Below are 144,179 nucleotides of genomic sequence, written 5' to 3'. Positions count from 1 at the left end.
AATTCCTGAGTGGTCTGATATGGTAAAATTAACATGATCTACTTATCCAAATATATCAACATGTGTTGTACTCTGTTCCCAAATACAAGACATAATGACAGGATGAATTAAGTAAGGAGTTTAAGCACCTTTTTAAGTTGGCTAATTAAAATGTGATGCATTTGTATGTATTTAACAGAATGGATGGCCCAGCAGCAAATACTAAAAAGGAGCTGCCCAAAAGAGCAAGAAAACCCAACGAAGAACATACGTTTCTATGAACCAGACCCTGACTCACCTAGAGATGACCAAGATGGTAACTGAGCTATTGTTTTACTACATGGCTTAGCTGTCTTTAAAGTGACTGTTATTTTGAATTTACATCTGTTTGACAATCTCTAGTATCTATAATTGGTATTATTATTAATTAATCTGCAGCTTCAGGCACAAACACTGGTTTACAGGATTTTTGTAAAGAAATGACAGAGAAGTAAGAGTAATCCTCCAATCCAGTTGAAACTCTGTATTTTAGTGGAAGAATTTTGCAGCACGGTTGGTCAAATTATCACTACATTTAGGGCTGGGAGATTGATTTGGAAATGTTATTATTATTACTTTTTTAAATATCTCATTTGAAAAAATAGATACTGTTTTGCCTGGAAGGGCATGAAATTGCAAATAGGTATGAAGTTGATACTGCAGAAGTTGTTTTGCCACTTGTTTGCTGATTTTAGGATTTAACTGTTTAAAATGTATTGACAATTTACTGAACATTTTCAGCAGCTTGACCTTAATTAAAGGCAATTTGAGAGAGGACAGGCCAGGTGACAAAAACAGAAGAATATCAAGAACAAAGGTTTGCTAAATACAATCTTTTCATTCAACAGCATTGTAAAAAGCTAAAAATTGATATAAAATGAATTATCTCACATAAAAAAACTCCCACCAGCACACCTGGACACAGATCATGACCCTTTTCTATCCTACTCTATTCTCAACAGTTTATTGGTTTATACATTAATAATAGTGAACTTTATTTGCATAGCACCTCTGATACAATTATTGCAAGTCAAAGTGCTTTACAACAAAGAATTACAGCATCAGGTGTGTCATAGAAAATGTGTAAAAATTAAAATGCATAATCATAAAATAATGAAATGAAAAACAAAGTGAAAAGATAGAATACGGAATGCATAAATTAAATAATGAACACTATTTGAAAGAGTCACGTGAGTGCAGAAGTGTCAGGAAAATGCACAATTAGGCTTCTTAATTTAATGGTATTTAAAGGCATAAGTAAAGAGAAAGTTTGTGCTAAGGTCTAAGAGGATTAGAATTGAGACCAATAGGATATAGTAGCATGTTTCTTGCATCACTTATTCCATCTTCTTTTCGATTTTTTTTTTTAATGCAGAGGAGTGCCAAAATGCTGTAGTATTTGGGAAACACGGAAAGGTGCCAGATGGAAAGACAGTCCTGGATCAGTCCAAAGTCAGTGGAATTCTAAGTAAGTACACTGATCATTTAGTAGTTAAAAAAAGAAATGTTATGGAAAATTGTTGGAAATTAATTGGTAAAAACATGTGGGAACCCAATATAGAGAGCCAAAGGTGTATCCCTTGAGGCCTTATTTTGGAAAAATATATATGGCAGTGAACAGCAAGAGATAACTAATCATTTGATCATGTTTGAATTGTGTCATGATTTACACATATGATGCTGGTCAATTTAAAATACAACATTACAACTCATAAAGTCAAAGATGTTGAAAAACTTTACGAGACTGTGAAAATATGTAATTAGAAAGACAGCACACCCAAGAGTTGCACAGGTGAAGTCATGCTAACTAGAGCTGTTGAATCCAGTGTTTACATGATGCCTGTGTGTTTTGTGCTGGGACGTAGGTACACATATATTGGCTACATTGGCTCTTGCTTGTTCTTTGGCTATCTGGCTGAAAAGGAACATGAGTCACTGGATAAAGCACATCAGGCAAGATAAGCTCATGCTACTGATGTATAGTATGTTGTGCAAGATGAGAGTATTAGTTTACTGTCTGGGTTGATACAAAACTACTAAATTCTTAACTATTTTCACGCTTACTTTTTTAATAACAGCAAGGTAACTTTTGTAGTGATATACATTAACAAATGTTTAATTCATTCACAGTTCATGGGATTAGAAATTAAGTTGTCTTTTGTTATTTACTGTCATACATATTAGGGGTGCCATGATTTTCCAAATCCTTGATTTGATTGGATTTTCAATTTTAGGGTCTCAATTAATTAGATTCTTGATCTTCTGCTCTCTTTAGCACAGATGGCAATACCACTTTTAGACTGTCTAATCTAGATTAATTGCTTTTATGCAATGATAACTCATTTAATTTTGGATTCTTCATTCAAAAGATGGTTTACATGGTGTCATGAGTGATATAATCTCCATTGTTTGTTAACAATGTGCCACACTAGAGCCTTATTGTCAAATTGAGATAATTTATTAACAACATAATTTAAAAATAAACTATTTTCTTGTTGGCAACGTTAATTTTGTTGGCACAACTCATTTGGAAGGCAATAAATCAGGGTTCATTTTGACAGTTTTTAAAATTAAGTTTCAGTCTTAGTCTTTAGATTAAATGCTGTTTAGTTTAAGTCACTTTTTAAACATTTATAACCTCTTATAGTTTTAGTCTAGTTTTAGTCCATAAAGATTTTAGTCTTGACCTTTAATCCAAGCAATTTATTTTCTTGCCTGAATCTGGAACCAAACCATGGTAGTGTGTTCTCTGCACTCTGCCAAACCTGCTTTCTACAGCTGAGAGGCAGAAGAAATACAGATGCATTGTTTTTTGACAGATTTACCCACAGTGGAGAAATATCACAGATTTTGATTGACTGAAAAAAACGTAATTACATTTTAGTCTAGTTTTAGTCATCTTAATGAAAACTAAACTTACTTTGAGTCTATTTTCTATTCTATCTATTTTTGTTAGTCTTCGTCTAGTCTTTCTCATGTAAAAAGGCTGTCCACGTTCATTTTTAGTCAAAGTTTTAGCCGACAAAATTAACACTGCAATATGTTGATTTCAGAAAAGCAGGAGGAAGTTTGGTTCATGTGTTTCCTATATCAGCAGTTGCCATGGTGTCTTAATTGGCACTTTCAGGTTAGAGGAGGTAATGTTCACTTGCAGTACAGTGGCCACAACCACAATATGCTCTGTTTTTTGTCCCTCTTGGCCTGCCTGCTTTACATGACACTGGGGGCAAGGCTAAATCCTCGATTATTCTTTTAATTTTGAAGGTCGAGATCATGATGTCATTCCTATTAATATCCGATTTGAATCGAGATAGAAAAATACATATTTTTTTCCAGAAATAAGGTCCCATAGGGTCCATTAGAAGGGGTTGACTTTGGCTTTCTATATGGAATTCTGAGAATGGTTGACTGCAACTTTCTCATTACCAGGGTCACCAACACAGGTGTTTGGGGTTGTGACACAAGACTGTACTAGAGTTCTGTACTGGGCCTTTAAGAAGCTTGTATCAGAAATGTATTCCCCTCAAATGCCCTTAATCAATTGTAATTGATAACCAATAAACTAATAGTTGCAAATCTAAAAAAAAAATCAGTTTTAACATCAACCTGTGTCAACCAAGTGTTTTTGTTTCTCAGTAAAGCTTCATCTACCTCATGCACTGATTAACATGCATTTAACCATCAACTTTTTCAATCTAAAGAAATGCAGCATTATTTTCAAAAATGAAGTTGTTGTAATTCTAGTTTTTATTTCTAGTTGGTTTTTCCCTTTGCCTTCTGCCCTTTCTCCTCACATTCATCACCACATATAGCTACATTGGTCCATACTTTCTAAAGTATTGGGACCCCATATATCATGTAGCTACATTTAATGTTGTGGTTGTTTCAAGGTTTTCAGTGTCCCCAGTTTTACTGCGTTCCCTTGTGTGAACCATAGAGATATTACAATAAGAATTTTCAATATCAGGATAATAAAAAATGTCAATACTGTTGTGATAACTGCTGTTAGATTATCCAAGTTTTAATTAGTGCTGTTTTTTCTTTTATTCTTGCAGCTTACATCATGCGCTGTAGTGCACTGGATGGATGGACACTGGTTGAGAAAAGTAAGGTCAAAAAAGCTGTCATAAACAAATGTCGCATCAGAGCTACAAACAAATAGACAATTGATGAGGTGACCATGTTTAAAAAAGCCCTTATATACAATGCTGCATGATGGGCCTTAAAGAAGTTGTTGAATGTTACGTATTGTAAAGCTGTGCTGATACTTCTTGAAACATTGTTAGAGACACTGTTTGTCCATGTCTGTTTTGAAAAATTTAGTTTTATTGATAAGAGGCACATTTATGGTTCAGATTTTATAAGGATGACAATGGTGGAGTAGCCTTAGCTGTTGTTGAAGTGCTAACATGTTATTACAGCTATCATAAATACTCAGCTGGGATTGAACTGTTTGTCAAAATCAATTTACTACTGTTGTTAGTGCACTTTAATAGAGACTTACTAGTACCAACATTGCTGTGTGTGAGTGTTCACATATCTATTCTTCTATATATGGGTGTGTGTGGGGGCGGGGATGTCTCAAGTATGACTCCCTCTAACCTCTAATCATTCTGTCTTACCTATTTCTCCTAGTGAATTTTAGGAGAAATAGGTGAGAATCACTTATTGCTGTGTCTCAAGTATGACTCCCTCTAACCTCTAATTATTCTGTCTCACCTATTTTTCCTAGTGAATTTTAGGAGAAATAGGTGAGAATCACTTATTGCCCCATAGTAGCTCCAGTAATGCTCATTTCTTTTCCAATGGAGAAACAAAAGAGCCAATAAAAACACTGAACTGAGATTAGCAAGGTATCTCTCATAAATCTCAAGAATGACTCCCTCTAACTATTCTGTCTCACCTATTTCTCCAAGTGAATTTTAGGAGAAATAGCTGAGAAACATTTCAGACACAATAGAAACCAGAATGAGGCTGTGATGAGAATCACAACTTTGTCTCACAAGCAATAGAAGAGCAAGCTTTGAGCAGTAGATTTTTCCTCTGGGAAGCCCTCGTCCCTTTCTGCAAACTTTACAGATGGTTTGATTAGAAAAGAAGTAACTAAAAGTAGTCATTTACTCCCTGCTTCTTTATCAATACATCTAAAAAGCACATCCAACAAGTTTTGCTTTCATGAAACTTCTTTCTTCTTGCATTTGATGATCTTTGATGTCAAGGCTGCATGAGTCACCTCACACACTTGTGCTCGTGGCAGTTGGATTCTGAGAACAAGGGGCTTTATTTACCATCCTATACTCTGAAACTTTATCTTAAAAAAAGTAACACATTCTTTACCAAGACTCTGGCATACACCAGTCTATTCTTACTTTGTTTTAGATTTTAATAAATCTGCTAAAAATCTGCATATGTTTGATTATGCACTTAATCAGTTGAACTGGTGACTGAGAAGATAACTGGGTGCATAACTGTGCCACACATGGATAAAAGAGCAGCTGGGAGCCGCAGACTGATTTAACCCCTGATTATGGCTTAGTAATAGCAATGTCAAAACAATATTTCCCAACACATCATTTATCATCTTTGTGAGCTGGAATTGTTTCCTTATCTGCCAAAAGTTCGTGTGTCATAAAAACTGCAGCACATTTCCATCAGCTCTCACAGACAGGGGGCTAAGCCTTGTTACCAATCTTGTCATAAGATGCATAACGCAATAAGGCTTCAAGGAAAGTGGTGTTTTTCCCCCAAATATTTGCATCTGGCATCAGCACCTCCCCATGCTGGTGCGTATTTGCACTAAATGGCCTACAATATATTAAGTGGGACTTTTTGACTGAAACACAAGATACCTGTACCCTATAAAGAGGATCAGCACTCAGTGAAGAAATCCCTAATGCATTACTATTTGCCTCCACAAATCAACTGTGCAGACCCATGGGTAGTAAGAAACCAGCACTTCTCAGGGGCTGTCAAGTGGAAACCCTCCTTCGTCAGTGTTTCGTCCAGTTAGTCCTACGACACCTCCAGAGGGCTGAACAGTGATCTCCAGCTTCCCAGAGCCACCCCCTCCATGCCGGCTCTCACCACCTGCCATACCAACACACAGACATCATCTTACCTATCTTACCACATGGCCCAAACAGCCTCAACAGCATGCCACCTTCAACAGACCCAGACTCCGTACATGCAAACTCCAGGTAGTGGCAATGCCGATACGACCTTCCTTAACACCACTCATGATTACAGTGCAACAATTAATACCAATAACTAAGATTAAAAGAGAGAGGAAAATGAGACGGATTAGGGACTTATTACTTGACTTATTTGACTTATTTACATAGTTTTAGTGCAAACACTTTATAGTGGAGCTTTAACAAAGCATCACACCACTCAGCTGCACAGAGACAGACACATACTCAAACATGTTTACACAGCACCGTCAACTACAACAGACAGATAACAGCAAATAAACTGTGATTTCTAACACCAGTGTGTGACACATCTCCTTTGATATGGAAGCATATAGTGCTCAAAATTAAAATGAAAAGTGTAATATGAAAATTAAAACGCTAAAGAAGAAATGCTTTTTTATTTTCAAAATGGGGATTGTGGAGCAGGTGTATTATCACATCGAGGCATGCCAGAAAAGTTGCCTTGTAGACGCCTTAATAATAGCAATGCCAAAGTAATATTTACTGACCCTTTTTACACATCATTTATCATCACTGATTTTAAGTCATTCAGAGGTAAATGTTTTTCCTGATCTCAGAAAAGTTTATGTTTCATACAAACTGCTACACATCAGCTCTCACAGGCAGTAGGCTAATCTTTACTCTATTAACGCTGTGCTTTTACCTTCATTAGTGCTTTATGCAATAAGGCTAATTTGCATTGAAATGGGTGTTTCCCCTCAAATAACTGCACAATGGGTCAGTGTCTGTGCAAGCAAGTGTATAATCAAATACATTAAAGCTAGAGTATTAGTGTGCACACATTTATTGATTTTTTTTGCCAAGAAAGCCAAATTTTATTGACCATGACTGATTTTTAAAATCAGTAAGAGTAAAACATACTTTTTAAAGGCACTTTAGGTTCATTTTTTGCAGTTCCCTTTTCTGTTTTCAAACTAATAAAATGTTTTTATTTGTACTTAATCTAGTACTCAATCATCTTTAACATTTATGCTAAACTTTTTTGCTCTGGATTTTTCTCTTTTGTGGGTTTATTTGTAAACATAACACTTCCTTTCCTCATTGGCTGAATTGCCATAATTTCAAATTTCATTTGCAGACATTTTTTTTTTGTCTGGAGTTTAAAAGATGTCATGAATATGTGAGTTTTCCAAAGAACTTAATTTAGAGTAAATCTAAGAAAAAAAATGTGTGTGGGCTGCTGTTGGTTAGAGATTAAACTTGACACTATGTCCCTAAAATTGCAAATCAGTTTTATTTTGGTGGTTGAGCTTGTGTGATCTAATGCAAAGATGATAAAAATGTAAGAATTTTTCTGTTTCAGCCTTGTTTACAGACAGTTTTGTTTTTAGTGAGATGTTTACAATCTGTGGGACAAAGGACTGCTGTGAGATTTTCACAAGGAACTGTGGCCGGGTCAACACCTCAAACTGTGTAATTCAAAGCAGTTGTTGATGGTTGTACAGACAAACTGTTGGAAGACATCCATATCATAGAGCACATGACTCGGGTGTGACAAGCCCTCTACTTGGCATACTTCTGTTCTTCTGTTTTGGGCACAGCACCAAGGAAACAGGTCAGATTCAAGCTCTGATAACACGACAACATTTAGGTGTGTCTCATGTAAAGAGAGCTGCTGCCAGTAAAGGCAGACCTCCTCTTTCACACCTATGCCTAGATTGCTGCCCTTTTTGTCCCCACAACAACACCCATGCAGCATGCATGGTTGGTTTGCTTGGCTGACTTTGCAGAGCCTTCCCATCCACTCATTTAGGAGTTTTTGGTTGCAACTGATTTTATCGATTAATCATTGTAAGTCAAACTTTAAAATAATTTAACATCCACACTTTCTTTTTTATTTAACTTGTGCAGTTAGTTAATCTTAGACATCATTTTTGAAGTGCAAATACATAACCACCATAGTTTTGACCACATGTGAAAGTACAGGTATGATGTGTTGGGTTTCATTGTGAGTCCTATGACTCGTAATTGGGTGAGGGTAGGAAAAACTAAGCCATAAACAGATTTGAGGACTTTTTATGTTGCTGTTTCCTAGTTACAGTATCCCCATACAATTATTTTGAATATCAGTCTGCCCACCAAAAGACTTCCCAACTTCATGAGTTTTATTTGAAGGCTGCGTTTAATAAGCTCCACTCTAGAAGGAAAAAGATGCCCTCACACCAGCTGCAATATGAGCAGCAGCACAGAGACCATGTTCTGTGATTCACAAGTCTTCAAATCTGTTTAAACACATGGCTTATTTTTTCCAAACAGTAATGGGTCGTAGTACTCACAATGACACCTTATAACATCATGCAAATGTGACAAACACTTTGTGCATGTGGTCAAAACTACGATGGTTGTATTTTTGCACTTCAGTAAGTCTGAGATAAAGCATCTACCTGCAAAACTTAAATAACAAAAGAAGGTGCGATGTTACAAGGGGGATATTAAACTATTCAAAACTTGGACTTCAAGTAATTATCCAAGGCATGAAATTCAACCAAAATTCCCAGAACCTAGAAATGAATGGATGTGAATAATCTGCAGTCAGCCAAGTAGGTGCTGCATGGTTGTGGCTCTATAAAAAAAAGAAAAAAAAAAATCCAAGAAGAGGTGTTGGCCAAGAAGTGGACTTCCCCACAACTGGCTGCTGCTCTCTCCACACGAAGCACCCCTGACTCATGTAAACAATGTGTGTATTGCCCTGCAGACAGAGAAGAACAGGAGTATGAAAAGCAGAGGGCCTGTCACTCCAATGACGCTGTGATGCTTAGAATGTATGCGTCACACCCTTCATACCTCACAGCCTAAACCGAAGTAATCTTTGTGTATTTTTGTGCTAAATCACACTGAACAAAGGCATGTCGCCACATGTTTTGGACAACCTTCACCAGTTTATACAGTATGTGTCATGGTAGTCTTCAGGTAAAAGTGAAACAGAAAGTAATTATATTGTAAAAAAAATTATATTGTTGCTATTGTTATGTCTATCAGTTATCCTGAGCATCTCTTAGCTCTATTAGTCCCATTAGTCCCATTTTGTCAAATTTCCATTAAAAGAAAGGAAATTGTGGGGTTATTACAGTGTGGGTCAACAGGTTTAGGCATGTTGTGCACCAAGAATGCCCCGTGGAATCCGATGTGCCAAAACCTGGGGCTTGAGAGGGTTGGGGGCCGCCATAGTCAAGCTCAAGACATGTCAACACACATGTGCCACTCAGCAGCCAAGGTCATCTCTGATCTCTGGCATCTCTTTTGTCTGGGCCTTTTCATCCCAGGTAATACACTGTAGAAAATATCCAACTCACTCAATGTTGAGTGAACAAATGATGATTTATTGAGTGCACTTTTGGTAACTCAATTAGTTGATACAACACATTATAGTGAGTTGCTCAAATTATGTTAGACACATACCAAGTGAACATATAGATTCAAGTTGAGTCAACATTTTATGGAAAAAATAGTTGGCTTACCTACTTAAATTGAGCCAACTTACATATATTTTACTGGAAAAATGTTCAGTTATGAGCATGTTACGTCAACTAAATAGCAATATTAAGTATTAAGTTGCAAAAGTTACATCAGACTCAATTTTTTTGGCCCAAACATATCTAAAAGTTCTTCACAGCAGTTTGATTTTTAGATTTTGGTTTTTAATGGCCCTGTTTTTTTCTATTTAATTCAGTTTATTATATTTCCATATAACTTTTGTAAGTCAATTTTTTTAAATGCATATTTGTAAATGTATTTCAGAGGTTTTGCAGTCTTTCATCTAGCATTATTTCCAAAAACTTAAGTTATCCATTTCCATTTCCCTGGACCTGACTAAATGTAGATGAAAAGGACCTGGAGGGGCATGAGAAATAGGGGAGTTTGGAAAATTGACAAGAACATCCCACTAAGTCCCAAGAAGAGCTCAGCAAAGCTTCAGGTCATTTTAAAGCCTTTAACTTCTTTATGTCCACGATGGTTAGGTGTAAAAAGTCCTAAAATTAATGCATTGTTATAAATTAGCTCATGCTAAAGTGTGACATCATCTTCACTTGTGTCTTCAGACAGAACCCCTACCAATGACCCTAACGTGTGGCTCATATGTGAAACAGGAACTTTGAGCTGTCAAGTGCAGTGACTCATATCTTCTGGTTAACAGCAGAAAAAAGCAGAACATTCAGATCCCATGATCTTTGTTTTCATTGTTGCTTATTCATAGGAATGATACAAGAAATGTGACATCCTTTTACAGTATAGGTGACTTCCTCAGAAGTCATGCTCAACTTACATGTCAAGATTAACATGTGTGCATGTCATCATGAAAATGTTGGAAAGTACTAGTTAGTGCAATGCACACTGTGAAATTATTAATCATTCCACAGTATTGGAGACTAAATAACCCTCAAACAAATCATACCCTCGAGTCTAAAAGCTACATAGTATCATTATGTATAAGATTCCAGATCCCAGGCAGTCAGACTTTCATAAAAGAAAATATTTTAAAGAGTAAAAAAAATAGTGTTTACTATTTGAAAAAAGATGAAGAAATTATGAATCATTCCAGCATACAGTCAGCTCACACTTGGACATAAACAAGAGTCTGCTCTGACCAAATCATGTAGAAATTTGCTCTTTTACACCATCTTTGGCCTACATGAGTCGTGGCTAACTAATGTGTTCTACATGAGTTTCTTCCAAATGACAATAGACTTTTCTTCTGCTGTTGTTTGGGAGATTCCCCCCTCCCAAAACGAGAGAGACTGTTTTTATTTAACATCTCTGCTATGTACAGCATTTGAGTGACGAAGTGACACAGGGTCAAATGACATAGATTCAAGCAGACACATGACGTGACTGAGCTTTGGGCTCAGGCTAAATGAACGTGCTGAATGTTGGCTTCCCACTAAATCATACTTTAGAAATTTTACCTGGGTTTTGTCTTTGCTGAACATTTCCTCTTTCAACTTTTACTGCAGAACCACAGATTTCATACTGACGTCAGTAGCATTACTTTCATCCCAAACACACACAACATGTATAATGTTATCAGGGCCGAGTTGTTCTGACACCAAAAACAGTCGGGGCTTTTGAAAAAGCAAATGAGACTTGAGCCCATATAGCCTCCCCCTCCTCTACCAATGCAATTAAGTCTAAAACTATCAAATATCTCATAAGTTGACACATATTCTCATTTTATTTGTTTTGTTTAAAATTCATTTAGCCTCAAAAGCCTCACTGAGAAACATAATTTCATTTAGAAATGGGCAGCACAATTAGTAATTACATTAAGCAAACTGCAAACTGAAAGTCATTGATCAAATCATCTACAACATGATTCCTCTTCCTCTATGTCTTAATCTACTTCTTTAAAGGTTTCAAGAGACCAGCTCCCTCAAACCAAAGTCCCCCTGTGGGAAATTCCAAGCTGCAGTGTGCCTGAAAGTCCTTCTCCATTTCAAGAAAAATTTTGAGGGAAGCAGAAAAAGCATAGTCTCATAAATAACCATATGGGTATGATATTGTCTACAAGTGAGCAATAAGGGCCAGCCAACTTAAGCATTACAGGAATCAAGAATAGTTTTTTTAAAGTTCAAAATATGCTTTAATGGCATGAATGGTTGACCAAAGCAGAGTGCGTCAAAAAAAAAAAAAATAATAATGACAATCACAATAATAATACTGACCTACTGAACCTCATTTGTTAATTGTATACAGTATCCAAAGATTTAGAGGTATAGAGGATGCATTCATCACCATAGTCAATCAGAAGCGGTTTAGGGTTAGGGTTAGGGTTTAGGGTTAGGGTTAGGGTTAACCCTAACCCTACCCTGTCAGAGCGTCCATGTAAATGTAAAACTCAGTATGTTTACATGAACGCTCTTTAACTCAGTACGTTTCCATGAATGCTCTGAAACTCAGTACGTGTTTATGAAGGCTCTCAAACTCAGTACATTTACATGAACACCCTGACAGTACGTTCCCATGAAATTTCTCAGTATGTGTACATTCTGGCTTGTGGTGATAGGTGGAGGTCACCTGACTGTGCAGTTATGGGTAACTAACCCTAGGGTTAGGGTTATAATCTTTCAGGTGATGTCCTCAGACTCCCACATACAACTAATAAACACAAAATCCAAAAAAACTCTACACACAAAAGTCTACATTTTGATAAGTGACTTTCATCTGGCTTAAAGTTAAAAAAGCAGGACTACTTAAACAGGAAGTGGCTACATACCTGTAACTGACTTATCATGATGTCAGCTCTCAGTCGGCACGTAAAAACATTAAACATCAGCTTCCTGACTCAGACATTTGATATATTGAAAGACTACCTAAAGCTTCTAGGGCTATTTTTAATAAATCTACTTTTAGTAATGTTAAAAAAAGAGACTAAAGGTCCATAAGATAGTTAAATAATAATATAGTGTAGAAAAACACTACAACGAATAAAATAGAAAGTACAAGTCCTAATTTATATTCCTACTTAGAAAACAGTCTTCACAATGCCCCCCCAAATTAGACCTTCCCAAACAAGATCAATAACATTGAATCATGTAATCATAATGAGGCAAACAAACAAACAAACAAACAAACAAACAAAAAAAAAAACAACAGGTGATGGTGTTAAGGAAGATAAGCCCAATACCAATGTGTTTCTTCACATGCATCCATGTATGTCCAGAGCTTATACAGCAGCTTGTGGAAAGTATGTACTTCAAAAACAACAAAAAGCAATTTATGTAGAAATTTGAAAATTTAGCTCATCATTATAACATTCAGTCATTCAGTCAGTGTTTGGAGGGTGTGGATCCAATGAGCCTCCTGTTGTTCCTGAGAAGTTTACCAAGGTGACAACCCTCCTGGGTAAGATGGCAATCTGTTCAATCCTACTGAAATGTAGCTCAGCAGAAATGCAAGCATGAAGACTGTCTCTACTCATTCATTAGTCACCCCTCGTTATATCTCTACCTTCTTCCATTCCTTCTCTCTTAGCGCTCTTGTCATCATCTGATTATGGACATTCACTCTGCTCAGTATTAAGCTAATCAGATTGTGCCATGGTCTTGGTTGACCAATCATCATGTACCCGTCATATTGTAAATCTGTTGTTTCAGTGTGGATGCTGCAACTCTCCTCCACCCCAGCCACCTCCATTCAGTTCATCTGCATCTAATAGGTCTTCTACTCGTCTTATCTACTCGCATACCTCAGTCTCCTCTTCCAAGCCACCTCATTGGCTTCCCGGTCCAGGTTCTCAGAAGTCTACTCCTCATTAGATCCTGCTTCCCTCATTAACACCACTACTAGTGGTCTGACTCCATAAGGAAGGTGTCCTATTCTTATTGTCAGCTTAATTTCCCGTTCAAGTACATGGAGTCATCACAATGGAGTCTAAAGACATTATGCATTTATATTGCAGCAAAAATTCTTGTTAATCTCATATTGAATCCCTCCTGATTGACATACAGTGAGGAAATGTCATGGTGTGCATCATGAACATGCACCGGCACAGGATAGTTTACTTCCTCACACAGGGTCAGTGTACCATGTAGATAATGTGCTGAATCACATGATAATTTTTTGATGGGAAACATTTTACCTGTGTGGGGATGAGAAAAAGTATCAGTCTTTAAAGTGTTGCTGCACTGCAGCTGCCGTCATTAGTTTACATTTGAGAGTGACTGCAGAGGCAGTCAGGGAGGCTGCAGTGTCTGTGTATCAGATGAAGTGCCCCTCAGTAGCTCTCAGACCTCTTTAACCCATACACCCCGACCTGAAACCATGCAGGCCTCAGACACTGGTCAGAGTCAGAGCCTTTAGCACTACAGCCTCCATCTTTCCACCACACCCAACAATCTTTCCTAAATCGGCACTGTTTGTGTTGTTTTCTTGTCTTTTTGTAAAGTCCTAAGACCTGTGAAAGGTAAACCAAGCTCTTATTATTATCTTTCAGCAAACCTTGCTTTAGAAAAGGTGTAAACAGATCCTCACTGTCGTAGTCCTCATAACACATAAACTTTCATGTTTTCAATTTGATATCTTCGAGGCCTTTGTCTAACGGTTGATGTGGCTGTGGTTAATGTGACATAATTGTTTTAACCTCTCACTGCTCTTTGTTTACATAGTGAAAGCAATTTCACAACATGGGATGAAAGTGGAGAGAAGCAGTGGAAGAACCAGTTTTAGATAACTAAATCATCGTGACTTTCCTTGTCCATTTAATGCACACTATCATATTTTTTCTGTCTGCCTGAGTTCATACCATGTACTTTAGCATGCTTTTAAGTTGTTAATGGGCTTGGTTTATATGGACTATTTTGCAATTTAAAAAATGTCTCTGTTTCCTTTTGAGTGATGAGGGAAAAATTCTGTTCAGTTTAAGTAACACCAGTGTTTTTAATCCCCTCTCTATTCTAACATAATGATGAAATTTTCCCACCCTTTGTCTATATTTACCCTTTTGTTCTTAGAAAAGTTAAAAAAAGAGCCATGCAAACTTTGACACATGGGGAAGAAACCCTGTAGAACGGCAGTTTATCAGTTTAGTAAACACTGTGAAATTGTTGGTTGGCAGGTGTATTTCTTCCAATGTCTTCCTGCATGCTGCACCGTCTCCCCTGTGCGATCACTTGCAGCTCTGGTTACAGCTCCAGGTGTCATGCCCTCAGTGTGCCTGTCACATCCTGGCCTCAGGCAGCTGAATTAATAAGAGTCTGATAGTCAAACAGAGCCACTCCCTTCACTGTTGAGTTCTGTTTTTATTTCCCTTCTCCTTGGCAATAACAAATACCACCATTTACCCATAGCATTTTGTATCAAGAGTCAAGAATCTCCAAGATACAGTTACGCTCTAATGTTTTTTGAATGATGTATGATAAACATCAGCTTTTGACATCCGCCTCGGTTTTCTTCTGTTTAGCTTTCATTTTAATTAAAGCTCTACATCTTTCATGCAAAAGAAGATTTATGAATTAAGTATTTTACCTACCTTTGAATAATAAAGCAGTAAGCCAAATAATAAATGTCCTTCTAAACCTTTTTTTTTTTGAGTCATTATCTCTTTTTCTCTCTTTTGTAACTGATTAATCATTGATGAGTGTTTTAACATTTAACTGGAAAAACAAGATTCTGATTTATTTTTTTCACTGAAAATGTCACAGCTTCATTCTACTTTCTGGAATCCAGATGTCTGACGTTATGTCCAAATGGTTGAGCTCTGCCCACTTTGTGAAGGTCATTTAGTTTTTTAGAAAAGGGGTTTAGATCTTATAAAAGGCTGTCTTGTTCCATAGAAACCTTTCCCCTTAACCCCCCCCTTGTGGACGGCCTTTTTTTTGGATTACCAAATGCTAACAAGGAAGTGTCTGGATGTCGACTGGGATATAGAAATGTAGTCTCCTCCTGCTCTGGATTTTTAGTTTCCATTGTCTTTGTTGTTTCTTGTTCGAGAAACCACACAATGAAAACAGCTGTCAGATTGTTAACACTTATCTCACTTAAAACAGAGCAACATGATGACTTTATTCGAGCTTCCCACGGTCAATGTGATGTCTTATATGCTGCCTTTAGAATGGTCTCTTTGGCTGGTAAATGGGCCAGTTCAGGTCCTGGGTGATCTTGTCCAGGTGCTCTTTCATGTTCAGCCCCCTCACACTAACATTCCCCCTATTAGTACATGACCACAGGATCCAGTTTGTGCATATTTGTGTTTTGGCCCTGTGTGGGTGTACCATGTCTCAACAAAAGGGTGTAGAATTTCTCCTCTGGGGTCCATAAAATATATCATCTTATCTTATTCTACTACAACCATCTCTTTTTTTTACTTCTTGTATAATGGGTAAATTACCCAAATCCAGCTTATGTTGTACACCTTTAAAAGTCAGATTTTTAGGCATTTTCTTCTGATTTTAAACATTCAAATCTCCTCATTTGTTGAACATACCATTTACACTGTGTTTGGAACATACATGACCCTTTGCTCTATCGTTTTTTTTTTAACTTAAAACCCTTACTGATGCCTTTAATGTTTTTTTAATAAAAAAAATTTAAATGCACATATTTGTTTAAAAAATGCAAGAATACACAGATAACACAGACCAGGGCTACTCAGGCAGTTTGGAATGGGGGCCAGGTCCTGGAAAAGGATCCCATCTGAAGGGCTGGAAAGATCCTGCAGGACATACAATATGTGTACTCAGTTTCATCGCATCAGTCAAACTGTTTTATATTTTCTCAACTGTAACAACTTCTTCAGCTGATGCAAGCATGCACACTTTGATGCTCTTTGCAGTTTTAAATGGCTTGTTCTTTCTGCCTAAAATCCATGCCATGAAAACTGCTGTTTTAGCCATCTTTTGTTCCGTACAGCCCAAAAAAGGATGCCCAAAATCTTCTAATGGCAATTATTTGAGACAAAATTAGCATGAGTTGTCTTGAAATTGCTTTTCAAGGGTTATTCCTTGATCACCAACATGCACTCTTTGCAGAGTAAGGTGTACTCTGGTGCTCTTGTACTACAGGTGTTGCACAAACACATATAAACAGCGACATCTTTATCCATTTCCTGTTGAACTGTCTGTTCTCTGCATCTGCTTTTTGTCTGCTAAGGTAGAAGAGACTTTTTGTCAACACACTGGTTTATGTACTCATAAGAACATGTCCACAGGTGCAATGATTTGCTTCATGGTGTTTTGAAAACTTCTGTTCAGTTCAATTTAACCACACCCTCCTGTGGCTAAACTTTCAAAGAAAGAGTGGGGACCTAATGATTCAGAAAATGGGTGAGAAGACATGGAAAGCCCTGTTACTATTGTGTTACACCTGATGACTGGCAGCAGCGGAGCGTGAGGACAGGGTAACGGTGTGTCCCTGTGACATTCCGACAGTTTCCTGTGTCATTGCCAATAAAATTTTCCACATAGCTCACCAGCATGTTTAGATCATTAGTTGGCTGCACAATTTCATGACAAGATCTCTTTGCACAAAGAAATGTCTATTCTTAATTTAGCAGTATCTTCAAAACCACAAACCAATGTCAGGGAAAAGATCAGTAGTTTACAGGAATACACATTAGTTCCCCAATTCTTAAAAGTTTCTTTGCAAACTTAAATTCAAAGTTCCTTGGTAGAATTTTGCACATAATCATGCAGGGTTATTATTTCATTAAACACAAAATATTTTTCCCTTACTGAAAAGGACAGGCACTGAATGAAGAAACCCCTGCCCCTAATATTGCCTTTATGCCCTGCTGACCTATCATATAACCTATCACATGACCGTGTGGCCAGCATAACCCAAACAATGGTTTCACCATACCCAGGCTCAATTTCTGTGTATTTACTGGTAGTGACATCACCACTTCATCCAGGGAATAGCATGTTTATCAATAGCTTTCACATGACATCACACATGGCCCTCTAGTGGCAAGAATGGCTTTCTACTATTTCTGAGAGGTTGAAGGTCTCGATGGCTACATGTTTTAGCCTTTTATTCTTTTATCTTTTGAGTAAAATAGTTGTGGTTAAACTGGATACGCTAACCAAAGAGAGCAGATCAAAGCTGTGGCGCACTGTCTATGAAGGTTACAATACACAGCACCAAACAGACCCTAGATATGCTGCTTTTGTCCATTACAGTGCCAGAACACTGACCACTGACACTGGTCCTCATAATACTGTTATGTAATGTGGACAAGCTAATGTTAGCTAATTAGCACTCATCTATGCCTTAATTATGAATTTCTTGCCATTCACGTCTCAAATCTCAACTACTACCATTATTAACGTTTGCACACAAAAAGGCTTAAAAAGCATATTTTTTTAGACTTTCATCCTAGCAGCTGTGTAGAAAGAAGGATTCTCTACCATGACAGATTTCCTTCTATGCAAACATCATCAAAAGTAAGTTCTGGCAGGAACCTGTGAGTTGATTTTATTGAAATAGTGTCCCAGGTGCCATATAAGGGTCAGAAATGACAAAATCTTTCAGTTTGATTTGATATTTGCATTATTCTCTGGTTTGAGCTGATGTAATTAGGTCATTTGGCGAGATAAAGAATAAAGTGCCTGGTGCTGAAGCACCACATGTTCAGATGTCTTCTTTCCCTGTTTAAATGAAGCAGGTTTTGTTTTTATACAATGGTGCCACCTTGTGTCTGAAAGTAGAAAGTGTTTTGGTCTTTTCAATCAAATGTTAGACTCATTGAAATTAAAATAAATGAATGATACTCTTATTTATGAGATTATCACCATTCTTGCCATATCATATCTAATTTGATCAAAGTGAGCTCTCTTTAGTCATGATGGCAGGCTGACAAGCTAAAACCTCTGTTGGTGTGTAGTAAACATTGTATTTCATATTCTGAAGCCTGAATAGAAGACAAACTAATTAGCATAATGCAGTGTGTGATTACAGGCTAATTCCTTGGTGCTCATCAATTGTTGACCTCTTTTTTATTTATAGTTTTTTAAAACCATCATCATCATTTTTTTGACTGTAATCATTTCAATGACTTTTCTTATTATCATAATCAGATAATTATATTTATATGTCATCACCATTACCACAAGAATCTCTAATCCCTTGTTACTAAAAATTCCATTCTTCACTAGTAGGGACATCACATTTAAGGTCATCATAATTTCATTACTGCTATTACCAACATAGATATACAGTATCTATTGTGAAAATACTTTCACAGTTTTTTTTACTAATTATTTCCACTTTCATATTTATTAGCATTAGTATATATAAAAGTATATCATTTTTATCTATTCAAAAATAAATATTGCAGTGAGAAAGGTATGGGTAAATGAGACTATAACACAGTGTACAATACAGTGTATAACAAAGGTATGATCTATTAAAATGGGCTTATTTTCTGACAGTCACCACTGATTCTGACATGTTTTTGGTCACATAATCAACATGTTCTTTCCAGTAACATCTTTTCACTAATGGAATTTTAGCAGTGATGAGACTTACAATAAAACAGAGCCGATTTATGTCATGTCAGCGTAATAAAGCTGTTATACTGTTGTAGAAAAAATTCATGGACGTATGATCAAACATGGGGCATCCATTTTTCATACTAAAATTGCAGCAATTGCTAATAATCCTACACAAACCAAACCTATCATGAAATTAAGCTCTACTATCCCCTGTAGGAGGGGTGACTTTCATTAACTTGCTGTGATTAGTTATGACGTTACGGTTGTTGGTGTGGGATAACCTTGTAAAGCAGATGGATATGCCCGTTTCCGTGTTTCTCATTGGCATATCCATCTTGCAAAGCTCCCGCCTGAACCGTTTAGGCCTGGTTAGAAAGTGACAGGACCAATCAGCGACGAGGGGCAGTTCTTTTGGGTGCAGCAGAGTCGTGATGTAAGCTTGCAGCAACAAGAGGCCGGTGCAGATGTGGCAGAAGACATTAGCATTGATGTTGCTCAAGTGTAAGTTTTATCACAACTTGATGACATTTCTGTGTTGAAGAAGAACAAAGAACAGCATTGAGTTGTTTTCTTTTCAAAAACGACACAATTCGTGTTCTGAAATGTCTATAGTTGCCATGGTTTTGCCTTATGTGGTTCTCTATGGATTTACTCCTCGGTCACGGCTACGTCACGTGTTTGGTTGCTTTGACTGGCCCGTAAAAAGGTGTCACAGACAGAACGTTCATCCAATCACCCTCCGAGGATTTCTTCAAAGCCTCTGCCCTTTCCCAAATGCTGTGTATGAGAGGTTTACCAGATGGATGTGTGAAACACATCCATCCGGTGTGTCAGGTTAGGTGTGGGGTGAAAACAGATGTAAACTGCATTTCACAAGTTCCACAGGAAACAGGAAGTTTGAGATGCTCTGGGCTACTGATAACTGGTCAGACACTGTGATGCCTGACTATATCGTGGAAAGTTGAGGAAAGGCCACAAAGGAAGTGGATCTAAGTGACCATATATGGTTCCTTGTCCTATTAAAGGATTAGTGGATAGGAATTTGCAGCGTGTCCTAAGTTGTGAGAAGTTGTGGAAAGCAGGTTTAAAGAGAATCTACACACAGCCCACTACCAGGGAATTTTCCCCGTGTTGGGTTGACAAGAAGCGATAGAGCAAGAAAGACAGAGGTAGTTGTCTAAGCAGACAAAAGGAAGGACACAACTTTCTTCTTTAACCTTCGCTGTCCCTGTCTTCATCACTGCTCACTTTCTTTTGAAATCATGAAAAACATTTCTGTCTGCGCTGCTTATGAAAGCTGACAGAAATGTTTCTACAATGTCTCAACCCAAACTCATCATTAAATGTGTGATATCTAAAGATCTAAGCGTAAATATTTGAATCATATTTAATCTTCAGTCCTATTTCTTTTCTCCGTCTTGATAAATAGATTCTCTCTTCTTTGTTGATATTTGCCTTTGACTACAATCCCCTTCTGTCTGTCTGCACTGACTCTGATTTATTCCTTTGATAGACTGGAAACAGAAGCAGCTTCAGATTCAAATTGTTTCATGCCGCTCTTATGCAACAAGTATAACCTTGGATTCTGAAAAGATGTGCGTATGATATGCCATATGCAGCACACAACCTTCATTATGTGTTACTTTATTACTCTGATGTCACAATAATCTGCAAGATCACATCACATTAAGTCACTTTCTAAACTCTGTGTTCACTCTGACAGGACAGCGCTTCATTCACCTGTTTACGTTTGGCTCAAACTTCTTTCATATGTCTATTTCACATAAACCCCTCCCTCTCCAGCTGTTAGCTCTGCCACATTTGGGAGAGGGGCACTGACACCAGCCTACAGGGAAGGTATATGTTATGGCGGTCTTTTATCACATGAATACTTGAGGACTCAAGTCCTCAAGAGCAAAATAAATAAGAACAAAATCAGCTTAAGGCACAAGTTGAGTTTGTTCTTATTTTTTTATTTGAGATCACCCTTAATACAGATCATTCTTACAAACAGAAGTCTAGCTGTGATAACCATATATTAGTTCTTACCTAAGTAATGATAGCTATTATCAAGAAAAAATGTATTTATTGATGCTGTAGTAAAATATGTCCTTTTTGAAAATGTAAACCCCTTTACTTAAAACATAGCTACATTTTTTGGTTAATGTTTCCTATGTGAATGGGCACAACTGGAAAACCATTACATAACCACTAAACCATTTGGAAAGGAATGACACCATGGCTTCATATAAGCCATGATGTGGACTGGCGTTAGGATGCCAGAGAATAAAAAAAGAGAAAATAACTTTACAGGGAAAACAATTTAAAAAAATGCAAAAAATACAGAAAGGAGAAAAATGACAAAAATTGGTTTAAAGTTGCACAAATGGGATTAAAAGATGGCAAAAAATGGATTAAGTAAGGCCAAAAGGGTTCATAAATTGTGTAAAAAAAGTGGTGAAAAACAGTTAAAAAGTGGCAACAATTGTGTAGAGGCATCAATGGGCAAAAAGTGGCAAAACAGTGGCAAAAATGGGACACAAAAATTGTAAAAATGGGGTTTAAGAATAAGTAGGTTAATCCCTTAAAGCCAGAAATCTCAAATAATAGCCAGAAAATTCTCATTTTTAGGAATTGAAATATTTGCCTAACCTTATATGAACCCCCCCCAACACACACACACACACACACACCCCCACCCACACCCACACACACACACACACAAAGAGACATTGCCATAAACATTTCACTTTTCTTGTATCACATTTGATACAGTAGGCATTTTTTAGCAACAGATGATCCACTGGATGTTTTTAGTAATTTACTGATCATGTTTATGAGATTGAGGTCTCATAAAAGTATGCACCAAATATAATATAGTAGACTGTAAGGGGTAAAACTAGGCAAAAATTGGATAAAAGATGTAAGAATTTGGATAAATGTGGCAATGTGGTTGGAGAAAGTGGTGATAAGGGCTTAAAAAGTGGTCAAATAAGTTGTTTGCGCACCACAGCCAAATGTTAGATTGACATTCTTTTTTAGCCACAAAATAAGGTAACCGTTAGCCAGGATGCTAGCCCTAATGCTGCTGATCCAACACCACATCTGTGAAGGGCCTATCTACAGGGTTTTTCAGGGGCCCAGCCAATTCTGTGGACAGGCCTGCTCTTACATGCAGATTTTCTCCCACAATATTGTTTCTCAAACTGGTCTTGCTGGTGCTGCCACACTTAATCCGACAGAATCACTACAAAAGAAGGCCTTAAAAACCCTTGATAGAAAACCAATCCTGCAGCATTATTGCTGTACCCTTGAGAAACACATTTGTTTGTTTTTTTTCGGCAATTCAAGAAATTTTAAATATACAGGCTGTGTATATGGAATACTCTACAGACTTGCGTTGTGTTAGCCTCGGCTGCCATCTGTTATGCAAAACAGAGGAAGAGGAAATTCAGGGATGTTGGATGGGAGGGGAAATTTGTCCTTATAACAGTCAGGGTTCGCAGTTCCCTCAGAGGAAGACACTTCATTCATCCCTCAGGATGTTGAGTTTCCCCATCAGGGCATCACAATCAAGAGGCTATTCATCCTTCAGGCTTTGGAACCTGTCAATATGGCCTCATTCCTTGATTTGCTAAAATCTATCATGTCCTGTAGAGTTCAACACTTAAGGAAACAGTAATCCATCACAGTTTCGGTGCTCTGAAGGCTCAGCTCTGACCCTCAGCCATGAACAGCATCACTGATGTGTTACAGAAACTCATGCTGAATAATTACAAAGAAGGGTTAGGTGACCTTTAACATCAGGCCTGGGCTGCTCATGGATGGCTATAAATAAAGTTGGAGAGGTGTGATTTAAACTCTGCAAACACATTATAGGCAGGATGAAAAGCATTGTGTGGATGGTGATTGTGATTGAGAATGAACACTAAGCTGTGAATGGTTAATCCAGTTAAAGGAGAAAAACAACTTTTCTCACTTAGCAGCACATTTGGCAGAATTCCCAGCCTCAAGTTTTTTTTTGAATGTGATGCAACAAGCTTTGCAGACTGGGATTATTTTTTGCTGTTCTTATTTGCAAATCCTCTCAAGCTCTGTCAATTAGACCTGATCCTGGACCAGAGATGTTTGCTAGGGTTCAATTCAGGGGTCTGGCTGGGCAACTCTAAGGCATTCAGGGTTGTCCCTAAGCGACTCCTGTGTTGTTTTTGCTGTGTGCCCAGTCTAAGGTCCTGAGCTGAACAGGTTTTCATTGAGGATATCTCTGTGCATCAGAGCTACAGCCATTACTAAGCAATAAAGATCTCTTTACCACTTTAAGTCTAACCTTCAGATGCCAGATTATCACTTCACCTGCAGGAGTGGTAACCAGCTCCCCCAAACCCCAGATTATGTATGCTTTTTTGACATTTCTAACACTTTGTTGCCTTTCTTCTCTTGCAGCGCCCTGCCAGTGCTTCTGCCTGCCACTGTTCAGCTAACTCACCTTTGTTTGCAATAACATCTTCTATAAAAAAACCTCCTTTCACTTGCAACCTTGGCTCGTGCTCTGCTTCTGGGTCCTACTCAGCAATTCTTTACAAGTTTGTCGTAACTCAGATTTATAAATCATGTTTATTTCAATTGACAAGCTTTGCTAGAGTAGTTCTTTGGTTTAATAAGCTACATTAATTAAATACATTAATGATAATCCAGAAAAGACAAATAAAGCTAGTCTGCATGCTGAGAAAATCAAACTAAAACTATCAAGCTTCCTTTTGTTGACTCAGCTGTTGGAAAAATAATGTTGAAAGTCATCGGAAATCATAAATCGATTGATAAATTCAGTTTTTATATATACCTAAGACACTTAATTTCCAAGCATACAGTTCCCTATTTTATTACTTATTTTATTGTAAAACAAAATATTTAAATATTTCTTAAAATATTTATTTTGCTGTTCCTGGGTGCATAATTGTAGGCTACATTTTGCAGAGTGCTGATTAGTCAGGAGAAAAGGTCATCTGTTTTAAACACTCCAAATCTTACTTTTGGAAAAGCTGATCTTAAATCAAAAGGTTAAATATTGTCTAAATTATCTCAATAAAAAGGTGCATATTTTCTAATTGCATTTGTAGTTTAATCCTCATTCTCACCTTGTCTGTGTCCAGCAACAACAGAAAGTGAGATGTTTGGTGTGGTGTTGCTGCTGTTGTTGCTCCCTGTCTTTGAATAAAGTTTTGAAAACAAAAAGAGGCTTCAGTAATGACAGGTCACACTGAAGGAACCTCTTTATCCTGTGATTCTAGTGTCATGTAGAGAGTAACTTTGCCTCTGTCGCTTTCCCAACAACATCTGCTGCCAAAGAAAAAAAAAAGAGAAAAAAACTTGTCATGAACCAAATTTGAGTCAGTGGGAGTTTCGCATGAGCGGTCCAACCATGTGGCCTGTGGGCCGCTGACCCTGAACGACTGTACTGTCAGTGTGCACACAGAGGCGGTGCACAGGCTGTCACAGGGCTTTATAACAGCTCTGGCTAGCTGACACAGGAGACAGCAGGACCTTTACTGTGACACAGCCAGCAGCAGGACATAACTGAGAAACTTTTCAACATCAATAAAAGTCAGATTTATATTCTGGACACATTTTCCTGATGATTTTGATAGATGAATAGTAGATGCACTGCTAGAGGCCTGAGCTGTCCTTTGTGTTCAGCTGTTTTTAGGGCTGTTTGTGTTTGTAAGGCTGTTGTCTCATTGGATCTCTAATCAGATCATATGCTGTGGTTAACTATCCAGACTGCATTTTCAGAACAGACATCACAAAAATCTCCTTTTGTAATGAATATAGCATCAGTCAAATATTGAATTTAGTAATGGTTATAGGCTAGGTGTAGGCTGTAAGTGATTAGATTTGAACAAAATAAAAACTTTTGCTCCTAATAAACAGTAGAAAGTCTAGACCTCTGTTTTCATACCTTTCCTGTTTTTCTATTGTCCTTTAGGAGCAACCATCAAACACACCGGTGCACATACGTAGTATGCAACTAAAATAATAAACAATTTTCTCTTAGTAGAAAGGTAGCTTTTATGTTTCAGTCATATTTAGACCACACTTTTGCTCAAAAAGAGAAGTGCCTGTACGTTCCTGGAGGTTATAAAACAGAGAAATTACTTTGTTATGCAGATGCCTCAGTATGACCTACAAAAGTAAATGAGATCAGCATCAAGACTGATGAAGTCTGCAAAGTAATTTTCAAGGCTCTTAGAGTGGGGAATATGTCAGATAAAGAGAATAATAACATGCAACACAAACGATCTTTTCCAGCTTTTATACTTACATGACTCTTTCATTGAGTCATTTATTTGCCTGTCAACAAAAAATAGCTTGTTTTTTCATCATAATTCACTAACACATTTAGAACAGGATCAGCAAAGAGAAGAGACATACTGCTTTGTCTACAGGGGGTGCCTGTAAAGTTCCTAACAGGGGCTTTGAGCAATATTCCCATTCTTTTGCTGGCCATGGTGTCTGAAGAAACAGACACCATTTATCTGTTGTCAGACAAGATTGGTCGGGTTTTTCATCTTTTCCTGAAAAAACTGACATCAAACCATTCACAAATCATGGTGCTGTGCACGCATTATTACAATGCATCCTCTTGTACTAATGAGGTGCTGTCAGAGGCAGGGAGGCTTCTCTCTTAATGCTGGCAACCATCATCTGATACTGCAGGCTTTAATGCAGTATTAGGTTGAATTGCCATATACTATTAACCTAACACCCCAGATAGACTGTTACACGTATCCATGGCAGTGAAAGTCCTGACCATTCTCTGATAAGGAACAAACGGGGTTTTGCATGAGTTCAAGCAGCAAAACTGTTTCATTTCCATTTGGATGTTTGGGCGTCTACTCACTGAAGTTTTGAGCCAATCCCATTCTGCCATGATCTCTCTCCTGATCCAATCACCCTGCTGCTGTCATATTTTAAAATCTGTTCTTCTCTCCTCTGCAGTCAGTCTGTTGTTCCAGTGCAACTACGACAGTCCTCCAACCCAGCCACCTCCATTACATCTCATCAGTGTCCAGCTCCAGCTCCTTTGTGTCATCCTGCATTCCTTCATCGCTTCTTCCAAGTCATCTCACTGGTTTCCAGGTGAAGCTCCTCAGAAGTCCACTCCTCGCTCTTTTCATCACCACCACCACCACCAGTGTCTAAACTCCATAAAGGGGGATATCTTATCCTGCTGTCCTGCTGAATCCTGCTGAAGTGAGTGTGTGCTCACTTCCCAAGTACATAAAGACATCAGGATAGAGTATTCACCAAACCGTGTTTCCAAATAATTTCCAAACTTGTAAAATAAAGGATTGTTAACTCAAACTAAGTCTATTCTGATTGAAAAGTTTCAACTTTGACCTACTTACAGTATAGTTTTCCTTCTTGCAGATAGCCAGCATCACCATCATGTTACAAAAAAAAAGTTAAAAAGATTTAATAAAAATCATAAAATCAAATAGAGTTATAATCCAGCTCAGGTTCCTCCAATTTCTTGAGATCTTTGCTGAGATGTTGCCACATCTTGATTGGAGTCTACCTGTGCTAAAATAAATTGATTGGACATGATTTGGAAAGCACACACCTTTCTATAGATGGCCTCATAGCTGAAAATGCATATCAGAGCAAAAACCAAGCCATGAGGTCAAAGGAACTGCCTGCAGGCTCAGAGACAGGACTGTTGCAAGGCACAGATCTGAGGAAGGCTACAAAGAAATCTGTTGCACTGAAGGTTCCCATGAGCACAGCAGCCTCCATAAATTTCAACTGAAAGAAGTTTGGCACCTTAGTAAGAGAGATGACCAAGAACCTGATGGCCACTCTGACTGAGCTCCAGCTCCAGGAGGACAGCCATCACTCCAGCTCTATACCAGAGCAGCTAGAAGGAAGCCTCTCCTCAATGCAAAACACATGAAGGCCACTGTGATAGGCATAGATAACAAAGTAGGTGTGAACCAAGAAGATGAAAACAACTGAAAATTTATCACACACTGAAACTATGAAAAGACTAAAAAAGATAGATTTCATCTACATCAGACAGACAAATAAGTTTTCACATTCATAAATTTCCTCTTTAATTAATTTCAAACATCTCAATAGACAGAGGGAGGACTTGTTGAAGTTAAAGTTTTAAAATGTACAGAATTAAATATTTACAATTATTCAACCATATTGACACATGATAGACCCAACACATTGTTCTTTTATATTTACATAGTGAGTTTACAAAAATACAATCGCAGAGACTAAATCAAAAGGAACAAAGACGCTTTAAAAGTGTTCAGTTCTGTTTGTCACCTGTCTTGTTCAGTCACTGCTCCGGCTCAGTTTGTGGGTGTAAAGCTCAGAAGCTTCACAAGGCCTCTGTCTGTATCAGACCTCCACTTTTAAATGAAATATTCTTTCTGGTTCTCACTCACACCTCCCTGTGTGCTGGTCTGACTGCTGAATGCTAGCTCTGGCCCGTCCTCGGGTTTTACAGTTTTCACTTCCTGGTTATGACAGGTGCCTTTCCTCCTGTAGGCGACTCTAGCCATTACAGCCAGTACAGATACGGTCACAGAAATCACCACTGCAATCACACCTATGAGGAAAAGAAAAGGGGAAGTGTCATGTTTATAGACTCCAGTAGGGTACCAGGCACCAGGAAAATAGACTTTAAAACTTCTATTTCATTTTAAACACTGACATACAAGAGAAAAAAAGACATATTTCTCCTACTGAAACAAATGTGTACTAAAAGCATGATTGCAAATTTATTCATTTTTAAACTTCTTTGAATATTAAGGTGTTATCAGGCCATCAAACCACTCAGACTCCGCTGCACTGTTTCACTGTGTGCCTGTAGAAATGAGCTTTTGCAGCTTTTCTCCTCTATTATGTCAAAATACACATAGAAGACACAAGAAAACAGTGATACATTGTTAGGCAAATAAACTGCTTGAAATAAGGTTTTGAAAGACTCAAGAATCATATTTTGTGCAGTTGGTCTTTACTTGAAAGAAGTCACTCTGAAGTTATTACAAGAAAAATAGACAAAAAAGCAAAAAAGGGAGGATGTAAAGTGTGCATAAATGTGTAAATGTATATCCATACAATCACTACATTGCCAAAAGTATTCACTCACTCATCCATATAATTGAAATCAGGTGCTCCAATCACTTCCATGGCCACAGGTGCATAAAATCAGCACCTAGGCGTGCAGACTGTTTCTACAAACATTTGTGAAAGAATGGGTCGCTCTCAGGAGCTCAGTGAATTCCAGCATGGTACTGTGATAGGATGCCACCTGTGCAACAAGTCAAGGCGTGAAATTTCCTCACTCCCAAATATTCCACAGTCAACTGTCAGTGGTATTATAACAAAGTGGAAGCAATTGGGAATGACAGCAACTCAGCCACGAAGTGGTAGGCCACGTAAAATGACGTAGCGGGGTCAGCGGATGCTGAGGCACATAGTGCACAGAGGTCGCCAACTTTCTGCAGAGTCAATCACTACAGACCTCCAAACTTCATGTGGCCTTCAGATTAGCTCAAGAACAGTGCATAGAGAGCTTCATGGAAGGGGATTCCATGGCCGAGCAGCCGCATCCAAGCCATACATCACCAAGTGAACGCAAAGCGTCGGATGCAGTGGTGAAAAGCACTCCGCCACTGGACTCTAGAGCAGTGAAGACACATTCTCTGGAGTGACAAATCGCGCTTCTCCATCTGGCAATCTGATGGACGACTCTAGGTTTGGCGGTTGCCAGGAGAATGGTACTTGTCTGACTGAATTGTGCCAAGTGTAAAGTTTGGTGGAGGGGGGATTATAGTGTGGGGTTGTTTTTCAGTAGCTGGGCTTGGCCCCTTAGCTCCAGTGAAAGGAACTCTGATTGCTTCAGCATACCAAGAGATTTTGGACAATTCCATACTCCCAACTCTGTGGGAACAGTTTGGGGATGGCCCCTTCCTGTTCCAACATGACTGTGCACCAGTGTACAAAGCAAGGTCCATAAAGACATGGATGAGAGAGTTTAGTGTGAATGAACTTGACTGGCATGCTCAGAGTCCTGACCTCAGCCTGATAGAACACCTTTGAGATGAATTAGAGCAGAGACTGAGAGCCAGGCCTTCTCCTTCAACATTAGTGTGTGACCTCACAAATAGAAGAATGGTCAGAAATTCCCATAAACACACTCCAAAACCTTGTGGAAAGCCTTCCCAGAAGAGTTGAAGCTGTTATAGCTGCAAAGGGTGGACTGATGTCATATTAAACCCTATGGAATAAGAATGGGTTGTCACTTAAGTACATATGCGTGTCAAGGCAGGTGAGCGAATACTTTTGGCAATATAGTGTATATGCAAAGGTATAGATGTTGCTGGCATCAGGCCAGAACCACCTGCCTCCAGGGTTACCACTTTTCAGGAAAAAAGCTGCATTTTTCAGACAAAGTGAACACTGAAAGGTGAGGGTATTGTTTGGACCCATTTTGGTTTGGGAAGTATAAATCTCACAGATGGTTGTGAAGGGTGCCCAAAAGCTATTATTTGTGAAAAAGTGGAGACTGAAGTTTTGGCCTGTCATCAGAGACAAGTATTAATACATATGTATCTGTGTTCCTCTTTGGGCACACAAATGGATTTAAATGAATGTAAACAAGCAATTTCCTTTAAAAATGTGAGGTCAGAGCTGCTCTAGTTGCTTTCCTGAACCAACTTGTTTCTCCTTTTAATTGCTTCACATACTTGAATTATCAGACATTATCTGCTTCTTTATAGTTTCCTTCTTTTGATCAAAAATGCAATATTTTTTTTGACATTATGATGGAGCAAAACAGCCATCTAGGGCCAGGACCAACTGGCACAAGTGACAACCTAAGATGCCTGCAAAAGCCATGTAATTTCTATTAACCATAACAACATTACATCAGCACCAAACATTTAAAACCTGGTATAAAAGATGGTCTTGATTTAAATAAACTTAGCACAATAAGAAAGGAAATTTGTGTTTGGTAGATTATTTCTTTGTTGTAACAATGCTTCTTGGCAATAATTCTTATACCATTGAAAAGCCTGTTTATTACCCTTTTAAATGGTGCTACATTTGTAAGGAACATGCATTTGTTGGATGAGCAGCAGAGCTGAGTATGTGGGTTGCGCCCATGAAAAATTTGCCAAATCCTTGCTCAATGAGGAAGTGAAAGGCTTGTCTTGTCAGCTCTATGTCATTGTCTGTTACTAAAATCCCCAAAAAGTGATGAGAGATGGCATTTACAATATGATGACTGCCATTGTTGGGCTCCATATTTGTTACTTTTAGGAATAACACCTGATTCAGTCTTCAGTCAGTCTGTGGGTCAGATGGCATCCGCTGCAGGAGGACTTACATAAGATTTTAAGAAAAAAGACTTCCTAGAGCCAAATTTAAGATTCCAACCATATAGTAATAAACCATTTCACATTTTATGGATGAAATGTTCAATTTAAGGATAGATGGAACTGATACAAAGTGTACAAAACATTTAAAAAAGTAGCTGTAAATTCAAATATAAATCATTTCTGGTTCTTTAATATTTAATAAATAATGTAAACTATAAATACGTAACTATTTGCCTCATATGCTTTTTTCCGATTTGACCAATAAAGACCAAATCTGGAACAAGACAACAACATGAAATAAACCTCCTACTAAAAGCAGCTGGTCAGGCAGTGAGACAGCAGTGATTGCTTTTCCCTCCATCATTAGAGGTGCAGTCAACTCATTTCTTCCAGGCTCCCTGAATAGTTTCAGCTATTAGGAGGTCTCTGCACCCACGTCAGCAATAAAAAAAAGTGTACCGTTGTTTCACTTGAAGTACAAAGTGATTTGCATCCAAATGAGTTCTGGTTTCTTTTGTTGCCCGGACAGTCATGCTGTTTAAGTGACCACCAGCCTACGTTTCAACTGCTTTACAGAATAAAAAATATTTCAAAAAGGCTCAGATGAATACCCAAATATGCATTTAAAAATAAAGAAAACATACAATTTTTAAAAAATACGGGCATTGAGTGAATGTTTTTGTAAAACATTGGTGATACATCACCTCCGATCATGGCTGAGTCATTTCTGATGGCATTCACTAAAGGCTGACCGCTTCCCACTGATCCAGACTGATCTACAGTAGAAAGAGAGAAGAAATAAAAAGTAAAGAAAGAAGAGGACACATGCAGAGGAGGGATCACAAGGGAAAAGAACACGTGATGAGGGTGAAAAAGATGAAAAGCTGTTAAGCAGATAAGAATAAAAATACCCTGGCTGACAAGGAGTGCAGAATGAAGCTCAAAGGAGACATTTAGAGGCCAACACATATCATTTACAGGCACCTCTTCAGTGCAGATAATGCGTATGAGAAAACACCACACATCTCCACATAACGCTCTGTATGAGAGACCTCTGAGGACAGATACACTGAAGGAAACTCTTTCCCTGTCTGGATTAATTTCTTCGTGTTAGGCTCATTATCCCGGTGTCCTTCCATCATTAAGAACCCGAAGGTCCCATTGTGAAGTCTGAGAGATAGCGAGATGGACACTACCGCCCACGATAACTTCAGTGATTTTCTTTCATTTGGGCCCCTTGAGAAAGTGGGTGCTATAACTGTGTGGGGCTATAGTGTCTGAACATAGGTGTCTCAAGAAAACAATAAAAGCTTGTATGTCTTTGCTACTAGCTCTCAACCCATATCTCATTTTGATAGATTGAAAATCAGCAGTAGAAAAATACAGTACTTCAAACAAGGGAAAGCTTTTTACAGCAAACTGCAAAGCTTCTTTTGAGCCATAATTTGTCATTTTTACCTCCGCCAAGGAGGTTATGTGATCGGCAGGGTTTATTAGTCAGTTTGTTAGATTGTTAGCAACATAACTCAAAAAGTACTGGATGGATTTCGATGAAATTTTCAGGAAATGTCAGAAATGGCATAAGGAACTGATTAGATTTTGGGAATGTTTTAATTGTTTAAAGGATTTGTTACTATTGGGAGATAGGGCTCATGGCAGAGGTCATAAGTACTTTTCTAGTTCTTCTTTTCTTTATTTTTACAGATGATAAAACATTTTGGAATGGTTTGGGGGAAAAGGGGTTCCCAGTTTCAAGTCTCTGTGGGCTTCTTCCAAAAAACAAGTTTTTAACTTCTATTTTACTCTACAGTCTAAAGAAGGTAATTATTTAAAAAGAAAATGGACATTTATCAATGCCAATTTTTCCATTTAGTTCAGTGAGGACCACTTTGTCAAGAAACACATATGAATTGTGATTTTAAATATTTTTTATTATTAATTTTCACTTATTGCTGTTTAAATTTTACGGTTTGGCTGTTTTGTGATCCCTCTGCCCTTCCATGAGCCTATGTGATAAGCATCAAACAGGAACAGCACATGTTCCTTCCTTTCTCCTTTCTACAATGAAAGCCTGAGGCAGGGATAGAAGCAGCAAAAAAGCCAGAACAGAGCAGGCATCAGTTAAAACAGAATTAAATTGGTTTAGTTTGAGGCATAATAAAAGAGGAGATGGGGTGGAGGAGGGTTACAAAAGAGCAGCTTGCAGAGGGAGCAGCAAAACAGCTTAAATAGTACAGCATAACTGTGATTAGCCAAAAGCATTTTTAGAGCAAATCTGCTGGTAGATGAGAGTTTACGTGAGATCAGATGATCTTGATTATATGGCAGTGCAGGACTCTGCTGCCTATCTGAACTAATGATATATGCTTGATTTTTACACACAGGAAGTAGAAAACAGTCCATAAGTGAATATTTTTCAGGTCTTATGGCTGTTATAACGACTACTAAGCCTATTGTGGACACAATGCTGACAAAGAAAAGGACAACAGTGTTTCTCTGACCTGACACGTGGTATGTGGTTTCAGCTGTGTAGGAATGGACTGAAGAGGAACCACACATGGACTGAGCCAGCGGGCCGGTTACAGTTACAGGGCTGGTGTCTGGGTGGAGCAGAGCAGCTTTCAGAGGGCTGATGGAGTTGAAGAGGACGGACGACAGACAGCCAGTGTAGCCAAGAGAGGCAAGCCGAGACAACTCTGGGTCCAAATCAGCCGAATCTGCAGAGAAAAGAACAATATTCACAACAAGTATGTCTAATTGCTTCAATACCTTGCTTCTATGTCCTGTTATTGCTTATATGAGTGATATCTCTGCTCTCATGCCATCATAATGCGTTACCTTTAAGTTGTTTTAATACGTCTTTATTATATTTTTATCCTTTTATTGTTTTGATCTATTTTAATATTTATTTTACTTACATCCCACTGGGTCTCCTCAGTTCATTTTGTTTGGGTTCTTGTGTTGCCTTGGATCTTACAATGGTTTTTATGTTGGGTCATGTGATGGCTGTACCAAATGAGTTAGTTGTACTTTTTGTGTTGGAGTTTTTCTGCTTGGGTTCTCTGTTTTGTTCTATGCTAATTTTGCCTGTAAGTCAAAGTACTTTTTTAACGTGTTTTAAAAGGTACTATGTTTAATGGCTGACTGTAAGTATGTCGATAAAACAAAGAGTTTGTTATTTAGTCACAGGAAAGTGACAAGAAATGATTTGATTTCTTTTCATAAAAGAAAGCAGGACATCTGTAAAGTAGTGGCTCTGTTTGGCAGGTGAAATACTGTTTTACTTTCAAACAAAAATGTCAAAGTCAAGTCTGAGTAAAATACGAGGGGTATGAAAGAGAAGTATCAAAGAGTACAGAGGAGTAACAACCAATGTTACACATTCACAACAGAAATTTTTGGTGTCACTGGAGCCGTTTTTGCTAAAATGCAGGTGAAAAATAACGTAAAAGAGGTCAAATGTTCCGTCTGGACAGCAATGTTGTTTACTGGGATTGAATCGGAAAGTCTTTATTGTCCCTGAGGGGCAATTTTGTTAAAATCAGAAGACCACATAGGCTATACACATCATAAAAGCACAAAAAATACAAAAACATACATGTAATACAAAACATTGAAGATAGGCAGTGTGATATGAGACAAAACTCCAACAGTTTATTTAATACAGTATCTGTAAGCAGCAGTGCCAACAGCTTATGGAACAAATGACCTCAGATATCTGTCAGATGTGGTCCTCCTACTATAAGTAAAACCTAGTCCCTGATGGCAGAAGTCCAAACTCTGCATGCAGAGGGTCTGAGGGTCTCAGGGTGACCTTTGCCTTCTGAGTGGCTCACTCTTGAAAACTTGGCTGCGATCATTCAAGTCAATGCCAACAATATTTCTGCAGAGTTTCTCAATATTTTTCAGCCTGAGGTTTCCATACTAACATGTCGTCACAAAGGTAAAAATGGACGCAACAAAAGATGAATGAAATATTTTAAAAGAGATTTAACTGTTTTTTTTTTTCACCGGTTGTTTAAACATATTTCCATTGACAACATCTGAAAGCTTTTTATCCAAAAACTTGTTAGTAGTCTCTTTTAATTAAACACCTCATACATTTTCTTTCCTACTCACACAGGTTAAAATGTTATTTGCAATGCATCTTTTTATGCCTAATCTATTTATTTTGTATTTATTTAGTTTTCTTAATATGTGCATTTTATATTTGTTTGTATGTTGTGCCTGTGATGACTAAAAGGGAAACGTTGCTTTACATTAGCATGGCAGCATTCTCATTGGAAGTCTTCAACATCCTAACAAAGCTACTTACTTTGTCTTGTTTTCTGAATGGGGGTGTTGGTAGTGCCTTGTTTACAGAAACAGTAAGGCAATCACTATTTCAATAACATGTTTAAAGGTATATTTCAGTGTTTTTGACGATGGGTTGTATGATGTACTTGGTAATAATAGTGCTATTAACCTCCAGAGATTTCAGTGTGTATTGTGCCTTTAAACAGGACACGGTTGAAGAAGCTGGACTATTGTGAGGTGGAAAAGCACGTAGCTAATAGCCAAAGCTTGCGTTGCAAAATAGAGCAGAATACAGCAGCTTTCTGGGTGAAAATGAAACATTTAAAAAATGCTTGATATATTGTTCTCTTTGGTCCATACTCAACTTAAGCTTCCAAAATTATGCGGAACAGCTTTACCCATTTGTGGCACCATATAGCTCAGCTTCTCTAATTATATCCTGTTTGACGGTGCAATGCACAGTGAAAATTCTGGAGGCTACAGCACTACTTCAGCCAAATACCTCATTCAACCCATCTTCAAACACACTGAAATATCCCTTTAATACAAGTAGAATTAGTTGCTTGAAACTGCGTCTGTTTTACATTTGTATTGCTTTATAAGAATATTTGTAAATAAATTCAATCAGGGATCAGTGATTATTTACAAAAACTTCAGTTTCCTGTGGTGTCCTTTATAATGAATCATGAACATGATCTAACCTGGAACAACAAATGGATTTGTTTCACACATCCATCTGGAAAACCTCTCATACACAGCGTTTGGGAAAGGGCAGGGGCGTTGGAAAAAAAAAACCCTCTGAGGGTGATTGGATGAAAGTTCTGTCTGTCACATCTTTACGGGCCAATCAGAGCGACAAAACAATGACATAGCCACTACGGTGGAGTAAACTCCATACAGAGCTCCATAACGCAAACCATGGCAACTGTAGACATGTCAGTACATGACTTTTGTCGTTTTTGAAAGGACAAAATTTCAATGCTGGTCTTTGTTCTTATTTTAACGAAGAAATGTCATCAATTTCTGAAAAAATTTATACTTTAGCAGCATCCACGCTAATGTCTTCCGCTATAATTGTACCGGCGTCTTGTTGCTGCGAGCTTACGTCATGACTCTGCCAAGCCTGAAAGTACTTCCCCTCATCCCTGATTGGTCCTAACTGAGCCAAATCTGTTCAGATGGGAGCTTTGCAAGATGGATTCGCCAATGAGAAACACGGAAACCGGCGAAACCGTCTCCACTGAACCTAACAATTATCCTTGTTAGGTTCAGTTTTCTTGTGTCTAACCTCTTACATTTGAGGAATGCCCTGCATTAATCTTCATCTCTGTTTGTTCTTTACAACATCCTTTAAACATATCAAATAAGTGGTTTATAGCATCATGATGAAAGCCTCCCATGCCTCATTGTCTGACAAAGCAGAACGCCTCTGAAATTGCTCTGTCTGAGTGCTCTGTCTCCTGAAAGACCTTGTCTGGCTTTTTGTAGCGTTCTTACTTACCTTGCACTCTGCCGAGCACAAGTGACCTGACAGCATTGAATTCTACATCAGATGAAAGGTTGAAGTCCTCTCTGGAGTTCCCGTCAATCTGAAATAAACTTTAACATTAATACCAGAAAATATACTTCAGAGAATACAACAAATTAGAAACTGTGTTTTTCATTACTGCAGATATGTATGGTTATTTTTGTGACTGCTTTAGCTAGTAAATATTCATTTGAGCCTTTCAAGCCAAGCCATATAACAAAATAAAGATGAGAATAAATGTTGGTTGGTTGTACCACCAAGACATGAGATAGGGAGCAGTTAAAGTTTACTCCAAAGAAGAACATCATGAGCCAAGACCTTGGCATGAGAGCAATCTAAACAAAGTAATAGTTTAAAACTAAACCATCATGTTTCACTGAATCTAACCAATCCTCAACAAACATGACACTGAAACACAAGAAAAGCAAATCTTAGAGTGTTGTTCCAAACACAACTAATTCATGTGTTTTAAACATAACCAGCTTTAGTAGGTTTAATTATGTCTGAACTTTTCAAAGCAACAAAAGCTTCTTGTTTTGGAACACCTTTAGTCAACTTGATAAATCAGAAAACTAAACATTTATCATTAATAGCAATAACACAAAGAGAAGAATGGTAGAAAACAGCTCAACAGGACACCTCTTACCTTAGGGCCCCTCAGGACCTACTTGAAAAATATACACAAAATTGATTTGTTTTTGTTGACAAAATCCCAGCATAATAGGCCTATGTACACTTGTTTTTTTTTTTTTTACATAAGATCTATCTATAAATGCTCCATTATTAACAGCATATTAGGACCACTCTAGAAAAATTCTTACGTTTAAAAAAATGTGTTAATTTCTGAAAAAAAAGGGAAAAAATCAAATGTTTAATTTTGAAGTCGTAATTGTAAATGAACCAAAACTAGGAATTTTCAGATTAAAAAAAAAATCTAAAATCCAACCACTGTTTTCAATGTGAATTGTTTTAAATTCTTAACTTCACACAGCTGTAAATATACAAATTTAAATAGTTGAATTTTTAATGATTCTATGTCAACATTTTTTAAATAGTTGAATTTTTAATGATTCTATGTCAACATTTTTTAATTTTTAAAGTAAGAAATTCCATCTTTTTATTGTAAATTTCCAACATTTTAAACTCTGAAATTCTGAGTTTGTTTTCTTGTTAATATACGACTATAATCTCAAAAATGTGATTGTTTTCCAACTAAACATTGATGTTTTGCTCAAAAATGAACAGCTTCACTTCATTTTTTATAGACTGACATCTTTAATGTTGGCTCTAAATGCCATAATATATTATGTTTCTAACCATGATTAAAACAAATCTATGTACATCTTATTTTGACATTAGAGCCAACAGAGTCCCGGGCCCCCCTAAGATCTTTGGCCCCCCCATTGAAATTTAACCCCTAAAAGCCTGTTGTATCATATTTGATACATACTTTTGTGATACCTCTATCTAATCAATATGATCATAAATTACTAAAAAAAAAAAAAAAAAAAAAAACGCTTCTCAATACAATCTGATAAATAATAAAAATGCCCTAAAGTGGATTATGAGTTACCAAAACACATAATGTAACAGATAAGATACAAAAAATATACAGTATATGTTAAATTTTATGTAAATAAATTTTTATGAGTTAAACATCATCTCAGCCAAAAAAAGGAAACCAAAATCTGGTTTAAATTGAAGTGAAGATGACTGAAGCAAGAGTAAGGGGTGCAAAAATCAAATCAGGAAGGAAATGCCCCTTTATAAACTTTAACTTCCAAAAATATCATAAAACAGTGAAGAATAGTCATCTTAATAAGGGAAAATGTTGAAAAGTAAAAATAGTTAATAAAGCAAAATCACAGCATGATTTTTTCAAAATCAACTTTTGACGGCAGCAGTCTTTATTATCTGTGGGGGGGGGGGTTCTGCAGCTGTGTACTGCTGCCTACTCATAACTCTGTTGTGTTAGTTGGTATTACCTGTACAGAGACGGCGTCTGAAAGTCTGCTGATGCTAACATTGTGTAGCTGTCCGTTAGCAAGGTTTCTCACTTTGCTCCTTAGGATCTCTGCATCTTTGCTGCTGTCCAGCCGGTATCTGACCTCCATCCTATCTGCAAATAAAAATGAACAAAATAACATATTGATGAATTTCTGTGTGACTCAAATACAGAAAAACAGGACAAACCGGTGAAGAACTACAAAATTCAAAGTTTAATGTGGTATTCCTTAAATCCAACAATGAATATTTAAGACAAGACTGTATATCAGATTTTTTTTTCAGACAAAAGAAAAAGAAAAGAAAAAAAAAACAGTTATTCTGACACAAAAAGTACTACTAACTAAAACTAAACAAATTATAAGTTGCCATTCATGATTCTTCGTTTTTACAATCACTCTAATATTTGACTAATAAAATAAACATTTCAGTTTCATAAAGTGCCATAAGTCATCCAAGCACGTCTATCAATGACAGACTCACTAAAATGTACTTGAAATATTGGCTGTAATTAAGCTATTCATGTATAAGCTGTCTTAAATGCAAAACTTATTTTAGAGAGTATTTACATGTCTCCAGAGAGAGCAGGATGTACCAGAGCACAAACAGATTAATAGTAAATAAAAAAGAATTCAACATTTGGAAAAATGTGGCAAAGCAAAAAATGATATTATATAGGATGCGCTTACTTGCCACATCTGCCCTACTTCAGCCTCAGTTTTTGGCCCAAACATGCTTAAAAGTTCTGCACAGTACTGTATATGACTATCATGTCAAAGGCTTAGGGATAAGACATTTAGGAAAAGGCAGGAAAGCATATTTTACAATTTCCACAATGAAAATCGTTTTGAAAAATATGCATTTTAAAAAAGTTGCATCTGTAGAAATTCATACGAGGATGTCCTGATGATAATGGTGGATATAATATAAATCCTGTGTACAAAATTTCTTACTATCAGGAGCGATGGAGAAAAAACAAAAAAGAGTGGGAACAGCTTTCTTCTCAAATCATGCAATATTCATTTTGTTTTTTCAGAACTGTTAATTATTTTGAACACATGCCTTTGGTACCACGCTTACTAGATGAGAAGAGGCAGTGGTGCTGTGCATGTGGTCCAACTGCATGACCATGATTAACAAGTCACTGGAGGTGACGGCAAAGCTGACATGGGGCATGTCAGGAACAGTGTGTAGGTGTTGAAAAACGGGAGATGGCTAAAATTTAAACCCTGAACAGCTGTTATCAACAACAAAGCATTAGATACTGTTTTCCTGCTGAATTATAATAAGCAGAAAGAGCACACACTGAAACACAGTACAAAAAGTTTAGTTCACACAGTTTATTCTAATTATAACAAAATCAGTATGATTTTGGGGAAGGGCTTTTTTGTTAGTGTCTTTGTAATTGACACACTATGTTAATTGAGCTCACATTACCACAGTTGTTTATGAAATTACATCTTTTTTTAATTAATTGATGCTTTTGACAGGAAAATGAAAGGCAGAGACTGACCAAGAATGATATATCCAGAGCAGATAATGGATGGAATAGTGGAAGATTTTGGTTTTAATTTTGCCTTAAAATGTTTTTTATGGAAGCACTCACATCATTGAAATTAATGTTGTGTGGCTTCATTTATCAACAGTTTTAAAGGAAAATTTCTGATACCTGCCAGACCAAATTACAACACAGATACTTCATTTATATACCCTGCCACCCCAAATGAAAGGCAAGACATACATTTTGGAATCTGTGCAGTTTATGCATTAAGTTACATTAGTTTCCTTTTCCTAACCCAATATCCGACTGGCACCTTAGAAAGATCTCTCTGGGAATTACGACACACAGACAGCTTTTATTCTCCCACTGACTTTATACACACTTTTTTCCTCAAAAGTATTGATTCAGACACCATTTAGGCACTGGCATTAAAAAAAGTATCAATTTAAGCAACAGAATCATTATTGGTATATGTTTTCTTGGATTGTACTGCTCAGTTTTAAAGATACAAACTTTATCTAAATAGCTAGTTTCTCTGTTGTCAGCTTTGTTTTTAGCTTTGTTGAGGCTGATCTAACAGTCAACTAAGGATGGTCCCAGCTGTCCATTTATTTGGCTAAATGCCCATTTAAATTGTGGCTAAAATCCCTCAGCTTATCTCAACCAGGTTATAAAGGCAGCCTATTCACAGCTAATCTAAGTGGTCTCCTTCTTACATAACCTTTATCAGACTTTTTTTTTCTTTTATAATTTTAAACTCCACTTTCTCTGCCTCTGACTGAACTCATGACAACATGATTAATTGAACACTGAAGTGAATGGCAGCAGAGGAGAAGAGAACTGGATGAGAGGAATAATAAGGAGAAGAAAGAGAACAGAAGGGAGCAGAGGAAAGGAAAGGGATAACAGGAAGTCTGCATAAGAGAAGAACAGGGATGATGCATTAATGAGGCTGTGATTTTATTTTAGACTTAGGTGTTGGGATAGGTTAAAAAAGAAGGAAATTTTACTAAAAGGAGACAGATGACATAAAACCTCAAAACCATGAGCAGAGAGAAATAAATGCATTATCTGACATGATAAATGTACGAGAATCTAAACTCACCATTCTTGTTCAACAGCAGAACCAGGTACTCTCTCTGAAAAGAGCCGACGTAGAGGAGCAGAGCAGGACTCTGGCTGGTCCTGAAACTCAGGGAGATGTTTTCTGCTCTCAGGATCGTGTCAGAGTAGATGGAGGAGGGCAGCGTGCTGCTGCTGCTGCTTCTGTTCGGATCATTCAGCACCTGCTCCTTGAAGATGTAGCTGACAGATGTTCCTGACTTGAAGCTGGCTGAGACCTCTGCAGGGAGGGTGATATTGATTTTAAAGTTTTATTCTTGTTTTTCATTTAGCAGCTGAAATGATTGAACAAAGGTGGAAATTTTGTTTTAAATTCATATTTTTTTGTGTAAACAGGAAAGGTACTTTATCATATGCATCCCTCACTTCTCATTTATTGAAAGTTTTTCAGAGGCAGGATAATTTGCATTCATATTTGACTGTTTGTTTTCACACTGAATGTAAGTAGCATCTCATCTCACCGGGAAACCCTATCAGTAAATCATAAAGTGTCTGAACACCACCACAGCAGCACCGACGAAACCCAATTATTGAGCTAGAAGAAAAACTACAGCAGAGAAAATAAAACAAAAGTAGCTGAAAATTACACAGATTTGTTCAGGGTTATGATTTCCAGACTTAGTTTAGGAGCCCAAAAAGATGGCACTGGTGGCTGTGTAGATTTCAGAGTATATAAGAAGCACTTACACTTTCCTGTTGTGTTAATGTCTTTTGACCTTTAAAAACGGTATGCTACGTACTGTCTACATGCTTAGAACAAAAATCTTCACTTTACTCTAGCTTTCAACTTTAGCAACACTTTGTAAGTGAAATGGAAAAAAAAAAAAAAAAACTATTTTCTCTGCATTTATTATGTTGGACATTAGAAATTTTTCTTTATAGTGAAGATACTTTTATTTTAAAACTGTTGTTGTCAGCAGAAGAAACAATTTGTTTTGCATCTACAAATGACTTTGTCAGAACTTTTATGCTTACAACTAAAAAAAGGTCAAAACAAGATGAACTATCAGCCCACAGCAGACTTCATGAAGACACACTGGGTGTCGGAACAAATACATGATTTGAATAAAAAATGCTTCATATAAACTCTTCATTCGGTATAAATTCTCTGATCCGGATCAATGGGAAAGAAATTTCCCTCCGAGAGAGGTGGTTTGTGCTGACAGTCGTTCAGATCAGTGTCTGTGAAAACCCTGGACCTGATCGTCTCTCCCTGTTTGGGGTGTTTTTGTTTTAATTTTTTTACAGCACATGTCTGTCCCACAGACAGGGCTGATAGATAGAAGAATTTATTCTTCTACAGCAAACTTCAGGTAGATTTGACGGGTTGGACAATACTGCACATGTCAGAGCAGTTTTATTCAGATGACATGTATGATGCATGAGCATGCACATCTGATTTTGAGCACGTTTTTGCATCCATGTGAACAAATCTCAGATCAGAATAAATTTAATGTGATTCAAAAATTGTTCATGTAACTGCAGCTAATGGGTAAACAGAGGCAACAACAGATGTAAAGTGTAAAAAACAATGGAAAACTTGATGGGAAAAAAGAGAAACGCTTGTGAAATCTGATTAAAAATGGACAAAAATTGGTTTTAAGTGGCAAAAATAGGTGAAAAAGATAGATAAATGTTTTTTTAAGTAGCAGAAAATTCTTAGAAGTGACAAAAATGTATTTTGTATATAAAAATGTGTTAAAGATGGCAAAAATCAGTAGAAAATGGTAAAAGGGGTTACAAGTGTCAAAATGTGTTTTACATAGGCAAAAATGGAAATAGTGAGATGCAGTTCAAATAGTTACAAATGTGGTGAAATGTTTTCCAGAGTCAGAATAGCCTTTAAACTGACAAAAAGTGTTAAAAGTTGTAAAACTGGTAAAAAAAAATTGTGAATAGCGTTACAAGTGGCAAAAATGGGTTTGACAAATAGTGAGATGTGGTTAAAATGGGCAAAAATGAGTGAAGAAGTCATGAATAGGAGTTAAGAGGGCTGATAGGTCTAAAGTGACAACATCTGGCAGAAAAAGTGGTAGAAAGTATACACACCAAGCAAAATTAGCTTAAAAGTGGCTGAAATGGGCTGAAAAGTTGGTGAAAGGGAATTTGAAAGTAGTAAATTTTGGCTTAAGGTGGCAAACAAAAAAAACAAAAAATATTAAAGGGGCAAAATTTCCAGGAAAAAGTGATGAAAAGGCATTGAAATGTGACCAAAAAGGGCAAAAACGAAGCAAACATGGGCCAAATAACAAATATCTTATTCAAAGTGGCAAATAATAGTGGCATTAGTGGTTAAAAAAGGCAGAAAAAGTGGTGGAATTGGGTGGTGAAATGGTGAAAAGTGATACAAAGTGGCAAAAAAGGGAAGTTAAAATAGGAAAAGGGTTAAAAGCAACAAAAATCTGGCCAAAAGTGGCAAAAGTTGGGTTTCAAATGAAGAAAATTTGGAAAAATTGGTGGTAATAGTGGTGAAAAAGGATTAAAAGTAGCACAAATAAATAATTTCAACATCAGAACCCAATAGTGGCTTTACACATGTTTTACCAGCAATGCTGTTCCTATTTTGACACACATGCATTGATACTATCAGTAAATCACAACTGAGGAGGGTCCATTAGTAATTTTACCGCTGTAAACATCCACTGGCTCCCTGTCCCCTCCAATTCAAAATCTCAATCTCCTCTCTCCACCAATAAGAACCAAGCACCATTGGGGGGACTGGGCCTTCTCCATAGCTGCCCCCTCCCTCTGGAAATCACTCCCTGCACTCTCTATGGACTCATCCACATTCAATCACTGCTCAGAACTCACCTTTTTAAACTGGCTTTTGTCTGGATGTTGTCTTGTCACTTTACTGCTTGATTGTCAGCATGTTTGTTTGCTTATTGTTTGTTTGGATGTTATGTTGTCTTTGGTTTTTTGGTATGCAATGTCTTTAAACTATTATTCAGTGTCTCTGACTTTTTGAAAAGCGCTTTATAAATAAAATGTATTATTTATTGTTTTGTTTACACCCACTGAAAGATCTAAAGGGTGACCAATAGCACTGATTCATGGAAAAAAAAGATAAAAATACAAGGTTTTGGCCCAGTGTCAGGGTTTTTTTTAAGGTCCGCTGATCATCTGCTTCTAGTCCCAAAGTCCTGGCTAAAAATCAGGGTGACCAGGCTGTTCTAGAAAGACATTCTAATGGTGTAAAAGCTATCCCCACCATACCTACTCTTCATTTCCATCTCAAAAGATGTTTTAAGTCCTCAGTTTTTAACCCAGTTTGAGGATGTGAAATATCTGTCTTTAACCTGTTAAGTATTTAAGTTTATTTGACTTTTTCTTCAATAATATTTTTTAACCAATTCATACGTTGAAATTAATTTGCTTTATTTTGCTGTGCATAGATTTAGTAAACTTGGTTGTTTCCTAAATGGATATGATTCAATTGCTTTAGTTATTTTAGAAGAAAAATCTACATTTTCTGTATTGAATTTGGTTTACAGGAAAAATTAAGTTTATGCTTAAAGAAAGACAGGATAAACTGTTTAAAACTGGATTTCAACCCTGTGTGAATGTAATACTTTAATCATAAGAGTGTTTTTTTAGTTTTGCTAACTTTTTTGGGACATTTTATCATTTAAGTGCATAATCAGAGTGCCTCCAAAGTCAAAATACCTCTCTCACAGAAGGTTCCAATAAAAGCAGATGGGCCACAGTCGCAGGAAAAGCTGTTGGGTCTCTCCACACAGCGACCCCAGTTCTGGCAGAGTGAGCCATAGCTGCTGCAGTGACCTGGACATCCTGCCTGAACCCCAGGGGTGATCTTTGCCCTCTCCTCCAGGTCCAGAGTAACACCATTCATCTGCAGAGAGCGAATACAGCCCCGAAAGCCCTTCTGCCTGGACGCTGTGCCACCTGGAGACGCCAACAGAGACAACACTTCAGTGTGCATCTTCTAATTTCATTTCTCTTCTCCTATGCTTAGTGAACTGCAATGAAACACAAACAGTCAGGTAGTTATAGAAAGTCAATTAATGGACTTTTTGCTGCCTCTCTGTTTGACAGACCAGCACCATGCTGACTGTTGATATCTGGAAAGTTGCTGAGCTGTCAATCTGTCTGACAGTCTGCTTGTCCTTCCCAGCTGGGTGACTGTAACTGGAAAACTTTTTTTTGCCCTTCTCAGCCAGAATTCAAACTCAAAAAGTTATTGTTTTTCCAACCTTTCACAACACAACCTCCAACTCCCCTCAGAGCTCAGGCCCTGCAACATTATAATTGTCTCACTGTGCCAACTGGCAACCTTAAGACTCCTCAGGCCTGTAGTGATGAGATAAACAGCTTTTCACTTCAGCAGAGATGATTAGGTTTCACATGAAGTCTCAGACTGTTCTCTTGAGCTGTCAGGACAGGACTAAGTTCAAAAACTGCACCAAAACAAATGACCACTACGGCACAAATGCAACTTTTCACTTCATGGACCTTTGTCTTGGTTTTATCAACTTGGAAGGATTTTCTCCTCACTTTTTAAGTTTGTATAAAGGTACTGAACAAAGATTTTATAAGCTAATTGACCTTGCTTAAGCCTAAGCTCGAATCAATAAGCAGTAACAGCTCTGCATTTCACCCACAGATCTGGATGAATAAGGATGGGAAGCAGATGTGTGTTTGGGAGTTTTGCTGAAGGGTTTGTTTTGTTGCCTCCTCCTGAGCAGATGAGATCAAATTTGAATTTGCCAGCCACCAGTACATCAAAATGTGCCATACAACTCATTTTCTGTATGGTATTAGTCAGAAATATACTAATATATGTAATAGTTAAAAAGTTAAAATGTTTTTTTAGGTACACAATGAAAAGAAAGATTAAGAATTTGTAATGGAAGATCAAAATGCAGAAGAATATTGGGGCACAACAGCTGAAGTTTGGACAAATATGCAGTAAAAATCACATGACTCAGATGATCAGGCCTCTACACACACACCTATAAATAACTGGCTATTCAGCTGCAGGTGGATGTGCCCATCAGCAGGTGCCTCCTGTGTGGCAGCTGGGAGCTCGTCCAGTCGTAGCGACGACTCTTTAACGTTACGCTCGGCTCGGATGTGATGCCACCTGTTGTCGTCCAGAGGGAAGCCAGCCATCACACGAACCTCCAGTGGGCCGTTACCCACATCGAAGGAGAAGAGCACCTCTGTGGAGGCTGCATCAGGCAAAGAAGACACAGTACAGTATTCATCTTATCTTCTGTATCTGCCAGAAGATGGAAAACAGGTATGATAACTTCTGGGGGCTCATTTATCAACATTGTGTAGAAAATGTCCAAGAATTTGTATTATGAGAAAATACCAAATGTTTGAAGCCAGTAGGTTTGCACTCAGATGATAATAATGATGAGTCTCTATCTACAGACACTGTCCCTCTGTGTACTTTACATAAAAAAGGATCCCCTCATATCCACATGTCGTCACTCGAGTCAAATCGCTCATTTTAATTCGTTTTTAGCTTGTTGTGGTCTCTTTCAAAAATCTCAAACCAAAACAGCTGATCAGAGAATGACAATAAGCTGAGGTGAAAGAACCCCCTTTAACTCCTTTATCCAGCCAATTTTGACACCTCTTTGCAACTTCTGACCAATTTTTGCCTCTATATAAACCCAGTTTCGACACTTCTTGCCCTTTTTGACTTTTTTACCCCATTTTTGCCACATTAATGAATATAACCAATTATTTGCATCTTAAAACTCATTTTTGCCACTTTTTAGCCAATATCAGCCATGTTAAACCTTTTTATGACTCCTTTTCACCCATTTTTCACTCTTTTAACCAATTTTTGCCCATTGTTACCCATTTACAACCCTTCTTGGCCCATTTTCACTGGATAATTTTGTCACTTTCAACCCATTTTTGCCACTTTAAACCAATTTATCAGATTTCTTGTATAAAATATTTCTTACATCTTCTAATCCATTTTTTTCTGCCCGTCTCAGCCAGTTTTAAACCTTTCTGTGTCACTTTACAACCCCTTTTCCCACTTTCCTACAGTGAAAAGTAGGTCACAACAAAATTAAAGATTTTATCTCAGTCTTTATAATTTCATAATAAACTAAAAGTCCAAATCTAACGGAAACAGCAACCTTGTTCTTATAGGAGCACTTTTAAGTGTCTTTTAAGTCTTTTCAATCAGTAACAGAAAGAAGACCACTGCTGATCTTCAGGCAGAGATAAATGCTTCTAGATCAGAGTCTGAGAAAGTCTCCAGAATGACCATAAGCAGATGACTGACAGAACAAGGCTTAGAGGGAAGAATTGCTGCTAAGAAGCCATTATTGAGGCCTGCAAACATCCAGAAATGCCTCAGATTTGCCAGGGAGCACAAACACTGGACTGTTAATGACTGGAAGAAGGTACTCTTGATGGATGAGTCCAAGTTTGAAGTCTTCGGTCAGCATGGTCACGTTTATGTCCGCAGAAAAGCTGGAGAACGTTTTGATGCTAGATGCATTGCACCCACAGTGAAACACGCTGGAGATTCCATTATGGTATGGGGTTCCATTTGTGGATACAGCGTGGGAAAATGAGAGAAAATGATGTTATCATGAACAAGAACGTCTACCACAACATCTTAGTGCATCATGGAATCCCTTCTGGACTGAATCTGATTGGTCGTGAGTTCATATACCAACAAGACAATGACCCCAAGCATACTTTAAAACTGTGCAGAGACTATTTGACCAAGAAAAAGGAATCTGAAGTACTGGAACTGATGGACTGGCCCAGTCAAAGTCCGGATTTGAATCCTATTGAACAAGTTTGGGATTTAGTAGATTCAAAGATTGATTGCACAAAAGTTTCATCTAAAGCAAGTCTGTGGGAACAGCTAGAAACTATTTGGAACTCAATAACAAAAGAGACTGTGGAAAAGTACATAAAAACAATGCCAGCAAGAACGCAAGCTGTTATCAAGGCCAAAGGAGGCCATACAAAATATGTTAATAAGTTTTTTGGTTATTATGTGTGAAAAAGGACTATTTAGTTGTTTCAGTTTGTTATTTGCCAAATAAATAACAATAACATTTTTAGTTTTAAACAGGTTTTTGAAAGATTTCTAAAATATTTATGTTTTCTCGTTTTAATGACAGGTGGTCTAATAAATTTTCTAGGCACTGTACATACACAACCGTTTCCTGGACATACATTTGGATGTGAACCTCAGGACACACAAATGACAGATCATTTATATAAATACAGAATAAAAGTGTAGCCAGTATGGATCACTGTGGGTAACCAGTGGACATGCAGAAAGCTTGATATTACTGATATCAGTTTATTACATACATATATCTATAAAGTGTGGTGGTTCTGAAGGACTTGTATCATAGCAGGCTGGAAAAAGAAAACCAAAGTGATTTTTCAGAGGCTGAATGATAAATGGCAGTGCTTCTGTGAAAAAAGAACAAGGTTGAGAAGGACTGAGATGTTTCAGGTAGCAACATCACCTCCTGCAGAGTCTGACTTCAAATCCAAGGATGATTCTCTTCTTAAGGAGGCACTCACATCTAAGAAAAGTCTAGATTAGACCCCTAACTTGAACAGTTTTACTTACAGCTCAGCTCAATCCGAATGAAGTCTTTGATGCCTAAATTTTCCAGAAAGACGCCAGAGGAGGAGGTGGTTTTAAAGAGGAAGGAGATGTCCGCGCTCAGCTCTCCGTGAAATGTGGGAAAGTGGAGGTATGATGTCTCTTTGTCAAAAAAAGCTGCATTCCAGACATTCTCTGAAAACCAAAGACATACTATAAATCTAATTATCAAGCTTCTTATTGACTGTCGAATTCAGATTTAACAACAGTATACTTCTTAACCGTAGGCACTGACATTGCTTGGACTCAGGGCTGGACTTACTGTCTCCATGGCAACGCAGATGCCCCAACCTGTAGACACTCTCGGAGCCGGGTCTCTGGACATCTCCCAGGACCAGAGATCTGACAGGGAGGGTCTCCTTACGGGTCAGCAGGCCTGAGTCATTAGCCCTGAAGGGAGAGGATGAGGCAGAAGGCCAGAGAGTATCACAAGGAAAGGAAACAAGAAAAGAAAGGCAAGGAGCAGCTTGAATAACAATATCAGGGATCAAGATGCAAATAAGGGAATGTATCAGCTACTAACCAGTCCTTTTGTTAGCTTACTAATGAACTAATAATACTATGATAAGAATACACTACTAATAATACTACTACTAATAACTACTAATCAACTAGTGAAAGCATTTCTCTTAAACTAACAATATTCACTATTTTTTTTCAGATTTAAAGGAAATGCATGGTACCATTCAGGACTGTCAGCATCACAGATGCAGTGGTGTTTAGGGTTCACACAGTTTCCCTGCAGACCACAGGCACACGGCTGGCTGTCTGGTGAAGCCCCACCCCAAAAAGTCTGCACTTGGCCTGCACCTGAACCACCTACCCACCAGCTGAGAGGAGACCCATCTGAAACACAAGAATAAACTCATTTTTTAAAACCACAACCACAATACCATATCTTAATCTCTATGACAGCACAAATCTCATCTGTTTAAACATTTTTTTGCTTTTGCCATTTTTAGATTATGGTGATTTCCTGAATATCATTTAGCCTTACCTGGTGTGTTGAGGCGTGACCTCCTGCAGTGATAAGTCAGTTCCTGTTCGCAGTACTCTGATTGGCTAATCAAGGCCATCAGCTGCTCCTCTCCAGATGTGTATTCAAAGTGAGCTGAGTACTGGTTCTTACCCAGTGTAGGTTGGACTCTAGTCAGCTCTGGGTTATTGTGCTGAATCTCAATCCAAGTTTTGTCCTCTGATGAAGAGATAAACAGAAAAACACCTCATTTTTCTTCTTCTTTTTATTTGTACATGTTGTTTTATGCAGGAGGCAGGAGGAAAGAGAAAGAGGGAGAGACTGGACCAGAAAGGGCCTGCATGTTGAGTGTCAGCTACCTGTCATGTTGCAGAATATCAAATGTGGTCTGATCGGTCCACTGCCGTCCACATCAATGTAATAATACCCTGACAAGTTGCCTTTGTGCTTGTATGCCTCACAGGACTGCTCATGTATTGCTAAGGAGAGACACACAGCATCATTTTCATCATCATCATCATCATCATCATCATCGTCATTACAGTCAAAAAAACAAAAACAAAAACAAAACAGGGTGTACAGGTGAAGAAGGTCAAGGGTACTGAGGGGCAAGGGCATGGAGGGATTTGTAAGAAAGAAGGACTTAGTTTTTGATTTGGAATTTAACTGAGGATTTAAATGAGGGGTTTCCACCACAGAGTCTGTAAGCAATTGTCTTAGTTATGTTGTCAGTGCTATCCGGAGTGTAATGCCAGCATTTCTTTCTGTATAATTATGTCCAGTCATGCTGACAATTATTAAACATAAGAAAAATAAAACAGACACATTTTGATTTTTCTAAATTTAATAAATTCTTACTCTTTTAGAAGAGCATTTTATTTGCTGAACAGTGCAAATGACTTTATCAGGACTTGAAATCCAAAGTTTAGGACTTTTGACTTGACTCCTATAATTTTCACCTTCGTTAAATGGACACTGATGTGTGTTTACAGTGCTGTGAAAAAGTATTTGCCCCCTGTCTGATTCCTGGTGTTTTGGATCAACAAACCAATTTTATATTTCACAAAGAGAAACCAAGGAAATACAAAATGCAGTGTCTGAATGATTATTTAATTTTTTAAGGAGGAAAAAAATCCAAACCTATCTGGCCCTATGTGAAAAAGTAATTGCCCCCTGAACCTAATAACTGCTTGTGCCACCCTTGGCAACAATAACTGAAATCAAGCATTTGTGGAGGAATTTTGGCCCACTCTTCTTGGCAGAATTGTTTTAAGTCAGCCATACTGAAGGGTTTTAGAGCATGAACTGCCTGTTTAAGGTCACACCACAGCATCTCAATTGGATTTAAGCCCGGACTTTGACTTGGCCACTCCAAAACCTTAATTTTGTGTTTTTTGAGTCATTGAGAGGTGGACTTGCTGGTGTATTTTGGGTCGTTATCCTGCTGCATAACCCAGGAGCGCTAGAGCATGAGGGCACAAACTGATGGCCGGACGTTGGCCATCAGGATTCAGGATGCAGCAAAGCAGCCCCAGACCATCACACTGACACCACCATGTTTGACTGTTGGTATGATGTTCTTTTGATCAAATGCTGTCGTATTTTTTACTCCAGATGTAACGGGCCACACACCTTCCAGAAAGTTCAACTTTTGTCTCATCAGTCCACAGAATATTTCTCCAAAAGTCTTGGGGATCATAAAGATGTTTCTTGGCAAATGTGAGACAAGCCTTTGTGTTCTTTTTTCATGGATGACATTTTTGCCCAGTGTCTTTCTTATGGTTGAGTCATGAACTCTGACCTTAACTGAGGCCAGTGAGGCCTGCAGGTCTTTGGATGTCTCTCTGGGTTTTTTTTGTGACCTCCTGGATGAGTCATCGTTGCACTCTTGAAGTCATTTTGGTTGGCCAACCACTCCTGGGAAGGTTCACCACTGTTCTCGGTTTTCTCCACTTGTGGATAATGGCTCTGACCATAGTTTGCTAGAGTCCCAAAGCCTTGGAAATGGCTTTGTAACCTCTTCCAGACTGATACATTTTAATCACTTTGTTTCCCATTTGTTCTTGAATTTCTTTGTATTGTGGCATGGTGTGTTTCTTTCTGAGGTCTTGATGCCTGCTTCACTTTGTCTGACAGTTTCTATTTAAGTGATTTCTTGATTCAACAAATCTGGCGGTAATCAGGACTGGGTGTGGCCAGTGAAATTGACCTCAGCTTTCCAAAAACTGTGGTTAATCACAGGTAACTCATGATTTACCAAGGGGGGCAATTATTTTTTCACTTGGGGCCAGGTAGGTTTGGATTTTTTTTCCTCCTTTAAACATTCAAATAATCATTCAGACACTGTATTTTGTATTTACTTGGGTTGTCTTTGTGAAATACAAAAATTGGTTTGATGATCCAAAATATTTAAGTGTGATAGATATGCAAAAAACTCAGGAAGCAGAAAGGGGGCAAATACTTTTTCATGGCACTGTAGCTAATACTACCCAATCTCTGAGGACTGTCTTGTTGAGTAGAATCTTTCATGTCTCCAAAGATGCTTTTAAAAAAATATTTTTAAACATTTTCATATTTTGCTTCAAAGATTGGATGAAGACAAGGAGAGGAAAAATAGATTCTTTAAAGAAAAGCTGCTTTGTGGCTGAAATTTCAGACTAGTTAAAGTCTCCTTTTGGCCCTGTATCCATATCTTTATGCCTCCACCTCATCTTTTTTTTTTGTTCTTTTTAAAAGGCTAACACAATGATGGGCAGATGTTTGAGTCTGACCTTTTGCTACCACAATGTCTGCAGAGACCTCAAGGTGAAAGCAGCAGGTTGCCTCATTACAGAAAACATGAGTGCAAACATACACAACTACACACATCGAGTCCATACTGTGTGTGAGTGTGACCTTTAAACAACAACAAAGCGTGGTGCCCTTACAGCTGTGACAGGTCGCTCCGCTGTAGCCGGTGCCAGAGCAGTTACAGTGGAAGGTGCTCCAAGATTGACTGCAGCTGCCGCCGTGTTCACAGTGACTCGGAGAACACCTAGTTAACAAAAACAAGCACTGATTTATAATTCATTTTTATCAATCTTCATTCATACTGCTAAAGAAACAGAGCAGTTTTTTCATCAAAAGTAGCCACACCAACAATCTGTCACTGAAAAAATTCAGAGCCATATATAATATTAACTATTCAGAAATGGGATGTTCTGTGTGATAAGGATTGTTGGTTATGGAGCTTTGGGTTAAATGAGTACACTTATTTTTAGTTACCAAAATAATATTTTAGAAAAAACATTTACAGCATCTATAAAAAAAAAGTTCTCACCATCTTGAATGTTTTACCTTTTAGTTAATTATATGAATCAATCATGGTAAAATATTTTGGCTTTATTGACAAAAAAAAAAAAAAAAACCCTCTTAAATTTTTAAATGAAAACTGATTTTAACAAAGTAATGTCAATTAAAAAATATATATGATGTGAAATAAGACACTGCATAAATATTCACCCCCTTTATAGTGACTGACTTAATTCAATTGTGGTCCAGGCAATTAATGCTAGCAGTCTCACAATCAGTAAAATGGAGATCACCTGAGTGCAGTGAATGTTTATCAAGTGACTGTAGTAAAAAAATTCCCCAAGGTCCAGCCACTGGTCAACCAGTGTTCCTGGTTACCATTACACCATGAAGACAAAAGAACTCTCCAAACAACACCTATGCCTACTCTGAATGAGTTTCAAGCTTCAGCAGCTGAAATGGGAGAGACTCTGTATACAACTGTTGCCTGGATTCTTCATTCTTCATAAGCTAAAGCTTTATGGGAGAGTGGCAAAGTGACATGAGTTTTTATCACCTCCACTTTTATTATGCAATTCTTGTTCATCCCTCATTTCAAGCAGCATTTTCGTCTCACCTCTGCATAGATTCTCCAGACTGAAAAATAATCCTGCTGATCTTATCTCAACGTCAAACTCTGCGTGACCCTTGCGTTCAAGGTGTAGCACCAAAAATGCACCCAGCAAACACATTTAATTTAATAACGTCTGCTGCTTTTAACAAAGACTTGTTCCTTCTCTGTGTCAGGCCTGAGCCTGGGTAGCAAGAACAAGACAGAAGGGGGGGGGGGGGGGGGGATAGAAACTTTGAGAGGAAAGGGACAAATGCTGGAGAGACTGGAAAGAGAGTGTCAGGGAGAGAAATCCAAAAGAGCGAATTAAGGTTAAGAAACAGATTGTAGGAGGGAAAGAGCAACAAAGGGGGTGAAGTTTGGTCTGAATGGAGCTCATCTGTGAATGGCTGAACATATGTGGAGGAGAAATGAGGTCAGCAAAATGTGACAGCAGAGAAACTGAAAGAAAAAGAGAGCAGGAGAGCAGCATGTATTTTAAATCTTTCAGTCAGTGGGACTTTAGTGATCGAAAAAGCCTGACTCTGCTGGATAGTCAAGGGGAAGTTTGCTTCTTAGCAACAATTTTATTGGTTCCTTTTAAATAAAAATGATTAAGATGGAGGCATGTGCAGCTTTTGAATTTACACATTGTGATTTCAGATATTCCCAAAATATACCAGCTTACCTGCAAATATGCTCATTTTATAAACTGTCTTTTCTTGAAAGTAGTATATATTGGGAGCAGTCAAACCAGAAGGCAGTTTCTGGAAAGAACACTGTGGGTTAGAGGTAAAGGCTGAAGGAGAACGAATCTATTTTTCATGTTGCCATTTTATTGAAACAAATGCTGCTCAGAGGATTATCTGGATGCCATACACCAATAAATTGGAATGAATAGGATAAAGGTCTAAAGTCATGTACTAAGAGAAATGTGTAACTAAACTGACTCATTAATTTGTGAAATACAGAGAGGAAAACAAATAAAAAAGGCTTAAACATCTCCAGTACATGATGGTAAGGAAATATTTACAAAAACAAATTTTGTTCAATTAAGGTTAATAATAGTTTAAGTTTATAAGAGTTTCAGTTTAAAAGAGACTGATCTTTCAATTTTATATGGTCCATCTAAGAAATAAGACCACAGTTAAATTGTGTTTTGCTTTGTTTCCAGTTGAAATGGCTGTCATTCCAATTTTTCTACTGGCATATTTGAAATAACCTTTAAAAATACATTGATATATCAGAATCTATATCAAAATCCATCTTGCAAAGCTCGTATCTACACTGCTGGGTCCAGCCAATCAATGTCATCTGAGGAGAATAAGGTGATAGCAACATGCAGGGTTAGGTTGTACTGGAAGCCATTAGTGATTACTGCCACTGGAGTGGCAATCAGCTCAGATGTAGCAATAGTACAGCAGCAGTTTTATCACAACTGCACTTCATTTCTGTCATATAGAGCAAAGACAAGGAAATGGTGTTTTTGCTCTGCTGCAGAGCTGCTTTGGTATGAGTTTGTGATCATTTGGGGGTAGGGGTGATGTTGCACTGAGAATCAGGAGGTGTAGTAGATTACACAGCTGAAGCGATTAGCAAAGGGTCCTGCCATTCTTAGAGTTAAAACTACCACTACTTGTGTTCAGCTTAGCCTTATACAAATGAAGCCTAACATTCATGCTGGACACGGAAGTCATATGCCCAGCCATGATCAGCTGACGATCAGCTGATCCTAACTTTCATCTCCTAGTTCTTACAACCAATCACAGCTCTTTCTCGTAATACAGCAGTTGATTTAAATATAACGTACTTCTCACTAATCCCTGCTTGTATTAATGCTGATGCACCACGCTGCTGCTGACAAAGCTTAACATCCTCTGCTCCAGTCTTATCATTTATAGCATAAAGCTTGTTGCACCCTCAAATTGAGATTCATGATAATATAGATTAATCGCTTTTAAACAAATTTTATTGTATTCAGTACACATTGTCATTAATGTATCCATCCATATTGGGGTTTCTAGCTATGCGTTCCCTGGAAAGTCAAATCCTACAAGATGTTATTGATCATCATGAATTAAGCCAATTTTCTCTATGAAAACAAGAGCAAAGGACCACACTGCAAGCTTCTATTGGCAGAGAAAACATTTTCACTCTTCTTCCAACTGCCTATGAGTATGAGTTTTATCCACATCATGTTCCACTGTTCATATACCTTAGCATAAAACAGAATTTTGTCTTGTCGTTCGATTGGTCCATAATGGGTGTGGCGGACAGAAAATGTGTCCAATAAGTCCTGCCTTCCCAAACACTTTCTGTGGAAGCTTTTCCAGATGAATATGAAATATATTCATGCAACAAACATATGAAACAGTATCTGGCGTGTCAGGTAAGGCTACACTTGAAATGTCTGACAAAAACTTCCAATATTCAAAGAACAGTCAAGACTAGAGTCATAATGTCAAAGAAGTTTTGTTTGTTTGGATGTTTTCAGTCAAAATTCCAGCAGAGTGCACTTTGACTTGTTTTGTTTTGTTTGGGAGAAATTTGTTAAATTAAGATTCAGTCAAACTTTAGTCATAGTACTGTTGAATTTATTTCTCAATTCTGAGTCTGTTGCATTCAAAATAAAAATGCTAAGAGAAGATAATGGTAACCTTTGCAACAACATTTGCAGGCACAAGAGCAGAAAGCAGAGTAGACAGATTTAAGCAATGGTCCTCTTTTAACTTCCAAACACCACTTCTGCCTCTAACTTTGGGGGAAAAAATAAAGATATTTTTCTAAGCCCTATCAAAACCCAGGCCTTTATCTTTAAAACAGTGTTATCCTGAATTGTACAGATTTTTAAATAGATTGCACATATGTCTGACACATTTTGAAGATAAAATCTTAAACCAGAGAGATGCTTCTCTCTCACATGATGCTGAAAAGAAAACAGCTTGATTCTCTGCTTGGAAAAGAAACTTTTTTTGATTGTTGGGAGACCGCTGCTGCCATAAATCCCTCCATTTGCAATTTGCAGCTGTCTATTAATCCCTATGTAAACCCATTTAATGGAAAGTCAGGCACAAAATCCTCAGATGAAGATTATCATGCTTTACACAGGAAGAATGGCAAAAATTCCATATGAAAATTTTGACATAATCTCAAACAGTACATCACAAAGCAGCACATTTAGTTCTAAATAGAACAACACAATCACACATTCCTTGATGAAAAAAACAAACTTAATTCAATTTAGGGTTATGTTTGCTGTTGTCAATCTTCCATGCATTTTTCTAACCTGTCAATGATGCCACACATGTCAATCTGCAGGTGACTGTAGTTTCCCATCAGCCTTTGCTGCACCATGATCAAGTCCACAGGTTTGTTGTCGACAGTGAGTAGACGCATGCATCCCTGGAAAGTCTTATAGGGATTCACACATTGCTGGCTACTCCCTTCAGCAGGACAACCTGCAAAGGACAGGAAATAAATCAGTCGGCCAATCATACAACAGAGGAAGTGTAAGAGTACCATGTTCATTTGGCTGTCATACCACCAAAGAAAAGCGGACTTCCTGTAGTGATCAGAAATGTTGGAGTGGCATGAGCAGAGGCACCTTCATCTCCATCCATGGTGAGAATCAGATGTCCTCGTCTTGAGATCAGCTCCACAGAGTGCCACTGACCGTCACTCAGAGATGAACCTGAAGACACGCTAAGAAATATCAGACTGTGCACAAAGGTACATGTGTTGACTGAATTTGATCATGAAGATTAGGGCTTCAATCACTGCTTATTTGTTACTTAAGCGACTTTGGTACAGTCAGTTGGATTATTCTTTGATTAATAACCTTTACACTAAGGCAAGTGTCAGTTTTCCCACAAAAAGCTATCAAAAGTCTAACTAATTCTGCATTACACTGAAAGCACAAGTCAGTCCCTGCTCTGTTTCTGTGCTGTGCAAATTATGTGGACCTAAATGAGACTGAAAAAAAAAAACATTACTGTTTTTTGGTGTTTTTGGAAAAAAAACAAAAAAAAAACAAAAACAAAACCAGGTCCCCATGCTTCCTCAAGAAGGCCTGCAAGGGTAAAGAGCTGGCCTGCTGCCCCACGTCCAGGACAGAATCTGCATTGTTCCTCCTGAGTCCGAGGTTTGACAATCGGCCGGAGCCTCCTGTCCAGCACTCGAGAGTAAACTTTACCTGAGTGGTGTGATACCCCGATAATTCAAGCACACCCTATGGTTCCCTTTTTAAAAATGGGGATCACCGCCCCGGTCTGCCACTCCACAGGTACTGTCCAAGTCCTCCATACAACACTGAAAAGGTGTGTCAGCTATGACAGCCGACAACATCCAGAGCCTTCAGCATCTCAGGTAGAATCTCACCTACGTCTGGCGCCTCGCCACTGGTGATCTTTTTGACCACCTCAGTGATCTCTGCCAAGGATCAAGATGAACCCCTATAGTGCTCAGTTCTCCACCTAGCCTGACAAGAGCCCTGCCCTCCCCTCCTGAGTCATCAGACAGTTTGGGCCAACCGAAGTCCTTCTCCATAGCCTCCCCAAACTCCTCCCACACCTGGGTTTTTTGCTTCTGCAACTGCTGAAGCAGCAGCCCTCGGAGCCACCTGTCAGCTGTTTCCAGAGAACCCTGGGCAAGCCTCATTCTTCAGCCTGACAGCTTCCCTCACCACTGGTGTCCACCAGTTGGTTCTCAGGTTGCCACCCCGCCTGGCCCCAATGGTCTTCAAGCCACAACTTCTGACAGCTGCTTCCACAATGGAGGCTTTGAACAAGAGACCACTTGAAGTCCATATCCCCAGCCTCCTCTGGGATGCACAAGAAGTTCTTCCGGAGATGGGAGTTGAAGACCTCTGGACAGGGGTGCGAAGCAGTTGGGATGAGAGTCAGAGTGAGTCTCTGCCTCAGGTGAAGGGGTTCAAGTATCTCCCCTAGTTTTCTTAAGCTGATGTCTCACGTGACACCAGTCGGATTATTCAAGACAAGTGTAAGGCTCATTTCATCATCTATTCTTGCTGGCTTTCAATTCAGGATGAGGTTATTTTATCCCAACAGATTTTAGATTTTAGATGTTACTTTTACTATTACTGTATAATGTTCTATTTTCATTAATTTTACTATGTAATAGTGATGTATTCTTATTTTATGTTTTGCTTTTATACTGTGAAGCACTTTGGTTAACCGTGGTTGTTTTAAATGTGCTATATAAATAAGTTGAATTGAATTTCGCTATTGGTAATTGGGTTGTCATCACTCTTAATGATGTCAGACTGAAGGAAGACCTAAATGCAGCGGTGTGTTGATGCAGAAGGAGAATACATTGAAGGAAAACATTGAAAAAAGTTTATGTTCAGTAAAATTGTATTAAAACATTCGTCTTGTTGTCTATAGCCTTGCAGAGGTTCTGATGCAGTTCAAGTAGTCAGGATTACTAAATGGCAAATGGCTTACACAAAACAGTGTCAAGCAGATTTTCAGCTCAAGATAAACTGTTGGGTTGAAAATTGATTATTAGCTTCACTTTTTTTTTGCAGATATCCGTTTAGAGTGACAAACGAATTGAAATAAAGTACTGCCAGCAGGTACAGTTTAGACTACAAATAAACTACACACAAAAACAATACCAGTTCTCATACTGAAAATCCAGACCCCCTTGTACAGATTCTACATTTTCATGTAGCATCTGTAATAGAGATTAAGGATTGACTGACCTACATCGAGCTCCAGTGGCGCCCTGCCAGCCTTGTGGATCTGTAGATGGAGACTGGCCTTGCTCAGGTACAACCACACTGAACCCCCTTGCTTTGTGAGGTCAAAGGTCAGCAAGAGCCCGGCTTTGTTCCACGTCCTGAACTGAAGCTTTACTGACACACCTGCTGATGATGATTCTGTCACCCATGGCAACCAGAGGAAACTCTGGGGGCTGGTGAATGTCATGGCCACTGAAACAGGTTCAGTGCAGAAAAAGGTCACAATACCCTGAGATGGACCAGAGAAAGAAGAGGAGATAATAAGTATCTCAACAGAATTGGGAAAAAACAAGTAGGAGACATTGAATTTCATTTACAAGGCAGAGTCCAGATGCTGGGGCTCACATCAAGGCTCCAAAAAGCTCGAGTGTAGAACTATTATGCTAGTAGCCGGGCTTAAAATAGGCAGCTGCAACATCCCAGGTCAGGGATTTAGGGCAGAAAGAAGTAAGAAGAGAGAACATCAGAGAAAAGATAGTAAGAATTAAAAATCAGATTAAGAGACTAGGATCAGTTGGTCATCTCTATTTCTGCTAATGTTTTTTAATGGATGTGAATGCAATGCATTCTCTGCCAGGGCTACCAGTAAAGATGTTTTACATCTCAGTCCCCACTGGACTTCTATCTCGAGAGCATATGTAACACAGAGACACTTGAACAAATGTAAAAGCTCTTTGTGGGAAATTACAGAGTTACACAGTAAATCAGACTGATAGGAAGAGAGAGCTGTAAAGGTTAAGTGGGAAACAATCATTAGGCACTCACACATGCATACATAATTACAGCCGAGCACACAGGCAGAGACAAAAATGTCCTGTTATTAGAAGGCAGGGCCAGGTGTAGAGAGTAAAAAACTAATATGCAACATTTAGGTTCCTTTACTTACCTTGAGCAATGCCATGCCATTTTACCTATTTTTTTTAAACTGCATTTGGGAGGAAAACATGTACTTTTGACTGTCAAATTTAACAGACTGTTTAGTTATTTTGTGGATTCTGACCTTTCATTAAAACACACTCTATAATACATAAGGAAGTATGAGTTAATCTAACAGTAGTTAACGCCATGTAAACCTAACATTCAGAGCAAAACCTTTTTTTACATAATATTATAATCCCTATAAAAGCCATCGAATTTACCTGATACAGTGCCTTTAAATATCATTGAACCCTTGAAGGTTTTATCCTTCTACTGATTTTATAAATCATTATGGTCAATATAATTTGGCTTTTTGGCTCAAAAATATGAGAAATAACTCTTTACTGTCAAGTGAAAACATATCTCTACAAATTAATATAAAAATATGCAATGTAAAATAAGTTCCAGCATAAATATTCACCTGCTTATAGTCACTATTTTGTAGATGCACATCTGTCTGCAATCACAGAACTGAGTCTGTGTGGATATGTCTCAATCAGGCTTGCACAATTTTACTTCATTATTATTTGCAAAATTGCTCAAGCCCTGTCTTTTTCCACGGGGATCAAGTGTGATCAGCCCTTTTCAGGTCCATGCACAAATTCTCTATCAGGTTGAGGTCTGGGTTTTGACTCGGCCACTCCAGAACTTTCACATTGCTGTCTTTAAACCATTTCTGTGTTGCTTTCACTGTATGCTTCGGGTCATTGTCCTCCTGGAAAATAAATCTTCCAAGCTGTAGTTCTCTTGCAGACTGAATAAGATGGTCCTAAAGGATTTTAGTAGAGTTTGCCTCATTCAGATTATCCTCTACCTTTATGATCCTTCAAGGGTCATCTGCAGAGGACGACCACACAGCATGATGCTGCCACCACCGTGCTTCACAGTGGGGATGGTGCGTTTGTGGTGACGTGCAGTGTTTTACGTCTACTAAACATAGCATCTGACAGCCAAAAAGCTCCATTTTAGTCTCATAAGACCAAAGAACTTTCTTCCACTTGGTAATGGAGTCTCCCACATGCCTTTTTGGCTAACTGTACTCCAGATTTAATATGAGTTTTCTTCAACAGTGGCTTTCTCTTTGTCAGTCTCCCATGAACCTTTGATTGGTGAAGAACCCAGGAAACAAAACTGGACCTTCCAGACGCAGGTGTCTTATGCTACAATCACTTGAGACACATTCAGTACACTCAGGTTATCCCAATTTCACTGTTCATGCAATCACTTATTGTACATTACATTTTGTGTTAAATTGACATTACTTTATAGAGGTCTATGGAGTAAATTTGTCATTAAAGAGGTTTTGATAAATTTATTTACTTGTTTAAATATATTGTCCATGACTGAATTATGAAATCAATAAAAGGGAAAAACACCCAAGGGATGAGGTGAATGCTTTTTTTTAGGTACACCACTTGGCAGTGTTTTTTCTGTTTTTGTTTACAGTACAGATTTGATAATATACAAACACAAAAAAGTACAAATAAGCATTTCATCAGCACATTGTGAGCTAGTTTACCTTCACAATGACCCGCTGGTCTTTCTGTTTGGTGAGCTCAATCAAATTCACACCGTTATAAACAAGATTTTCCAAACAGCCATGAAAGTTACTGTGTGATCCAACCGACCTCCGAGAGCCGAGATTTTGCTCTGCTCCCACACTTATCTGTGCAAGAAAGGAAACATGACCATACAGTTAAAAAAATCAATATGAAGAGAAAAGTCGATGTAGATGTGACAGCAAGTGAATGCATTCGTTAACATTTGTGACCCTACAGTCTGCACTGACATAAACACACCTGGACATGGTCCCAGTGGGCGAATCTTTGAGGGATCTGCACCCACAGTGTGCTTTTGTCCACAGTGAGGTTAAGGTGAGAGCTGTGGTGCTCCACTGCTATGTGGTGCCAGTGTTGGTCGTCTAACAGGCTGCCCACAGACACGAGATGGTGGCTGTCTGGAGAGGTAGTGCCTGACACAGAGGGAGAGGAGAGAGGAAGATGAAGAGAAATAAACTGAATTAAGCTTCAGATAATACATTTGTACATGTGCTTGAAAACAGTACAGGTTTCACCAGCTCAGTTTTAGTTCATACAAAGCTTAGTTTGAAAGCAAATTCACCAGTTGAAATCATTCCAGTGCAAGCTTAAAGTATAACTTAATTTTTACACCTTCTTCAGTGTAGGGTAAATTTCCTCCATCAAAATGTAGATGTATTGTTTTGAAAGGCAGAATAACTGTAGGATGAGGGGGAACAGATGGTGTTTTCTGTGATAGGTTACATCAATCAGCAATGCATGATGTCTATTTCTTTGTTGTCCGTGAGCAGGGATAATATCAGTCATCAAACAAAAATTGACTTAACTCATTGCTTTATTTATCACTCTATCACAATGGCTTGAGATATTTTATGTACATTTTCTTTACTGTTTGTACATAACACTAGTTAAAGACAATCTTTCCCATTTAAAACCCATTATTGCCACCTTTACCCAATTGTTGCCACTTTTTTAAAGGCTGTTCACACCAATTTCTGCCACTTTTTCCTTTATTTATTCATATATGCTGCATCATTACTTTTCTTGCCTCCTTTAACCAACTTCCACAAAGTTTTGCCACTTTTCACCAATTTTTTGCCATTAATAAACAATTTTGCCACTTTTTAATGGCTTTTCACAATGTTTATCACCCATTTTTGCTAGTAAGTCAGTTATTTGCCATCTTAAGCTGACTTTTGCCACCTTTAACCCATGTTTTTCCCACATTTGACCAATTTTTGACACTCCTTCACCACTTTTCAAACATATTTCTGCCACTTGTAACACATCTTGCCTTCATCCTGCAGTTATTTAATTATTTTTCCCTTCAAACTATTTCAGTTCCTTCTACTTTATTCTTTGCTATCCTGATGTTTGTGCACATCATGGCTTTGCTATGAAGTCTTACATTACTTTCTCAATGGTTTTATTCAGTGTGCTCATCCAGATTGTTGGTATTACAAATAAAAAGGCAATTCTGTTTTAAGAAAATGGCTTTACATTTTGAAAATGCCATAATATACTGCAGCATTAATAAAGTCATGAAAAATTAGTTTTACCAAAAGCTTAACTGTACAATGGATCATAATTTTCCTGACCTCCATGGGCCCCCATTGGATGGGCCCCAGAAAGCTTTTTCCTTTAACCCCCCCTTATGGGAAGCCTTGCTAAAGGGAGTAGAGTAAGAGGTGAAAAGGCAAAAATAAATGGAAAAGGGTATGATTCTGGCTCTTTCTATGAGGTGTTGGCAGAGTGTGAAACATGAGAGGTGAGAATGGTGTTAAATGCATTATACCATTAAATATCTATCATACTGTTTAAAATGAGAAGACAAAGAATGCAGCTTATTAGAGCAGCATCTGCTCTGCAGTAAGACACTTTGCTACAACTCTAAATTTAATTTCAGTGTAAGACAATGACAGAGTTTATCAGATGACAGCCAAGGTAAGTGCTGTTTAGTTGTATGATTAAAAAGAGACACACACATCAGTCAAAACAAGCATAATATACAAGGTCATATATGTGAACCTGCTCACATAAAAGGACTCCTGGGCTGGCAAAAGTACTCACATTCTGTACTTAAGTAGAAGTACAGAAACGTGTGAGAAAATACTCTGGTAGAAGTAGAAGTATTGAGTCAACTCTTAATAGAGTAAAAAAGTGCAGGCTCTGAAATATACTTACATATTCAAGTGATGAAGTAAAATAATGTTTTACCGTCATTTACTCACCATACCTCTTTTGATAATTGTAAAAATTGTTTTTAAAACTTTTTTTTTTTTTTAACAGCTTTGGCACTCTCTGTATCAAAAAATCCCTCATTCTTAATTTTACAGGCTTTTTGTCTTACCTGTATATAGAATTAGTTTCAGTTATACAGGTTTTAAGTACTCAGCTTTTATATATATATATATATATATATATATATATATATATATATATATATATATATAAACCCAATAAAATTTCACACTAAAAGTGACACAGAAGCTGAACGTATGTTGCATTAATAGAAACGGCAGAGAACAAGATGGAGATCACATATGAGTTGATATCTCTCATGATCTGATGTTTTTAAATCATTTACATAGAGTAGAAATTAACATTAATTGCAAAGCAGATACAGAGAAAAACTTATGCCACAAGTTACTGCAATGATTGAAAAACTATCCCAGACATTTTCAGAATAAAAGCGTCATGTGAAAATGGGGGTAGTCTCACCACAGAGACAAACTGATTGGGCTTTTACTTTGAAAAACAAATCAGAAGAGTACAGTACCTGTCATGTCAGCTTTACAATGAAATGACTGGCAGGATGCTAAATTACCTTCCAGCCTGCAGTGCAGGCAACTTAATCCATCTCTTTGGGTTATCTCTGCTCTTGAAATGTCAGACTTAAAAAGTAAATTTAAATCCAAACATTAACATATAATATGTATTCCCTTATAGTAAAATATTATTTCTGTGTTATTCTTTTCCACAAACAGTGCTTAACAAATTTATTAGACCACAACCCAAAGTAAGGTTTATGCCACAGCTGCCCTAAATGAACAGCATTGGTAATTACTAAAATCATTTTTTATGTTTCTGCAATGGTTAATACACCAATATGTAGAAGCTCTTTAACCCAAATGATATTTTTAATACTAAAATATAATTATTATTGTTATCCATGAATTTTCAAATTTACTGATTTACAAAAAAAAAGAAAAATAGTAAAGCACATTATTATTTCTTGATGAATATGTCAAATTATAGTTATTTACTTGCATTCTTGAACAGAAAAACTAGTTTTAGTGGTTGAATGTTATGCTTGATTAATTTCTGACTTCTCAGAGAAGCCCAGTGAGCCGGCTCAAATTTGGGTGAATTTTCAGTTTGAAATTCCTCATTCTTAAAAATGGTAAAACATGGATATGGCACGCCAGTAGTCGAGTGGTTAAGGCACGCGCCATATACGCAGGCGACCCAGGTTCGAATCCAGCCCGTGGTATTATTTCCTGCATGTCTCTCCCCGCTCTCTTCCTTGTTTTCGACTCTATCCACTGTCCTATCTAATAAAGGCAAAAATACCAAAAATAAATCTTAAAAAAAAAAAAAAGGTAAAATGTGGAGAGCTCACTGAAAATGAAAGAGTCCGCATTAAAGCACTTCATGATGCTGGATGGTCTCTGAGATAAATATGACAGGTGGTCTAATGAATTTGTTAAGCACTGTATATGAAAAATATGAAGACAAAAAAAGACATCAGATTGTCAAAGAGTTGCTTCTGTTCTGCCAGAATCGGACAGTTTCCTTGCTTTTGATAGTTTTTTTCAATTTTTACGACTGGCCGATATTACAGTTCCTTTTTTTATTGACACAACTTTAAAAATATCAGCAATTATTGTCAAAATTATTAAGAGGAAAAATGAAACTTGTATTTTAAGATCTTAGTTTCACTTTCACAACACTTGGGATTGTCTGAGGCATAAAATGACATATTTAATGCAAGACCACAGAGTCAAACATAGACAGACACCTCACCATTTACTGAGAGAGCTGAGCCGACAGACTGTAACCAGACTGAGCCATCCACCCAGGACCTGCTTTTATACGTAGGCTGGAACAACTTCATGACAGGAATATTTTCCTGTGTACTTCAATTTGTCAAATATGTCGCCTAAAATCAGCCTCAGGGTTTTACATAATGGATAAAGAATTTTTAATTTGTATCAAGAAATAAAAATAAATAAGTCATGAGGAAACCATGTTGATTAAAATATTCTTGTGCTTTTTCTGCCATTTCAATCTGTCCTTCTTTTCACAAGTTCACAATATATAAACTGTCCCTATAGTGCAAACAAATTGATTTCTCATTAAAAAGCAATATGCTTTGGAGAAGAAAACATGTTCATTATGAACACAAAGTGCAGTGCAAAGGTTTTATTTTTGCACATTTGTGAAGAATTCAATATCAGACAGCTTTCTCTTTAGAGGTGGAGGGGACAAACTGAAGTTAACCTGTCCTTCATTCTGAATCTTCATCATTATTTCTTTTACATAAGCTCAGCCAGAAGGCTAAACATCAGTTAACAGTGATTGTCAGTGGATTGTGGCAGGAAGGATCACAGGATTAATGATGAGCCTCTGAGATACAGAATATTTTAGCCACATTTTTATGAATGTACATCACCAGGGAAATAGGATTCCTTCTAAGAGAATACATACATTTTAATAAGCATGAGTATTCATTCAAATTTGCAAGTCTTCAGGCAAACAGAAAAGTACTGAAAGCCAGGTTTACAGAGCAATGATTCTGTAAAGCTGTTGCCTGTTGAAGCTTCTGCTGGTCATACAACCATAATCACATGGTCAATAGTTTGTTTTATTTGTAAGGACCTGCGCCATCTTAGTGTCATTAAGACTGAATGTCATCTAAAACTTTCACAAGAGCAGTAGTGAAGACTTGGATAATGTCTTATTAAATTTCTAAAGAAATTTCATTTGCTGGTCCTGCTCTAATTAAGGCACTGTCAATGATTTCTTCATTTTTTTACCTGAGCTGAGGCATGACCAAGCAATCCATCCATCTATTCATTTTCAACACGGCTTATCCCGTTCAGGGTCACAGGCGGCTGGAGCCTGTCCCAACTATCATCTAGCAAGAGACAAGGTACACCCTGAACTGGTCACCAGTCAATCGCAGGGCTGACATATGCAGACAAATAACCAGGCACACTCACATCTATGGCCAATTTAGAGTTATCAATTAACCTCATAAACATGTCTGGTCCGTGGGAGGAAGCTGGAGTACCTGGAGAGAACCCACACATGCAAAAGGAGGGGCATAAACCAGCTATTCTTCATCTAGACTGAAAAAGCTACTAGAAGCCAATAAGAATATTCACTAATGCATTGACAATTTCTTAATTAATGTCAGCCTTTCCTGTTTTGTGAGGCAAATTGACATCAGTGCACTGCTATAAACTTAGTGCAGCACAGACTGTAACACATGAAGAATAGCTAAGCAAGCTGACACACTGAATGCCTGTGACTATTTAAACATTTCCCTTACTCCTGCCAACCTGTCTGTATTTAATTAAATCAAGAAAATAAAAAAAAGTTAATTCAAACAAAACTAAAGAATGGTGAGCTCAGCCATAAAAGAGGAACCTCAGATCAACAACCATAAAGATAGGCAAACTCACACAAATAGATTAAAGGAGGATGCTTAGCAGATACAGACATGCCTTGACTTTTAGATTCCAGGAAGTCAAGTTCAAATAACAACAGATCCAATATTTGACACATTTAGGGTTTTTTGTTTGTATTGCTGGCTTTAAGTGGAGAAGTTTAGCGTTTCAACACTAGAAATTTCCATCCAGAGCTACAGAGGAAAAGTTTCATCTTAGGATGAGATATAGACTACATGTACTACTCGATCTCTGTCTCATAATCTTTTGCTTCTCCCCAGAGTCTAAATCATGAAAAAATAACTAGTTTCAGCCACCTGTTCTCTAATTCAAAGCAGCATCAGCATTTTGGGTGGTCTTGATGTTCTGTGCGTGAGGATTTCACAGTTGTACCTTTTCGAAGGTGCAGCAGGAGCTTTCCTTTCTCTAACTCGAGCGTGAGGCTGTTCTCGCTCTGTCCCTCTGTATGTAGAAGTATCCCCGAGTTCTTGAGGGTTTTAAATGTCACAGAGATGCTCTCTCTCTTCATATGACTTGGTCGGGGAGTCAACCTGAAGAGAAGGCTGCTGCGGCCATTGAAGCTCACCACTTCAGAGTCTGAAAAAAAAAAAAAAGAACAAAACCATAGACTGTGGGCAGACAATATTCAAAAAAGGAAGCTTTTATTACCTCCACCAAGGAGGTTATGTGATTGGCAGGGTTTGTTTGTTAGTTAGTTAGTTTGTTAGCAACATAACTCAAAAAGTTATGGACGGATTTTGATGAAATTTTCAGGAAATGTCAGAAATGGCATAAGGAAGAACAGATTCGATTTTGGGAGTGATCCAGATCACTGTCTGGATCCAGGAATTTTTTTAAGGATTCTGTACTATTGGGAGATAGGACTAATGGCGGAGGTCTGTGCTCTCCGAGTGCTTTTCTAGTTGTTACATTTGGTCAAGTGTCAACTTTGCAAGGCCTATTTTGTGTTTTTGCTGATTAACATTAAAAACACACTGTAGGTGTGTTTTAACAGCTGCTAACAGTACTACACTGTAAGACCAAACAGTAGTTATAAATCCAAAATAGCTATTTCAGCTTTTTTAAAAACACATTTTTAGTTTTAAATAAACAGTACTCTATCATTCACAATACATTTTTGCCATTGTACTCAAATTATTTGATAATCATACACTAACCCGCAGTTTTCCCAGGATTCCTATGTGCATTAAACAGTTTTGCACCATGACTGAAATTACTGACTCATATCTTAACACAAGTCTATCAGTTTCAACAGATATTTTGGGTATGTCTAATCTATTGTTTTTACAGTGTATAGATGCTCAAACATTAATCTTGTGTTTTGATTTTTGATTGACTTGATTTCCATAGATGTGCTGTTCCTTTAACTCTTCTCGTTTCTTCTTCTTTCCAGATGTCAAAAAATATATTTGAAACAAGCAAACAAACAAACAAACAAACAAACAACAAAAACTAAAAGAGAGAGGCAATAAATGGAGATATTAGCAGATATTTATCCTTTCTGCTGAAAGCCATGAACCAAATACAGATTTGTACAAGAGATGCACAGGGGGGTAGGGCATTTCAGACTGAATGCATCCAACTCTAACAGTGGTGGTTTATCACGAACACAACTCAAGATTTATGTGCTCACACTGCGGTTCAATAGACGTGCAAAGCCTGAATGAAATCGGGAGGGGCTGTGACAACTGTCAGAAAGTTCCCTTTTGAAGAGCCCATTTATATTAATATATTGTATTTCACATGTATCTTTCGCTGAAATACTTAAACATCCCAAGTAAATCAAGTTAGCATCTAAATAATAAATATTCATGGTCAGCTATAGTGATGGGAATTTTAGCTCATTTTAGTGAACCGGATTATTTGACTCAGTTCAGAAAGAGTTGGTTCTCTCAGCTCACAAACAAAACTTCATATGGTACAATTTTATTAAATCAACCAAATGCTTCGACCAGTGACTGATGTATGCATTTATTGTTCTAAAATAATTCATTAGCTATAACCATAGACTTCAGCTAACATTAAAGAGCCAGCTATTAAAACCAACTTGTCCGCAAATTGCACATCAATACTGCTAGCATGGCCACAAATATTTCCTGGCTATTCTTTTTTAATTATAGACATAAAAAGATTCATCAGAGCGACCTTCCTGTCATAGTCATGGTGATTTCAGACACTGTATGAAAGCTGTTGGAAAAAGATTACAGACAATGAACATCTTGTGTATCACTTTGCATAAAATAATACAACAGCAAAGCCAATCAGAGTTGTGAGTGCTACTGAGCTACAAATCATATGCCTTTAGTGTCACTATTCAAGCATCAGATTAGAAATATCAGCTCAAATGCATCAACTTTTATGTCCGATGCATTTTAGTGTTGCCGAAAAAAGACCTCACACATCCCAAATCAAGCCATCTTATAAAAAGTCAGTACTTTTACTCTCCAAAATTATGAAACAAATCAAAAATTGGCTTGACTTTGAACAATTGTTCTGACCTCACATGTAGACAAACATGGGTGCTTATTTCACTCTAAATATAGAATAAATAACAGAAAGCAGCCTTCTATTGCTGTCATTGCCACAGCTGTTCAGTGTCCTCCTCCCCTCTCTAGCCTCACTTTTTCATCTCACATGCTGTTTTGTTTTTTTTTTTTTCTGCTCATTTCTCACCTGTCCAGCAGGTGCCAGGTGGGCCCCTGCTGTTTGTCACCCCCTGCTGCTCATTCCTAATCAAACCAAAGAAGATGCATCCTCACCATCTGCTATCTATATCTATAGGGCTGAGTTCTCAATGTCTTTATAAAGCTTTTCATTATCATTTTAATTTTCACATTAAAAGCTGAAATCTGATGTGCTGGTTTGATGGGAACAGTTAAAATTGTAATGATAGAGGTCTTTACACTTCAGTGATACTGGAGTTTCTTTCTTCTGTGGTTGCAGAAAAAGCAGATGAATTATTGATTGAGCTGCTTCAGTAATTATAAATAAACAATGACATTACAATATCAAGAGAACTCGAAACCAGTGACATGCCACCCTTTGCTCCTTTGTGTCATCCATCGTGGCTGATTTAAAAATGCCAAATGATACGGATGAATGAGAGAAGACAAATTCAGTCATTGGTATAAAACAGCATGAATGCCACTTGGGCTATGAAATGCCACTTGTATAATGGCTCTTAGTGCTTGACTAATTACTTAATCTAAACTCTTTTCCATCAAAATAATAAAAAAAAGTTTTACTTTGGTACAACATTCAAATAGACATATAGAAAGTACCTTTCTTTAAATCTGATACTGAACAAATTAAAAAGCATTTGCATTTCCTGTAATTTCTGTCACTTTAAAATATTTGAATTAAAAGCCCAGACTGACTGTAAGTGCATCCATAGGTCTCCAGTCTGAGTCCAATCCGACCGTTGGGGTTCCAGTCAAGAGGGATCAAGCGGACAAAGCGGGCGATCACTTGGTGCTGGAGCTTGTGCTGGACAACACTGTCTGCATTAGTGTTACCTGGAAATGCCTGGAAAACACACAAACCAGATGGTCAGCTTCTTTCCTTGTATTCTGTAAATACAACTGTTCATTTCTGGTTTGCGACACAACACAAGGATGAGTGTCTCTGTATCCTACCAGTCCTGTTAATGTCTGAATAACAGAGCATGTTTCTCCATCTTGTTTATTGAAGCTGATGTGTGATCCCCATGGCTCCTGTGAGAGGTGACACGTCTGATTTTACACCTGATGGAAGGAATATTGTGCAGATAGGGCCATGCTACTGATAAATGGCCCCTCAGTCAGGTAGAAAATGTGATTTGTGAAGAACTGGTTTCAGTTTGAAATGTTTTGTACACTTAGGTAAACACAGTCCATGGAGAATTACTTTAACTAAGCTCAGGGATTGTGGCACTGTTGTGTATATATTTGCCTAAAGCCTCATGTTTGACAAGCCCTAATGATTTCTCATGAACAGCATATATGCAGTGCCTATGACAGGTTTCCACCTCTTTGGATGTTTTACCTTTTAAATGATTTTATAAATCAATCAAGGTCAATATAATTTGCCTCTTTTTGACAAAGAATATATTTTATGTCAAAGTGAAAAAAAGATCTCTACAAAGTAATGTCAAAGTGATAGTGAAACAAAGATATGTTACATATATATATATATATATATATATATATATATATATATATATATATAGCAAACAGCATTTTGCCTGGGGCCCACACAAAGCTAGAAATGGCCCTGATTTCCCTGATATCATAGCTTTGAACAGCTGAGCCTGTCAGAAAACAGGCTACAAATGACGCTTTCTACTGAGGGTACAAGGAGAGCAGCTCTTTGTTTCACTGAGGCATTGGTTTTGAAATAACTATGCAGAAAAAGACAGAAAAGCATCCAAAAGGGTGGATGAAATTATTACAGGCCAAGAGAAGAAAAAAAAAAATCACAGTGGATAGGTATGAAAGTGAAAGCCTGAGAGCACAGCACTGATGATTTTTGGGAAATAGTCTTATGAATGAAATTTCACCATAAAAGGGACAAATATCAGAACATTATAAATAGTAATGACACTAGCCCTCAAAATAACAAAACCCTCATATCTGTATTTGAACCTTTGATGCCTCAGATAATAAAGTCTACAGAATATAATGCCATTTACTTTTTAAAGACACAAAATAACACATTTCTTTTTCTGCACACTTCGTTGTAGGAATATGGTGTGTGTTAGAAAAAAAGCCAGATTCTTGTAGAATGATGTGGTTAATTTGTACTATTCTTCAGTTAAAAGTCACTTTTAAGGGATAATATGAAATATTTTAAACATTTATGTAGCAAATGCCAATTAGAGCTCCAGTAAATATACTGCAGAGTACTGTCTTTATAAAGATGAGCGCTATCATAGGGTTCTAGCTGATTCGAGATCAGTCGTGCGTCCAGCACTTCACAATAGAAATACAGACAAAATATAACTATCAAGTTGTATTTACCAGTCTTTTCTCAATAGATATACTTACAGTTGCAAGAAAAAGTATGTGAACCCTTTGGGATTTCTTGGATTTCTGCATAAATTGGTCAAAAAATGTGTTCTGACCTTCATTTAAGTCACAACAATAGACAAACACAGTCTGCTTAAACTAATACCACACAAAAAATGATGTGTTTTCATGTTTTTATTGAACAAAACATGTAAACATTCACAGTGCAGGGTGGAAAAAGTATGTAAACCTTTGGATTTCATAACTGGTTGGCAGCAATAACCTCAACCAAATGTTTCCAGTAGTTGCAGATCAGACCTGCACAACAGTCATGAGGAACTTTGGACCATTCCTCTTTACAAAACTGTTCCAGTTCAGCAGTATTCTTGGGATGTCTGGTGTGAATCGCTCTATTGAGGTCATGCCACAGCATCTCAATCGGGTTGAGGTCAGGACTCTGACTGGGCCACTCCAGAAGGCGTATTTTCTTCTGTTGAAGCCATTCTGTTGTTGATTTACTTCTATGCTCTGGGTTGTTGTCCTGTTGCATCACCCATCCTCTGTTGAGCTTCAGTTGGGGGACAGATGGTCTTAAGGGTTTCCTGCAAAATGTCTTGATAAACTTGGGAATTAATTTTTCCGTCAATGACAGCAATCCGTCCAGGCCCTGAGGCAGCAAAGCAGCCCCAAACCATGATGGCCCCTCCACCATATTTCACAGTTGGGATGAGGTTTTGATGTTGGTGTGCTGTGCCTTTTTTTCTCCACACATAGCATTGTGTGTTCCTTCCAAACAACTCAATTTTGGTTTCATCTATGGACAGAATATTTTGCCAGTAGTGCTGTGGAACATCCAGGTGCTCTTTTGTAAACTTCAAACATGCAGCAATGGTTTTTTTGGACAGCAGTGGCTTCCTCCGTGGTGTCCTCCCATGAACTCCATTCTTGTTTAATGTTTTACTTATCGCAGATTTGTCAACACAAATGTTAGCATGTGCCAGAGATTTCTGTAAGTCTTTAGCTGACACTCTAGGAGTCTTCTTCACCTCACTGAGCATTCTGCGCTGTGCTCTTGCAGTCATCTTTACAGGACAACCACGCCCAGGGAGAGTAGCAACTGTGCTGAACTTTCTCCATTTGTAGACAGTCTGTCTTACCGTGGACACAAGAACATCAAGGCTTTTAGAGATACTTTTGTAACCCTTTCCAGCTTCATGCAAGTCAACAATTCTTAATCGTAGGTCTTCTGAGAGCTCTTTTGTGCCAGGCATGGTTCACATCAGGCAATGCTTCTTGAGAACAGCAAACTCAAAACTGGTGTGTGTTTTTTATAGGGCAGGGCAGCTTTAACCAACACATCCAATCTCATCACATTGATTGGACTCCAGGTTGGCTGACTCCTGGCTCCAATTAGCTCTTGGAGAAATCATTAGCCTAGGGCTTTACATACTTTTTCCACCCTGCACTGTGAATGTTTACATGTTTTGTTCAATAAAAATATGAAAACACATCATTTTTTGTGCGGTATTAGTTTAAGCAGACTGTGTTTGTCTATTGTTGTGACTTAGATGAAGGTCAGAACACATTTTATGACCAGTTTGTGCAGAAATGCAAGAAATCCCAAAGGGTTCACATACTTTTTCTTGCAACTGTAAATATGTATCATTTCATAATTGTTGGGTTGTTGAATAAAACCTTCTAGAAAATGTTGGTCTTCAAAGTTAGGTCTTCAAAAGTTGGTTTTCAGGACCTATATTCACACCTCATTTAAAAAATGACTTTAAATCAAGTTTCCACTTTATAACACTGCCAGTTAAGACTGTGACTAAATAAGTAAAGGTGAATGTATCCTATACCCAATTTAACTTACAGTCCTAACTTACTTATGGCACATAAGAGCCTATATTTGCATTTGAAGATGATGCTCATTAAGACAATCTTCATCTTCATCTGTCCTTTAGGAAAATCACTGCTATACTTCCACTCCCTTAGCCTCCATTAACACATTAGATGCTATTTTTCCTGATAATGAGACCATATATTCCCAACACCATCTGCTCTATAACACCTTTGTGGTGGAAGTGAAAAGAGGAAAAGTAGAGGAGGGAAGATGAGAGAAAAGGGGGACATTAAAGTACTAGAGAGCATTACTTAGCCTCACAAACTTAGCCTCTACACTAAAGAAAAGGAGAGGTCCTGGAGGAACTGTGACTGATGAAGCAACTCAGACTCTGTTCCTTGAAAGCCATAATAAAGTAAGCTCACTTAAATGTGAAGCTTTGGAGCAACTTTTGAGACAAGCTGTGGATTTATGCTGATTTATGCTGAGAGTGAATTCAACAAGATTTTAAGCCATGAAAAGCCCTTTACTGTTTCCTTTCACTCTGTGAACGAGTTTTCTTTCTGACAATGGTTTACCCTCACTGAGAGTCTTTGTTCTCATCAGCTTTAAATTGAAGTTGTTTGTCACTTTTCACTGTAAAAGGGAGAGTTTTCAGGCTATGGCAGGAGTTATGGGTAGCACTTGACTTCCTATTCCCACACATTGATTAAAGACCCCTTAATTCTCTTGAGTTAAATTATTTGTTTGAATTTCCATAACCCCCTCCTTGAGCTGCCACCTTATTGCAGTGGAGGGGTTTGTGTGTCCTGATGATATGAGCTAAGTTGTCAGGGGATTTATGCCCCTAGTAGGGTCTCCCAAGGAAAACAGGTTCTAGGTTAGGGACCAGACAAAGTGCGGCTTTAAACCTAAAATGCCAGAACAACACAGTGGACTCAGATTTCCCTCGCCTGGACACGGGTAACCAGGGCCCCCTCCTGGAGCCAGGCCTGGGAGTGGGGCATGATGGCAAGTGCCTGGTGGCCAGGCCTTCGGTCACAGCAACTTAGGTCTCCCCTCCCATGGGCTCACCACCTGTGGGTGGGGCCATAGAGGTCGGGTGCAATGTGAGCTGGGTGGCACCCGAAGGCAGGGACCTTGGCTGTTTGATTCTCGGCTTTAGAAGCTGGCTCTAGGGACATGGAACGTCACCTCTCTGGTGGGGGAGGAGCCTGAGCTGGTGCGTGAGGTTGAGAGGTACCAGCTAGATATAGTTTGTCTCACCTCGATGCACTGTTTGGGCTCTGGAACCAATCTTCTCTAGAGGGTTTGGACTCTTTTCCACTCGGTGAGAGGTGCCGAGCAGGTGTGGGCAGATTGATTGCCCCCCGGCTCACTGTCTGTACATTGGGGTTTACCCTGGTGGACAAGAAGGTAGCCTCCTTCTGCCTTCGGGTGGGGGGATGGGTCCTGACTGTTGTTTGTGCTCATGCACCAAACAGCAGCTCAGAGTACCCACCCTTTTTGGAGTTACTGGAGGGGGTGCTGGAGAGCGCTCCTTCTGGGGATTCCCATGCCTGGGGACTTCAGTGCTCACATGGGCAGTGACAGTGAGATCTGGAAGGGGGTAATTGGGAGGAACGGCCCCCCTGACCTGAAACCAAGTGACGTTTTGTTATTGTACTTCTGTGCTTGTCATGTTTTGTCCATAACGAACACCATGTTCAGGCATAATGGTGTCCATGTGTGCACTTGCTATCAGGACACCCTAGGTCGCAGTTCAATGATCGACCTTGTAGTCATATCATTGGACATGCAGCCACGTGTCCTGGACACTCAGGCGAAGAGAGGGACAGAGCTGTCAACTGATCACCACCTGGTGATGAGTTGGCTCCCCTGGTGGGGGAGGATGCTGGTCAGACCTAGCGGGCTCATATGTATTGTGGGGGTCTGCTGGGAACGTCTGGCGGATTCCCCTGTCAGAAAGTGCCTCGACTCTCACCTCCGAGAGAGCCTCAGGCGGCTGACAAGGAGCTGTGGCCATAAGGTGGTCGGTGCCTGCCGTGGCCCCGCTGGTGGACACCAGCAGTGAGGGATGCCGTCAAGCTGAAGAAGGTGTCTTATCGGGCCTTTTCCCTGGTTGAAAGCGGAAGTGACAATGACTCCCCTTGCCAGAAAGTGACATAGAGTCCTGCAGCAGTGCTGCCTCAGAGTGATCTTTTGAGGTGGAGGATTTTTCCCCTCCAGAGTCCCCTGAAGCAGGCTGTGGAGTGACGGTGGACTATGGTGGTCCTGAGCACTATCTGTTCGGGCCGCTGGCTCCGTTACTACAGCCATAGTTCTTGGAGCCGAAGCAGTGCAGGTGCAGGCAGGAGAGGACAGGGGTGGTCTCTGAATGGTAAAGTCGGTTAGAGGCGTTAATGTCCTACCTCTTATATGAGTTTGTGATGTGCAAACCCACCAATAGTAGGTTTCTTTGTCACATAAGCCCCGCCTTTAATAGATTTTCCAAAGCAGATGTCCATTTGAGCTAATTGAAAGTTGTAAAATGCAGATTTTTATCAGTTTGGTGCAAATGTCATAATTAACACCAGCATTTATGTGTTTTATCATAGTTCAGATGGATACTTCAAGGTACAGCTGGAAAAAAAAAATGTTTAAGTGTTCACTACTTCTTTAAATGACTTATCTCTTCATAAAACAGCAGGAAACTACAGGGAAGACATGTAGCATCATAGCATATTGAATGCATTCAACGCCATTCCCAGCTCCAATATCAGACTTCCAAGAAGCATACTCTTTATTAATCTCCATTTCTCATATGCAGAAATGTGTTTACATTTTTTTTTTATTGTTGTATATGCATTTTTATTCTGCATTTAAGGTATATTTTTGCTGGAAGAGTAAAGTAAGAAAAAGATTAATTCAGTTTTGTTTCCGGTTTAAGGAAATTTGTGCATTTCCTGCATCTATCTCTTCTGATGTTGTTTAAAGCTTTGTGAAATTGCACTTTTGTAAAATGTTTTACATCTGTAGTTGTGTAGAAAGATTCTAGTAAAGGCTTTTAATGAGGAAACAGCACAGAATGAACCTGGCACATCCATCTGGAAAACCACTCATACACAACGTTTGGGAAAGGGCAGAGCCTTTGAGAAAAAACTTGGAGGGTGATTGGATGAACGTTCTGTCTGTCACATCTTTACAGCCCAATCACAAAAACAAAATGTGACGTAACCACTACCGAGCTGCGACCCTGCCGAAGTAGTAAACTCCATACAGAACTGCATAATGTGAACCATGGTGACTGCAGACATGTCAGAACACAACTTTTGTCGTTTTTCAAAGGAAAACAACTCACTGCTGTTCTTTGTTCTTATTTTATCAAAGAATTATCATCAAGTTCTGATAAAACTGGCGCTTTAGCAGCATCTACGCTAATGTCTTGTTGCTGCTTGCTTACGTCCCAACTCCGCTGCACCCGAAAGTACTTCCCCTCGAGGCCGATTGGTCCTGTCACTTTCTAACTGGGCCCAAGCTGTTCAGACGGGAGCTTTGCAAGATGGATTTGTCAGTGAGAAACACGGAAACAGGCATATCCATCTACTTTGCGAGGTTAGCACAGAATCACTCTCGTGATCATTTCTCCCCTCAGGGGTTTGACACATTTCAAAATTGGTCCTTCTATGTGTTTCTGGGTACTATCAGCAACTTTTAATGCAAAAAAAAAAAATCTATTTTTAACAACCACACAGAGGAGTTAAATTGTGTCTGTAAGTTAAAATGTACAAGTTTTCATGTGACCTGTAGATGAAAAAAAAAACATCTGGAACAAGCCTGAAAGCACTGTAAAAATATCATCATCTTTATCTGTCTTCAAAAAGAGCTTTTAGTGGCTGAGGATCTCTGATCAATTCTTAATAGCTTCCCATATGAAAAATATCAATTTGGAATGAAAAAAAAAACTCACATTGCTGTGGATCATGGTACAACCAACAAAGAACATTTCACAGTTTGACTACAGAGAAAACTACAGTGCAGTGCCATGCTGTGATGCACAGGTATGAGTGTATTTAAACCGGTAGTCCTGTCTTTTACAGGTTAATTGTTTGATAAATGAAGCCTACAACATTAACAGAAGTTCTGCCATCACTTTCATATTATCTTTATACACAGGCAGTGGTGCTGCAGCTGGAAACAGACGTGCACTCTTAAGACATTAATGGTAAATGTGCACTCTAAACAGCACTTTTTCCACAACAGCATCTTTGCAGAGTAGCATTCTCACACTGAAAAATCAGTCATACTCCTAATTATCACATAAATAATAATTTTAATAACTTTGAAGACAAAGATCATAAAGTTTTTATAACATGCACTCACCCCTATGCTGTCCTCCTGTCGATACTGTTTCCAGTTGTGTCCTGTGTCACTGAACATGAGCAGGTAAGCCGTTAGCCAATCAGAGCTCCCATACCGACCTTGCGTAGCAACTGCAGTGATTCGTGTCCGTTCACCGAGGTCGACCTCCAACCACTGATACCTGTCTGAAGTCAGAGGAGACCATCCCCCAGCTCCTGGAAAGAGAAAGAAATACTTCAGTAGCATCCAAAGAATTCAGTGTTACATAAATAAAAAAAGATAAATGTATATTAAGGTTGAATGAATAAGCATATTATGGAGGACTTAGCTTTTCTAAAAGAATGGCACAAAAAGGCAAATGCTTGCTCATAGAATTTCAGTTATTTCTTAAAGAATCTTATTAAGTGACGCAGACTTTCCACACTCGAAAGGCCCAGAGTGAAAGACACCTTATCAGCATTTTTCTTTGATGTTTAATTTGCAAGAGTCAAAAGAGTTTAAGCTGTAGCTTTAGGACACATGCTGCAGCTGAGCCATTTATGGTCAACACTGAAAGCCTCATACAGTATTAAAGCAGGCAGTTTATATCAGAGATTCATACAATCTGAGCAACCAGGCCAGGGACCATGCGAAGACACACTAAATAATTAAAATACCAGAAGCTGTGTGAGTGCTGAGCTATACCAAAGTCACATTTTGCTGACAGAAAACCGAACAGCATGAGATGATTTTTGCAATGGTATGCATTTGTATTTCTGTGTCAAAAATGTAATCTCTCGCCCCCATAAACCCTTACCCTGCTCAGCATTTTGGCTCTCTTCAATAATTCTCAGCTGTTGCATTGCATGAGATAGCATGCAAACACAGAAGCACACATGGCCCAATGCACATTCTTTGCTTCACATCATACAAATGCTTCAACTGAAATTTGATGGCACCAACAATATTAGCAAGAAGTCTCTTGAGGAAGTCAAGGGAACCACTTTTAGCTGTTGGACAAAGATCAAAACACTGTAAGGCTTAAAAATTAGTCATATTTTATTGTTAATCCAGCTTGAGTGAAACATAACTTTTGTTCATATTAAAAAAAATTATAATTTATATCTTAAAACTTGCTGTTTCAGATTAAATTAACTATATCAATAGTTTCCCACTGACCAATGGCCTTCAGCCATTTACAAAATAGTTCAGGATTCCTACACCCAACTTTCACATTTCTGGTGCGTCTCTGGATAAACAACATACCATCAAACCTGAAAAATACAACAGTAAAGTAGCTGATAACAGCAAAAATGACATACCACAGAGTGTATCATGCACATTTAATGCCTATTTTTCCATTGAAAAAATGGGCTGTGACCTCTATACCAGTACATCTATTCCAGTATAAAAAAAATGAGCTGTGATCATACATGGCAACAGAAACCATCACCATCATTCATGATCGGATGGGACCAAAAACTCAACCCAAATCATTGTACATAACAGCTGTGAATTTAAAATCGACAGTGAAACCCTTGTAAACAAATAAAGTATGTGGAGTGCTGGTTGGATTAATGGGATGGAAAAACAGATGGTAATAGAAATAACGAAGAATGAGAAATAATGTCCTGAAAAGTGGGGATTTTGGAGATAGGATCGTTTGGTCCGAACGCCAGCGATAGGTAAAATAGCTAGGAAGCGGACCTAAATAACATAGCTACAGCTAAGCTATGTTAACAACATTGATTTTGGCACATTTGATAAAGTTAATAGCTGAAATAGCTTTATTAGTTGTAGAGACATCAGCCAGTGAAGCTATGCTAGCTATGAGGCTTAAGTACCTATGTTAGCATTAGCTATATTTTCTAAAGGTCACATTTCTAAAACTAAAGCTAATATACTTACATTTGCTAATGTTATAATATTAACCACATAGACAGTTAAACTACATTAGCTTTAGCTAAAGCTACAAAAGCTAAAGCAAGCCACAGTACATGTAATTTCTTTAAAATGAGTCTATACACGATTTAATCCCAGATGAGACCACTGAACTTTTTTTTCTATTTCATTTGTGAAGTGTTGCTTAGTCTGTAATGTTTGTAATGTGGTTGTTTTATATAACTGACAGACTTTGTTTATGATATAAAGCTGAATTAAACTTACTTCATCTTTCTTGTCATTGGGGCTTTACATCTGGACTCAAGCGATAGTCTGAGATAGTTGTGGTTGTATATGGGAAGCCAAATTTATCCTTAAACCTACTTCTGAAGACATGCAGGTAGGACCAATGTCTTCAGTTTGCAGAAATGGAGATCACCAAGGCTATTCCAAAAAAAAATCTTCCTTTGTGTTAACAAGGCTTATAAAGCCATAAATCACACTGATATTGGAAGAGCTGAGCTGTGTTTTTAAATTAAAACTCTCCGTTTCTGAAAAAGATGATTGCTCGCCTGTCAGTGACATTGGAGACAAATCTCTAATTAATAATGACAACCACAGACCGTATCAGTCTTTGTCTTTGCCTCTGCATTTCCTTTTGTAGTGTCATACATAGACCGTCAAAATGTAATGATGTCTGAAACAAAGTTATTTTAGGAAGAACTTTTTAAGTTTTGGCTTGCTGCCAATTAAGCCACTCATTATCAGTAACATTAAAGCCTTCAGGGTAAAATTAAAGCTTATGCCCTTTGAATCTCCTTTAGGGAGCAAGAACTCTCAAGACCTCCTATAAAAAGCACACTGGAGGGAAAAAATAATCAACTTTGCTTTTCTAGAGATATCTGCGTGATTCTAAAACTTAAGTTGACACAGCCAAGTTATTTTTCCACCAACTTCTTGTGGTAAATTTCTCTTTCAAGTAAGGTATAATAGGTTTGGTGACCACGTTAGATGACTTACCACAAAACTGTCAGAAATCATCCTTTTCTGAACCGTGTACCAAAACTGAACTAAAATATCAGCCAGCCTTGACTGCAGATATAATCTGCTATGAGGTTGAACAAAACCATACTGTAGCATCAAGCTATCAATCTTCAGTGACATCTTCAGCTCGAGTAGACAGACAACTTACAAAACAGGCAGGAGGAGAGACAGAAATGAGATTGACAGAGTGCTGCAGTATAGTATGACCTGTACTTGGTGAGAAATATAAACTAGAGGAGGTATTTCTTTATTCTTTGAAGATCTGATCTAACTAGAATGAGAATAACATCACTTCAGATCATGTGTGACATCTTTCTAACTTTATAATCATTTGTAATCCATATCTTTTGCACACTGTATTGGTAATGGAGCTTAGTTTCCTGTTCTTAATGATTTGTTCCTGTCTATTCATCACTATGGAAAGTCTGTGAGATGAAAAGAATGCAGGATTTAATATTTGAATGACATTTGTAGATGTTTATTACCTAATGGTCAACTGTGCAGCTGTTTTTTGGATAAGGTAGATTTCAAGGATTTAAATCAGAGGTGGGTTACTGGTGACCCGTGGGCCACATGCACACAATTTGGCCCCAAAGTCAATTTCAAATACTAATAAATTACAAATTTATATAGAACATGACAAAAGAAACAATAAAAATGTGAAAATAGAAAAGTTTCTATTATGTTGAATTACTAGTATATGTTTGTTTCTTTTAAAGAAATTAGTAGGTATAAACATAAATGGCTGTAATTGCTTATGTCGAACTTTTTGTATGCACCACTTCATGCACCTGTAAAAAAAAAAAAAAAAATTTGCCGCTATGCTATAGCTCCATCCAAGCATAATGCTACACTGGTGCCAGCTGTGAGCTCACAGTACAGCAAAATCCTGCCCATAGCTACGGCCTTATTCTCTTCAAATGATGCTGATTGGTCAGAAGTTCAGCATAAACGATGTGGATGTCAGCTTTTTAAGATGGATTTGCCTGATGGCGGATGTTGCATCTGGCGGACACATCCGCTTTGCAAGATTAGCTCAAAATGCCTGTGTGATAATACTAAGATATCTGGCCACTGGTTGTAGTTAAGTATAAATCTTTTTTTAAATTAACAAAATAATATACAAAATTAAAGAAGTAAAACATAAGAACGGGGGATGCCCCTTTATTACATTTCCATGGGTCTCACAGAGTTGCTTTTCTATTTAGAAGTATCTTAACTTTCTATAAAATTTGGTACCAGATAAAAAATGTCTTTATATCTTTTGGTTTCCTTTCTTCTTCTGGGCAGATAAATAACTTATGTTCTGCCTTTCTGATGTGCCTGATCATCCTTTAGAGCATCTACTCCTCCCTAACCCAGATCAGACTCAGATCCGTACACAGACAGAGCGGTCTGAATGAAGTGAAGGAACACAGTGGGTGTGTTTGCACACAGCTTTAGACTTCAAACGCTGAGAGGAAACAGAAACCTGCAGGCTGTGCTTCCTGCCATCCTCCAGCTAGTGAAAAATCAGTCACATCTTTAGTTGTGTCAGAAACAAACACGTCATTGCACTTCCATTCGGTTTTTGTCTCTTGTATGAACAAAACCTTGTCATCCAGACCTCGATGAGAACAGTAGTCTGGTTTCTCCAAGCCCCTGTAACTACATGCAGGGGTTTTGATCCTCTAGTGTCAGCAGCTGAATGTTTGTGCACACTGTGATGAGCATCATATATCCTAAAACAGAGCACAAAGGAGGTAATAACCACGATTCTCTTTGGTTTTCTCTATCTGTCTGTTCGTCTATCATTCACCCTGAGGTGTCTGTCAGTGTGTGTGTGAATCTGGCTGAGACTTGTCTTTGAAGTCTTGTGCTATTGTCTTGCAGGGAACTGAATCCTGATATGAAGAGTGCTGCTGCAACACACCAGAGCAAAAACAGAGGGGAGCTTCCTTTTATTATTTTATCTGCCCAACCTGCTAAAACACTGTAGCAGAAAAAACAGAGGGACAAAAAGAAGACGGAAATGGAGAAATAAGTTATTGATGTTTAACTACTAAATTTTAGATGTGAGTAAGGGGATGTAAGGATGACAAAGATATAAAATAGTTGACTTGTCATCAATTTACGTCTGTTTCTGAAGAGCAGTGACGTCCCGTCGTTTGGTGATAAGCAAGGCCGCCCATAAGAGGGGGTAAAGAGGAGAGTTTTCTGGGGCCCAGCCACATTGGGGGACCATGGGGGTCAGCAAATTCATATTCCATTGTAAAGTGAAGTTGTGATAACCAGATTTCATTTTCAAGCTGAATAATAACCATTTTTGTTAAAGCAACAAAAAATGGATATTTTTAGGCTGTAGCAAAACAGGCCTTTTTCAAAATGGAAACCCCTTCACTCGAAACAGAATTACGTTTTTAATGGTAATGTTAGTGATGTAGATAGGCACACTGAACTAAACCATAAAGGAAGGCAATTTCAGACATCATAGCGAAGGTGTGATTTGCACAAATATCAGGATGACAAAAAAAAGAAGTAGAAGGAATAGAAATAACTTTAAAAATACTTTATGATATAATTCTATATTTTCATAATTCCAAAAAGAGACAAAAAAGGAAAAGTTGGCATAGTGGTATAAAAGTGGAGAAAATGTGCAATAAATGGCAAAAAGCAGTCAAATAAGACAATAAACAGAATTGAAAAGTTGTTAGATAATGTCAGAAAAGGGGAAAAAGGAAAAATTTGCCAAAAAAGAAAAAGCAAAAAGTGGTTAAGAGAGTCAAAAATGGGTAAAAGGTGTCAGAAATAGGTTAAAAGTGTGAACGATGAGTTACAAAGGCAAAAATGGGTGGCTTAAGTAGTTAAAAGGGGTTAAAAGTGTAAGTTTAAAAGTCACAAAAATGGGTAATGAGTGACAAAAAATGGTATAAAGATGCAAATGGTGCACAGTGGTTAAATATCAAAAAAGGGAAGAATTAGTAAAAATTGGTCCAAAAAGCAAAAATGGGATAAAAGTGGTTAATGCTGGTTTAAATAAATAAAAATGGGATAAAATTGGTTAAGAAGGGCAAAAAAGGGTAAAAAAAAAAAAAAAAAAAAAATGAGCAGGAAAAATTACAAGTTGGTTAAAAATGGTTTAAATGGGTTTGTAACTGTAACCAGTTGTAGCCACAATTGGTTACAGTAGCAAAATCTGGTGAAAATTGGTGGCAAGAGAACTAAAAATTGGTCAAAGTTGCAAAAATAGTTTAAAAGAAGTATAGAATGGACTAAAAGTTTCAAAATGGGTGACAAGTGGAAAAATGGTTTAAAGGGGAGGAAACAGTATTTGTTTAGTTTAGTTTAATTTAGTTTAGTTTAGTTTAGTCACTTTAAACATGTAGACTTAATAACACTGGTGAAGCGAAAATTTACAAGTGAACAAACAGAAAGTTAATACTATTTCTGTATTAATGGCAAACAATCAACAAATAGAAATAACAAAACAGGACTGAAAAGGTATAGGCTGAAGCCTTTGCTTATTTCACCTACCCTTTTCAAATTCATCTTTTACTCAGCTTCCTTTAGATTTATATAAACAATAACATAAACATAATTAAATACATATTCATCATAAATAGACCCTTTGTCTATCCAAAATCTCAGACACATTATGTGTTCATACCACAGTTTTGTACTTTACAATCATCTTTTGTTTAAATAATTTTTTAAAGCTACCGTATGTTTGACATTCTTTCTTTTCTGTGTCTAAACCATTCCACAGACTAACTCCATAAATTGAAACACATCTTAGTTTAACATTAGTTCTTCTCTTTGTTTTTGTGAACATACAGTTCCCTCTCAGTTCATACTCATTCTCTGATCTGAAACAACCTCTGGATACAGTCTGGTAACATCTTATTGTATGCTTGTACATCAGTGAGGCTATTCTCAAATCTACAAGTTCACAAAATTTGAGAGCCTGTAGATTTATAAATAATTTGTGTGTTGGTTCGCGATAATCCGCTTTGTTTATGAGCCTGATCGCTTTCTTTTGAAACAAACAAAAAAAAAAAAAAAAAAAAGGCTTTGTGATTGTTTTATATGTTCTTCCCCAAACTTCCACACAGTAAGTACTGAGTGGAAGTATGAAAGAACAATACAACATATGCAATGAATTTAAATTAAGAACATCTTTAGTTTTATACAATATAGCGATTGACTTTGATATTTTAGTTTTAATGCAATTAACATGAGTTTTCCAACACAGTTTGTGATCAATGACAACTCCTAAGAATTTATTCTAATAAACACGTTAAATCTCAGTATCATCTATCATAACTTTTACTTTAATATTATTTTTCCTGATTTCCTAATATCATGTATTTAGTTTTATTAACATTTGAAGATAATTTGTTGACACTGAACCATCGTTTCAAAGCATCCAATTCCTTTACCACTGTATCCAGAAAATGATAAAGGTTTTTACTGGAGCAAAACAAGTTTGTGTCATCAGCAAACAAAATTAAATTAAGCAATTTTGACATATTACAAATATCATTGATATACAATACAAACAACTTAGGACCCAGCACTGATCCTTGTGGGACCCCACATGTGACCTGTAACATGTCAGACTTGTTATTGTTTATTTGTATGTGCTGATGTCTGTTTTCCATGTAGCTGCTGAGCCATTATGTTCCTCTGATTCCGCATCTTTGCAGTTTAGACGGTAATAATGTTTTTTCATTTGACAATAAACAAATCAACACCTTAATCTTCTTATGGCAGTAAAACGCTTCAAAACTGAAACACACAAATCGCTGATATTCATTAGGAGAATTTATGCACTTTCAGCAGACACTGAGCCAAATAGGTGCCACAATATCTGTCACACAATGCAAGCTCTGTTTTCCTTAAAGCTCTGGTTTAGTTTATCAAATCTTAAAAAAATCAGCTGCTGCTTGCTCCAATTATTCTTCTGCAGCTTGATGATTTTTGTCGCTATGAAGCTTTTTGCTGTGAAGAAGTGGCATTTCTTCACACCCCTTTGACCTGGCAGTGACAAATAGAGATAAAGAGAAAGAGGATAGTGTGTCATACCAGTGTCAAAAGTGTAGCCTGGTGTGTTCAAGCTTTTCCTTTGTATGACCGTGTTTAGAACATGAGCTAGTACATCTGAGAGTTCCTGTTACTCACCTTCTCTGCGGTTTAGCTTAGCGAAGCCCGGCCCGTGGCTGCTCGACAACTGTGAGGAGCTTCTGAAGGACGATGGCAGGAGATTGTGTACCAGCGGACTGTGACAAACCTCTGTGAGACACAGAACAGAAGAAACAGAGATTAAACACATTGTATAATTTCTAGGTAACACTGAACAGTGGTGGTCCATCAGTCTGCTCACAATAACTGTATTCAGATTTCAGTGTGTTGATTTAAAGACTCTAATTTCTAAAGCCTTCATGTCTGAAGAGTATTGTGATCTTTAGGACACCTAGTTTCCTGACAGCACCATGGGGCAGAATCAGACATGTACTCTATAAATTTGGTATTTTTTTCATATAAGTACCAGCTGTAAAGTTTTCTTTTATTCATTAAAGTTTGTTCTATTAACAAAATGTGATGAATTTTCAATTTATAGGAAGTTCTGCCAACTAAATGACCCAGTTGAGCCTGAAGCATAAACCCCCCTCTGTCCTCTGATAATAGATGTTTTCCCTATCACTAAGAGCCGTATGTCTCAGAGAACAGCGATATCTCTTGGTGAGATTATATTAATGAAGGATCAAAGCTGCCTTTACTTTGTTTATCCAAGATTTAATCAGGCTTGGCCTTGCTACTTTGATATTGAATTTCTGTCTTTTAAGGGCACTTTCACTTAAAGTTTGACTTTGGTCTCTCTTTCATGAGGCCTTGATTTTACCTGCTGTCTGTTCATTGTTGGGTGGTATCTGCAGAAAGCTACATAACTGGTTAGTTCTTCTATTGCACAGCCATGCATACAAAAATGAAGATGCCCTGAATCATAACCGTATGCATTAAGCAAAATATGTAGATGTAGACCCCATGTTGGACAAGGGAAGCCAATGCAAACATGCCCAAAATCAGCATTATTTGGGACTTGAGGGAAAGAGTTATCAGGATCTGGGGCTTTCTGGGCTCATCTGTTGCAGAGCTGGGGCTGTTTGCGACCTCTACCATGGGGTGACCTTGACTGTGGGGCGGGAAGTGACGCACCAAAGGAGGAACCAGGATGACGTACTGAATGATACATATTCTCCACTTACAGTCAGAGGTTATGGTATGTGGCTATTTATCATAACAGCAGAATTTTATGAATAAAAAAATGAAAATTTACTGAGGGGGATACATTTAAATTAACACACTACACACAAAGGAAACCACCAAACAGGGTTAGTCTGCCACTTCCTGCCCCACGGTTGAGGTTGCCTTATTGTAGAGGTCTGCAACAGATAAGCACAACACGCCCCACCATAGAGGTCTGCATTCAGATGTCTCTCATTAGTTCTGATTGCAGAAAAGTCAACAAGAAAAAGTCTCTTCCTCTCACTTTATTTTTTATCTCTGCAAAAGTTTTCTGAAGAAGATTACTGTCCAAGTAGCTGGATTGGTGACTTTCAGAGTAGATATCTAGTGGATGTCAAACTGTAGTAATTTAGCACCAGAATGTCAGCCCAAAGTTAACCCTGAAAAAGTTTAAAACTGAAAACTAAAGGCAGGGATGAATGTTGACCATGTACGTTGGTCAAACTATTGACATTTGACATAAAGTTGTGCTCTACTCTCTAGGTCAGCATTTCTCAACCTTTTTTCAGTCAAGGCACCTTTTAAAATGTGAATAATCTCAAGTCATCCCTGTCAACATGTGTTAATTAAGAAAATGAATACAAAAGTCTTCATCCCTATGACTGCCAGGGGACCCATGTTGCAATAGAATAAACAAGATAAACCTCTAAAGCAGTGATTCTCAACTGGTGGGTTGTGGTACAAGAGTGGGTCTTGGAGATATTTTCAGTAGGTTGCAACTTTGTGTCTGAAAAACAAAATGGTGGCAAAAGTCTGTCAAGTTCTGAGGCCATAAGTAGATATATATCCATATATTTTATTGTACTCTGTTTTACAGAGAGACCAGGCAAATAAAATGTTTTCTCAATATTTTGACTGGGCCTGTCAAAAGACAGAAAATTGTTATCACAATTAATCGCAGAATTTCTGCAGTTAATCATGATAATTCATACCCTTTTAATTGCATTTTGAAATTACACTATTTTGCATTTTAAACTGTTTTTGTGTCCTTTTTCTACTGTCTTAAACTGTGGCTAAATGACTTCCTGTTTGAATACAGACCTGCTTTCAGAGGTAGACTGAAGATTAGAACAGAACCTTATGCACAGAGAAATACACTTGTTATAGACTAAAAATGAAATAATAATAATGAAAAGGTTCAGATGTCTTCTGATTCATCTGAGCTGTCTGAGTTTTTTTTTTTAAAGTGAAATAGAAATTAAGGAGCAGTGGTGGACTCATTTTACATCACTATGACTGCAGGGGAGACATTTAACTGAAGTATGTTGATAGGTACAATAAAGAATTCGATTAATTGCAATTTAAAAATCTGTGCAAAAATTGTGGACTTTAGTTAATCACATTTAACTTGATAAAGTTCACAAGGTCTCCGGAAAATTGGCAAAAATGGACATGCAATCATGGAGAAATGGGGTGTTGAATGTATTTGTCTTATCCTGTTGTTTTATCAGTCATTTATTTTTATCATTCCAAAAATGGAACATTTTCTGTTACATATAAATGCATTGTTGAAATCTTTTGAAAATGCTGGTTAAAGGGGACATATACAAAATACAAAAATCACTTTTCTGGCTTTTCTAACAAAAATATGTTCCCCCGGCCTGTCCACAATCCCCCCAAGTACCAGAAAAATCCATTCCCTCCCTCCCTCTCTTCCTCCACATTCAAGAAAATGTGTGCTGAAACAAGCCGTTCTCAGATTCCCCTCATGATGTCATGTGGGGAGTTAGCACCACCACCAGGTTTGGTTGGCCCTTCCTGCTTGGAAGAAAGTTCTACCCTCCTCTCCTGATCCTCCTCCCAGTGTCCAGCTGAGAACCACATCCATTAAGCCACATCTATTTCCTGAGAAGGGTGTACTAAGAGGCAGAGTCAGACAGCTCAGTAACATTTAAAGTTACAGACACAGAAACAGCTCATTCTGAGCAGGGCTGAAACAGAGGTTTTTTTTTTAGACATGCAAAAATCCAATACTGGAGTGTTTAATCAGCAACAAACTTCACAAGCATGTTATGGGGACCTCTGAGACCAATCTAAACTTGTCTTTAAAGGGTAAAATATGTCCCTATTGAAGAGACTGTCCTAAGGCTAGACTAGTTGACCACTGCTCTTAGGCATGTTTTGTTTCTGACTACTGTTCTATATGAATAAAGGAATAAAATGCCCCAAAAATAAATCTTAAAAAAAAAAAATTGAAGCTGACATGAATTTAAAAAAGAAATGGAAATAAAGAAATCTAACATGCTTACACAACATACCATACAAATACACTAATGCTTATAATAAAAACACTAAGTCTGAATATGCAGAGCACCTTTACAATGAACATAAAAAAAACTGTGGAGAATACAGTATTGAATAGAGATTAGATGTAATACAGGTCAGGTGTGTAAGTGAGTTTGTGAGGTGTAACATTATGTTCTGAGCATCTGGCCTGCTGCCTCCAGTCAGCCTAAGCTGAAAGCCCACTGAACTATTTACATGAATCTGCAAGACGAAAAAAAAAAATACATTAACAAACAAAAAATAATCCAGCTTAATTTGATTTTTGGCTGTTTAAATTTGGGCTTTTTACCTTCCTAGTGTGCCCCCAAAACCGTACAAAATATGAAACAAATAATAGTAAGCGGAGAAAATGAAGATTACTGTCTACATATCATGAGGATTTATTCTGATTGAGCTTCAGTTCGTATGAAAAGCAGGAATGGAAACAGATTTTATGCATCAGAAAACCACTTCATCAATCAACTAATGTGTTTTGAACTGTGCTTCTCATATGAAAACAGTAATTATCTGTGCATAGAAATTATATAGTTTCATTCCTATCCCTGGCTGAAAGCAAAGCCTGAACAGCCTGATCCGACACAGAAACCATTGAACTGTTGCAGCTGCCAACCACATCACTAACACAAAAACACAGCATTTACTTCACAAGGAAGGAGAGTCCTTATCACTGTTCCATACACAAATTATATTTTGACCCGTAAATAATTTGACCTTCTTATTCTCACTCACTGCCTGACAGACACAGATGAGTTTGTTATTTATGCAGGAGAAAGATGGTATGGAAGTTTACAAAAACACAAAACTAATTTTCTTCACTTAAGTTTGGGTCGCTGACTGGAAGCAGTGGAGCACAAAATCCCCTGACACATCGGCAGGGAGTGGAGATAAATGTTGAGCACAAAATTAACTTGCTATTGGAAACACCGACCCTGAGTTTAGGGAAAAACTACTGTAAAAAGTTTGTACTGGATCAATCTGCCTGTTCAAAAGGCTTTGCAGATGGCTTCCTTTTGTGGTCTCATTCCATCTGAGAATCCAAATGAAAATTGTGTTTTTTTAAATGTTTTTGATATGTTGTGGAAAAACATGCATAAAACCTACAGCAAAATACCCTATCTACAGAGAGCTGGCCTTAAAGAAACATGATTTATTTTAGAGCTGAGCTTCACTTGCACTCACTGTGTGTCCTAGTTTATGGACTTTTCCAATATTCATAAATGAATTAGTTTGACTGAAACATGTGTTAACACATGGACATGACGGTCTGCAAAAGGCTCTTCTTCATCCCATGTTACCTTTCTAAAGTCTTCTATCATCATGCCTTGATTTTATCCAAAGACCTGCTCTAAATTTACCTCTGCAGTCAATTGTGCAACTGTTTTTCAGTTGTATTAGAAATATTCATGGCTGATAGTGAAAAAAAAATCCTGAGCCTGAACTTTTTCCTGGGTGGGGGACGTATACAGAGGAAGGCCAATAGCAACAAAAGTACTGGATCTGACTGTAATATAGTAAAAGTTAATGGTCGCTAAATGACGTAACCGCCTAATTTGCATAATCAGCAGTATGAATTTAATTGTAATGGATGCTGCAGGAGGGAGGAAAAATGTCATGAGAGAGAAAAAAGTGAGTTAAAAGAACTTTAATATGTGTAGAACTACAAATAAACTTGCTTCTGTTGATTCTTGTTTTATGACGTCACAATTCCAACCCTCCTCCTTTATCTGGGCTTGGGACGGGCAAAAATGACTGTAGAGATACTCTGGCAGAGTTACTTTAATTTTAATTTTATTATTCTATTTACAGTTCTATTTTTCTAAAAAAAAGTAAGTTTTCTTATGTTTGGTTTAGTTTTAAACCTTATGGTCCACTTAAAAGCCTACACCAAACCCCAGTGAAAAATTAACATTTTTGACCATACCATTTATAATGTGTTTATATATATTTATATATAAAGTCTTCATTAACAATTTTAAATTGACCAAAAAAAGACAATAGAAAAAACAGTCATAGGGCCTTCACAGCGTGGTTACTTTGCAGTCTGGACATGGAGGCGTGAACATCTCCTGCTCTGACTGCAGCTGAGGGGGACGCTGCGCGAGGATTGGGCTGCCTGTGAGTGCTGTTGGATGGGGAGGGGCTGCACGGTAGCACCCGCAGAGCAACAGCGATGTGTGCTTTCACGTCAGAGTCTCCAAAAGTCTCCAGTAACACCAGAAAAAGTCGCTAGATCTGTCGCTAGTTGCTTTTTTGAAAAAGAGTCGCTAGAGGGGTCTGAAAACTCGCTAAATATAGCGACAAAGTAGCTAAGTTGGCAGCACCGGTAGGGATTCATCAGCGGTAGATTCACTGAACGGCAGAGCAGGAAATTAACCTAAGCTTTGTCTTCCGCAAGACCCTCCTCCGCTGTACCTCTGATTGGCTAGTAAGCCTAGTGTGACCCCCGCTCTATTTCTGATTCGCTATAGGCCCAGTGTGGTTGATGGACAGTGTCAGTTATCTTCATTGACTCGGGACTTGACGTCAGGCTGTCCCGCATAAACAAGCTCACAAAAGTATTTTTTTTTCACAGCAGTCAAACACTGCCACGCCGGAAATCCGGCATGATGCTGGAATACTATCACCCCTGAATATTCGCTGTTGAATTTGGTTTAAAAGATGCACTTAAAAAACAAAAAAAATTCAGCTATAAGCTGAGCTGCACAGAATACAAAGTTACCGATATACCAGCATAAAAAGCTGAGACATATGCTGTTATGACTGCATATGTCTGTGACCTGACACAATTGAAAATTCATCTGCATTCATTGTAGATTGCAACTGGCTGTTTGCTGTGCAAAGCATGCTGGGATACTGTGATGCAGGCCAGGCTGGCAGTGCCACTTTATAACAGCTTTTCTCTCTCAAAAGCTCATCATCCTGTATTTAAAGGAAATGTTGGCACGACAACAATAGACCTCTGAAGGTGGGCGGGGGCGCCGTTGATAAATTGGTTGTGGGCTGTAATCCATGCATTACAAGTATTATCCTTAAGCTGAATGCAGTGTCTGTGCAGAAATTGTGCAGGTGTGGACAGGACACCAAGTCTGGGCAGGAGTCAGAAATCCATGGGGGAGATGGTGGGAGAATGTGGAAGCAGGAAACTTGTACATTTTATACTTGCTGAACGCAATGAAAATTGTTCCACAGGATCACAGCTGAAACCAGTTTCCTCTTTGGTACCCTTTTTCCAACAAGCCAGTTCCAGGGCTGGTTTGGAGTCATTGCTAAATCAAGAATAGTTCTAGCATAGGTTCTTGTAACCATGTATGCACAAACATTTGAATTATCTGTGCTTCAAGGTATGCTATAAGTCCCACTTTACCTCTTAATGTCACTTACAGTGATTCTTTTTTTTACACTTATGGTAGTTAGAAGCAAAAATAATTCTGTCTTATGGCTTTAAAGGAGCTTGATCACCCTCAGCCTGCCTAGAGACACTGTGAATTATTAGTCTCTCTGTTGCCAGTACCTGCATTCAGAGCTCTTTGAGTGTAATAGCTCTATCAACTGAAAACCTCACAGGACTCTTTGTACCCTTCACATCTGTGTAGCCTAATTATGATCTATACAGCCAGTTGAGTTTCAAAAGTATCCTGTCATGCTTCCTCTATTTCATCTAGCATTCACCTTAGTTTGCTGCTAAAATAGCACCTTATCCACTAAATATCTAATTATATGAACCTGATGAGAGTCAGCAGCATTCAGGAGAGTCCCAAGTTTAGAGCTTTAAATGGGTCTCAGAGCACTCATGGTTCATTGCTGTTCAGTATACATATGTTACATCAATGTTACCTAAGTCACGCATGTCTGAGCACAGTGACAACACTGACGCTTGTGTGTGTCCTCAAAGTGGATTCAAAACCATTCAAAACAAATTCTGAAAACAAATGTAACAGTATCTTTTCATGTATAATGTTGCAAATGGGGTTTGTGAAGTCAGTCCTGCATCGTTTTTATAAAGGTAAGGGCACTGGGACATAGTAGTTTGCACCTGTTTGCTCTGGTTGTTTGTGGAGAGTATATGGGCAGTGGGTCCTCCTGGACACATCCTTAGTTTGGCTGCCTCCCCGTTGCTGGCTCCCACTCACTTCCCCCTTCCTTTTTGTTGCTATTTATCTTTTATTACTGGAAGTATTTATATAATAGACAAAGTAACTACTTTGCAAAATAATATAATGGAGCTTATAAACTTTAATTTTATTCATGAACTATTTGCTTGGCATTCATTACTCATTTCAGTAATCAATTTTCAATTTAGTTCAATGTAATTGTCTTTATTGGCATGGAAAACATCATCAGTTTCATTGTCATATGTGCAAAATTATAATAATAATAGCAGAAAAAGTATTTTAATTGGCATCAAGAATGAGTTGTTCATGCTTGTAATTTTTTTGGTTGCTGGTAAAAGGTGGAAAGCACTTCTCTCTGATGTATAAAGAGCAAGTGGTTATACAGTGCAGCTCAGTTTCCACCTCCTGTTGGCTGCAGTGGGTGCACAGTCTGTCTTCTTTAGGGAACCAGCTTTGACTGTGGTGTCCTCTCTTGATGGCGAGGGAGTCTGTACATTATCAAACATTTTCTCAGCCATCTGTCAGTCACAGTGCTTAAATATTATGCAACGGCATATACTTATTAAGGAAATCCTGGAGGGTAGGTATCTTTTGGATGTATGAAATGATAATAAATCAAAGACCACAAAGTGTGTGGCTTGTTTTTTCATTATGTTTACAATGCTACTGCAGACATTTGTTGAAAAAAGTGGTGTATGACATCAGTGCAATTAATTTGCATTACATTTTTTATTGCGTTTTATTTTGTGTGATTAATTAATCAAAATTAACGCACTATTCTGACAGCATTAGTGTGTTAATTTTGATGTCTGGTGAGTTAATTTCTTGATTAAAGTCGGTATTTCCTATTGGTCCTTACTACATAAACTTTAGAAACTTTCAGTTGCCTTTGAACTTTTTGACCTCACTAAATGCAGAGTATAGATTTATCAAAATGAGTTGGGTCAAAAGTATTTCCTGCTTCATAAATAGCATTTTCTAAAAAACATGAATGCATCACTTAGAAAATACGTATTAGCCTTTTTAAATACCATTTCATGTTTTTTAGGGGTTGATAAGTCTTAAGTTTTTAAAATGAGCTGTCCCAGTGACATTAGCCCAAATTCAAACTATACTATAGTACCAGACCCTTTAAATTTACATCTTTACTTTCACCAACACATGTAAAAGGCTGTTTCCCCACTCCATTTCAGACCTATCTATGAGGATGTGATAATGGCGTTCATCAGGGAGGTAAAGATACTGATGTGTTACAGGCAGGTAACAACAAAGCAACATGATAACTTACACAAAATAACAGTTTTATAAATTATGATTTGTCAAAGCACTGTGTTAGAATTAGACAGTTAGGCCTTGTGTTTGACATTACTGAAGCTAAAAAAATACTAACCGTTAGGATGTGAAGAATTAAGCATTATTTTGCTAACATTTTCCTCAGGATGTTGGACTGAAAATAAAATAATAACCCTTATGTGTCCTAAAACATACCCATAATGCTTTACCTCTCCTAAGGAGAAAAGGATCCTCCTTTTCCTTCAAATGAAACAAATTTCCTCTGACTATCAGAATCTCTTTTAAATCAAAGGTACAGTATACAGGAGTCCTTTCCCTGCCACTGGTGTAGCCATGAAAGATTTAAACAATGTCAAGAGAGGGAGGGAGCAGCATGAATAGTGCATGTGATGTACATTTACATGACATTTTACAGTTTTACAGCTTTTATATAATTTTTATTCAGAGCAGTTCTCAGGGAGCTTGAAAACACTTTACAAGATCATGTATAGAGGAATATTGCATGGATACTGAGGAAATAACTAATAATAATAACAATTGAAAATAATACAAAGAAGCTTAATTAAGATCATGAAAGCTGCGTAGGCGCTGCATGGGCGGAAAAACAATACCTTATATAATTAAGCAATCAACATTCCCTCCCACTCCTCGAGACTGTTTGTAATCCCATGATAATGACAACAAATTGTGCAGTGTTGTTTGAGGCTCAGCTGAATTTTATTGCTTCACTTTTTTTAAAATAGGGGGATCAAATTTCAGAGACGTGTTCAGCTTAAACTGCAATCACTAATTATTTAATTTAGAGAAGAGAACACAGAAAACCTATAGGAGAAAAGTTTCCTGCACCACTTAAACAGAACTTTTGAGGTATGATTTGACAGACAATCAGGAGGCACTTACTTGGATTGGTGTTTTTGTGGGGCATTGTTAGCTTTTTGTTTGCTCTGTTTTTTGCTCTCAAGATTTTATTCTGACATGTTCTTCAGTTTATTCAAACTCTGCCTCAAGCTAAAGTTTGAAAACTTTGTGTGTACAGTGTTTTGGTATTTTTCGATAAATATGGAAGTGTAAACATAGCCACATGTTCAATATGAAGTATATGGATAAATTTAAAGGAATATGTGCACAATAAAAAATATTTTCATGTGAAAGAGTCTGATTAGAGATGAAATGTGCAAAATTTTAAACAATGTAGAGAAATCAGAAATATCCTAACTGAAATAGCACTGACCAATAATACTGACAGGGTGGCATTTTCTGCATATTTGAGTGGAGTTTAGTCCTACAAACAGACTGTTCCACATATCCATGGCTTATATTTCACATTCATCTGGACTGGAAAATGTCCTATTGAGTTTTGGGGACTTTGAGAACCTTTCTTAAACGAAAAAGAACCCCAGAGGCTGATTTGACTCATGTTATGTCACATCCATTATTAACCAATCAGAGCAACAAAATTAAGTCATAAAAATGAGCCTGGAGCGGTCGTTTTTAAAGGATACTATGTCATCAACTGCCTCGGATGGGGGCAAGCAGTGATTTCTGCACCAAGAAATGAGAAATTGAAAGGTTGTGCTTCGACCTGTTTAGTGTTTAGGATCACGACAGGTGTTCAAAGTGTGAAAATATAGATATTTTTAATTCTCAAGCTACTTTTGGGTCCTGAAATTAGTAAAATATTCAGAAAAAAAGTTTTAAAAAGATCAGTGAAACAGCAGCAGGTAGGAATTAAAAAAGCATCAGTCTTAAGTCTGGATAACTTGTGTATGTTCTGTTTTTACAAAGTAATTCGATTTGGTTCAGTACAATTTTGCCATGGTTTGGCTCATTAAGCACTGATCTTGCCTGTTTCCTCAGCTGATGCCAGTCTCACCAACCTCCAGCTTCTCTTGCTGCGATGGGAAATGAGTCTCTTTAAAAGATCCAGATCTTTGGCACAGCTCAGTAGAGCTGGTTGTTTGTTTCCTGAACGGCTCTTCATTTGGTACCAGTTTGGCCTTTTAAATTTGGATTAAATAACAACAAAGATGTAGGAAAGGAAACTGACACTCAAACGGGACCTAGCTACTGTGGCTGAAATAAAAGAGACGTTGTGTAGCACAGGCTTGTATGCGAACGGCACATCATCACTTGGGCGCTTACTCCACAAGGTTTACTCAGTTGACAGTATACCACTGTTTTAATCAAAAGCATGTTTAAAACAAGATTGGGAAATTATGAGCCTCTTAGCTCAGTCTCATTTCCCTTCATCTGGACAGACAGCCCTAGACGCTAGGAGGTCTGCAAACTGCGTAATTTGTCATATTGATCCCCTTCATGCCAGGTAAATCTGTTAAACTGGAAAAACACAGTTTTAAGAAGTGTAGGAGTCATAGTCAATGTATGTAGAAATTTTCTGATAAGTGCAGTGTCCAGGTCTATTCAGAGCTATAAAATACGAACTTTCCTCTCTTCCCATCCATTCCTAATAGCTGGGTCCCACTTCCTGACCCCCAACCGACATTCGGGATCATGAGATAGAAAATGACCTTTATGGGCACTGCCATTCCAATGATGTAGCCATGCACAATCGCTAGACTTTTCCAAATGTGTCTTAAACAGTTTCCAGCCTCACCTATGTAGTACCTGACTCTGCAGGATCCTTCCCACAGAAGAAGGATCCTGGACTTGGAGAAACAGCAAATATATTATTCTTTACTATCAGTGAAGCCAGGTAGTCAGTCAAACTTTGGCTGAAGTTGGTTGGGAGAAAAGCAAAAACATCTCTACCAGCTGACTAATGTAAACAAGGCTAAAAAAAAAGCTAAAAAATTAATCTTAAAGAAAATTAAATATTGTCTTGCATATTAATCGTTGCCACTTTATACAGAATTGCAGTTGTTTCCACTTAACCAGACCTAATACTACCCACCATTCCCTGACCAGGAACAAGTGTTTTGGCTTGAAGCTTTGCAATTATTTATAACAATCTTTGGAAACACCAGCAGAATGACGCTCGCTTATGTGAACCTAAGTTATGACAGCACAAACTTTAAAAACACAAGCTTGGCTATTTTTTTTAATTTCTATTATTGTTGTTCAGCGGTATTCTCTGATGTGTAATGGACACTGTATTAATCTAGGTGGGCATGAGTATTGGTCACACTCTTAACTAATTATTGCATGTGACCATGTGAACGCTTTTTCCTCCATGTATTACAGAGTCAGCACTCATTATTGAGAGCTTGGTATCAGTCCCAAACTGAAGTTTTTTGCCCATGCCAGACATTAGAGATCTCCCTGAGGTGAAGCAAGTGAGTAACAGGTGCTGTTGAATTTTTTTATCCTCTTCTGGTATCACTCGACTGGCTTCATTCTTGCAGGAATATAAAGATTTCAGGAGGCAGGGGAAACAAAAGCTCAAAGTCTCCTGTCCTTTGGTCCCATTAAAAACTGTCTGTATAAATCAGCAAATACACTGATATTTCACTGAGGAGTTGGAGCGCTGCTGTGCATTGGTGTGTGAGGAGTGGAAGGGACATTACTTATGTATGATTACCTCACAGTCTTATCAAATTGCAGGATAATACCATACCATAATATTCTACAACCAGTTGCTTTCTGCATCGTCAGTATGGCAACAAATCTTCCAACATCTATATCAAAATCTATATCAAGAGCCCCGACACCCTGAGAGCACACTGAGAAACCAAAGAGCAAGAGTTATAAATATATATACAAGATCCCCATCACAGATTAATGATCCTTGGGGCTTCGGCAGCTTTGTGCAGAACCTGTTTGTAGTCTGCTCTCCTGGTGGGAGGGCCCGACCCTCAGCATGGTGGAGAATCTTAAGTTGTTAAAATGTCTACTCTTCATGCAGGACGTCATGAGGGACAGAAAAGTTTGAAGTTTTTCCTGTGGGGGGTGCTCTTGTGTTCACTGATGCATGTCTTAAGTGTACTCACTACCTCACCCACACATTATTTAGGACAAGGGCATCAGGAAGCCTACATTAAGAAGCACTGCAGGGGGCACATAGAGAGGGATTTCTCTTACACCTCGTCACTATGGAGTCAGGGAGTTTGTTGTAGCCTTTCAAGAGTTTCCTCTGAACAACTTTTCCCTTGTTCTTTTAAAGCAGCAGAAACAGAAACTTTTTACTAGCACAAAGCTTCCAGCCAATTAGTTCAGAGTACTAAAGATATCAGAAACCTGCTGATCTGACATCAACATTCATTCTTCATAGGTGGTTCTAATTTTGTGATTTCTAAAGTGCCGTACTCTGTGTTACATTCATTCCTGCTCAATATGTCAAGTTGAATATAAATCCCAGCTATTCAGGTGAAAACTGAAAGCCTGACAGCTGTGTTGTAAAGGTGAGAAACTGTGTCCTTAAACAAAGAATAACAAGCTTTTACCAGCTCCTCTTAAGGACTAAAGTCACAAAATACTTCCCAATAATTCAATAAAATTATAATAAAACAATAACAAAGCACCATAACAATGAACCAAAACACAGAAGAACAGTAATGTTTTAGAGCATTGCTTCATAAAGTGTGGTTTTACAATTATTTTGGATAGCCCCTGAACAGGGGTAGTAGGTGCATAAGGCCTAAGAAGGCTAAGCCTTCCCAAAATATCTGCTGGTACCTACACGTTCAATTGTCTGGTAGTTTTTCTGATGGATATTACTGAGTGCATGTGACTGCATGTCTGCTGCAGCCTATCTGGGCAGGCGGGCTAAATAAAAACTCATCGTATCCACATGGCCTATCACATCCTGACTTGTGCACAAAACATCACATGTGTGAATATCCCACCAATGACAGCCAGCTGGCAGTGAGTGTTAGCTGATAACAAAATGGATTTATGAACAACAATTAAAACACCCACTGAAACAACAGCTGATGCACCTGTTGACACTGAGTTACTGCACGCCTGCACAGCAATGGGGAGATGAGGGAGTTAGCAACAGCAACCTGAGAGGAAAAGAAAGCAGTTCATCTCAAGTTAAAGTTTCGCATATTGGTACATAAAGGTAAGGCATTATTTAATTTTTGAATTTTGCCACCTTGCCTTGACATGAAACCTAAATTGGGGCAATTATTTTTGGATGCATCTATAATTTAGTTAAGAGAGAAAAACAAGCGGTCTGATCATTAAGTGATGCCTGCACTGTGTGAATTTTGTGCATGTCATTTTAGCTGTGCAGGCCTGTGGTTTCAGACCTTCTCTTAAGCTGGGTATACAATGTGCAATTTGAAGCAGTCTCTCTAGCAATCATGGCTGAAAGTCAGCTCACTCTGTGCAACTAAATCACTTATGACACACAGTCATCACACATGATTTATGTGCTCAAACTATATGAGTGAACTCAGGACAGACTGTGACAAAAATCATTGGAGTTTCTTTTGAAAAGTCTCGCACTGAGGTTGAAGTTGTAATAGTCATATCCTCACTCTCTCTCCTGTTATCTCTCTATCCTACACACATACAGCATCGCCATCCTCGTCAGAGGGAGATCCATAGGTAGATGCTTGATTACTTCCTTTGTCATAGCGTGGATGGGGGGCATTAGAAATTAGTTCCTGCTGTTGTCATGATGATTTAAGATGCTGGCTGTCAGTTCACGATGAGGAAAAAAATCCAAAGTTGAGGATTCTGCTCGTGGTTCTGCTCTCACTGCCGGGAGTGTCTGGAGTCGTACAAAAAAATCAAACAAGTCAGAAAACCATCCAACCAGTCGGGAGCAGTTTGTTGGGGTGTAGTCAGGATGTGGTCGGCCTTCGTATCCTTCTGTACACAGCACAACAAACAATGCACAACCCAAATGAAAGTTGGTGTGACTTCAAAGCGAGTCTTACGACTGATAAATTGTGGCTGAATCTGGTCAAATTCACAGTGTCCCAAAGCTAAAAAAGCATGTGTGCTGTGAAATGTGAAAGTAGTCTGAATCATTTTGGTAGTTCTGTTTATTTGTTGGCTGACATGTGTATGTAGGCACTGTGTGTAGTAGTGAATCCAAGCAGAGGAGATTGGTCGGTTGGCAGATATGGAAATAATCCCATTGTTCTCCCTGGAGTGCACCAGATGATTGTAATGTTATGTCTGACTTATTTGAAAGTTATGACAATTAGTTCTACCCTATGCATGAGCTGGACTTTAGGTAATTATGGTGTAACTTTTACACCTGGGATGAGCAGGCATCAGTTTAAAACATCCAACATTAGATGAAATGCACAGCAGTAGTCATCAAATGTAAACTAAGTAACACATGATGGCATGGCTAGGTAACAGGTTTAGCAAAGAAAGGCACGAAGGTTAGAGAGAGAAATTCATCTGTGATCAGACTGCCCCTGTAGATTTGCTAAGCACCAGTTCTCAGTGTAAATAAGATCCTACAGCTGAATTCTTGAAAGCTGAACAACATAAATCATCTCTATATATGTATCTACAGGAATATCAAACAGCCTGTTAAAGGAAGAGTGATTATCATGTTTATTTTATTGAGAAACATTAGTTATATTTATGGATAAGCTGAATATTATATAGTGACGGGCTGTTATCGTGGACGAACCCCTTTAAGGTGAACAAGACCCTTCTGTCTGGAGTCCACTGGAGTCCTGCTCACCCTGTTGACCCTTTCCACATCAACAACCCACCCACTACACATTATCCGTTTCATTTTTTACTGTATGTTTTGTGGTATTGCAATTTAATATGGCGCCATGACTCCAAAATCTCAGTCTTCTGTTCCTACGGTATGTGTCTTTGGAGCTTTTGATAGTCAATCATCTGTGAGTAGTGATATGTGGATCGATACTGAAATATCGATCCTTCCAATACAAGAGATTTATGTTCTAGAATTGATTCTCATGTGAAAATATCAATATTTTAATAACTGTGAACAAATGTATAGTTTACCATTATCAGGAACACAATGGAAAGTAAAAATACTATCACGAACTTGTTGTAATCATTCCCAGTTGGTAGGAACTACTTCTTCTTTCGCCTGTCAGTCACATGCGTAATACGGCTCTGTAAGAGCGTCACAGATTCACAGTGCGCTGTTGCTCGCTAAAATGCAGTCGCATGTGGACATTTCAGCTCCACAGCGATGATACGGCACGTGATGTGTGTGAGAAGACAGTTAAGTATTGTGGCAACACCACAAACCCCGTTAAACATCTGAGAATCATAAAACAGAATATGATGAGGCGATCCAGAGAGCAGGAGAGGAGAGAGACAGGTGCTGCCAGGGCGAGACCGACGTCACTCTCGGAGTCCTTTAGGGCTGCGGGCAGAAACTATCCAGGTACAAGTAGAGAGAATAATATATAATAATAATATAAGGATATAATATATAGGATATAATCATAATATATAAGGAGCTGTTGGAGATGTGTAGCACTGCCCCTGAATTTTGGGTAAATGATATACGTCAGACTACTAGACTTAGGTTTTGTTTTAATGATCAAATAACGTGAGTTCCCTGCATTCTTAAAGCTACGGAATCGTATTCTATTCTATTCTATTCATTAACAAATATGGTTATTAAATTAGTAATGAAATCAAGAAATGCAACAATAAACAGCTGCATGAGTTCAGCTTGGAGTAAAATTTATGTCCTGAGATCACCTCACATCCATTTAGTAGGACTAGATTTAGTCAGGTAAGGTTACCTGTAAAGTAAAACATTTAAAGTGGATTACATAGGCTAGGTCTTACTATAATATGCATAATTCTTGCAATAAAACAGCCATTGTGGGCTTTAAAAAACAAAGATTCAACTGAATTTTTTTTTATAAATAAGACAGATAATAACATTGTATCTATAAAATACTTGTGTTATTTTCAGTCTCATTTCTTTTGAATGATGGTTAATGGAATATTTTAAAATGTAGGTATTGACAAACTTACGCAGTTATTATGACATTTATTTTATTTTCATTAAATTATGTATTTTACTTGCAATTTCAATGAGTCACATAACTTTTCATATATAATGGCAAGTGTATGAAAACTATTAATTCTTTAGTTTAAGCGTAGGCTGTTTTGAGAGTCTACACACATAGCTGAATCAAAATAAGATTAAGAATTCACAGAAAGTAACGGTATCAGATCAGTATCAGTGATACCAGCCTGAATTTTACTTGGTATCGGATCGGAAAGGAAATCAGTGGTATCACACATCACCATTTGTGAGCCCATTTGCATGTGTCTTGGTGCAGAGTGTTCGTAGTACTGAATCCGAACAGAGGAGATGGGTTGGTTGACAGTTACGCACATAATCTAATCCTGTCCTGACACACCTACTGAATTAAAGGTAATGTCCAAAGAGAGTTAGAGGTTATGACTGAATTAAAGATAAACCCTGTGCACCAGCTGGACTTGAGCTGCTCTTATGTTATGACATGGTGTAACTTTTTATGACAGGGATGAGCAGGCGCAAGTTTAAGATATTGGACATGACCTACCTAGTATGAGCGGAAAACACACAGCAATGGTCATAAAATATGGGAACTATGTAGCACAAGATGGCAACATGGTTGTTTACAGATCTTTTAATGAAAAGGCATTAAGATGAGAGACAGAGGGTCATCCATGATCGGACCATAGACGTGGAAGTTTACTCGGGCAGTCAGCTGACAGAAAAGTTTTGTTTTAGCAGACAAGCTTTGATTGCAAAACAGAATAATCTCTTGAATACTAAAAGATGTGACAGATACAATTTCATAAATAATTATTTCAATTGAATAAACAGGTCTTTGTGTTGTGAAAGTTTAGTTATGTTTATGCTGAAAGTGGCTAAATGAGCTGGAGTTGATTTTGCGCTGTTCTTGGTGCTGAAACACGGCAGATTTGACTGACAGCTGCCGCTCGGAGAGAGAGTGAGGGGTTAGCTTAAAAGGTTGCTTGCAGTCACATGATCTTCTTGGCCTGTTTTTGCACAAGGTACTGTTTTTCATTTCTTTGATGTATTCTGTGACATTTTTGTTTCCCTCTTACTGCTGGAACAACACCTGGTCTGTGTTCCAGGACCTAAAGATTTACAAATTAAGCATGCACATGAGGTTTAAGAAATGAAAAGAAATACAACACTGCATGGTACTAACAGAAAATAATCACCATGTTCATGTGAAAAACAATAAAATAGTGAAAACGGCACTTTCACATCCACCTCACACCCAGCAGCCTCCTGTACCTTCTAGGTTTTTCTGACAATACGCACCATGTGCACCCACTTAGCCCTCACCGACACTGCACTAGCCTAAATTATACATAACCATCACACACGAGCAGTACATGTGCGTGTTGCAGGTTAGTGACACACCGTCTCATTTCACTGCTAACACCGCAGCTGTAGTGGTCTTTATAAAGGCTCTGCGTTTCAGTCTGCTTTGAAGGAAAATTAAGCCATCATCACCTGTCGAGAAGTTCTGCTCTGATAATCAACATCTCCCTCCTTTGTGTTACTCTACTGATTTCTGAAGCAGCTACTCAGTGTGCAGTATAAGCTGATCAGCACCTCTGGAGCTGGCAGGTGTTCAGTGTCACACACAGGTAGATTTTAAGAGACTTGCTGATGCAAGAGACTGATCCCAGGCTTTCTGTAAGGGCAGACACCATAGACTTTAACCAACTTTGTCTTTATCAATTTATTCAAATCTGACACAGTAAAGTCCACCTATTAAAAAATCTGTTGTAATAGGCTACTAACTTTAGTTGCAATGAAGGTGTATGAATGGACTATGAACACAATCATTACAAATTAATGATAAAAGAAAAATGAACTGATGACCACAGAGTAATTATTATTGTTTTCATGGCACATCTTGAACCAATAATTTGATTAATCACTGTGTAAACTTTCTTAGAGGATCCAGTTTGTAATTTGTATGTCTTATCTCCGTGTAACACTTTATATGCAAAGCTTTTCTAATGCATGTTTAATTACATCTCCTCTGTGGAACAAAGATGGAAACAATGACTGAGGAACACTTTTTCTGAAGTACCCTTAATCATGTGGGAGGTATAATGGAATTAAGAAGTTAAAACTCCTTACATTATTCAGGGATCTTTCTCTTCAGCTAAACAAGGTTTCATTTTACCTCACCTCACCATGGCTTAATGGCTTCTTCTTTTTTTAATGTCATTTTTTTTAGGCTTTTCATGATTTTCTTTCTGGAGCAAAGGAGTAGATAGAGTCAGAAACAGGGATGAGAGACTGAAATGAGCCACAGGCCGGACTTGAACCCAGGCTGCTTGTCTACATGGGCCGCATGATATGAAGAATTGATTTTTATAAAATTTGACAAAACAACAACACATTTTGTCATAAAATCAATGCTATGTGTCACTGGACATCTTCACAGAATCTTGGAAGAATGACATACAACATGAGACCATACTGGCAAGTAGAGGAGTATGAAGCCTATAAATCATGTGCATGACAATCACACCAGTCTCGCTGTTCATGTGGTACTAACATCATCACCCTCATCTTTTTTCTTGTGATGAACTTAAAATTAGCTGCTTCATTCACACATTGGCTCAACCAGATTTTATAAAGAAATTCTGCCTATTGCCGCTTCTATGCCTCTGCAAGGTGTACAATTGATATAGTGAAAATACAGTGGTGGGTCAAGAGGAGCTTGATTCGTTTCAGTGGTGGTGTAACTTGAAGAAATCATTTAAGCAAGGGATGCTCGTGTGGCCTGATGACCTTGAACTCCAAAATCTACCAAGTTCAACCTTGTGCCATAGTGGACATTTGTGCTTAGTCTAAAGAAGATCCCTCAAAGAGTTTGTGGCATCTCTCATCCCCATTCATGCTGCAGATGAACATACAACTTTGTTCAGCTGGGTCATTAAGCTCGTCTCATCTTTTACCTTTGGTCTGAACTTGGCTTTACCTGAACTAGCTTAAAATGACTAAAGCGCATTTCTATCATTTGAATCTACTGATGCTAAGATGACTTATCTTTCTCACTACTTCACCTGCAGTCAGTTTGACTGAGTCCTGGACCAGCTACAATACCTCTGAGGTGATGACCTGCCTGTGTGATGTATCATTGCGTGTGCACAGAGCTGAAGCTCCAGTGAGATCAGCCTTCAGCATAAATCAATGCATCACAAACTCAGATCGATGGACTGCCTGTCTCAGTTTTATCACTTTACCCACTTGTCTCTGGCTTTAATAAATCTAGATTCCTTGCTGACAGACACAAGTTTACCTGAATGGTCGCAGCTGTCATAATGTAGCCTTGACTCCATCAGAGCACATTCATAGTTCCCTTTGTCTGAACACACATTTTCATAAATGACAATAAAGAAGAAATATGATTGAGAGTTTCTCCTTAGCTTCCTCTCACTTTATACATCTCCCCTGTCACAAACTCCAGTGTCTCATGTTTCATAGAGGGCTGTGAGGAGTTACAAGAATCACACCTCTACCACACTAACTTGATCCTTTTCATAGCTTTTTACAACTCAAGACGTGTAGCTCCTTGAAAAATTAACAATGATTTCTGTCATGAAGAAAAAAACAATGTTTTTATACTTGAAAAAGAACAGGGATATCATTCAAGAACCGCTTGAAAATCCGTACTATTACGTAGTGCACTAATGCACAGGCTTTGTGTTTTTTATGTCAGCAGTGGCTTTGGCATTGCAGCTGTCTCACGGATGCCATTTTTGCTCGATCTCTGTCTTATTGTTAAATCATGAACTTTGACCTTAGCTGTGTCAGGTGAAGCCTGCTGGTTATTTGATGTTCGATCTTGTTTTGTAAACTCCTAACCTTGCAAAGCAGATGGATATGCCTGTTTCCTTGTTTCTCACTGGCAAATCCATCTTGCAAAGCTCCCATCTGAACAATCTGGGCCCGGTTAGAAAGTGACAGGACCAATCAGCAACGAGGGGCAGTACTTTCAGGCGCGGCGGAGTCATGACGTAAACAAGCAGCAGCAATAGCTGGTGCAGTTATGGTGGAAGAGATTAGTGTTGATGTTGCTAAAGCGCCAGTTTTATCAGAACTTGACGACATTTAAAGAAAGAACAGCATTGTTGTTTTCCTTTTAAAAACGACAAAAGTTGAGTACCTACATGTCTATAGTCGCCATGTTTCGTGTTATTCCTCAGTAGCTGTGCACCCACAGCTCGATAGCGGATACATCTCGTGCTTTGTTGCTCTGATTGGCCCATAGAGATGTGACAGAACATTCATCCAATCACACTCCGAACAAAGAACAGCAGTGAGTTGTTTTCTTTTCAAAAACGACAAAAGTCGAGTACTTACATGTTTATATTCACCATGTTTCGCGTTATTCCTCAGTAGCTGCGCACGCGCACGCATGGTTCTTTGTTGTACCACAAATGATTCCTGTGTTTTAGGCCTGTAATTTGTAAATATAGAGGATGGTAAACTGGATTTTGAATCATTAAAGCAAATATTATCCTCTGAAGGGGATAAAACTGGCCTTCATATTTAGAGGTCTGAAGTATAATATAGCTGTCTGGTACACATTTTAAAGCTATTTCAATATCCTACAATAATCCCACTCTCACAATGCACGTTGACTTCAACAAGACTGCATGCTCAGTTTCATAAAAATGAAATTATGGTAATAATGTGATAATTAATTGATTTCCTCCTTCATATGCTGGACACAGACAACACAGCTGGAGTACTGCTGGAGCTGGTTGAGTGTTCAGAGTTACTCAAGAACTCTTGAAGCATTTCAAGCTGCTTAACTTTCTTCTCAACTCAGAAGGGAAAGCTCTGCTAGGACTGACTGCAGCTTCTGTCAGGATTTTCTTGCATTTAATGCACTGGACATCTTCCAATATGGCACTCAATATGGGACATTAGTAGGTTGGATGTTCATATCACATGACACCAACAGTGTGTTTGTTTGACCTATCTGTTAAACCTGACTCTTGCCAACCCTCACCACCCTGGTGTGTGACAAACTTCCACCACCAGGCCCAAAGTCATGATCAGAGCTAGGAGGGAGCTTAGGCCATGAATTTTGTATTTTTCAAAGTTGAGGGATTTCTCCCAGCACTAAAAATGATCCTGTCCACACACACTAAAAACATCTTTGTCCACATGAGGATGCAAAAATGCAATTATGAACTGTGAAGAACACACCACAGGACTGTCTGTCTAAGACACTGTCTATTTCAGAAAGGAAACACACTAAAATTTTCAAACCAAAATTGGATTAAACTTCTGTTTAGGGTTAGGGTAAGGGTTAAGGTAATGGGTGGGATACTGAAAGTTAAGTTAAAAACCTGACATGCAAAGCAGAGTAAACAGTCTGCTTACAAGAAAAAAGCTCGTCCTCCATAAAAAAATTCTACCTAATCAAGCACAGCTTACGTAGCAGGGGTGTAAAGGTACGTGTATTCGATGTGTACAGTCTGCAATCAGACCCCTTTTGCAGGTGATGCCAACAGTAGTCCATCATTCACTGTGCATGCCAAGCTGCCCACTCAGAGACATCAAAAATTATACATTTTCTCTGCATTCATCTGTAATGATAAATTAATTTTCAAAGTGGTCCCTTCAACCCGAGCCAGGTCTCGTCCAAACCTGCCAATGTTGGCAGAGGGGTTTCTGTCTTGGGAACATGGTATGAAGCAGCAGTGACCTCTGTAGTCAATTCAGGTGCCTCTGTTCATAAACAGAGTGGGAGATCAACTGTGTAAGCATGTAAATGCTGCAAGAGGGTTTCTAAAACTCTTCACCTTGGATGGAATTTTCAGTTGTCTGAAAGCAACGAGCATCTATAATGCAGTTGATATGATGCAATAAGCCTTACATGACACAACACATCGCAACACAACATGATACATTATACGATACAATATGGCACAGTTCAAAGCTTTATTGTCAATATTACTGAGCTACTGCACACAACAACGTAAAAGGATGGCCTTCCCAAACTTAATGAAAATTAATGATAATTTTGTCTTAAAACAATTAAAATAGCAAAACATTATGTATAAAACAGATCAATAAAGGCCCAAAATTCAACAGATGGGCAGAGCACCTGCCATTTAGTTCAATCCTTGAAAGACATAAACTAGAAACCAGAATATCTGCTCAGCATCCGTCATCAGCCTGCAGCCCGTATACCTTCAGACAGCTTTGGGATAAAAGAGGAGCAGCTGAAGACAACACTTCCTGTGTCTCCTCTCTTTGAAGGCAGCACCCACTGACACATTAGTTTTAACATGAGATCCTCCTCAGAGACCGCTGGCTGCTAGTGGTGAATCAGTTGTCATCTAAACACAGCGTGCACACACATAAACACGAACCAAATTTGTAGACACTTTGTACAACAACACCATGGTGAAACTCAGTATTACCTCGCTCCTCTTCACATAGGGTTGTTTGTGTCTTATCTGCACATTCGCACCTTCACATTCAAACTGACACATGTGCACGTACAGGTTCAGAGAGCAGCGGTATTATCTGTCATTAAGGCCCATACTCCACTGACTCCAAATCAGCCGACAGGAGAGATAACAATCCAGAGGAGGACTTACACAACTACACCAAAGACACACTGACAGGGAGAGGGAGCAGGAGTCTCCTGGGCCTCTTTTGTGCGTGAATTTTCTCTGACAGTCGCCTCCAAACCCACTTTTCATCTGCAGAGACACTTCCTGTGTGTTTGCTGCAAAGAGCGCTTCTCTTCTCTGCTTATGCAAGTGAGGGAGTATTGTGTTGGTAATTAAAAGACATGTTGCTTTCACAGTTGTACTAACTGGTTTACACAATTAATTTTTCCTGTTTTTGCAAGGTTTATAGGTGAAGCTAGGCTGGAGTTACAGGCCCCAGAAAGCAACTGAGTTCTGGCAGATTGTACGGCTTCCCCCATCTGCTATCGTTGTGATATTTGACAAAAAATAAGACAAAAGTTGAGAATTCATTGCAGGAAAATAATTCTGAAATACTTGTTAATTAAATGCTTTCTATTGAAAAATCTGTGCAACAGTTAATGAAACTGATCATCTATGATTTTCCAGTTTTATGTAACTTCACACCCAAGGTTTATCAATCAATTTTAAAGTGCATTTTATGTACAAATTTCAACAGTTAATCATGATAAAAAAAAAATTTCATACACCATATTTGGAATTAAATGCATTGAATTTTAAAAGCCATATTTTAAAGTCCATATGGACAGTATGAAGCAATTCTTAACCTGTTTGTGAATCAGACGAGAGAGGTCTTAAACCAAGCACTTGGAGTGCTTTAAACACTTTTAAACATTCAGGAGTGAACATACAAAAGGATTCACTGATGCCCAGTCATCTCCAGTTGATGTGAGTTATCATTTTGTTGCTTTCTCTGTTAGTAACCCAGTTGAGAGATTTTTCATTGTTAATTTAAGGCTTTTACTTTGTAATGCTCTCTGTCATCAGTTAAAGGTATTTCAGAGAACATCCTTTTTTAAAGGCATAGACACAGACCAAAAGTATCATTAATTTAACCACAGGAAAAAGAACTTGCTATGCATAGAAAAGTAAAGAAAAACATCAAAAGGGTTTGATATCACAAGGTGTGCATTACTTTTGAACTGTCTGTGACTGTATTTGAAATAGAACATTTAAAGGAGCCCTGGTCTGCTGTTTATGAAATTTCCTTCTGGAAACATCAGTTTCCAGCATTTTAAAATGTCATGATGCTCTACATCCTCAGCCTTACCCACACCTGCATTATTAATGCTTTGCTTTGTGATATATTGCCTCCTCTCTAAATGTTTCTGCTGAATGTTAGTGCATAGGATCTAGTATAAGTATAAGAAAGAGGGATTTTTGGAAAACACTCAGTCCATAGAAATTCAAACTCCCTTTCAATTTTCTTTTGTTACCCAAAAATCTATTCTACATAGAAAAAAATGCTGTATATACCAAGCGGTAAAATCAGTGTTTGTGTCTTTGTGAGCTTACTCCGTTTGATACTGTTCAGTGGTGCAATCAAGTCTGCTCATAAGAAGGCCCCCCAAGACCTTTTACTAAAAACTTTTAGTGTCTTAATGTTGCCAAAAACCAACATCCCTTTAATTGTTCCATTGATAAAACCCTAGGGAAGTGGCTCTTCACAGTTTTTTCTTACCAAAAGACCATTGTATAAACTTTTTTAAGTTCTTTATCATGATTTTACTTAATATTTGCAAATCTAATTTTGACCAACTCTGAGCAGACAAAGCCCAGCTCAGTAATAACTATTGGGTAATTTTAAAGATTTATGTGATACTAGAAGAGTAAGTCCTAAAATATTTAACTGTGCTACCTAAAGGAATATCTTACTGAAATCTCGTAAAGCATTCACTCACATTGATTTTTTTTTGGTCCACAGCTCAATTAAAAAGAAAAAAGCTAACAAAATCACAGCAACCCCAGAATGGTAAAGGTTTGGAAAATATCCCAAACTGCAGAAATCAGAAGCCTATGATTATTTACATATGAGACTTTTGAAACAACTCCAGTCTCCATCAACAATCCTGATGATGATACTGATCTGAGGTGTGGAGTTGTCTAATCTTGACGCACAAGTTAGGCTGTTTTTATCATCACAGGACTTTTATTAATAATCTTATTTATCGGCATCCTTGTTGAATGTAATCTGATGGAATTGCAGACATTTTCCTTTAAATCAAACCAATATATTTGGGTGATTATATGGAAATGGGCATTTTTTGTGCTCTACTTTAAACAAGAACAGCTTCACATGGTCTTAAACTTTGTCTTTATTTTCCCATCGTGAGGACTTAATGAATAAAACATGGCTCCTCATAAGACTTGTCAGCCATCACAGGGCTCAATCATCATGTCACAGAAAGCCCCCTGCGGCTACTGCTTCCCCTTAATAAGCTCCTTGCTGTTCTAGCGCTGGGCAGGGTCACTGTGACCATCTGCAGGACTGAAACATCTGCACTCTCACGACACTTTTACCCCTTCTGTTCACTCTGACAAATAGCTGGAGTCAGACCTTGCCTGCGGCTCTGGCCCAGCACTAACACACAAACACAAAGTCAAATAAATGTAAGGAGGGGTCCAGACTCCTGAGATTATTAAGTGGGTGATGTACTGTATGTTTGCTCTCCCCAGGAGGGAAGAAAAGGCTTTGCAACGCTTGAGTTTTACTGCAATCTTTTTTTCATGGCATATAAGCAATGACCTGGGTCTCATTTAGTCAAATGAATTTCTTCATGGCCTTTATTTTACCCTGACAGAGTCCACAATCTCCCTCCTGCAGCCATTTCCTGTCAACATGTGTCCCTGACTTTGTTCTGCCCACACCAAATCCTTATAGTATTTTATTACATCAAATAAAATGAAAACATATTTGTCCTGACATGGACTGGATTACTTTATAGCACATCAATTGTGATTGCATGAAGAGTAACAGCAATTCATAACAAGGCATGTGGCTGAACTGACCAGCAGGCGGGCACGGTGTAGATGTTAGTCAGGAGAATTAAGACCTGTTTCCAATCTGCTCTTTGCCTAGTGTTGTGATCTAAGTTAGGTTGAGACAGCATTTCAATATAGTGACTGCCAGCTCCTTCTTTAAAAAGGTGACAAATTCACCATAATGCATAGATATTTATATCTCTTATGTGTATACCGAACAAAAATCTCTCTAGATATTTTCATTTTGAGAAACTTAACTCACAGGGACACCACCATGTTGTAGACCTACACTCTGGGTAGTGGGACATCATCAGGTGACAGCAGTTTGAAACCTAAACTGTTTCTATGCATTAGTAGCCCATCAAATCTGTATGTTATGAAAATGATCCCACCATTAGTGAAGGGAGAAATCATCAAGATGTTTTTCTCAATGTGAATCAAAGTGAATGTAGTCATAAAGGCAAAATACGCTAGTGGTGCTGATATTATAGCCTTGAAAACCAGAAATAATCTCGACCTACTGCCAACGCAATCTGTGAATTGATTCACTTATTTTTTCTTTTTTTTTTCTTTTGATGTATTCAGAGACTCGTCTTATAAAACAAAGTGTTAATCATGTAGAGACAGAGTGTTGGAGATGAACTGGTGCGATTCACGCTATCTGGACATATTATTAACCGAAAGCAACAATCTCACGACAAAACTATCTACTAACTACTAGATAGTGTGATTCACAAAATGCAGACATATTGTTTCTTAGCCTGGTTTATGTCTTCAATATAAGCATTTAGCCAAAGTGGCCTGGTTAGTCGTTTTAAACGCTCTGTTTCTACATGCTTTACACCCTGTTCTATAGCTTGAGTCTCTGTAAAAAGAAAAAAAACATGAAAAATAAAAGTTAATTAACAAACAGATTGTGTTTATGGTATGTCATCATCATTTCCTGTTTTAAAGGACTATTGAAGGTGAATAGGGCTCTGTGTTTATTTGCACAGGAAGAGGGAATAATAATAATAATAATAACAATATCTTGAATTTATATAGCGCCTTTCAAGAAACCCAAGGATGCTTTACAGGAACACATAGACATGGACAAACTGTGTGAGGGGTAGGATGAGTGTAAGGGGTAAGGGAAGACATTTAGATGATCATTGAGGTTTGAGGATCAGTCCAAGTGTGAATAGTGGGACTTAGAGCCATATGGGTGACAACAACCAGCATTCAGTACACACTACAATAGTTCCACATGCGTCTTTTGCCTCTATTACTACATTTGATTATGATTTACTATGATTTACATTGGGAGTAAATTCAGTCCATTCAAGACAGATATAGGACAAACAAATATCTATCCAAAAGATGAATGTGCTAGATCATGTAGGGTTCCTCGTAGTCCTTAGGGGTTCATGATCACACTGGTGTGGTTTCATCATGCGCTACTTTTGTCACATGACAGCATGGAAACAAAGCCTTTTTTTGCATTGCAGTATGTGGGAAGCATGGTCTTTAAGCTTTCTTCCAGTTTTTTAATGTCAATAGGCCAAGTAAAACAGGAAATATGATCATTTAATTTGATTAAAAAATTAATGTTACACATAGGGGACAGTCAACCATGTACAGGACTGGCACTGGTATTTGGTGGCCCTTTACTTGATACAGTAAATTAAACTTAAAAAATATAGTTTCACTTTATAAAGTTGAGGTAGTGCAGAGAAAGTTCATACCAAACATGAGCATGGTATACATTTTTCTGAGTGGTTTATTTTGTCGCAAATGAATTAACCAAATGGCAAAATAGCCAGTGGACCTCTAAGGCTCAGTTGGGGGTCTCTAATATCTGAGAGATGTTACATATTACTCCATGAAACAACCATCTCATCAATGGTGAAACTTAAATGTGTTAAAAAAATGGAAAATCATGATTGTTTAGCACACTATATGAGAACATACAAATCCATGAATTTTATTTTTGTCTGCCTAAAGTGATATTAGGTTACCTGTGATTACAATAAAGCACTGTCAATGTTAATTTGCAGTCAGTGATGAATACAAACTGCATGAAAACAGACTACTTCTGGGAGGCTCATGACAAAAAAGGTGAAGAGAAGGAAAAAAAAAATCCCTTCAGTGTTTATATTTGCTTTAGACACCTAAATATCTCCACTGATGCAGTTTGGTGCTTTATATGATGTGTGCTTTTTCCGTCTGCTGTGTTGCTTCTACAGTAATTTCCTCAGAGGTTGCATTGTGTGCTGTTAAATATACAGCCCCTCTACACTGTTCACCCTGCCATGGACACCAGTATCACTATTTAGTCAATGTTATTGCTTATTCCTTTGACATTTCCTGTTTTACCCCACAACTAAATAAGCTCTTCTTAGCTCAGAACTATATCCCACACAAACAGCAAGTTTCTTGTCAATCAGCCAGGTAGTTAAAATGCAATTCTGTTGACGATAAAGTAACAACACATGCTTTGTCTCCAAAATTAAACTTCTGAGAGCAACCACACATTACCTCTGCAGCTCCAGTGAAGCAAAATAGGCTTGTGTGCCCAACTGACACATTTACACAGTATTGGTATGAAAAGAGGTAAAGGTGAACTGTTCAACATCCTGAGTGAGAGCAAAGTTTTTCATGCTTCCTAATGGCTACTGAACACCATTGGTGAACTGCCTGGATATACATGCTTAGATAAATAAAATATAAAAACATCTAAAGTCTAAGTCTAAGTTATGGGATAGAGTTGTAAACATCTTACGCTCGCAACTTAAAAGTTTTAGAGTAAAATATCAGTAATTATGAGTCAGAGCTCAGCAGCAGATTCATAACAAAATCACACATCTGTCCTATACTGTTATTCAAAACAAATCACACTCACCTGTTCCTGTTGCCCCAATTGAGTACAAAAGTATCAGGACGACCTGTGTAATAATCCGGCAGACTTTTTTACTCCAGAGATCCATGATGAAGTAGAGGGATGCTGCAGAAAATGCAGCTGGGTGAAGGAGAGAGACAGCGTGCCTCTTTTCTCCTCTATACTCCACTTCTCTCCACACGCTCACACTCTCCCTGGTGAATATTACACTTGTGCGTCTGCACTCGCCAACATTTGCCTGGCTCCACAGGGATGAAAAAGAGACAAGAGGCTAGTTTCTGTTCAGCTGCACTCTGCAGAGTGAGGGGACGGAAAAGGAGGAGGGAGAGAGACACAGGGAGAGAGAGACACGAGGGGTGAGAGAAAGAGAGAGAGCGCAAGAGCGCTTTCACTGCTGTCACAGCTTCAGTGAAAGGTACTTTAGTCATTAAAATGACTTGTAGATCATGCTTTCAGCAAAGACAGACAACAGCAACAATACTGCAGGCTACACTTTTGTTCTCTGACAATGTTTGAGAAGAAGCCATCTCAGGTCTCATTAGGCTCCAGGCTCCAGCTTGCAGCATGTTTGTCTTCATGTTATGCTGCAGTTCAGGTCCACTGGTTAGGACAGTGATCCCAGGCACAGTGAGTCACTGCAAATCAATTTAAATGCCTGTCACTGAGAGAGGACACAAATTATAATGATTCTTCTAATTCAATCAAAGGTTCCCTTCTCTGTGTTGTGTTTTATCAAGTTACTTATATTCCCAGGTTCTGATCAAATTATTTTCCTTGGTGACGTAACTGAATGGAGATCATAATTTTTCATAGTTTTTGTGTGGCCCATTTCCTCACATAAAATTAAAAATCCATTTCTTGAGACCCAGTTAAAAAGAACATTCATGTCAATGAAAACTTAAAAACAAAAGTAAAATAGAAGAACTGTTCTTAGCTACTGGTAGGTAATTGCTGCTGCATTTTCCCCATGTCTATATCTGACTGTGGGAGTTTCCTAGCATTAAGGGTAAAAAGAATAAAAATATTTAAATGAATAAACAGAAGTAGTTTAATATTCTCAAGTGGAGGTAGTGCTTCTCAAAACTAAAACTGAACAAGTCCAATTTAATCATGTTAGTAGCCTAAAGCAGTGTTGCTCAACCTTTTTTCCATTGAGGCACCCTTTCAAAATTTGATGAATTTCAAGTCACCCCAGAGTAATCAAACAAACATTCAACGACCCTATGATTGCTCAGGGTTTTGTGTAGTAATAGAATTTAAAAGATAAATCCCAAATCTCTTAAAACAATTAAAATGCCTTTATTTTCTAAAAAAAAAATGCCATGTGGGCTTTTAGAAACACACTTATGTTTTAGCTAACCTGCCAAAAAAAAAAAAGATGATGTTGACAAGATATCAGGAAAAGGGCATATGAAATAGCAAACCTGTCTCATGTTGTTCTTGGTTATTTTATTATTTTTTTATTATAAGAAGCCCCTGACAATGCCAGAGGCCACCCCAGGGTGCCGCAGCACCCTGGTTGAGATAGACTGGGCTAAAGCACAATTTACAAATTGATGGCATATCAATTAAAAACAGAAGCATTTGGTGGGGTTTCAGTCAGGGCAAGCAGTACCGGAGAGTAGAGAGGTCAAGCTAAACAGCTTGTTCTGCTGCAGCTTGCTGTCAACCGCTCATAGCGATCATGATCTGCCACTGTTAAATGGCACACAAAGCATTTGTTGGCTTTGATCTTCCTCTAGCTATGCTAAGCTATGATTAAGTTAAGTATCTCCCTTTTGTCAGCAAACACACGCCTTGAAAATGCACCCGAAGCAGGTCCATAACTGTATCAATACTTGCTGTCAAATCCAGTGCCATTCCTATAATATCTGGCTAACAATGCGTCGTCACGTTGCACCTGCCAATTTGCCAATCACTTCTGCTCATTTGAATGACAACATCCAGGCAAGCACAAGAAACCCTGCTGACCTTAGGGCTTGCTGTCAATAAAATATCAAAATTTGATTGGCTGATCACACTGTCACTCTACGTTGGAACCCCAATAGTAACGCCCGGCTTCAGCTCAGGGCTTGCAATGCAACGACTGCTGACCCCAGCAGAGGAAAGGGGCTGTGATGCATTTAGAAGGTAGGAAATTTCTGTTCAGTGCCACAAAATATAACCATTCATTTTCTGCATACTAAACAAGTGAGATTCCACACACATTTCAGAATAACTTTTTAATTATGAAAAAAAAAAACATTTTTACAGTGCCTATGACTGCACACATCTGTTTAAAAATAATCAATTACCTCTGTGTGACGGATTTTTTTTTTGTTTTGTTTTTAATGTATTAAATGGAAATTAAAATTCAGTATTTTACATTTTCAGTTAAGATCAAACATTGAGAGTTGATCTAAATTAAGAGTTGATCATATCTGAGACTTGTGCACATGATTCAATAATGTAAAACAATTTAACTGATACAAGTGCAGAAAGATATTTAAAATTTAAATGATATTTTGTCTTTCTTAAATGAACACATTTCAGTATTGATAATGCAAAAATCAATCATTTTAGCACACAAATGTTGGTAAGAGTGCTCCCTTGAGTTAGGCTGTTCTTTAATAAAAATAAAAGATTAAAAAAAACATTGTATTTCAATATGGACCTGCCTGATGACAAACATGGAATCCAGCCAATCCATCTGCTTTGCAAGGTTAGATCAGTCCCTCAATAGAAATGATTCAGTATCATACTGTCCATGAAGAAAACTGGACCATTGGTCTGTATCACCCTTCTTCAATAGCAGTCTGCTTCCTTACTTAATGTATTTTGTTGGTATGCATCAGTGGATAATTGGAAGCCCTCTGAATCCTCAGGATTAAAAAATGGCTTTTTAATTCCCTTATGCCAAAGCTTCTCTACTCAGGGTCTTCATCAGGCAGTAAAAGTTTTTAAAAAGGCTTTCTGTTCTTAGCTGAATGTTGAAGCATGCCAAACCATTAATCAAATGTAAAAAGATTAAAAACAAGGAAAGTTCCAGCTCTAAATAAAACTCTTGTAACCAATTATAACTAATAATAAAGCAAGAGAAATCAGTGTGGAATTGAAAGAACAGCTTCATTTCTTGAGATCTTTATGAAAGTTGTTTTTTGCACAAATAATGAAGCACAAATCCACAAAAAGAGGACTGAGGATATATCTGCTGTTGAAAGCACAGATGTTTTAAACATCTGACAGAAACATTTCACAATTATCTGAATGCTACAACATGATAGGAAGGTGCCAGATGTAATTTCTTGGTCCAGATTGGCTTTTCACACATAATACCGTGTAAATATGTCAGTATTCTTGAGCAGAGGAAGAAATTTGTCTGCGGTCTTTATCAGTTTTATCACAGCGAGTATTACTATTCCAGGATCACACAGTGCAGCTTGTTTTATCTGACATGATGACTTACTCTACAGCTACACAGGGATGTTAGAGAGGCTTTTCAGGAGCGCTGAGGCAGCATGTGAATGAGGCAGGCTGTGTGGAAGGCAAGGGGAGACACTGACTTACAGAGGGCAGGAGATACAGTAAAGACTGAACAATGTCGTTTCTTGAAGGTGGAGGAAAAACAGAAAAAGAAGACAGAAGCTGACGGGACCCCAATCTTGTCATCTCTTCATTTTTGCCCTTCACTGAAATACACTTTTCAACGATTCATAAGTTCTCTATTAAAAAACAAAAACTTTTCTGAATGATTCTTAGATTGCCAGTGCTCCCACTGAGCAGCAGCAGCTATCAGAAAACATCTGGATATACAACATTAAATCAGCATTTATGTGTTAAAAAGATTCAGTGTCATAATACTGATGCATAACTGAGACCACCCAGAGATGGTGTGTTGTGTTTTTTTTTTTTTTTTTTTTTAGTTATAGAAATACCTTTTTCAAAGAACACACAACTATCCAGCCTAAAATCAATAACTATCACAATTACTATGAAGTTTTGCAGCTTAGGAGTAGATAGTCTTGGTATGTTCCCATTGCACATGGCACAGGGTAACAAGAGGACAACATGGAGCATATGTGTTTACATACGTCTTTAAAGGAGGCTGTCAACCCAGCTGTGACAGCCTGTGATGTGGCTGCATCTGCATCCCTCGCCTCGTCCTTCTCCCTGACATGTTTCCCCCAGGTACAAAATCATATTGATTCACTGCTGGCAAACCAGGAAAACACAGCTCATCAGACATTGGTAGCTAAATTCTTTCACAGAAGCAACAATCAAACACACATTTTATGTACTTACTGGATGGTTACATCTCTTCATGACTTTTATCCAGTCCTTCTCCTGCTTGGGCCGATCTCTATACACTGAGTTGAGTAGTAGAGCTCTGATGCTTGTAGACAGTTGTGTGACATGTTTACTCTCCTCCATTCCTTATGTTACCTTTGTCATTGTCTCCTGTCAACACTGACTGGCCATCACATCACGGCCTCAAGTATATTTGTTGCTGAAATTGAATATTTGTACTTGGCTGAAGGCATAAATTTGCTACATGAGGTTGGGTGACAGGTCTCCTCACACAAATTTGCATCCAGACATTGACTTTCTGTGCAAAAAAACAACAACAACAAAAAAAACATGCATCTTTTAGGCATAGTCTACATGTAGGCGGGCATTTTGAAACTCTCTCTATAGTTTCTCTGTGTATGATCACTGCCTGTTTTCTGACTGCTGCTCTTTTTGCCTGCTACGTTTTGCCTGTTTCATGTTTTTGGATTACCTGCAGAGTTGCCAGGTCTGGGTGACAAATCTGGCTGATAAAAACTAGCCTAAAACCAAGTCCAACACTGAAATCAAACATAAGCCAGTAAAACCTCTGCCATACGACATACATTGCTTGTGTGTGTGCAGATGTGCTGCTTCTGTGTGTAGCTTGCATGTCTATGTGCAAGTGTGGCACAGCGGATCTATGGTTGTGTGCCATCTTCTGTATTTTCCTGCTTCTCTGATGGTTTATTTAGTTTAATTTGAGGGTAAATAAAGTAGTTTATTCTGTTTTGGATATTAAATAAACATACAAAAGACATCAAAAATGTATCCGCTCAACCCATGGACAAAAAAAAGTACCCACAGCAGTACGTAAAACGTAGCCCAACTCTGCAGGAAAACCGCGGACCTGGCAACCCTGATTACCTGTGTACTGATTAGGGCTGTAGCCAACCAATCAAATCTTGGTTAGATTAAATTACACCCACACTGACAAGATTAGTTGTGAGGAAACAAAAGTAAATAAATCTCAAAATCAGGTTCCTCAATGCACTTTTCTGGTGGTCTGAATGATCTTAAAATGAACATAACAAGCTTTATGAAGCATGATGAAATATATTTGTCCTCATGTTCTACTAAAACAACAGCTGACTCAGAAACAATCAGAGAGCAACTACTTTAAACCATACAATTTCCGTGATTATGGCACGATAACTCTTTAGCATCATTTAGCCTACAAAATATCCTGTAATTGTAGGTATTAATTTATAATGATCACCATCAAGAGGAGCACTTGTTCCAGTCCACACTGTGTCATTCGTGAGCATATATCTGACTGCATACAGTGTTTATTTACCAAGGTAAAAGGAAAAAGTATGCTGGTTGGGACTTAACATTTTAATCTGATGATAAATGGACAATACCAGGTATTTACTGAGTGGTGAATTAAACTGGCCATTAGAGTTGAGGCTTTGATGGAGGGTAGAGGAGAGACACTGAGCAGTGCTACTTCAATACAAAAAGCCTGCATCTTTATGTTGAAACAATCAGGATAATATAACGTGTTCTTCATCACTCTTTGTGCCTTTCTACCTGTATTGCCTGGCACTGCACCATTTCTCTGTCTCCTGCTGCTCTTCTCTCAGTCAGTCAGCTGCATCCTCTACTGTTTTGTTGTCACACGTGTGCGTGGCCAACCCACACGCAGGAATCTTGGTCGGATGAGACATATTGACTGACCAATCGAGTGAAACCTGTCAGCTTGAGTACTGATGTGGACTGGAATTACTCTTACTAGTCTGGACCTCTGCCCTTGTGTGATCTGTGTATCCTTGGGTCCTTTGTCCTCTACTTCTGTTAACTGTAGTTTTATGGAGTTAGTACTGAGTCAGTCTGATCCTGTGTAAGGTGTATTACATTACTTAGGTTGCACTGCATCTCCACTCCTTTTCATAGTCATTTGTGGTGTATCTAGGTATTTTTCAAGTTATCTAAGTCTGTTGCATAACAGCCAGTATATTTAAATGAACTCATTAATTAGCCTGAAATACCTGACAACTCCATGCAGTTATGTTTTCCTTTTGGCATCCAGTATGGATTCTGGCATTGTTTTTTTCCTCTTCAGGTAAATGACAAGACTGTAGAATATAGAATATAGCATTGAGTTGTAGTCTATGCAGAGGAGGGATAACTTTTGTATACCACCAAAAATTGCAAATTTAATCTCAAAATGCACCAAGCTGTACAACATATTTCTAAACTATCTGTCTGAGGCTGTAAACACTGAGTCGGTTATCACTAGAGAACTAATCAACAAAATACCTAAATAGTGGAAATTGCTTAAGTGTCATTTGAATTGGAGAGTTTTTCTCACACACTACTTCAGCAACACTAAATAATCAGTTCATATTTAAATGAATATGTATGTTAAAATTTGTTGATCTTGTTCTGTGCTTTAGGCTTTTGTCAAAAATTTGGCTTTGGTTTTGTGGGATTCTGTTTCAAGCTAAAGATGACTGATGACACATGAGGCAGCTGATGGCCTTATTTGGCTCGTTTCAAGTTAAACAAAGGCTTTGGTTTGACTTTGATTTGGAGGTAAATCACTTGTTTTGCTTCATCACTTTGCAGCTGTGTTTGAGCCCCTTCACAGCCTCCTGCCAGGCTCTGTTTTAACTCATTTTTATTTTGCATACCAAATGAGGCCAGCCAATGACTGATGCACTCCCACTCTACTTTATATTCACAACACCTGCTACAGGCTGTGTACAGATTTAGGCTTTGGCCGGCGAGCTGGTGGGCCAAAGTGAAAAGACTCTGAGTTTAAGAGGTGAGCAGGGATGATTTAAATTCAGACAAAAAAAATTTCCCCCTGAAGAAGAGGAGTATTTCAGACTAAAAAACAATGTAGTTTAGTAAATAAGGTGACTTTGCTGATAGTTGGCTTGATTAAAAACTCACAAATAGGCTTCAAGCATGTCTCTGTCTTAATTACATGTTCATGCTTTCAATATTTTCTTATGAAGTTCATTTATCCAACTCTGTTCAAGTGAGAAAAACATACGGATTCAGCTAAAAAGTAAGTCAAATTCTCAAGAAATGTTTTTACAACATTTGTCAGTACAGACAAGCATCACTGCCACATTGTCATTAAAAAAATACATTGGCTGCCATCAATATGAATATGTCAACTTCTATGTTGTCCTCAATACTACTCCACTCTAGGAAACCATCGATAATGCTCATCTATCATCAATATGATGACAAAATAATTTATTGAGAGCAGGTGCCAATTTGTTGGTAGTTCCAGTGTAGCCTGTGGTAAGCCTGAATGACCTCCAGCCAAGACTTATTTTTGGTCCATAACAACCCCTAGAATAACTTTCACCCATTTCTGCCAATTCTCAGTTCAGCGGTTTGAGCTGAAAAAGAAACCAGTTTTCCTGTGATTTAAAAGCAATGTATCAAAATTAAATTTGCAATAATAACAAGAAAAGCACTCAGAGAGCACAGACCTCCACCATCAGCTCTATCTCCCAGTAGTGAAGAATCCTTTAAAAACATTCCTGGATCCAGACGGTGATGTGGATCAGAATCCAATTTGCCGATTACTCCCTCCCCAGTAGGGTGGAGACACGGTGAAGCAAAGCATTGGCTTCACTACGTGTGGACTGTCATGGCAGAAGCACCCATGGTCTTACCAGACGACTGGAAGTCATGGCAGAGGGTGAATATTCCTCTATTCCTCCCAGCATTGTGAGTTTTCTCGCTACAATTCGCTGTCTTTCTCTCTGTTACACTCCGTCTCCTCGACTGGGCGTGCATCTTTCAAACTCTATAAACTCCAAAACATTGAATAGAAACACACCGAAAACATGCTGCTGAGATTGAAGTTACTCATGTCCGCCATCTCCTGGTGTAAAGTGGTAAAAGTGCAGACCTCAGCCATTAGCCCTATCTCCCAATAGTACAGAATCCTTTAAGAAATTCCTGGATCCAGACGGTGATCCGGATCAGTCCCAAAATCTAATCAGTTCTTCCTTATGCCATTTCCTTAAAATTTCATGAAAACCCGTCCATGACTTTTTGAGTTATGTTGCTAACAAACAAACGAACAAACAAACCCGATCACATAACCATCTTGGCGGAGGTAACAACATCATGAGACAGATTTCTACAACAGTAAAAAAGTTTGTCAGGTCTGTACTCAAAATAAAGTAAATGTTAAATGTTAAACAGCATAAGTAGGCCTGTCAAATGATTAATTTTTTAAACTCCTGATAATTGTGAGATTTTCTATGATAAATCACAATTAATCTCCTTTTGTTACATTCGATATTCCACTATTTGCATGTTAAAACCAGTGTGTCTTGTGTGTTTCAGTACCACTGTGATCATTAAATGCGGTAGTGTCAGACACTCCACCACAAAAGGAGTGTATGTTAAAAAAAAAAAAAAAATCTGAAATAGCCGGTACTAAATATTCTTTTTTTATTCCCAATGTGCAAATCTGGAGTAATAATGAGAAAGGGGAGAGACTGATCCACTGTTGCAAGGACAGGCAAACAAGGAGTCAATATATCGCTGATATTTCCCGAGCAAGGCCATTAAATGCTTGAAAACCAAAGAAACACAGAGATAAAAGCTTCCCTACTTCACAGCCCTGATAGTAAGACCCAGCATCTCTAGGGAACCCTGTCTGAACTCCATCAGCTACTTCTTTTGTGTTTTGATCAACATTTCCCAATCCCTAACACTGCTACTGCCTGAAATTCTCATAAACCATCTCTCCTTTTACTTTTTAGGACAGCCCAGGGAGAAATATTTGTCATACAAAATAGATGATTCTTACAGAAACAATACAGAGTTTCCAGGCATAGATTTTCTAAGGCTGATCACTCCCTTTCATTGATGTTTCTTAACATTATTCATGAAGAGATAGTATCCAAGGTAGCTGTTTGGAGGTCAGCTGTGGCACAAAGAAAACAAACATTTCATGTGGTCAATAATGGAAAACAAACTGGAATCAATAATGGAAACGAGACTATGTGTGTGTGAGATGTGCAACTGCAGGAAGGGCTGGCCAGAAGCCTCAAGTCTTTACACTGAGGGGCTCTCTTGGTTGTCATATTATTTCAGAGACATAAGCAAAGTATACTGAATGGTAAAACATACTTCCCCTCTTACTAAGTTTTTCAGGTAGCCAAACTCCTGCACTGTGCAGAGAGCTTTTGTTAATGCATCAGTCAGTGTGCGTTAATTTATATTCAAGATGACCAAGGATGGATCTTTAGCATGAAGTTTTTTAAACAGCCAAATCAGTGCATCACCATAGCAAACAGCACTGTAACAATGAGGTTGAAACCATGGATCATATTCAAATTCCTTCATTAATTTTGGTGTTTAAGAGAACTTTGAATTGTCCTCTAACTGCCTCTGGACTCTAATTCTTATTTTAACCATAAAAGACCAGAAAATGTCCTGTTAGTGAGTGCTTTTGCCCATTTTTCCAGAGTGCATAGAACTTTCAATATCTGGCAGTTATTTACAATTTACTGCATGTTAAAAGAGTGTTTTAACCTTTTCAAATGAAGTAAAACAAAAGAAGGGTATTTGATTTTAGAGTTTTAGTGAGAAAAGGTGTCATTTAACCTGACACACCATATGGATTTGTTTCACACATGCATCTGGAAAACCTTCAATACTACAGGTTTGGGAAAGGGCAGAAGATTTGAAAAAAACTTGGAGTGTGATTGGATGAATGTTCTGTCTGTCACATCTTCACGGGCCAATCAGAGCAACAAAACACATGATGTAGCCACTATTGAAGTGCACATGCGCAGCTACAGAGAAATAACGTGAACCATGGAGATTATAAACATGTCAGTACACAACTTTTGTTGTTTTTGACAAGAAAACATTTATCATGCTTCACACATTTCTGATGAGCGCAAAGTCTGAAAAAACACTGTAGACTTGATTAAAAAAATAACCTAAGCAACAAGAGAACATTAATGATAGAATGGATTAGCAGGGAAAAAAACATGATGATTTCCTTACACAAAATGAAGAATTAAATAAGCATGTCATTCATCAAGTCCTACTTACTTCTGTAAATTCAAACACACCGTCACAGTCAAGCCATCTAGTCCAGAGGAGACATTTATAAAAACCTTAATGAGTTGAAATATATTGCTAAGGTTGTGTTTCATTTAACACAGAGAACACAGCGAGTGATAGATGCGTATTCTGTAGTGTATCAATGGCTAATTGCAGTGTTTACACAGTAAGCCCATGTCACATTTGCCTAGTCTACATGCAGTTGGATTCCCTTAACACTGAAACCTTGTAAAGCTAATGGACTGTCCAGATTTCATGTCTGTCATCAGGCAGATCCATCTTGCAAAACTCCAATCTAAACCGTTTGGGCTGGGCCCAATCACTACTATCTAAGGACTTAAATGTCACAAAAAGCTGTTAGTCATGTTTCTCCAACCACACTCAACTGACTGTGTGACTATAGCTAACAGGCTGGCTGACTGACTGACTGACTGCTCCTACATTTCCCTGCAGACAGACAACAGTTGATTTTTTTCTCAGTGACCTGGGTGAGTGTCAGGGTGGATGAATGTGTCCCCTCCTTTGGCGTTCTGGGAGCATTTAGGCTGAGCTGGACTTTCTCACCATGCTGCAGGGATATTGGCGGGGTTGTGGAGCGTTATATTAAGTGCTGGTTTGTGCGCCAGGATGCTAAAACTTTCTCAAAGCACTGGCCCATCAGCTGTGACTGACAGAAGCTGCTCTGCTGGAAGAAAAGTCTGTTTTGGGCCATTTGTTTTGGTTTGACAGCAGAGGGTGAAACTGCAGTCAGCATGATACAGAAGTAGGACATACAAAACACATTGTAACATTTTATGTTTCTATCTTTATCTGAAATATATCTGTTATACCAGGTTTCATAAAATAATAACATTAGAATCATTAGAATGTTATGGAAACATACAGTGATCAAAATTCAAATGAAAAGTCTAATTTGTAAATTAATTTTTTTAATGATGGATGCATGTTTTGACTCATAAATAAAATTAAAATTACGTTATTCAGTTTTCATTTTAATTTCAATCTTCAAACATAAAAGTTTTTCTACATAATTCAATTGAAAAATAAAAGTAATTTTAAGAAAACACTCTGCTAAATAGCTCTCATAACTCAGATGGTTTTGAATTTTGAAAACTAAAGTGCATTTTTAGAAATGCTTTCCTTTTTTAGATGTGTGTGCCCTTTTTGTCCCAGAAATGAAAATGTAAAGAATATTCAATAGTACAATTTGTCAATTAATTTTATCTTCAATTTGCAATGTTTTTTTAAATGAAAAGGAAAAGGACATTAAATTTTGATTTTCTTAAAATGAGCTCATAATTTAAATAAAAAGTCTACTTTGACATTAAAAGGCAAAAATATATAAATGTTTTAATTTTTTCAAAATATGTTTGCATTTTTTGACTCATAAACAAATGAATATTCAGTTATTTAGTGAGCATCTTAAATTTCATCTTCACTTTACATAATGTATAGCATTATTAAAATAAAAAAGAACAAGACATTCAATCTTTAATTTTCATACATTGCTCTTTTAAATGGCTCCCATTATTAAAATGGAATAGCTCATTTTTTAATTAAAAGTCATTATAAGGAATGCTTTTTAATTTTAGGAATGTGTGTGCACTTATAAGTAAAATTATGTAATCTTATCATCCTTAATTTCATTTCATCTGTCATTTTGCACATTCTTAATCACAGTTTAAAAGAAAAGTTGAGGGATTTCCACTTTCACTTTTCCCTCTTGCGCTGCCCTAAAGATCCCAAAAGTCTGAACATTAAAACAAAAAGTGAAGGAGGCAAGAGAATGACGTCACAGCCAATACAGCTGTGCTTAACGTCAAGAACGGTAGGTGGCAGTCAGGGGATGCATAAGGTTAGGGAAGGATAAGCCTTCCCTAAATTTCTGCTAGCGAGTGTGGTTAAACGTAAAATTGTGTTAGTTTTCTAGTGTATAGAGGAGTACTGCCTGTGTGTGGCTGTATGTTGAAGCCCATGGGTAGGCAGGCTAAACGAACAATCGTCATATCCACGTAGCCTATCACATCCTGACTTGTGTGCAAAAGCATCATATCAGTAAACACCCACCAATCATAGACAATTAAGTGCTAATTTCAAAGTTAACGATAGCAGCAAGTGTTAATTTCAGCTGACAAAATGGACAAATGAACATTTTGAAGGCAAAAGATAAAAACAGCTGTGACTCAGAAGTCATCAGCAGCAGTCGGGACACTGAAACAACAGCTGATGCACCTGGTGGCACTGAGTTACTGGACACCTGTACAGGCAGCTGAGAGCTGAGATGAAGAGTTAGCATCATCTGCGAGCAGGCTACTATCACTGGGTACCTGAATCACAGTAGGACTAACGGGACAGATCTGAGAAAAATAGACAGTGGTACTTCACTTCCTTTGGTTTGAGTTTTCTTAATCTTCTGACAGTAGTTTGTTATCAAGTTAAAATGAGGGAAATGTGTTATTCGGAAGCTCTCCCCTCTTGGCGAATGTTCACGTGAACGCACATGATGAGACCAGTTGGCCGCTTTCAGCTGGAGAGCAACCAGGAGCTAGCCTGCTTTCTGTTGGACAGGTAGGTGCAAAACAGCAGCGGTTAGCTTATGCTAGCTTGCTATGTTATTGGCTTTACTTTTAAAAACATGCAATGTTCTCACATAACTTGCCGTCTAGGAATAAACCGTATGTCCTGTTACAGCTGGAACTTAGTGTTCTCCTGATTTTGAGTTAGGTTTTCATTTGACATGTGACAGGGAGTAGCTTTATTTTCATTGAGAGCACATGGAAGGAGGCAGTCTTCACAATCCACCTGCATCTGCCTCCAGTGTTCTTCTTTTGAGGCATTGTCTGTATGTATATTGTTTATGTGGCTAAACTCTTTTGCCATATACAGAGATTTGTTAAGTTTCTGCTAGCTTCACTATTTTGAGAATAATTGTTTTATTTGTAGTTTCACAACTTCCAACATTATTAAACCTGTGGACGACACTCACGTCTTCAGAGTTGTAATATGAAGTAACCTAGATGTTGACACTTGCTGCCAGTGCCCTAATTCAGCATTGAATTGAGAGAGAGACAGTACACCGTATATGAGCTTGGTAAGTTCAGTTATCAACTAAGACTGAAAAATTGACATTGGCCTTGTGGTTAGCTTGTTAGCTATACCGAGACAGAAGGCCTCAAAAGCCAGCCTGCATTCAAGCAAGATGACCTGGTTCAAGTCTGGCCAATGGATCTTTCAACACAGGCTTTTTACTCTGTCTTTCTCCAAGTTACTTGTATGTCCACGGTTTTATAAGGTAAATGCCCTTTAAGTTATGCTAAGATGAATCAAGAAATAGATGACAAACCTGATGTTTCAGGTTGAGCTGAGTTTAAGCTCTGAATCATTTTCAGTAACTCAGTGTGAGAGGCTGACATTAAAAGCTGATTTATATTGTGCTGGCTGCTGTTGTGTAAATGTTTGCATATGTTCATTTGTTACATTAGTGAAGGTCTTGAAAATGAAAATCCTGTGTACGAATATCTTTTTTATCCAAGGTAATCATTATTTGTGCTTCTGCATGAGATTCTGAGACTAAAAACTCAGTGGCTTGCCAATGAATTGTCTTGAGGAGTGAGAGGGACTTTTTAAAGACTTTTAAGAGTTTTAGCAAAGTCCTATGGTGTAAGGCCAACACTAGGAGTTTTATGAGGTCTTCATATTCTAGCTTTTTTTTATTGAAGTCATTCTTTTTTGTGCATGTTTGTCTACCTTGGAATTAACAAAATTTACAGCAGAGCTGCCTGTATATAACCTGCATCTGCATGTCAGCCTTGCCCTCTCAGTGTGAGCGGGGTCAGAGAGAAGCCTTCAGTGTTAGAGATATTAGCAAAATAGTTTCAGAGAAGAATACAAAGTAAATTTACCTTAGTAAATTTTACTCAAACTAAACACAACTTTACTCTGAAAAAAATAACAATTGGTCCCAATCTATTTGGAGTAAAATTAACTCTGCTTGCAGAGTAAAGTTTTCAGAGTTTTTTTAATTCTAAAAAGTGTTTTTTTAATTCAACTCTAAATGATAATTATGTTCTCCATGATGAACAAAATAAAACAACACCACAGCAACTGTACTCAATATAGAGTACTACAGGGTATAGTGTACTCATTATAGAGCTGTTTTACTCAAGCCAGTGTTGTGTTTAGTCCTTTCAGAACTGATTTTCATTCCTTATAGAAATGTCTCCTCATTATGGAACAATTTCTTCTCCATATAGAACTGGGTAATGCTTAAGCAGAGTTGTAGCTTACTCTAACTAGATTGATATTCCTCTTCATATAGAGCAACATTTTCCTCTTAATGATTTTTCTTCTACCTCTCTACCTATGAATGGTGTAATAAAAAAGGTGTGGCCAAGCACCGTAGAGAGTACCAAAGGTGATATAACCTAAACAGACTGACATTGCCGTATATGTGAAGAAGTGACACAGGCTATTTAAAGTTAAACTTTGGAGACATAAATCATAGCCACCTACATTTTTTCCTCTTGAAGCTAGCTATTCTGTTGACACTACTCATGCCTTCATAGCTCTTATGAAAGCCTAATTTGTACGTTTTGGTCCCAAAGAGATGGGAGAACAAGTTTGTGCAAAAAATAGAAAAGTCTCAGTGGCCTTAAACAAGATTGTGTTTGGGCTCCAAACCTACTACTATGTTGTATTTTATCCACCAGCAATATACAAACCTCCATGTATGTCCTCACTTCCCCCACTTCAATCAAACCTGCTCTTAAGATTTTACAATAAATTGTCAAACCCAGCTGATCAGTGTTCACTAGCACCTAAAGTTTACTACTCAGTGATATTGATTTAAAGATTGATCTCCTGTGTGTGGCCAGAGTCTCTGTTAACAGTATTATTCGGTCAGTAAATCAGTCTCACCCTTACCTCATAGCGGAGTTTTTTCTGCGTTATCATTCTGTGGATCAAACCCCCACAGATTGCTTCCCCTTGTTTTCTCATTGTCTAATGCAGCTGGACTATAAATATTGCACATCTGTGGCTGTTATTTCATTTCTCTGGGAGTGCGGCACTGAATTTATGAAGGCAGTAAAGATCGCTATGCAGTCACCCTGCAGATTTGTCCATGCGGCTTGTATCTCTGCTGCTCAGCACAGGACACGTTGATCAGGAGGAGGTGAATTTATAACCAACACAGAGATAACCTCTGCTCTACAACCCACTAACCATCCATTTTCAGGCTCACAAATCTCTCCGTTTGCTTCAATCCTCTGTTGTCCTTTTCTCTATGTCCCCGTGGCTTACTCAGTGTCTCTCTTGTCTGTCACTGTCAGTGCTGTCCCCTCTGAGCCAGTTTCCGGCAGACAAGAGTCCAACTGAATTAGTCTGAGCAAAAGGCTATATCCTGGAATTGGAGGGAAAAAACAGGAGGACTTTCTATTGTAGCTGTCTTTCACTTTGTGGTCATTAACTGCAATTGCCTGATAAGTGACAACAAGGTTGTTATGCTCAAATAGATTGCTGAAGTTCAGTGCTGGTTATGCTGGATGGCAAAGCAAATGTGGAAGAAAAAAAGTGAAGAAAATTTACAAGACACAACTAATCAGACATTCCAACACTCTATTTCTATTTTTCTAATTAAGCTGAAAAGAATCTAAAGCAAATGTATTTTATTTCTTTATCATAGTGGACAGTGCAAATCAATGAACATGAATACGTAAACAATCCAAATTGTAGCCACAGGCTATTTCCTATCTGTAGTCTATGACAGGTTGATTGGATACATCTAAAAGTTTTTGCCTACAACAAGCATAAAAATAAAACCATACATGCAGAGACCAACCAGCACTGACAGTACATGATTATGCAAAGACCCACATACAACAGGACAGAAGGCTGTATGACCTTGCTTAAGACTAACGCATAAGATAGATGGTAAAGTGCAATAGTGCTTAAGTGCTAATGTATTCCACTTGATTATAAATGTGCTTAAGAAAATTACGCATTTGCCCTTGGTCTGTTTATTACCCGCGCCGATGAAATCGGCAGGGGGTTATGTAAAAGGTTCCGTATCTTTGTTCGTTTCTTTGTTTGTTTGTTTGTATGTGTACAAGATGAGAACGGAAAGTCGGATCTTCACCAAACTTTCAGGGAATATTGGGATAGTGACAGGGAAGAATCGATTAGATTTTGGTGATGATCTGCGCACCCATTTGATTTTCCTTGCACCGCGAATTTATAATACCATAGTAATCAATGGGAGCGTGAGTTCCTTGGTGGCGCTGCTTAGGCATGGGTCTGCCGCCTCAGACGGCCATTCTAGTTTAAAGTGCTGATATGACTGCCTATAGCCCCGTTCCACACAATATGCATGTACAGACATGCGTGTATTATTGCACAGGGATATCAAACAGCAAATAGATGTATCTATGTATGAAATATTGCACAAAAGATGCATACATGGTTACATGTCAATATGTATACAAAGAAATAATGAAATGGTTAAACATGGTCACAATTCTGCTTTGTCCTGGGCCATGCCTTCAGATGACCCTTGTGACCTTTAAAGCTGGAGAATTCCCTGAGTATGGTAAGCAGTTCATAGTGTGCTCCCTTTGAAAGATATTACATTTTGTAGAACATCTCCAATTTTCAAAGCTTTATATTATTCTTTTTACATCAACATAAACTGAACAGCAACTAGTTGATTCATATCAAAGAGTCATCCATTCAAATAATGTCTATAGCCTAAAACCCTAAATCTGGTCAATTCTTCTGTTATGTTTTGTTTTGTTTTTGTTTTTGTTTTTTTTACATGTCCTGGGCATAGCTGCCATAAGGTGGTCTGCTTTGTTTTCTGCTGTCTTCAAATCTCAGTTCTGAATGAAAAGATCAGGAACACCATGTCCTAATAGCATGTAAGTGTCAAACATTGTATCATGCAGCATCACATTTTTGTTATCCACAACGCATGTGTAAAATATTTAATTCTCTCCCTGGTAGATTTAAATTTTCCCCTTGTAAGAACATTGTAGTTATTTCTTTTGCCATAGCACTTTCAAACATCTCTTTTTCTGACAGTGGTGCAATACTAAGTGATCTAAAGTGACCTTAAAATACAGATGTGCATGTGCTGAAGTAGAGAAATGTTTCTAAAATAGTGGCAAAAATCCTGAATACTCCTCAATACAAATGAATACTACTCAAGTACTCATCCAAATCCCTACAAAAAGAGAGAAATGGGCTGAAAATTCAGACTTCATCAACTTAAAATACCAGATAATGCTACCAGCCAGCTGCATTTCCATTACCCTTAAAAATGTGCACAATCTAAATAGAACAATAAAAAATGTTTGAAATGGAAACACCCAATTTTTGAAAAACCTCTCAAAAATTGTTAAAACATTTTAACACTCTCATGAGGTGGTTTTCAGACATTTTGATAAAGAAATGTATGGCAAATGTGCCATGGAAACACTTTTTCCACATTTATAAGTCACAGGATGTATAGTGTCATGAGCTGTTCACTCCATGACAACATGGCAGGTACATGTAGACAGAAGAGAAGATGAGACTTTTCATAACATCATATTTATACCCTTCTTTGTGGCGTTTGCGATACGGACTCTGAACTATCATCCATTGCCTTGTCTTTTGTTCAGAATTGTCAAGGCAACCACCGTAGATGTAATCATAACAACAACAGGTTTTGAATGTCCGGCTTCCTTGCAGTGGAGTCACACGAGATGAGATTTTACGAGAATTACAAGGCTCATGCCCAAATCTCCCTTCGATGGACACACTTTCAAAGCGCTATTGTACTTAGTCGAAATTTTAGAAGTATAGCTTTTATTTTGTCAAAAACCTGTAGTGGAAACGCAGCTAGTGTTAACACGAAGTTGAGTCTTGAGTCTTTTTGACTCAAAATGCAGTCACTGCTTGTATCCAAATCCAAGCTATCACTGCTTAAGTTCTAGACTAGACTAGAGCAGTGGTTCCCAACCTTTTCCGACTCAGGGCCCACTTTTAAGTCTCAAAATTCTTCGTGGCCCACCTCCGACCCCATAAGTACGGCGGCCATATAATGAGTTTTCAGAGCCCTTTTTTTTTTTAATTGAAGATTGAACATAAAGGACCGAACTGAATACAGGAGAAACATGTTGCTAACACAGCATCTGTTGCAACACCTTCAGTATTGCAGTTTTTAAGGAGCTGTCCACACAATAACCTCTAGATAACAACAAAAGTTCCTATCTCTCATTTGCTTGACACATGTCTAATACTTGAAGGAAAAACAAAACAAAATAATGAAAAGAATATTTGAAATTTTTTTAATATCCTTTTAAACATAACTGAGTTTTATCATTAAAAACACTATTCCCCACACACACACACACACAAACACACACACACAAAAATCATACTTTTTTGGAAATGATTTGGCGGCCCACTTGCAATACCTGGTGGGCCGTGGCCCACAGGTTGGGAATCACTGGACTAGAGTATTAGAGCACTGCCTCCTGCAATATAACTGTCACTGTCATCAACATGCAAAAAGTAAAAGCAGATAAATCAGGAAAGAGTTCACAATAATCACAGTGGTGTAATCTGGTGTATTCACACCCTTCATAAAAGAATACCGGTATTAAAAACCTTTTTATTTTTCTTTCTTTCTAATGACTTTCCTTTATAAATTGCAAATTTCGATGTAAAAATATCAAATTGCTGCACAGCTGTGCTTCTTAAATGAAGCACAGAGCTGCATTAAAGATGTCAAATTGCTTCCTTCCAGTCAACAAATTTTAAACCGTCAGTGGTTAATTTAACATTTTGATCCTTTGAAAGCAGCACAGCCTCAGAACCCAGCGTTATGCTTATCTGAATATGTCTTTTGCAAGAGGATCCATCTCACTCAATAAAGATGTGCACATTTAATCACGGAGCTGTTTGAAATTGCAGTTTATTGTGGTAAGCCAGCAGAGTATGGAGACGACAAATTAATGGAGAGCAAAATGACTGTACAGGATGGTAATGGAGCTCTTTGTGCGTGAGTGGTTTTGGGTTCACAGGGTTAATGGGATATTGCTCATTGAAAACTGTGGTGGCAAGTGCTCTGCTATGGAGAGGATTGTAGAGAGAGTGAAGATATGGAGGGAAAGAGAGCAGAGGAGCTGTGGAGTTAGTACATCAGTGATATAAAAAACAAACAAGATTGAAACTGAGCAACAAAGTCTGACACCTGCAGACAGCAGAGAAAAAAAAATTCTGAAGCCCTCAAAGTAATTCCTGCTTTCCTGTCTAGAGCTTTATAATAGACACAAGAACCTTCTTTAAAACTTACAAAAGCCTCCTCCATATCCTCCTCTAATTCCCACACCAGTATTTACTCATAACCACAGAAAAACACTTGGTATCTGTCTGCTGTTCCTGGAGACCATTTGACTAACCAAGCCTGAAAGGCGCCTTGTATTGCCTGACGATTCATGCTGCCCCTGGTGACTGTATGAAACATGGACATGGTTTCAGTGATGTCAGCTCTTGGTTTTTGAAGCGGAGTCGACCGAAGGAGGTTGCCATATTAGAAGTAATATGGAGGAAGAGGGGTAGGGTTTATGGCCTTCACTGCAGCCAGTCAACAGGGCTCCATCCATCACAACATACAATCCATAGTAATGATCAGTTTACAGCTCTTCTTTTCTCTACATTGGTTAGAAATCTGATGGTAATAGTATTCTCACATCATTCAATCACTGGCTGATAGACATTAGCATATTTTGTATTTTGATTTGAAGGTTTAAAAAACTTTTATATACAGACTTGAGTTGTCAAAATTATGATTTTAGCTGATTTTAGCTCAACACCAAATACTGGTCTACTCCTGAGCCTCATGTGAAAGCAAAAGTTTAACATCTTAAATTCATCTGCCACTTTCACAAGAAAAAAATCTTTCTTGTTGTTTAGTTCCTTTATCCAGTCTTTAAGGACAAAAATGTTGAGACCGGGAACTGAAGAAGTCTAAGTGAAGCTTTTCCATGGATTTTCTACAACACATAAACATCACCAAACACAGACAGACTTAATGGGCTTCTATCTCTGCCCACAGGAGAACTAAACTGTTGCTAAACTGTAACATCACATTGACATACAGTGCTTAACAAATTTATTAGACCACCCTAAGCCTAACCAAAGTAAGGTTTATGCCACAGCTGCCCTAAATTAACAGCATTGGTAATTACCAAAATGATTTTTTATGAGAAGCATGGTGGTGGCAGCATCATGCTGTGGGGGTGTTTTTCAGCAGTAGGGACTGGAAGTCTGGTTAGGGTTGAAGGAAAGCTGTATGGAGCAACGTACAGAGATATCCTCGATGAAAACCTGTTCTGCTGTGCACGGGACCCTAAAACTGTGCAAACATGATGGTCCTAAGCACATAGCTAAGACAACACAGGAGGGGCTTAGGGACAACTCTGTTGTTGTCCTAGAGTGGTCCAGCCAGATCCCTGGCTTGAAGCCTATTGAACATCTCTGGAGATACCTGAAAATGGCTGTCCACCAACGGTGCACATCCAACCTGACTGAGCTTGACGGGATTTTGCAAAGAAGAATGGCAGAAACCACCCCGCCGTCTGGGTGTGCAAAGCTTGTTAGATCTGAGTAAAGGATCTGAATATTTATTTAAATGTTATATTTCAGTTGTTTTTTTTTTTTTTATTTTAATACATTTGTGGAGAAAGAAAAACAAAAATTCAGTTTTCACTTAGTCATTATGGTGTACTGATTGTAGATTAATAATAGGAAAGGTGAATTTAAATGATTGTATCATCAGGCTGCAATATAACAGAGCTGAAAAGGTGAAGGGGGTTTGAATGAATGCACTGTATGAACTGTTCTACCCTACACAGTCTTCTTCTTGTGTCTTAGTGCCTGTTGCATTAAAGATTGTCCTGTGGGGAGAAATTTTTCATCTGTGCTGAAATAAATTTTACTCACCTGCCTCCATCTTTGTCTTTGTGTGCATTAGATGAAAGAGGATGATAACTCAAATGACTTTGCTTTCCCTTTTGTCAGCAGGGGCAAAGAGGTCTGCACAAAACGACATAGAAAATACCTTTTTTGGCTAAAACGAGATAGTCATCAAGTTTTTCTCTATCTGTGCGTGCCTGTGTGTGTAGTCATGACCTTTCTATCTGTAGAGATTCACACAAATTCACTCTTTAAACGGTTCTTGCAAAACTCAGCATACACTTGAAACACTTAGAAAACAAAAACACAAACAACTGAAAATTGTCTCTAAACTGTGTTACATTGAGGTATGAGATTATCAACAAACATAATTGGATTATAATTGGCTTCTTTTATGACTAATGAAAATCAAGAAGTGTTGAGAAAAGCACTGGCAAATGAAAGGACTTCATTCAGTCCGGGCTGTGCAGAGAGCAGCCTGACTAATTACTCCTGCGTCTTTTTAAAGATGCCATTTGTTTGGTTTCAGTTTGTTACTTAAAAGCGCTGATAACAGAAACGTGAAAGTGAAGTTTGGATCTCCATAAAGTTTTAAAGGGAGATTTTCCTTCTTGCCTTCCTCCACTTAGGAAGGTTTTACACAAACATCCAAAACACCTTTTTAGCCCCTAAAAGCTCATATGAAGCCAGATATTTTGAGATCAAATTCAGGACAAAAATAAAGGGTAAAAAATTAAACTGATTTTTTTTTTATTCAGTTTTAACTTTATGTAACAGGTACTTGACAATTTTAAACCTCTGTGTTTTTAAACCACTGGGTTACCAGACACAATAACTCAAGGTGCCACTACTGTTGAAGCTCAGCTTCTATCACCAGCTCTTTATATAAAGGGATACAGCTACAACAACCCAAAGGCTGTAATATTCAGATTTTTACCCTAACCAAACACTGTCCTATTGTGTGATTTAAGACAACATGCTTATGGAAGCAAGGAGAAGAGAAGGTGAAATCTGTAACACAGCATCAACAACAAACCGCTATCGGTTTCAGTCTTAATAGGGGGTATGACAGACCCGCTTGCTAAAAAAGCTAAAGTGCACCTCCGGGCTTTTCAGCACTTGTGGACTGAAAAGTTGAGCTTTGTGTTCCAGGAGGACTGTGCTGTTTGTACATTATGTCTTGAAAATCCTGTTTGCTGAATGTCAGGTGTTAAAAGGCACTTTGAAACCAAGCACAAAAAGACTTTCAAGGATGAGGCAGATAAAGCTGAGTCCATCAAACATGCAGTGTCCAGATATGGAGAGCAAGCTAACACCCTTAAGGCCTTTGCTGCGGGCAAAAATTATGATACTGAAGCAAGTTATCGCATTGCTCACTGCATCACAAAATGTGTAAAGCCGTTCATAGATGGTGAATATATTAAGGATGCTTTCCTCTATTGCTCAAAGGTTTTTTTTTTTTTGATGGCTTATCAAACAACAAGACAATAAAATCAAGAATAAAAGACATCCTTGTGGCAGCCAGAAGTGTTGAATGAGTAGGGATGTCACGATTACAGATTTTCTTGGTGTAATTATTGTCAGAGAAAAAATTGCGATTTTACGATTATCACGATTTTTTTTTGCATTTATTAATTTCCCACTACCATGAATAAGTTAAATCACATCAACACTCCTTATAGGTCTTGTATTTTAATTTATTTCCATTTTAGGATGCTCTCATAAAAAAATTATATATCAACAATGTAAAGTAAACAATAATTAACAGAAAAATGATAATAATCCCATTTGGATGGAGCTGAGTAGTGTTTGAGTTAAAAAGCTATAATTCAGTCAGTCACACCTATTTTATATCCCTCAAATATAAACACATTCTTCATATTCACAACTGTATTTATTAAAAGTTTCTCGGCAAAAACTACATTTTCCCATTTTTAGTTGGCATTTAAAAACTTCATAACATATAGACTACAGTTGTCTAATTTACTGAGGTTACCTGAACGCATAATATTTTCTGTCTTCAGCTCGTAAAGTTCGCTAATTAACTTCAATTCTGCCGATTCCACCGCAGATTTGTACACTGGATTAATATTGTTAACAAACAGGACTTGCTCAAAGTTTTGGAGCATTTATCAACATTTATCTGAGCAGCTAAAGAAGAAAACTGTCCTGAAGCAGCTGAAGTGAGGGATATGAGCCCGTTACTCCCAGCACTGGATAGCAGCAGGATACCGTATGATAGCATGCGACTCACAGGAAGCATCTTTTTTCCTCAAGCTGACAGTTTAAGGTACATTCTTGTTTGATGTGATGCATGACACTTCTAGTTTATGTTTCCCTTGAAAGAACTGATGTATGTTCTTACACCAGTCTTATCTTAAAATGATGTTACGTCACAGAGCCTGTGAGACTCGATAGCAGTATCGATAAGCTAAAATGTTATTGATTTCGGGTATCTCAAAAACACAGAACCGGGTCCATAAGGACCCGGGTTTTGATCCCCATGACTTAACCCAGTTACTATTTACCTTTACGTTTGCGTACAACGCCAGGTGGTTATCCCGCAGGTGCTGAAGTATTGCCTGATTTCACAGCAACTTTTTTGTGGGATGTTTTAAATTTAGGCTGGCCATGTTCCACAATGACACTCTGATCATTTTTTTGTATCCAAAAAAATCCCACATGGCTGACATCAACCCTTTATTCGTAGGGAACAGCTCTTCCTCTTCCATGCTGTAGTTTGTTTGGTACTGTGACACGCCTCCGCCTGCAACTGCACGCAAGCAACAGGAGGCGGTTACACATGGTTGTTGTGCAACTTTGTTTTCATTCCAGCCGAGTTGCGCTGACGTACCAATATGGTTCCCGGCATAATCTTTTCTGGAAATTGACAGTATTTAGGAAACATTATGGTTAACTAATCGTAAAGTTTAATACTGCAATTAATCGTGAAAATGGGTAATTGTGCCATCCCTATTCAAGAGATGGCCAAAAATGTCAGAGCACAATAGGCAGCTGGTCTGAGAGATGCTCTAGTTTTCAGAATTGCTCTTGATGAGAGCATGAATGTTTATGACATGCTGCATGTGGCTGTCATGGCTAGGTACTGTGATGTAACCATAAGGGAGGAGCTTTGCTGCTTAAAACTTATGCTGCATGACCAAAGGTGAAGATATAGCCAATGTTTTTTGGAGCACTTTGAGGAGCAAGGGATCAAAATTAGCAGGATATTTGCTGTGAAAACAGATGGTGCCCCCGCTATGATTGGGAAACAAAGGGGAGCGATCACATTAATTGAGGAAAAAGTGGGACACCCAATAATAAAGCTCCACTGCATAATACACCAAGATAAACTGTGTGCAAAGATGTCAGCGTCCAATCTTGGTGAGGTCATGGCTACACAGGTGTAGGTTGTTAACTGCATTGCTAAGCGCTCGGCCTTGGCACACCAAGAGTTCCAGTCCATGCTTGAGGACCGCGTGCTAAAAACATTCTTCTCCTCTCAGCAGTAAGGTGGCTAAGCTGCAGGAAAGTTTTGGAGCAGTTTGCCAGCTGCTTTGATGCCATAAAGACCTTCTTGGCTGAAAAAGGCCAACACTACCCTGAACTTGAGGAAGCAAAAATCCCAAAACAAGCAAATAATCAGCAGAACTGTAAAAGACCACGATACCACTTATCCATCTGTTTATAAAGGATGCAAAGCTTTCTTCAAATAAATCTTACCTTTGCTGTAAAGAATGGTATATATAAAAGTTTCTATTTTTTATCTAGTTTGCACTCAGAAAAAAAGACTCTAAATGCTCTTCAAAGCTTTACTGGTTGCAGCTGTGCCATGCAGCTATTTAGTATTCTGTTTCTGACTGTGAAAGCAGAAATTGTGTCATTTGGGCTATGCTGCTCAATCAAAGCCAATCCAACAGCTTTGATTACATTTTCTACACAGAAATCACAGTTTTTGTCAGGATATCAGAGGAATGACATGCCTGCTTCATTTTGTTTTAGTTGCTTTTGTTTTTTCAAAGGAAACTGCGATTGTGAAGTTTACCTGTCATTAACACTCCACACAATCAAACACCTACTCACACACACTTACAAAGACACACACCTAAAACCAATCAGACGTGGGAGCAGCTGCTGCACGGCTCTATTAGTAGACTATGAAATTAAAGTTAACAGATCTGAACCATGAAATATGGTCAGCAAAGACAAGCTATGATAACACTGTGCTAAAGCACAACACTGCCAAAAATGTGAGAACTTCACATGACTCACTCCCACATGTTCTTTGAGGCTGCACCAATTTTCTCCTTCCTGTGTATTATTCAAATTGTAATAAAGAGAGAAGAGAATAATCCAATAGTAGCACAGTCACAAACCTGTGACAGCAGGGCTTTAGAGCCTGACTGAGAGACTGCTTTACATTAGAGAACAAATAAGGTGGCCTTTTGATAAATACTACTCATACTACTCATTTGTGGATAGGAACAAATGGCCATTTGCTACACAAGTGGAAACTAAATTTTGCTGATCTTCCCAAGGCACCAATGATGCCAACATTTTCTTTTACTTATGACCATGAAAATAAATCAGAGTTAAATTATAAAGAAATAAAACAAGAAAAACTCTTCCCGGGATCAGCTGCTTGGTTTATTAGCATGGTAGCTTCAAATTAATGTGATACGACATGCCTCCTTATTGCAGATAGGCCATTCTCTGTAATCAAGGTGGACATCAGCCCATACTGATTTTCAATCAAAGTATCAGCACCCTATGATAAAGACACTAAAATGCTCAGATTGCAATCGATCGTACTTGTGTCCTCAAAAAACACTGCTAACTTTATTGCTCCTCAATTAAAAGTCTGTGTTCGCCGCCTGACTTCTACAGCTCTTTTGGAGGGTTTCCAGAGGCATGTCACTTTAGCTGCAGGCCTGATGCTGTTCAAGGCAGACAGCTCATCAAGATGACTGACAGGAGGGTTTTTGAGCAGCTGAGGTCAAGTTTAAGTGGATTCATGCATTCTGTGGTTCAAGGCAAAGTGTTGCATAAAGTGCCTTTAATCATGAGGGAGAACTTCTCTTTACACTTGTCCTCGTGAAGAGTCCTCTCAGGTCATGGGCAACAACAGAGCAGCACTGCTTGAGCTGCAGACTCTATGAAGCTGCAAGACACTACAGCCGCATGTATGCTTGTTAGATTTTAATTTATGGAGCCCAAGACTCACAGGACCTCCATACTCCCCTCACTATCCTCGGCAGTTTTCCAGGTCTGGTCTTCTTTAAGGTTTGATTCCAAGCTGCTAAATAAATAAATGAATTCCCCCTGGGTATATTACAGAACTTTCATCATCCTTTAGATTTATATTCAATCTTTTCACCGATATATAGAGAAAAGAACATGATGAGAGACCCTTTTCAGAGGACTGCTACCTAAATATAAGACAAACATCCTCTAAGTCATATTATCATAACTATGATTTTAAAAGCATTTGCTATTAGCTATCATTTTCATTTTATAGCCTTACTGTTGTAAACTGCACACTACATTGATGATCAGTTTATTAACCAAGGAGTTTATGTTATTGGGTGGGTTTGTTCGTTTGTCTGTTCGTTTGTTAGCAACATAACTCAAAAAGTCACAGACGGTTTTTTATGAAATTTTCAGGAAATGGCAGAAATGGCATATGGAAGAACTGATTAGATTTTGGGAGTGATCCAGATCATCGTCTGGATCCAGGAATTTTTTAAAGGATTCTGTACTATTGGGAGATAGGGCTGATGGCGGTGGCCTGCGCTTTTACCCCTTTACACCAGGAGATGGCAGACATAAGTAACTTATTCAACATTTTGGAGTTCATAGAGTTTGAAAGACGCACGGCTGGTCGAGGAGACGAGTCAGAGCATAACAGAGAGAGAGACAGAGATTTGTAGCAAGAATATTCACAATGCTGGGAGGAACAGAGGAATATTCATTCTCTGCCATGACAGTCCACACGTAGGCAAGCCAGTGCTTTGCCTCACTGTCTCCACCCCACCGGGGAAGGAGTAATCAGCGAATTAGATTTAGGGAGTTATCTGGATCACCGTCTGGATCCAGGAATGTTTTTAAAGGATTCTTCACTATTGGGAGATGGGGCTAATGGCGGAGGTCTGCGCTCTCTGAGTGCTTTTCTAGTTTATTGTTGCAGTGATGGTTCTTCCAGCTATTACCATAATGTCACAATGACATAAGATAAAAAGACTTCAGATGGGTTAATCTAATAAAAATTCTTAATCTCAGTGGCCCCAATGGGAAATGCTGTGGATGATTGGTAGAGTAAGTCATCTCTCAAACCAAGCGTCAGGGGTTTTGACCCCAGCTCCTGCAGTCGCATGTCAAAGTGTTCTTGTGCCAGACTCTTCACCCCAAAACCCCATTGTGTGGAAATTGGAGGTCAGATTTATTTTTTCATTCAACTTTATTCATAAACAAAGTTGGGCAGTTACATTCATGAAATAACCACATTGCAAACATTTCAAACAAAGCAACAACTCATCAATGAAATTAAGAAAAAGGTCAGAGGTCTAATCTAGGATTAAATTGTGTACAACCCTTTTTAGAAGTAGTCACATGAATGGTGGCTCTGTTAGCTAAAACTGACATAGCTACGCTAGTTACATAACTAACATTACTACATAAGCCAATGTAGCTAAGTTAGTTCCAGCAGCATGAGCTTTAGCAAATGTAGCTAAAGCTAACTTAGCTACCCAAAAAATGTAAATATGTAGGTTGTCTTGGTTGGTTTCTACGTCACAAACTCTACTTAAAAGGTAGAATGTTACAGCCTCTAACCAACTTTACCATTCAGAGACCACTCCCATCCTCTCCTGCCTGCACATGCAGTACCTTGGCTCTGAGAGCTCCGGCTGTAGTATTACCGGTGCTGGAGCAAATGCCGCAAACAGGTAGTGCTCAGGACCATCACGGTCCACCACCACACTATAGCCTGCTTCAGGGGACTCTGGAGGGGGAAAATCCTCCACCTCGAAAGATCACTCTGAGGCAGCAGTGCTGTGGGACTCTGTGTCACTTTCTGGCAATGGGGCGTCACTGTCACTCCTGCCTCATCTGA

General features: G+C 38.2%; 1 protein-coding gene across 1 annotated transcript; it reads right to left on the bottom strand.

Moving 5' to 3' along the window:
• Nucleotides 1–27,579: 27,579 nt before the first annotated feature.
• Nucleotides 27,580–120,154, bottom strand: LOC121510766 (contactin-associated protein-like 4). Its single transcript, XM_041788986.1, has 25 exons — nucleotides 120,026–120,154; nucleotides 115,748–115,982; nucleotides 86,633–86,743; nucleotides 78,590–78,783; nucleotides 70,780–70,927; nucleotides 67,775–67,978; nucleotides 61,968–62,140; nucleotides 61,688–61,834; nucleotides 59,212–59,479; nucleotides 57,031–57,180; nucleotides 56,776–56,947; nucleotides 52,537–52,643; nucleotides 49,969–50,088; nucleotides 49,631–49,828; nucleotides 49,317–49,479; nucleotides 48,896–49,023; nucleotides 48,598–48,768; nucleotides 45,977–46,195; nucleotides 44,670–44,909; nucleotides 40,987–41,223; nucleotides 38,362–38,495; nucleotides 36,350–36,437; nucleotides 33,054–33,269; nucleotides 31,257–31,328; nucleotides 27,580–27,776 (listed from the first exon to the last, which is right to left on the bottom strand). Exons 1-25 carry the CDS (start codon nucleotides 120,152–120,154, stop codon nucleotides 27,580–27,582), a joined length of 4,221 nt encoding a protein of 1,406 aa, XP_041644920.1.
• Nucleotides 120,155–144,179: the final 24,025 nt, after the last annotated feature.

Source organism: Cheilinus undulatus, linkage group 6 (genome assembly GCF_018320785.1).
Source record: "Cheilinus undulatus linkage group 6, ASM1832078v1, whole genome shotgun sequence".
Lineage (NCBI taxonomy): Eukaryota > Metazoa > Chordata > Actinopteri > Labriformes > Labridae > Cheilinus > Cheilinus undulatus.
The sequence above is the reverse complement of the archived record's forward strand: the minus strand, read 5'-3'. Positions and strand labels throughout refer to the sequence as shown.

Bases quoted from the DNA above. Each gene is read 5' to 3' on its own strand.
- LOC121510766 (XM_041788986.1), bottom strand. From the start codon at position 120,154: ATGGAGGAGAGTAAACATGTCACACAACTGTCTACAAGCATCAGAGCT. The intron at 67,979-70,779 runs GTCAGTCTGGGC...TTTTTTTTTCAG, and splicing joins GACCTATGGATGCACTTACA to ACTCTGAAGTGGTGAGCTTC. The intron at 33,270-36,349 runs GTAAGTAAGAAC...TTTTCTCTGCAG, and splicing joins TGTGCTCGGCAGAGTGCAAG to ATTCGGCTGATTTGGACCCA.